Source organism: Protopterus annectens, chromosome 12.part0 (genome assembly GCF_019279795.1).
Source record: "Protopterus annectens isolate FY-2018-M chromosome 12.part0, PAN1.0, whole genome shotgun sequence".
Classification (NCBI taxonomy): Eukaryota; Metazoa; Chordata; order Ceratodontiformes; family Protopteridae; genus Protopterus; species Protopterus annectens.
This window is the reverse complement of record NC_056746.1, coordinates 435,060,805-435,204,983: the sequence shown is the minus strand read 5'-3', so window position 1 is coordinate 435,204,983 and position 144,179 is coordinate 435,060,805.

Below are 144,179 nucleotides of genomic sequence, written 5' to 3'. Positions count from 1 at the left end.
GAAAGGGCCTTTGGGGGGATCAGGGGGGAGACGTTTGCACTGGACCTATCTGCTAGGAGGTTGGCTAAGTCAGCAGGATCAGTGTAAGTGGTACTGTTAAGTACTAATTCAGAACAAACCTGGGCTTTGCCATGGAGGTTCCTGACATAACTGAAGAAGGCTTTGTGGTTTCCCTTTGTTTCAGAGACTAGTTTCGAATCATAATTGGATTTGGAGGCTTTCAGTAATGATCTAATTTGCTTGTTGAGGCTAAGGAGGGAGTTTTTCCAATTTGGAATATGTTCTTTTTTATCCCTAGACAACAGTTTCTTCCTTTTGTTGTAAAGCCTGTTGATAGAGGATGTCCACTAAACAGGTTTGTGTTTCCTTGAGGAGCAGGTTTTAGTTCTATTGGGTAAGGCTGAGTCCATGCAGTTGTACAGGTGCTTGTATACTGCACTGTCTTACTGTTCAGTATAGTTGTCTGCATCCTCTGAGAGGGGCAGTGGTGTGAAGCTACAGATACCCTCCCTTAGGAGGTTGTGAGCTTTTGAGAAGTTTTTTAGCTTGATTATGGTTGGGAAGAGGTTGGGTGGGATAGAAACTTCAGATGACACAGTTCGATGATCTGATCTCACTAGGGAAGAACATACTATGGGAGTGGAGGAGCAGTCACCCATGTTCGTGAGAACCAAGTCCAGAATGTTATCTTCCCTTGTGGGGGATGAGACAAGCTGGTCTAGTGCATTGGAAATGATGAAGTCAAGGATTCATTGAGTGAGTGCATTAGTGCAGGAATAGCTCAGCCAGTCTATGGTGAGGTAGTTGAAGTCATCAAGAATCAGGGTGTTAAAGGGCACCTTGCTGTGAGTCAAGTAGCTCCAGGTAAGAGGAGATGGTGTCCTGAGTCATGGAGGAGGGTCAGTAGCTCGCTATAACTTGGATGGGTGTCTTGACAACTGTCAGTTGCACCTGGAGTAGTTCCAGTGCATCATGCTTGCAAACCAGTCTGTAGGTGTGCCAGTCCTTAATGAAGACAGAGACTCCACCACCCTTAGTCATCCCAACCTCATTTTGGAGTCAGAATGTGTGGAATGAGGTATAGCCTGGTAAGGCAGGGGTGCTCTCCACAGCCCTGGTAATTAAAGAACAGTTTGTTATCCGTGTAGTTACCAGAACCCTGATTATAGGATCAATCTTCAGGGGTTGTCAATGTGATAGTTATAAAGGAAGCCATGCTTGGCAAGGATACTACTTTACATTTCTTGTTATTTTAATCCATGGTTTTGACTCCAGCTACTTGTTTGGAACAGACCATCTTGGAGTATTATTTACAGGATCAGGATTTACATTTAGCTCAGAGAAATAATCTACGATACCAGAGTGTGGGATGGTGTTGAATGCCTTTGTGAGGTACAGATATCCAGTATGTACAGATTTGCTCTCATATATTGTTACAGTAACTTTTCTGAAGAAGTTCACCATATGAAGTAGGCAGGATCTGTCCTTGATGAATCTAAGCTTGGGCCAAGTGTCTGTAGGTTACCTGTATACTTATTTATTAATTGTATAATGTTCCTTTCCATTGCTTTCCAGATGATGCTGGTCAGCCTTATAGCTCTGTGCATACCTGGGTCTATTGAAGCCCAACCTTTGTGCAAGGGAATGACTGTTGCTGTCCTCCATCCATCTGGCAGGCATGAAGCCTGTTTTGAAGCTGATATGGAATACCCTCTGTAGGGGGTCTGATAAATCATGTTTTAAGCTAAGCAGTAGGTTGTTTGGTATGATGTCCAGCCTTACAGAAGTACTGTTTTTGGCCTTAGATAGGACCTGGAGGATTTGTTCTTGGGAAATTTGATGGGGGCTGTAGATGCAAGTATGTGATCTGAGAATATTGAAGGAGATGAAGTTTGAGGTCAATTTGTTTGCTTGTAGATTGGCAATGTCCGCTGAGTCAGAGTATGTGAGATCATTTATGATTAGCTTTGCACAGTGCTGGGTATTGTTTCTATGATGTCTAACACAGTTAAATAATGTTTTGTGCTTATTGTTCATATCTAGCTTTGGTTGATATGATCAGGATCTGGAGTTTCTTGTTCAGTTTATCAAAAGTGTTTTTGGCACCTTGAGAATTAAATTTATCTTTGCATGCAATGAATTTTTCCTTTGTTATAAAGCCTGTTTATATTAGGGTTTCACCGCATGGGGTTTATATTTTTAATTTGGCATTGTATTAATTTCTGGGGGGTGGTGCATCTATATAGCTATTTGTATGTGCATAGCCTTTGAAATTACATGATTCCACATATTCAATGGGGCTGGCAAGATGGAAAGGGCTTTTGAATTTATCCAGGTCATCACTCATTTTAGTAGATTAGCCTTCACATAATCTCTAAATAGTGAGGTATAGAAGTTGCTTCAGGCTTCTGTTTTAGGGTGAATGTGATTGATTTGCAGTCTGATTTAACCGGTGAATAATAAAGCTGCCCTATATTACTAAGAACCAAATTCAAGATTCCGTCATCCCTGGTTGATTTCTGCTTTAGGTATCGTGTTTGAATGCATGGGCTTCAACCAAAACACCGTTCAACACTGAAAGCTCTGACTTGTTTAGTTTTAAGATACCTTTTAGCCATAAAGAATCGCCATATATTGAGATTTCATGACAGTATCGTCTGGTGACATTTTAACTGTAACAACAGACCACCAGGAGTTTTTATCAGCATATGGTCACTTTATATAACAATCTGATTTTATATTTGCCATTACTAAACTTTCTCCATTTCACTAGCATGGGTTTGCATCATCCTTAAGCATAACTATATAACGTAAATCTGCTTGTTGAACTATCAGGCTGAATTGAAAACAGTGGCAAGAACAACATTCTTTACTTGTAAGAAGAAGTGTTGATGTAATTGTCATATATGGCTATATAGATTTATTGTTAATGAGGTAGCAACAAAAAGTTGCATCCAATGAGATACAACTTTTTTTTTAAACAACCCATCTGATTAAAGTCTTCAGGGACATTAATCATATCCATTGTGTCTCTCTTATTATTGCCGTTATTCTGGCAATCCACATATATCAGACATCATTAGCATAGATAAATATATCTGCCAAAGAGAATTATATTTACTATTATGAGCTTTTACATTTAGAATTAAATTAGTACGATATTTTTCTTTGCTACAACTACCAGGAATCCTCGCACTTCAAGAAAGTCTAGCAAGGTAACTTAAAGCTTTGGATCAAAAATTTCAGTTACATTATTAATGTGCACTCATTAGTAAAAAAGAAAGAAAGAAAACACTGAGAAAGAATCATAAAAGATATTTAATACTTATATTTTTCTTGAAGCAGAGGAAGATAAAAATAGAAACACTCAGAAAAGTTCATGAATTATTGTCAGCCTTAAAAAAAGGGGCCATTTTGAATCTTTTGTTCAATTCAAGGGAACAGCATCCTATAGAAATGATAATACTTGTTAAAATCTAAAGAATCAAGCAAAATGCTATGAATTTTATGAATTTAATGATTCAGTAATAATAGACAGAATACTTTTTTAAGATATAAAATTATAATACAAGAGGTTCTGTATTAAGAGAAACAGAACTGACCTCATCAAAAGCAGTGAATATATGCAGTTGAAGTGAATTTACTAGTATACATGTAAAATAAATGACTGAGGACAAAGATTGGGATGTGCAAAATAAAATATAAGTCAAGTAAAGAGAAAATGAAAAAGTGATAAAGTCTTGAACAAGCAATGTATATGAAAACAGTAGTCACAGTGCAACGCATTGCAGCAGTAATGGAAACAAAACAGAAGTCTAAGCAACTGAAATTCAAGCTTCAGGTAGAAGGCATGGCTATACATAAATGGGCAGCCAGTGGAGAGAATTCAGTCATCGAACTCTTAATGAGCTATTTCCGTAGTCCAAGTCTAATTTCCTCAACCTTCATTTGCCTACAGTATGACTCTGAACAAGTCACTTAACTAGATGGTGCACTGGGATCACCCAAATAATGGAAGCATGTGTCTAGTGAGTTTACCTAACTAACAAATAAATAAAACATAAAAAAATATAAAATGAATTGTTGCCCTGCTTTTAATGAATTCTGTTGAAGTTATACCATGAGAGGATTTTTGCAAAGATACATACATGTAAAAAACAAGTGTATTCATAAGAGTTTGCATGCAGTTGAACAGAGACCTGAAAGTAATCAGTTTCTTGTCAATGTTGCTATGAAAAGTGTTACCAGAGGGAAATCTGAAAATGCCTCTGTGGCACTGTGATGAGACTGCAAGATATGTAGGTGGATTGTTGACAATAAACAAAGAGCATAAGCAAAATATTAAATTTGATTTATATAACATCCACCCCATGGTACCTGCAGTCTATTGGGCAAGAACAACTTGAATAGTAAAAATTCTCATGAGAAAGAACAAAAGTAAAATGATGAATTTGAAGAGGATATATGTACAAAATATAACAGTCTAAAGATACTTTTAAAGCACTAGGGCTAAGCAACATGAGACATGAAGCTGTGTGCACATTGTTAACATATTATGGATGTGAGGAAGAGGCACTCAATCAAAAGCTACTGATATGACTATAGAAATAAGAAGTACACAATCATTTTTCAAATTGTGGCACTTAAAAGTTAATCATCTTAATATGTTGGATTATTTGGCTTGTGAGAAACTAGAATCATAAAATGAATTCACAGTTCAAAAGCATATTTGTGTGCAGGAACAGTCAGCCTCAGAAACACTGTGAATATTGCACAGGTCCACAGCAGTGATACCCCACATAGTATCTAATTCATGTATAGGCTTAGGACATTTGTGAGGAATGTATTGCATAGAAGTAATACAGATACTATGCTAGTCATTTATGTCACAAGAAAAGCACCAGAAGCTCTCTGGAATAAAATTAACCAAGAGTTAAAGTGATGGAAAGCTTAGTAGATATTAATACACTGTTAACTCTATTACAACTCTAATAAATAAAAGAAGATGAGTATCATTAGTATTAATCAGCAAGATGTTGTTAAACCAATAAAAAGAGAGCAGTACTCACTGCTTACGATTTAATTCTCATTAATTCCAAAGACTAAGTTCTGTTCAATATTAGATGTAGGCAAGGGGTTCTACCAATAACTGGTTTAGGTTTTTCATGATAAAATCCCAACATACCAAGTATGAAGCTTTCTGAATATCTATGAGTACTACCCCTGCCCTTTTATATGTTCCCATAAAATTTAACAACAGTCTTAAATGATCCATAGATGACATGCTTTTCATAAAACCTACTTGGGACTCCCCAACAACTTTTGAAATAATTAGCATCAACAAATGGTCTTCAGTTTGTTAGGTCCTCCTTTTCTCCTTTCCCATTATACAAAACCACCATCTCTGTTAGCCACAGTGGTTTTGGCATCATCTGTTCTCATATTTTATTAAACAAATTTGTCAAGTACTTCCCATCCGCTTTCCTATTAGCTTATACTAATCAACGTGAAATGATACAAACTGCCTGCTTTATCTTTTTTCATATGTTTCTGATCAATGCCACTACTACCTCTCCTGCACTCATTTCTTTGTACATCCCTTTTTTATTTCCCTGTTTGAGTTCATGCCCTTCCCAAACGTTGGACTTCATCCCCATGTTTCTCTTTATGCATAGAGTTCCTTGCACAATTTCCAAAATGTCTATCTCATTATTCTGAGAAACTCTCATGCTTTGCTTTATTTCCACTTCAGCCACCCATGGTTTCTTCTCTGAATCTTTAAGTTTGCACACTAATGACATCATACCTATTACCTCATATCCCATCTGCTCTGTTTCTATGTGTATCTGTTATTCTTCTAGTTCTTCTAATTCTTCTATTATCCTATTCACTTTACCCATCATCTCTTTTTCCTGTTTGCCTCTCCTCCTCTTCATTCATGTCTATCTTCTCGGATACAACGCTCACTTCCTAGACCTCTCCTTCTCTTTTATATCCAGTCATGTTACAGTCTGTATTGATAACCTTTATATTTCATCACTTCCATCTTTGAAGCAACCTTGATTCCATTCCACTCCTGAATTTCCACCTCTCTATTTTCTTATTTAATCCTTTGGACTACCTTACTATCCATTGCTTGTAACAGCTGTACCTCATCTGAACCTCTCCACTTACTTGGGGTTTATGTCGACTGCTCCAGTCCCTCCTTCCCTTTTCCATAACACTGTAACCAAGGTATGATCTGACAGTCCTCATATAAATACAAACGCAGACACACACACAAACACACACACACACACACACACACACACACACACACACACACACACACACACACACACACACACACACACACACATATATATATATTTATTTATTTATTTATACACACACACACACACACACACACACACACACACACACACACACACACACACCCACGCACACATATATATATAGTTTCTACCTCACATAAGGTTTAAACTTCTTCACTCTCCCTATTTTTCCTTCCTTGCATCTAGCACTTCTATGTATTTCATGTATTTCCTCAAACTTTTCTGATATTTCACACTGAAGTTTGTCTTTCCGTATAACCTTTCCAATCTTAGCTATAACACTGTACTGAAATCCCCTGCTCATATCAGTTTATCTCTTATTTGTCTCACCATTTCTACTGCCTCTATGCATCCCATCATTTTCTCTACTTCATCTCCATCTGGGCCCTTATAGGAATCCACTACCACTCTCATATTCTCAGAGGTGAATCTATACACAACCCACCAAACACTCATCTCTGTCAGACTCTCCTTCCGCCAACAGCCTCTTTTCTTTTTCAATAATAGCCCTGGTTCATTTTTTTCCTTTTTCCTTTTCCTAGAGCACAACCCATCCCCACCCATTTATAGCCACTTGGAAAAGAAAAAAACAAATTAGCTGTTGGTTATCTGTCTTAATAACCATGTGGATGTTACTACTCAGGTAATATTTTACACACCCGGTTGACTCACCAAGCTATCTCATTCATTACTTTTCAATCCCATCCCTTCCTCTAAGTATCATGCTTCCAGTATGGAGCCATTATAAGCTTTCACATCCTAAACCTTTTATACACTCTCCACAGGCACATATAATAGCATATTTGTAGCACACAAAAACTTATTTGACTGGACCAGCTCCCCTATGCATGACTAACCAGATAATACAATTTCCTAAAACATAATACTTTGTAGAGATTCATAATAGTTATTCAACTATTACCCATTAACAAATGAGCCAACAAGTAGCGCAGTGCCCCAAATGATTTAACTAAACTCCCCACCTCCCACTCACCCCTGCTAAATATACTCCTACTACAACTAACTAATGAAAGCACTCACTAGTTTACCTTGTAGTTCCATTACACAGAGAATCTAAAGTCTAAACATACCTTGTCTATATTTAGCTAATGCAAATCACATCCACTCCTAACTCTTTGGTTATAAGATGGAACTTGTTTCCTAAAAAAAAAAAATAATAAAAAATAATAAATTAATATTTACGTTATCCATACTTCTTACATATGTCCTCTGTTAACACTTAATTGGCCTAGAGGATCATCCTTTCTCTAAATTACATCTGTATAACATTTTCCTTTATTACTCACATCAATCAGTACTTTAGTCCATACAAGAATTTCCCTTCATTTGTCCACTATGCCAGTGCCCATATTAAAGTGTCCACCCATTTTTCTTCACAAAGCAATAGTTTTACCCAGTCTGAGGTCTAGGTTTCTGTCACTTTCATACTGCTATGCTTCCTCCCCAGTTGATATCTTCTTCTAATTCTTTTCTATAGACTCTTCACCGCACCTTTGAGACACATAGAAAACAGAGTAGAAAACATACAAAGTCAAGCACTGTTGCCCGCCCCCCCCCCACACACACACACACACACACACACACATGCACACAAAAGGGCCCATACTTTCTGTGTTCCACTTTCAATGCCTTTTTCAAGTCAGTTGGCCATTAATAGCAGCCCACTGTCATTGTCACTCCTTCTCCTCTTCTTTCCCTCAGAGCACTTCTTGGAATGCTTCCTCGTCCACACCGCTCTCTTCCTCCATTGTCTCCTCCTCCTACGGGCTACATTGGCTGATCTGATCTGTCAATGTACCCCTCTCTACTCCTTATGTCTCTCTGTCTCTCCTGTCTGTCAGGGGTGCTGTATGACACCTTACTCATCTATATTGATGTACAGACTGGTGGCTCAGACCTATTTTCCTCTACCTCCATTTCTGAGTGAACAAATTTGCCAACCTCTCTTCTTCTCAGTGGAAGTGTTACGGCATGCTCCAACTACTGACTTTGCTCTGCTGCTTGGGACTGCAGCACCATGTAAATCCACATATTTTCACTTCTTTCCTGTTCTGTCTCTGTCAGTGTTCCTGCTCTGCGACTACCAGGTACTGTTTGCTCTCACCATTTATTAGTACCCCTCATTGTTTCAACATAAAACTTAATGGTGTCTTCTCTAGTATGGCAGTAATATGCCCACCCCTCCTATTTTTTTCTAATGGCTATATATACCAAGTGGTCTACAGCCACCTCATGCTTTAAATGCCAAAGCAAGGGACCATTTTCTACTTTTTGCTGAAACACTAGTATCAAAATATCTTTCACCCCTTTCACTTTCCCACTCCCTACCATCAGACTCCTTTTCAAAGCAGCCTGTCTCAGGATCCATCCTTTGGTTTGATGGCAATGCATTTTAACAATTATGTATCTACCTATTGCATTTCAGCCACTATTTGGTTTTCCAACCATTTGATTTGTTGACTTGTGAATCAAGGCCACCAGTTTCCTTGACCAATTCTGTGATACATTTTCCCATAAATTTTGTTGTGTGTCACCCTTCTGTTCATTAGATAGATGACCTTGGCAACATGGGCTAGACAGACTTGCAAGATTGTCCCTTCTGTCAGAATCATCCTGCCTCTTGAAAGAGAAGTCTAAGTCTTAATTTCGGGTTCATGAAAAAAATCTCCCCTTAGAAATCTTTACAGCATTTATAAGAGGGTCATTACAACTACAAATGAAATCAGCTTTTAAAGTATAAGTTAAAAATTGCGGCAAATATGACAAGCTCACCACTTAGCATCCCCCTCACCCATGGAACTAATTTTCTCTGCTCTCAAACAATGACATTTCCTTCACCATTTTAAAAGGAATACTTGTATGCATATAAGTTTTAGCATGGGACAACAGATACAAAGCTTCTAGAATGCCATTGGGCCACATGCTTATCCAGATCTTGTAGTCTAATGACATTCTAGAAGCCTGTGGCCACAGGCTTATCTGAAGAACCTGCAGATTTACAGACCTGCTGAAAATCTGTTCAGATTTCTAGCAAAGAAAAAAGTCAACTTGGTGTACATAATGCAGCATAGACAGAAAATGAAAAGGAAGAGAGCACTGACAGACTTAACCTTTGACCCCAGAGTAAATTAGGGCCTAGTTTGATAGTTACAGACTGCTACAATCCTGGTTAGACTCTTTTATGACTACAACAGTCTATGAATTCTACTGCAAGAAAGGTACTAAAGATTATACTAAGGTATTTGACAGGCTGTATGTCAGTCAGGTTACCTCTCCTATTGTTAATACTGAGAAAGGATTAATAGGTTTAGATCCTGTCAGTGAGGTTACCTCTTCTATTGTTAATACTGAGTAAGGATTAATAGGTTTAGATCCTCATATGTAAGCATTGTCAACAATTTCCAAAATGGCTTTGCATTTAACGCACTTTATCAACTTCAAAATATTTTTTTTGGAAGACCCCTTATAGTGTGAACCATTTGCATCGATCATCCAAAATTGAGATAAGTGCCAATCAAATATTTTTCTCAAGTACAACATTTAAGTATACTTGACCCTGTACTTTTTACTCATAGGACAATTTAAACTTGTTTATCTATGTTCTCTATCCAGGATTTCATTATTAGGCATCCCTATATAGCTTAGTTTGAACAGTGGTGAAAGAGTCATCACTGTACATTTGTGCAGCACTTTATGCATTATGCATGAGATGAGTATTTACCATACTGTACAACTGATTTTATGCTTTGTTCATACAGAATATGAACAGCAGAAAGCCTAGGATTCAGTCATGGGTATACTCCTGTTTGTACTGTAGAGATAAGAGTGTACAACCTCCCTTTTTCAGAATATTTATAGATTCATATGTTCATAGCTTAATATTAGCTTAATGATCCTGTGAACTACTTGTAGCCTGACTACGCATCCAAAATCATAAGTATCTATAGACATGAATAACTAATATCTAGTTTGAACCAGTTTTAGTCATCCAGGCTATGCTTAAAGAGGGTCAGGGAGATAATTTGCATCAATGGGAAGTCTATTACATAATAGAGGGAATGCCTGAGAGATAATTATCTTGCCAGCAGGTCCTATTTATGTTTCAGTGGAAGTTTACATTTCTTGAGTGGGCGTTTAAGTTGTTATCTGTTTTGTGGCTGCACAAGAGGTTACATAAGACTGGATTCTTTGAGCTTCTGTAGGCCAGACATTGGTCCCCTCTCAAGAGTCTGTATGAAACAGAAGAGAGAGTGTAAGATCTTTTTAGGCAGTTTGCTAAGTACAAGGAAGACATGCTCTTGGATGTCTTTGTAAGGAAGTGCTGTGGTCTCCCAAGTCGGGGCATTTTCTGTGGGCCTGATGGTCGAGGAGGAGTTGAAAGGGATGCCACCTTTCCTAGCCCTTAGAAGACATACCCCTGGTGATCAGTCTGGTTAGATAAAAGGATTTCCAAATGAGATCGGACATCTGGTAATCAAAGTTGCATTTGTTATCAGTGAAAGTGCCCGGGTGAGTTTTCAAAGGGGCGTCACCTATGTGGTAGGTACATGGGTGCCCCAGTTTGTTAACAGACCAAATGCTGCATTTCTTGGTATTTTCTTTAAGGCTGTGATCCAAGCACCATTTGTTGGTGCGTTTTAGGCCATTCTGGAGAATCTATCAGTCAGATGGGGAGAAAAAGACCACTCTAACTTTACAGTCATCTACAAACATGGTCAGCCACAGGTTGTTGAAGTCAGCCTTCACATCAGAGAAACAAATTACAAAGAGAAATGGTCCTAGAACCACTCCCAAGGGACAAGGCTGATAATTACGGGAAATAAGTAAGTACTCTTTTGGAAGAGAGAGTGCTTCCAACATTAACAGATTGGGGTCTCTCAGTAAACCAGTTTGCTAACCAGTGGGTAAGATAGTGGTTTACATTTAGTTTGATGAGATAATTGATAATGCTAGATAATGCCAGAATGTGGGATAATACCAAAGACCTTGTCCAAGTCCAGGTAGGTGGTGTGAACCAATCTGCTTGCCTCTAATGAATCAGTGACTTGTTCAAAGATATCCACCTAGTTCAGGAGGTAGCATCTGCCTTTAATAAACATAGACTGGCTTAGACCCAGGGCTTGTAGACTGTCTACGGTCATGTTAATACGTTCCATAATAATGTGTTTTATTACTTTACAGATAAGATTGCTGGGGCTTATTGGGCTATAGTTTCCAGAATCAGTAGTGGGTCCACCCTTATGGAGTGGAATGACTACAGCAGCTCTTTTTAATGTTATGAATCCAGTGGAGAGGCTGAGACTGAAAAGCCTTAGAAGTAGGTATAAGAACAATTTCTGGTGTTGACAGAAAGCAGCCTGAGACATTATCAGGACCCAAGGGTCTAGCTTGCTGAGAGCACTCAGAATTTGCTCAAACGTGATCAACGGGAGTGGAGTGGGTATGCAAATATGTAGAAGAAAGTTAGGGTAGATGGAGGAATTACATTTGATCTGAATTTGTCTGCTAATATGTTGATTGTGTCCTCAAGGGATGACTATGTGTTGTTATGCATTATCTCCATGCATTGTTGGACATTACTTCTAACGTTTCTGTCATAGCTGGAGAAGAGTTTTGGTTGTGCTTAGTGGCAATTTTCAATTCGTACTTTCTTTTGACAGATTTGATTTTGCTTCTAAGTACTTTGTTAATCTATTTGAGTTCTTCTGTAGATGGTTGTGTATTACGTTTGCCCTTATGGGATAAGATTTTGAGCCTCTTATTGTACAGATTGTTTATACAAAGATTCCGCCACTGGGATTTATTCTTGAATTTGGCATTATATTTATATGTTATGGAGACCAATACCTTAATGCATGCTTTGAAGTGGACATAGAAATTATCCACAAATATGGCGGTGAGCCAGATGGAGTCATCCAGGTGAGGAAAGCGCTTAAATTTGATCAGGTCATAAGTTAGCTGAAGTAGGCTTGACTTAGAGTGATATTCAAAGAAATAAGGACTTTGGGGTAAACCAGGATTCCCCTTCATAGTGAGTTGTACTGAAGAGTTCTCAGATATGACCAGTGATTTAACTGTAGGTGTTGTGAAGGGGTGAACCAGGTCCAATATTTTTGTGCTCCTATTTCACACTTGAACTAGTTGGTCTAAAAGGGTCTATGGTTAATCATCGAAGACATCCATAGAATGGTGTTTACTCGAATGCAACAAATTGAAACTGCTGTTCATCATATAGACTTTACATCATAAATCAAACCAAAGAACAGTAATACTTAGCCAACACTGGGATTATCCAATGATGCTGTCTGCTAAAACTAAACAAAAGTAATGTTCAGAAATACAACTTCTAAAGTGCACACTCTATAAAATAAAGTACAGAAAACCATTTATATGTTAATAAATAATATCATCCTCTTGTAAATGTGTAATCTCTTTGTTCATGGGAGATTTCAACTATCCTTCCATCGACTGGGTGAAATAAATGAGCACAAACATGCTCACCCTGAGGATTCTGGACTTTGTCAATGCAAAGGCCATGGAACAGCTAGTCTGCACCCCTACAAAGGGCTCAAATGCCCCGGACTTAATACACACCAGCATGGGGGGGTTCTGCACTACCCCCTGTGTGTTGTCCTCCCTTGTAAGGTCATTACATAAATCTGTCTTGTTTGAAATAACAATCAGACCTGACACCCACACAGGAGCAAAAAAATTAAACATTTCTCCAAAGCAAACTACAACTTACTAGGCAATGGTATAAAGTTTCAAACCCCCTGCTAAGACAGCCAACAATGACTCCTATGCAGATGAGTACACAAATGCCCTTTATAACCATCTAAATAACTGTATAGATTCAGCTGTACCTGACTGGATCAAACCAGAGCCTCATGAGAAAAACAGGCCACTCTGGTGGACATCCCAGGCTACTCACTAAACAATCTAAAACAAAACCTAGAGGAACACTTGGAACTCACTTTAACCTCAGCCTGAGCACTGGCTTTGTTCCAGCAGAGTCAAGAACAGCAACAGTAATCACCTTGCATAAAGGGGGTCCATCAACCAACCCTGGGGACTATAGACCCATATGCCTAACTAGCCTTATCTGCAAGGGCATGGAAAGAATCATCATGGACATTATCAGAAAGGTCAAAGATGACCTTAAAACTTTTGACCTGACCCAGTTTCACTTCATTAAGGGTAAATTATGCCTAATGAACCTGGTAGAGTTCTTCGAGAATGTCACCAAAGCTCTGGGTGAAGGTAAAACAGTACATATGGCCAATCTTGACTTAGCCAAGGCTTTTGATACAATCTCACACTCAGGTATCATTGAGAAACTCTCCCAGCTGGGGATTAACCCAGTTAATTAGTAGATGGGTAGCCAAATTGCTCACCAATAGAGTGCATATTGTCAAAGTTGGGGATTATACCTTTACCAGTAGACCAACAGGTAGTGGCATACCACACGTTTCTGTGCTGGGCCCTCTACTGTTTGGAATCTATTTCTTGGAAGTCCAGGCAAAAGTAGATGCCCTGTGGCCTACCAGATTTTCTGATGACTGCAAACTGGGCACAATCATTGAGTCCCCAAATTATGTTAATATATTACAAAAGGGGCTAACACAGACAAATGACTGGTGCCAAAGCCACAGACTAAAACTAAATATAAAAAGTGCATTATTATCCCCTCTGAGAAAGAAGAAGTCCCTGCAAATTACAATATTGACAGCATCCCCCTAAGCTCAAACTGAGTGGTGTGAGATTTGGGAACACATGTTGATAGCACTCTAAACTTCAATGACCATGTGACCACAGTGGTAAGAAAAGCCTTCAGCGTTGCACACTCACAAGTAAGAGCATTGTATCCTAGACTAAGGATTTTATAACTCCACTGTACTAGACCCTCATCAGACCTCTAATAGAATACAACACTCCCTTTTGCATGTACCTCACCAGACATCTGCAGCAGCTGGAGAGACCGCAGTGGTTTCTCACCAAGAAAATTCAGGGCCACCAAAACATGACCTACAGGGAAAAACTGAAAGCCCTGTCACTGTACTCAGTATCTTACAGGCTGCTGAGAGGAGACTTGTGCCTGGCCTACAGAGCTGACTCTGACCCTGCCCTAATGGAAATGCTGCATGTCCACAAATCAAATGGGACAAGAGTCACTCGCTTCAGGGATCTCAACCTAGCCTGTGACATTGCCAAAATATGCTGAAGGGAGAGATATATCTCCCAGAGATTGTCAGTGCTGTGGAGTTAAACTCCCAGTTCACATGAAGCAGAGCTCCTGAATGACTGTATTCAAGTGCAACCTAGACAATTGGGTGAAGGCTCACCCTGCAAATAATGACCATCTCACCAAGGTCAATTAGGGAACATGGGTATAACATGGCTAGGCTTGATAAGGCCTTAGGACCATTAGCCTAGTAAACTCCTGTGAACCTATATGTAATGTTTTTGTTATGACCATAATGCACAGATTGTATAGAGCCAAAAGAATGTACCTGTCTTACTCTATTCTAAATGCTTCTAACATGCACATGAATTATTTTGATATCTTGAGCCAGACCCTGTTTTCTGTCAGATAGGAATGAGTTCATGAGATAGGAATATGGTCCAAGGTAAGGATGAACATCTGAAAAAGTTTTCAGTTTATTTAATTGATAGTTTACTATCAGGAGGTTGCAGTGGTAGATTTCTTTCACTTTTAGATAATGTGGGCAGTGTAAACCAATTCTTTTGGCATAGAGAGATGAAGCCCTAGATAGTACTTAGGTAACCCAAATTCAGCTAGTAGCTCAGGCATCTGTTAATGAGGGAGGACAGGAAAGATAAGATTTAAGCCTGCTCGCCTCTATTGAAGGGACAGGAAGGATGTAAATTGGGGGAACACTTTCTGTTGTAAATTTCATGTTGGAGACTGGAGATCACATGGAAGGCATGGGGGTCCCTGACTACACGTTGGGAATGGTCCAAGGATCCCATCACTTAAAGGAATGATTCCACATTGCAAAAGCCAATTACATGCTAACACCTTGAATGCCAATTGGTATGTGTAAGTGAGGCAGGGTATCCCTGAGCCTCCTTGCTTATAATTGCACCACTCTTGGCACACTCGACCCTCACCATCTAGAGAATAAGGTAGCTGTAGGTCTCTCGTTTGGTACGCTTGACCCTCACCATCTAGGGAATAAGGTAGCTGTAGGTCTCTCGTTTGATAAGCTTGAGCCTCACCATCTAGGGAATAAGGTAGCTGTAGGTCTCTCATTTGGTACGCTTGACCCTCACCGTCTATGGAATTAGGTAGCTGTAGGTATCTCGTTTGGTACACTTGACCCTCACCATCTAGGGAATAAGGTAGCTGTAGGTCTCTCATTTGGTAAGCTTGAGCCTCACCATTTAGGGAATAAGGTAGCTGTAGGTCTCTCGTTTGGTACGCTTGACCCTCACCATCTAGGGAATAAGGTAGCTGTAGATCTCTCATCTTGGAGAAATAAATGTGTCAACAGAATATTTGGAGAGTAAGATCAATGGTTAGAGGAGGATGAGAAAAAAACAATGTGAGCAATTTAAGCAGCTTCCAATAGTGCCCACGTTTTCAACTCAAGTTTTGTGGAAGAGAAATATAAACAGGGACTGGGTATGTCTCAGAGCATTTGATATTTACAAAACTGGAGCTAAGAGACCATCAGATCATTGTAGTTACAGTTGCTGATACAATATATTAACAAGACGAATACAGATTGCAGAGTAATATGTAGCATGAGATAAACTGTGCTGAGTATTTGAGAGTTGGCCCTTGTTTTCTTGCAGGAGTAGAGGTCCAAATTGACCAGATATGGTTTACCTTATGGTATTGCAGAGAGGTCCTGTGGACAGCAGGACAGTTGATAAGGGTGAAGAGGGTATGAAATAGATGAGAGAGTAAGCAGACTAATTACACTGAGGACCTTAATGATACACATCTATAAAGGAAATTACATAGTGGACTGAATGGCTATAGTAGTTGGAATGCTTAATAAAAGTATTTTATAGGAGCTTGATCTGGAAGGAGTTATTTTTTATGTTGGGAAATTTGAATAGACAGTGATAAGAGTATTGCTGATATGATGTAAGACAGCAGTGTTCTAAGAAATGGATAAAGTCTCTAGTAAAATAGCTTTATGACAAAGACTGTATTAGTTTTATCATTATAGTATTTATACTGTAAAGTCAGAAAGATGATTAGTTCCAGAAGAATAACAGGAAAGGGACTATGGGTACCTGATACAGGCAAAGTTGTGTCTGTAAACTGGGTAAGGGAGAGTTTATTGGGGTGCTACAACTAATATATGGGGTATATGTTCATTTTAAGATAGATAAAAATAACTGAGTTTGGTCTGCACTTGTGTAAATTTTATTTTCTATTATTTTAATGTTAAAGTATTACAATTCTGCATGTTTATCATAACATATTGGAGTATCTATACTGTCAGGTAGAGTATCATTGCACTCACAGCTCATAAACATTCTCTACCACTGGATGTTGCTTGTTCAGTTTGCTATATGGCATAAGAAGATGCAACTGTTGTGTGCAGCTCACTTCTGTCTGTATTCTTCTGGAGGCAGGGAAGTCAATGGCAAAATGAGGTTCTGCAGGGGAGCTACAGAAATTAGAACCTGCAGGGCATGCAGGATACAAGTTGGGGTCCCAAATATAGAGCATGGCAATGGTGCTATGCAGGATCCAGCAATACTATAAGGTACACAGATTACATTGGCTGTGTGTGCCCACATGCATCCTGGCAGTAGATAGCCATGTGAAGATATCATCATTCTAAGGTGTACAACACTGGCAGACTGCATGCCCACACTAATAGCCACACCCCAGGCAGATAGGTACAATATGTCATCACAGTATGATGTGCAATATATGAAGGCTGTGCCTATACTGAAATCAGGGAATGCATGTACAGACTGCATGCTCCCACATACATCATGGCAACCAACTTCCATGCAAGAAAATCATTATGCTTATACAAACAGCAGGGCACCAGGTACTTGGGCAGTAAATATCATCGCTTTTCAGAAGCCAGCATGAGCAGAATAAGCACACACACAGATAGTCATGTACCACTCACATGAGCAGGAAATGTCATAATTCTGGGATGGGCAGGCTGTGTGCTCCCACTTACATCATGGCAACAAGCAGCCATACAGGATGTCATTGTTCTAAGGCTAATAGAATTTGAAGGCTTTGTGGCCACCTGAACAGGAAGATACCATGTGCTTGGGCAGATAATATCCTCATTCTAAGGAGCACAGTATCAGGGTGCTGTGTATCTATACAGGATTGTTAACGCTCTCTGGGGCACAGTATTTGCAGGTTATATGCCCATTCTAGCAACAGGCCACCTGGCACCTGAGCAAGAAACATCATTACTATACAGTGCACAGCAGAGGCAGAATGGGAACCCATACAAACAGCAAAGCACCAGACATACAGCCAGTGACTATCATAATTCTAAGCTACACAGAGTGTGTAGGCTGTGTTGACAAAGACATCAGGTGTGCCGAGGGCATCGTCACTCATCAAAGCAGAAATATGTAGGCCGGATGCACATAAAAGGGATAGTACACCAGACAAAAGGTGAGTACACATGGTAGTCACAGTGCACGGGTATCAGAGTACACATACCTGCAGTTGTATAATGTAGTTGTACAGCACTGGCAGGCTGGGCAGCTATCTAAATGGAGATGGGGACTTTGCCAGGAGGTGGAGACATTGCAGTAAAGTGACAGGCATCTGTCTCTCTTAAGGAAATTATAACACCCTATAGCTGCATGCTACAGAGATGTGCATGCCCAGCTTAGCCTCTGTGCATGACTTTGTAGCATTTGAGGTACGTTTCAGTGGGGATGGTTGGACATCCAGTGAAATGCAGATGTGACCTACACACACACACACACACACACACACACACACACACACATACACACAGAGTTACGTTTGTATGTGTCTTTTTACCTCCACAGTTCCAAGATATTTAGATTACACAAAGTGCATTCATACAATATTTGCATTTTATTCATCTCAGCACCATTTTCAGAGTGCATGCAAGCATTTGCATCTCATTAGGTCTTTTATACTTTCGTCTCTGACCTTACAGCCATGCAACTGGAGAGTTGTTCCATACTGGACTGCTGTAAATAAAATATGCAGTACAACAGAACATGACAATTTTCTACTATAAATATGTAGCTGCTGTGCATTTGTGCAGTTGGAGCAGGGATGGTTTTAGCATTGCTTTGAGTTGTGTGCACTGTTGCTGCTGCACACTTTAACCCATAGCTGGCCTTAGGCATAGGCCACCTAGGCGGCCGCCTAGGGCGCCGCTCTAGCAATGGCACTTTTCCAGTATTTATTTGGTGTAGGTAGACCAGGATTGGGGCACCAGGTGGTATGGTAGGGGGCGCCGTGGAGCCCTTTTGCCTAGGGCACCAGTTGATCTAAGGCCAGTCCTGCTCATTGGCTTCATTGCCCAAGTATACGCCTGTGTCATTATAAATAAGTGTGCCTGTGCACATGGAATATATCAGGATGCATAGGATGTTTATGTGGAATGTATATGTGCTTGCATTGCTGGCCTGCAGTCTGACGGGTGGCAGTGACTTCTGCTGGACAGTAGCTCTTATTACTATGTTGCAGCAAGTCTCTGATGATTGTTCTGCTATTAGGTCTGCCTATCTCTGAACTCTTAGCTGCTCTTATACATGCACATCTGTCCAGCTGCATTTGGCAAGTATACTGTTGTCCAGGTCAGTATGCTACAATTAACTCTTTTGTAACCTTGTTAAAATGTTTCCATGAATTGTATCTGAACTTTTATAGTGACTGTTTTTGCACACTTCTCCTATATGGTATATACCTTTTTTTTTAATTCTACCTGAAATTCATTTTAATAATATCAACAATGATCCATGCACATTAAATTACCTCACTTTGATAAATAAATGACACGTATTCATTAAACAAAGGCACTGTATTTTATATAACTTGCACAAAAAATATTTTCTTGGGAAACATCTGAAATAGTTTTCTGATGATTTAGTTGAAAGCAGTGCTGTTGAAAAGTTTTTCAAAATGTGATATATAAAGGGAATAAATAATGCAGTTATTATTTCTTACATTTATATACATGTTCACATATCCTCTACTTTGATCTCAAATAGTATGATATTAAATCTACTGTCATTTTAATACTAATCTAAGGACTTGCAGGTGACAAGTTGGAAATAGTTTCTGGAAAGCAAAATTATTTATGCTGCTATTTCATTCACTGACAATGTAAATCAGTATATTTATCTCCCAAAAACTCTTCTCTATTTATTATGTATGCCAAATAGTTTATTCAATGAAAACATTACATTGAACCAGACTCTCCCTTTTACTGCTGTTTTATGGACAAATTTATTTCCTCTGCTATTATGTTGCATTTTTTCATCAGATAAGAAGTTTGCCTTCTTCAAAAATTCTACATCATGATTTTTTCATGCACTTCTAATACAGTATTAAAAAAACAATTTTTAATAAATGTCATCCACAATGACCTAAGGAGTTTTAGAACAAGGTATCTGTGAGTATTACATCCTTGGACTGTGAAACTATAAAATATATTTTGTCAGTTATATGAATATGCCTTTCTTTATAGTGAGGTATTCATGAAGAAATAACCAACTTGCATTATAAGGTGAAGTTATTTAATACTTTTAGAACATGATATGATTGTCATTTCCTGACATTATGGAAGCCAGACATTTAGTTTTTAAGGATCAGAGTCCCAACAAAATATTATAAACATATGAAGCATTATCTGCAAAAGCTGTCTAAAACATTACTGATTTGCAAAGGGTAATAGTGACTGCATCTGTCTGTAATGTTAACCTTATAATGAGTGTGTGTGTGTGTGTGTGTGTGTGTGTGTGTGTGTGTGTGTGTGTGTGTGTGTGTGTGTGTGTGTGTGTGTGTGTGTGTGCGCGTCTGCTATATTTGTGCAAGTGTGTGCATATAAGGGTGCATGTGTGTATTTATGTATGATTGTAAGCAGTTATGTAATGCAATGCTCATGTAAACATATGTAGAAGGTGGAGGTTATTTAATTTATTATATGTAATGAAATAGAACTTCTTTCTGAGTATATGTTCCCTATTCTAAAATAGTGCATTGAACTGCAAGATGTTACCTTAACCTTGCAGATGTTGAAATGAAGCCGAGGGGCACAAGGTGAGGCAGTTTACAGGTATATATCCTTATTCCTTTTTCTATAAATATATACCAGACGGAAAAACACCATTTACTGAAATATATATATATATATAGGATCCATACAGATCCCCGACGGCACTTTCTGCTGAAGCAGAAATCACTAAACATACATAACCGAAAATGCTGTTCACCGAAGCAACACTTTCAGTTATGTATGCTGTTTGTGCTGGTCGCACTACAGTGTGGTTAAGGGAGAGTTCCCTTTTCCCCAATGTAGTGTGACCTTGGAGTGAGAATATAAAAATGGGGGGGGGGGGTGCAGGGGGACTTGTCCCCCTGCATAAAAGAAGATTTATTGTTTTTTGTTTTTTTTTCGATCGGACTTTAACGAAAGAGCTTTTTCGGTGAAAGCGCATTCGTTAAAGTGTGTTTGGTTATTGTGGATTCGGACTATTGAACTTTCGTTCAATAGTCCTAGATCCATATATATATATATATATATATATATATATATATATATATATATATATATATATATATACACACATATACATATATGTTGGCCAGTATACAAAAATCTTATACTAGTCAAGGGTATGCGGTATGTCGCATGTAGTCTGCAGTCGGACATAGCTCATAAAAGTGACATACGCACGTACCATCCCCAGAACTTTTCTGCCACCAGTCAGAATGCCATTCCGACTGCCATTCTGCTCATTTCAGTGATTCCGACTACAGGCTTTTTCAGATAAGTGCCCCGCTGGGGAACATTTTCACTTTACTATTGCTTTGGTTATGTCATCCAAGAAGGGCAAGTGCCAGTGTGGAAGACAAATTCCACATAAGGACAGTCATCTACAGTGTCTCTGTAGCATTTGCCAGGCCTTTGTACCCAAGACCCTTAGAAGCAGGCTCTCTTCTCTTGCTATCTAAAACACTATTCATTGAAATAAATAAATATATATATATATATATATATATATATATATATATATATATATATATATCTGCAGGCAGAGTTAATAAGAGCAGTCAGAAAAGTGAACACTCGTTTTTTTCTTATTTTTCAACCTGTCGACTGCTTTCTGTGTAAGACTGCATTATACCAGGTTCAAGGAATTTGCCCTTACCCCTCTGTTGTGCTATTTTGGAGTTGGTATATATAGTTAGTAGGGGTGTGGGGGGCTTCCCTCTCTGCCAAAATATTATTTTTTTTTTTTTACACTATTCAATCATTTTAGATTCGCTCTAAAATGATCAATCCTTTTTGTTTGCTCTTTGAAGTGTTCAATATTTATATATACATATATACACATAGCTTATGTGACACTTACTTGTTATGATGTGGCACCCTGTTTATTTTTGGCACTGTAGTGGTACATTACTTCTGTCCAGAATGACACTGCCATTGTCACTCTTCTTACTACATGCACACAGCATAACGTAACATGCATGACTTCTTTTGTTAATATTAACAAGCAAAAGCACACACTGATTTTCTGACATTGGAAGGAAATTTCCAGCGTTTTCTCCATAGGCAAGCAGGCGACTTTCACACTCTTTCTCCCCCCCCCCCCTCCCTCTCTAGCTATTATTTGAAGGTCTGCCTTATTCTAGCAAAAGGTATACCATCTGCATTTCTGGATGATTCTCTACCAAATATGTACTGTGTCATTTATTAAATATAGAAGAAAACTTAGTAAAACACATTGTGCATTTATGTCTTTTGTGTAACACAAGGTACAGCATCAGGGTTTAATAACTCACATGCTACTAAAATTGCTTAATATCTGCATGCTTTGCCCTGACTTTAGCCTCTATTAAGATAATTTCCTAGAATAGGTCTAGCTAGCTCTGGCAAAAGATGCAAGATACATAAATGTTAAATAACACATTCAGAAGGTTATAAGCGTGAGCTTTTTTTCAGAAATAATATGCTTCTCCTTGCCTGAAGGGGAAAATGAATGGAAACTTGGAATTATTCCTCAAAACTAGTTCCATTATTTCTGAAGATTTACTTTCAAGCCCAACTGACAGACTTGTGCCAATTGAGCCTGCATTTAAGTCGTTTTGTCAGCATAGACCTGACGCCATACGTCTCAACTTTTCGATTTACATTTCTGAACAAAGGCAAAGGTCCAACATGAGCAGTAATCTGTAAATATTACATTAATTCAGTTAGAAAATTAATAAAAAAACATATTTCGCTTCAACATCCATTTCCTGAAGAATAAGAATTGTGAAAGTCTAATGATGACATTACTCACTGACTGTAATCCTCAGTGATTTATCAAAACATCCAAATCCAAAAATATGAGACAAAAGCAGAGATGTTCTGCAAAATCAGGAACAGATGAGGGGTATACCAAACTCCCATCTGCATCTGATGTAAAACATCTTCTTTATGAACTTAGAAACTGTTTGAGTAGCTCTATTAATAATAGGGGACTGAAATTATATTGTTTGCACACTCAAATTCTTTTAGCAAGCTAACCCAGGAAACTAACTCACTGTGAAATTAACCAGTTAAAATATGTAACTAAAAATATATATGAAATGTGGTATCTGTCTTGGATTTACATATTTCTCTACTTTGTGTAATCTATAGTAGAGCAAAGAAATTATGTATTCTCAATAGATACTGTACAATTTTTATGAGCATTAAAATACTGCCAAGATGCCTAAAGCTATGCCTAAGGCTCAGAACTTCAATAAAATGAATGCAAAAACCCTAACGTTAAAAACTGTCTGCAAAGCAGAATGAATAGTGATGGAACACTGCAGCCAATGATCTGAAATGATAAGTAGCACATTAAAAAAGTGCTTAGAGACGTCTGTAAGGTTACATTAAAGAATGGATAAAAATCAAGGGTTTGTGGGCTTGGATGTCTTGGCAAAACTACCTGAAGCTATGGCACAGGTAACGGGTGTGGGTATCTTTCTCTCTTTCTCTCTCTCTCTATATAAATATATATATATATATATTTATATATGTGTTTGTGCGTGTGTGTGTGTGTGTGTGTGTGTGTGTGTGTGTGTGTGTGTGTGTGTGTGTGTGTGTGTGTGTGTGTGTGTGTATCTAGAGATAGATTTCTAGATAATTATGTCTATATCTATAAATATTTTCCACATTTTCTATTTGTGGTCAAGGTTTTGTGTCACTTGTCACCATCTCTCCCTCTTCAATGCCATCTCTGACTATTGAATGTCACTTGTCTACTTTCTTCAACACTCATGTCTGACTGCCACAGTTAGGCATGACCATCAAAGAAGGTGGGCCAGTGGCATATATATATATACATATAAAATCTTTAGCTAGTAAAGTAAGACAAAATATGCCTATAGCATTGTCACTAAACTTAAACATAAACAGCACAAGAAGTTTAATTTCAACCCATGCCTCTGAATAGTACCTAAAAACAGCAGCACTGTAAAATAGAATGTAAAAGGCAACCATTCCAAAATAACAGACTAAATGCTACTATACAGGTGAGATCATATAATAAGATAACCAAATGAAATAACATTTAAGCAAGATGAAATGCATACAAAACAATTTTGAATTAAAATATTAAGGAAATAGGTAAGGCCAATAGAAAATATGAGAACTCACTAGTATAATAAGTAATATTTTTGCCAGCATTATCAAATAGAGAGAGAGATATGTGTGTGTGTGTGTGTGTGTGTGTGTGTGTGTGTGTGTGTGTGTGTGTGTGTGTGTGTGTGTGTGTGTGTTCCATTTACTTGCAAATCTAGCAGCAATATTCACAATATACTTATTCAAATTCATACATACCTGGCTACATGATGTAGGATGATAACTCCTGACTATGACATAGATGACCTGATGCTCAGATGTTGGAAAATATGGGCTGGGGAGGATGGATATTAACATCTGGCACCAGCTTGGAAGATGGTCTAGCTAGCTAAGGGGTGTACACCTACAGTAATGTAGATGTACAGCCATACCTCTATAGGGATGTGTGACTCCTTTTGCCCCGAGAGGAGCTACATTGGTGGAACTGGCATATGTAGCAACATGCATGTACCACTTTTGTGTAGTGCTGACACAAGTCAGAGCCACCTATTGGGGGGGGGGGGGGGTTGGTATGGGAGAGTATTTTGCATGACTGGCAGACCAGTCTGCTCCCTTGTATCTATCCCCATTGAGGGGTACAGATAGGATGATTAGGGTTTTGCCAGATAAAGAAATTAATAAGCCATAGGATTCTTCTCCTCTTTTCCAGTGTTTCTTTGTTTTTTGCCAAAATGTTTGGTATATCTTAAACTTTTGGCATTAAACTCCCAAGCCCACATTATTTTACCCACTCACAATTGATTTTCCATCTTTCAACCAATATTCGACAATGTACTTTATGTATTTATTTATTGTATTTATTTTATTTATTTCATTTTATTTGTTTACTGGAGCAGAACCTTGATCAAACAGTGACCAATTACAGGCTCAGCATGGGTAACAAATATATTTGATATAGTTCTCACGCTGTTCATTCTGTGGTGTACATTTGACAGAGTGAATGATATCTTTATCTGCGATCTATCTATCTATATACACCTATACACATGCATATACATATACACATACAGACACACCATGTGTGTGGAGGCATAGGTACTCACTCACTTACACAAACACAGAAATACCTGCATTCACCTACATTTGTTGTCTTGAGCCCTTGAAAAACAGAGATGAAGCTCAGTTACTGCAGTATAAGGAATGGTGACCTGAATCAACTAGAAAATATCAGTAAGAACTGATGAAATGAATTTATTAAAACTCACTTCACTTCCTTGAGAAATGGTTACCTGAGTATTTGTATCAGTCTCTGGACCAGTGAGCTGTCATGTTAAATTAATGACTACAGGATGAAACAGAGGAGCAATTAAGCATGAAACATAAGCCTCTGCTGTGCTTAGACATGAAACCCAAGTGTCTGCCATCCTGAACAATGCAAATTAATGAGTGCAGTTGTGATGAGTTCGCTCCTGAGCCTGGGATAGTCAGGTGAAAACAGTAAGATGGAAGTGCATGCAGTAACAGCTAGCTGGATGTCGTTCTCTTTCAGTTAGTCGGGACGCAGTGCAGAATTCCATGACTGATCCCATGAGTATTCAAGTGAACTGTCATTGTTGGCAGTCAAGAATGAAGTGGACATGCAGGCCAAAACTGAGAGGACAGGCATTATGTAAGATGAAGAAACAGTAGAAAGACTCATATCACGGTCTAAAAGTATGGTCTTTGACTGCCTTCCTACAACATCACATGCTAGGGGAAAAATAGAGAGCTCCCGTACGTACTACTAGTTATATAGGAAAATCCCCTCCCAAAAAAGGGAAGTAACTCATATAAGTGAAGGGGTCTGATTTTTATATACACAAATATCAACTGGAAACTGAAACTGCATTTTGGAAGCGGGAAAAGTTTAAACAGCCCTGCTGGGTAAAACAAGTCCTGTCTTAAGTTAACATGTGACTACTTGCTTTGTTATTGCACCAGTTTTCATGAATGCAACATTGTAAGTTTACACATATTTTAAAACACCTTGTGTAATGTTTCTCTGTCTTCACTGCTGTTGCTGCATTCCCATTAACACAGTGAATAAAGTAAAGAAATGTATCAACAGTGAGTTTCATAATTAATAGTATATTGCAGACTAGTCCATTTTTTAGCACTTGTGAATTTAAATGTACCGACTCTTTTCCAAGTTCACTTTGATCTTTTGGCATACTATTTTCCAAGTACACTTTGATTTTTTAACATACCACACAGAAACTAGATATCCAGGTAGTTAAAAGTCATTGTTTGCATATATAAATAGGAGAAACACATGAATATTTATAATAATGCAGTGACGGTGGTTCTTTCCCTTGAAATCTATAACTAATGAAGCAGAAGTAATATCAAATCTGCAATGCACTCGCACGCTAAATTCCTGGAGATGTCAAACACTGGCAGCGGTGCATCCAGTTTAAAATTCATGTACAGAACATGATTAGGTAAGTTACTTTTCCAAAGTTTCCTTCCTTGATAATAAAACAGCCAACTTTAAAGCTGTAATAAAGTTAGTGTAATTCTTACACCAAGCTTGACAAGGGGGATATGTCTGCTTCGAGTTCAGAGATGATAAGTTTTTTTTTCAAATATAATTGCATTTCCAGAAATGATAAGTTTTTGAAGACCACATTGTTAAGCAAAGCTCATATACAAATGGGCACGTAATCTCCATTACCCTCTCCTGCACTACCTACTTCCCTGCCCATACTTACTGCTTCAGGTAGTAAGTGGGCAGCTTAGTGCAATGTCTGGCTAACCATGCGGAAGACTTTGGATACAGGTGCTCTGTTAACTCCCCCCTTTTAGCTCCTCAAAGCTGACTAATGACTGCCACCAGCTCCTTTCTTATTCACCAGGTTTACTGAACCCACCTTACCCTCCTCTTGTTTCGACCCAACCTACGTCCCGAGCAGGTGAGGAGATTGAGGACACTGGAGCAGCATCATACTGCTGCCTGGGACAATGCCAGAGTTGGGGATTGAAGTAATGGTTAAGACGTTTACCTCACAAACACCAGGTACAGGGTTTGATTCTCACCTTTGGTCACTGTCTGGTTATTGGCTAGACGTATAATAGTCTGTAGACTGATTGTCTAGTATGAACCTGTGAACCTACCATCCTGCGACATCCTTGTGAGCTCTCTGTAATGATTGCATTTAGGTGGTGCATGTACACTTCTGCCCACGTTCAATCTCCTGACCAAATGGCACATTGATAGTGGCATACAGCAAGCCAGCATCTTCATGTATTGCAGGAAGTCAAACTGCCCTCTCCCCAGGATGTGAGCTTGTCTCACCCTCTTACTCGCATTCTCTCCACCCAATTCCTTCTAGCACATGTGTGTATAATTGAGCAAAGGTAGTCTGGGGCTTTAGCTCTCTGAGTCAGGTGGCCAGGTTTGGTCTACTAATGCCCCTTAGAGTGTCTAAACAAAGACTATGATTCAAGAACATGTCTAGAACTGACACATTTTACGTACTACATACTTGAGGTAGCACTCAAAGTCATGCTACCAGTACAATGGCTCGATGTCTGCCATTTACCTCCATCATTCCCACTACTTACTGCAAGTGTCATGCTTTTACACAATGTGCACCTCTCTACTAACCTGGCAATGTATTAGCTAGCTGCAGAAATAATAATGTGCATTAATTGCTCAGCTGGGGTGGGCAGATTTTTGCATAACTGAATGATTTGGGGTTGCAAGCCAGCAGGAATGCCCAAATACTGTTAACATTAAAGAGCTACCAGCTTGAACATCATCTGCTCAACATTCCCTCCTGTGCAATCAAAATTATCTCCCAGTCCTACCTCCAGCATGATATTGCTTGATGGAAATGGGAAGTGGGCATTTTCAGTACTATCCCTCTCCCTCAGATTGGGTCATCTTGAGTGGATGGGAGGGGAAGTGGACAACAACTTTTGTGAGGTGGAAAAAAAACGGGCTTGCTTGCACCATCACATATGTTGTCTTGCACCAGAACTTTTTTTTATTTGGGCCATACTTTTTCTGATATGCTGGGATGTTATCACTGGAGATATGCAGTGGTGCTACGAGAGAGCCACCCCCATATATGTCTCTCATGTAGCTTATCCCCCATAATGCAGCTTTGCAGATTACACTACAGGAGCTCCACATGACCTAAGCATGTGCATGCCTCTCCATGCTGAAAGATGATAAGCAGGTAAGGCTTTGTTATTACTTTCTCCTCCTTGTCAGCTTTAGAAGGTGCCTGAACCACTAATCAAACTCAGTTACCTTGGTTAAAGTCAGGGCTTTATCTCTGCCCTGATGCCAGTGGAACAAGTTGACTTTAGTTTTCAAAAAAAAAAAAAAAAAATCAGCATTATGCAAGCAGTTCTTGTGAGGATATTGAACCTTTAAATGCATAATCAGAGTAAAGGCCCTTTCTGGCACTTACTCTGCAGTTTGTCATTGATCCTTATGCCTTCATTTCTGTGGAGCATTCACTTTCTTTTATGTTAAACATTCCTGCTACATGTGTCCTAGCAGATAAAAAATTTTACTTTTTTTTATCAAAAGCAATCTGGATGAGTATGTGGCAAATTTTAGGACATTTCACTGGAGGGCATAGGGTGCTTATGTGTTTGATAATCCTTTGACAGAAGCATAGATTCCCACCAAGGGACATTGACTGCCTTCAAGAAAAATATTCTTGCAATTCTAAATCTATTACTTGGTGGTCACAATTTACATACATACAAATTCCTTGTAGCAGAAGAAGGTATTTTATCTAGCAACTTTTTACAAAGTTTGCAGCTTGTGCCCTGTAGCTGTCTTTCTTTTATGACTGATGAAGGGTGGTTAACCCAAAAGCTTTGCATTAAATTTTGGCGTGATTTATTTGTATTTGGATCTACTTTGCGCAGTACAACCTGTGTTTTTTTGACTATTGGAGTTTGGTTAGTACTGCGTACATCAAGGTTAAGGGAGAGTTTCAGCCAGTTTCTTTTATGACTGCCATGTCTGAGGGCTCAGATGTAGTACAAATCATAACATTTCACTGTATTTATATTTGGTTTATCATGCAAACCCATGCACACTGACAATAGTGCCACTGAAGTTACTGGATTTTTTTAGCACTGCATTAAATACCAGATCAGAACACATACTTATAACCAGAGAAACTCAGGGGCAATAAAAACATTAACTTCAAAAAAGTCAGTATCAATTTACCACTAACATCAGAATTCTACTTTCAAACAACACAGGTGCAAGAATGGGAAAAAAGGTTGTGAATGGATGGATGGATGGATGGATGGATAGATGGATGGATGGATGGATGGATGGAAGGATTCTAGATTTTCAAGAACCAGGGATTGAATGCTGTATAATTGTTTTTTTTTTTTTTAATAATTCATAAACCAAGCTTCCAGGAATTCAGTTACTGATTCACCCTTGAGAAATTATCATCTTTTGCTTGAGCAGTTATGAGACTCTTAAATAATTCAGTAGGTAAAACAGGCTCACAGAGCTATTGGAAAATTCTTCTATTATAGAAACCATGATGGGTGCTTGAGCACTAGATCTCTTGTCAGGAAACTCTCAGTCATGAGATAACTTGCTAGGTGTATTTCCAAGTCATGATTTTAATGTATAACCTAAAGTTGAACATTAATTCTTTTGAGAGGTGAAAGGCTAACAGAATGGAACACTAGGCAATACTTTTCAACATCAGAGTGCCCTCACATCCATCTCTACGTGGCCCATATCCTTTTAAATACATTAGCAAAACTGAGCCTTACCACCTATCTTGGTAGCTTGTTCCATATGGTAGCTACTCTTTTTGTGAAATGAAACTTATTTAAGTTCATCCTTAAATGTTAACTCTCTATTTGTAATCTGTACCCCTTCCCACATAAATTCTTTATCTTACTGTCCAGTCTTATGCAACTGCCATCATGATGTTTTGAATAATGGTCTTAGCCTCACCATCTCTCATGTCTCTAGAAGGAATTCATTTTCACTCTGTCTTTTGTCACTATCAGTCCATTCACCATGTCTGATTTCCCTCTCCGCACCTTTTTCAGCTTTTCAGTACCCTTTTGATATTAGGTCTGCAGAATAACATGCAGGATTCCAGCTGTAGTTATATGAAGGCAGGAAAGAGTGGAAAAATTACAGCCATTTCCCTGGAGTCTATTTCTATTAGTAGATATTACAAAACCCTGAAAGGTTTGATTCCTATATTTTATTTTTTTCCTAGTGATCCACCAGTGGTCACTGGACCAAGATCTTTCTCTTGATCCATCTTTTCTGCAAATTATATTTCATCTTTGGATTAGTGTATCTGCACTACAAATTAATTCTCAGCTAAGCACATATTCTCTTAGGGCCTTTTTCTGAGGTTATACTTCCATCAGCTACTGTGATTCAAATCATAGTAGCATCCATTAAATGTTTGATCCTGGTTTGATGACTGAAACCAAGTCTGAAACAAATGCCTTGAACAGAATAATCACTGGAGTTACACCATGGAATATAACTAGCCACTCTCCATCCCCCTAAAAGAGTTCCCTTTGTGCCACCTTCTGCATTGCCCATCCAAACCATTCTCCTGCTCATCACACCTTCTCCCTCTTATCTCTATTCACCCAACTTAGACACTAATCTCCTGTGCTGCCCTGATTCAAAGAGTTAGCTAAAATCAATTTAAGTGCCACATTTTATTTACACCAGGATTAAGAATCTTATTTTGACTCTAGAAAATGCACGTTCCTTTCCTAAATCTAAAAAGATCAGAACACTTTAGGAAGAAATGGTCTGGAGACATATATTCCTAAAAAGGGATAAGCATAAAGATCTGTATAAAAGATTCTTCTAACAAAAAAGACTAATGAAAATGGAACAGCAATACAATACAATAATGCATTTATTCAAATAAAGTATACTTTTTGTTTATCCATTAATAAGGATATAGCAACTTCACATAAGACTTTGACAGATTCTAAAAGAGTTACTCAGCATAAGTCTGCCCTGATTCCAAAAGACTTGTTCTCAGTGTAAGTGGCTTGCATTGGTGTAAGGCCTATCTATCAACAGGCTTACATCAGGGTCCAGAATAAAAAAAAAATACTCTCAATGTAAGTGGCCACTTACATTAAGAGCAAGTCTTTTGGAATCAGGCCCTTTGTCTTTCTAGAATTCACTGTAACATTATTATTCACTTTTGTTGAAGATTTAAATGCGGGTCTTAAAAATGAATAATATTTGTTTAATTGGACAGCTTAAATACAATGCAGCTTTTCAAACTACATCCTTTATCTTTTAGAACAAGGACTATCTATCTCTCTGTATAGATAGGGTGAGAGGTTGGCATAATGGTTAAGGTGTTTACCTTACAGACACAAAGTACAGCATTTGATTCTCACATGGGTTAATTGGCTAGGCTTAAAATGGCCCACAAGGACAGTTAGCCTACTACTAACCTATATATGGGATCCATCAATATGTTTGAAGTTTCACTACTTCGAACCCACTTCACTGAGTCCACTTGTTCACAGTAATAAAACTTCGAACATTGACTTCGGCAGTCACACTACGGTGCAAAATGGGAATATTCCCTTTTCCCCGCTGTAGTGCGATCTCGGAGTTGGTATATTTAAGTAGAGGGGTGTGCAGGGGTGCTTGCCCCCCTACAAAAACACATTTTAGTGTTTTTTTTTTTTTTTGGGGTAGCCTGAGGAACTAGACTTCAGCAAAAGTGCACTGTTGTTTAAGTGGACTTTCTCTGAAGTGTAGGGTCTACTGCTCTATTTCGAAGAAGTGTATTTTCGATTTAAAGCAGTAGACCCATATATATATATATATATATATATATATATATATATATATATATGTTTCCCCTTCATATGATCAAATTTCTCTAAACTCGAAAGTCATAAACTCGAAACCAGAATCTCAAATTTAGAGAAACTCGAACATATGAAAGGGACAAAAAAAAAAATTAACACCATTCAAATGTTTTCACAGGGGGGCTTCACCCCTCTGCACCCCCACACTCCCCTACTTAAATATACCTACTCCGAGATCGCACTATAGTGAAGGAAAGGGAAATCTCCCATTCTGCTTTATACACGTAAGCGCAAAACTGAAGATTTTCCATTCCTCCACTATAGTGCGGTCACAGAACATTCACATTTAAACTGCTAGGGTACAGGGGGACCTGGCCCCCTGCAATAAAGTAAGTTAACTTTTTATTTTTTTAAACCTCAGGCTCCCATTCACAATTTCAAGTGAATGGAAGTTCGAGATTCTGGTCACGAGATTATGAATTTCAAGGATTATGAATTTCAAGCTTCCATCCATTCCATCTTGAGAAGGGGAACCATATATTTATATATATATATATATATATATATATATATATATATATATATATATATATATATATATATATATATCACATATTATTTTGTATGTTCTGCCATATGTAAGTATTATTCCGTGTTTTTACATATTTTATTTACATACATAAAATTTAATCCACAGTTATATGTCAATTGATGTGTAAAACATATTAAGTTAACATTTTAGCATATTCAGCCATATAGTAATATACTGTTTTATGGTGATTTACATTTTTTTCCTTCAAAAATGCAGTACTACTGTCATAATACTTTTGCTTTAATAGTCTTTCTTTGCAGTTTTTGCAATTTTCTGTTCAAATATTTTTTTCTTAGACTAAGGTTTAGCTCCCTCACTTATTTAAGCAATAAAAGTCAGTTGAAATATTTTAAAAGTATGAAATTAAGAAAAAAGTTGTGGAATCACTCTCTGTCATTTCATTTCACAATAGGAGAGACATTCTAGGTCAAGCTTCCTGTTTGGTGGACAGTCGAGCACATAAAGAAAATAAAGTCTACACGTTCATTTTTGACTGTGTGCACATCATGGCATGATGTGCACATCACCTTGAATATTTTTAGATTCAGTAAACTCTGCTTAAAGGCATGCACTCATGTGCATAGGTTCATAGATTAGCACTAAGCTAACTGCCCTTGTGAACTATTTTAAGCCTAGCTAATTATCCCTTGTGAGACTCAAACCCTGCACTCTGTGTTTGCAAGGCAAGCACCTTAACCATTAGGCCACCCTCCCAACCCTGCATACATGGCAATTTCCGTGGCATGCAAATTACACCATAAGTAGCTGAAATATATGCTAATGAAGCAAACCAACATGATGAAGCAATTCAACAAGCTGTAAAACAACAGGTAGACTGCTCATGTTTCTCATGTATTAGAAAGTTTTCCGAATACAGAAATGAAAGAAGTGTACATGGAAATAAGAGCCAGTAAAAGTCACTAGATTTTTACAGAACTGACTGTAACATGTAACCCCACACACATCATGACATTATTAGACATGGCGGATGCTAGAAAATTAGATTATCAATAGCAACAATTGCTTTTTAAGTGCCATGACATAAATGCAGCTTTTCTCCCCCACTCACAAATGATGAATATACTTATAACTAATGTAGACAGCTAAAAGTATAAACCTCAAGAAACAGACTATTCATACTGTCATGTAAGCACATGCAGTATGTACCTGATGCAGTACAGTCAAATGTTTTCAAAACCTGTATTCACCTGTGCAGATATATAGTGAACAAATGCCCTCCTGTGTGTGTACAACACTGGACTCCCCTTCAGTTTCCCTGCCAGGGTTGTCAGTATGCTGAAGATGTAAATGGGGTCAAAACTCATTAGAATTGTTGAATCCCAAAATACTGCAGCCATGTAGGGATGTTCACTTCATGTAGGCACTTCCACGGTGTTCATATTCAATGGATGGCAACAGTGAATAATGACATTGGGGGGTATCAGGTTACAATTACAGAGGTTTACATGTAGGTCTGTGAAGTGTTAAAGTGTATGTAAGCCGTTCACAGTTCACAATTTCTGTTTCATCCTCTTTATTGTTTGTTAAAATGTGTCATCTCTGTCTGTTTTAAGTATTTTTTTTCTTTTAATTTGTGCCATTGCTTGCATGATGCAGCGCTTACTGCAACCATGGGAAATGGAGGAATGAATGACAGTTTTCTCTGTGCTTGTCACATACCTCTCTGGACTATATGAAGAGAGACATGACTGAGCTCTTGGACTGTGTGTCTCAGGCAGGTATGTCCCTAGCCTTAAGCAGCATTTTACCTTCACCTAGGATGATGCCTCAATACAAACAGAAAATGATTGACTTCAATAATTGGCTTAGTTTCTGGTGTAATTCTAAAGGGATCCAGTATCTGTCAGCCTGGGGTGACATGATTGACAGACGATGCTTGGCCACAGATGGTCTTCATCTGTCACCCCTGGGATTTTGGCTACTGGATGAAACTCTTGCCAACCCCATAGTGCCTTTTTTTAGGTAGTGTCTCAAGGACAAAACTCCTGGCATAAAAAGTTCATCTAAAAACAACCTCAAGGTTATGCTGTTAAACATTTGGAGTTTTAACATGAAACTGCACTCACTGGAAGCAGTTCTTACCTTGGAAGACGCAGACATTTGTGCAGTCATGGAGACCTGGTTCAAGGTTTTGGACAGCACCCCAGCCATGCCAGGTTACTCCTCCTTCCACACATTCAGACCACAAACTGAAGGTGTGAAAACTAAAGGAGGTGGTGTATCAATATTCATTAAAGATAAATACACCTCCAGATTGGTTAAACAGTATGACTCCCCGGAAATATCAGGTGCAATTAACTGTTGGTAGGGCACCTATTCAAGTCACTGCCAGCTACAGGACCTCCTCCATGAATTAGGACACCCACTCTGTCTATTTGGATCTACTTGAGTCTGTCAAGATACATTCAAACACCATGGTTTTGTGTGACTATAGCTACCTGTCCATTGAATGGATAAATTAGTCATGCTCAAACTCACTTGCCCAAAGATTCCTCAACTTCATTAACTCCAGTGTCATGGACTAGCTCATTGACAACCCCACAAGGAATGCCAACATCCTGGATCTGGTCCTTACCAATATGGGGGACCGCTGTAGGACCCCCACTGTGAAGTCTTCGCTAGTGAGATCTGACCACAAATCAGTCACATTTGAAGTAACTATCACACCTGCCTCCCACAGCAGCAACTAAACTAAAATACTTCTCCAAAGCAGATTATAACCTCTTACAGGTGGAATAAATAGCTTTACTGCACCTCCCCTCTCAGATGGAACTGGCAATTATGCCGAGTTCTACACCAGTTCTTTATACAAACATCTGTATAACTGCATTGACTCGGCCATACCTGATAGGACGAAAATAAGTTCCTCAAGGAAGAGCAAACCTGCCTGGTGGCCAACTGCTATTAACAGGCTTTAAAATATGAGGAAGAAATTGCTATCTAAGAGTAAGAGGGAGCAAGCCCTAAACCAGAAATACTCCCTCCCCAGCTTAAACAAGTGAATAAGACTTCTTGTGAAGTCCTCCAAAGCAAACCCTGAATCCAGATTAGCTTCCTCAACTGAAGACAACCATAAGGCATTCTTTAGTTACATTGGTAACCTTAAAGTAAAGGCCCAGATATGTGCAAAACTGGTAGTTAATGATACCACATATACTTAGCCTGTGGACATAGCTAACCTGTTGACTTACAAGTTCTGTGAAAACTTTACTGCAATTTCCCCACTACACGTACCTCATGACATCCTTACCATCTGTTTCTTACCTTGTATCTCTAAAGAGCAAGTCATAAATGCCCTCTCTAAGGCCAAAAACACAACATCTATGGGACCTGATGACATCCCAGACTGTCATGCATGGGCTCCAACAAGAATTAGTAACACCATTGGGTATTCTTTTCAATCATAGTCTGAGCACCAGCTTCATCCCAGCTGAATGGAAAACTGCCACCATTATTCTCTTGCACATAGATGGTGCTTCCACTGACCAAGGACCTATAGACTTATTAGCCTGACTAGCCTTACCTGCAAGGCCATGGAACAAATCATCATGGACCTTATCAACAAAGATATAGGTAATCTCCAAACACTTTTGACCCTACTCTGTTTGGATTTGTCAAAAGGAGATCATGACTGTTAAACCTGGTAGACTTCTTTGAGACAGCCACCAAGGTCCTGGACAAGGGGAAGTCTGTGCATACAGCCTACCTAGGCATTTGACACTATCCTCTACTCACTCATCATTGACAAACTCACCAGCTAGGCATCAACCCTTCTATCACTAGATGGGTCATTAACTGACTCACTGACACCACCCATATAGTCAAAATAGGAGAATCCACCTCCAACAGCAGACCTGGTAAGTGACATTGACAGATTTGTCTCCCAGAGGTTACCACACCTTTGGAACAGACTCCCAGTTCATGTCAAACAGAGCACCTCATTGGCCCTCTTCAAATGCTATCTGGACGATTGGATGGGTAACCATAAATTCACCCGGGGGGGGTTCCACCTGTGTCCCTCTTGGACAGGGGCAATAGGTGCTGATCATGGAAATAAGGGTAGAACTTGGCTAGGCTTGAAAGGGCCCTAGGGCCATTAGCCTAGTAACTTCCTCTGATGGTATGATCCTATTAACTATTCCTGTGGCACCATGTGTATGTGTAGGGCTAGCGTATAGATGGTACTGGGTTCTAGTACAGGGCCTGTAACCTTTCCTTTACATGTGTGTGCGATATCATAGGAACAAAGATAAGTAATAACAAGATTACCTGTGTTTATTTTAAGTGTCGGTGCGCATCACACACTAATGACCACCAACGGAGTTGATATACTCAGTAAAGCAACAGATGTTTTTCATAGGTGCTAATTACAGCATAAGCAGGTGATTTTCAGTACAGTGAAGCTATTTAACAAGCTAAAAAGCATACATGTAACCTATATTCTGCTTTTTTCCTGAATACTTCCAATTCTATGGGAGCAGAGACAAGGAGAGTCTAGGCCAGAAATAAAATTGTGTCAACTGCTGCATTGTCCTGAACCTGGAATGTAGTCTTTAATAATATTATGGCATATCCTTGTATTTCTTAACTTGATGCATTAGTGGTGGATTTGTACAGAAAATACTTTACCATGTGAGAGCAGACATTTATTTTACTAATATGTGTTCATTACTAAGTTTTTTCTTTTATTCTTCTCGTTTTTAATTGCACTTTTTGTGTGATTTGCCATATAGCGCAAACAGTGGAAGCAGGGAATAAATAAATTTCAGGTTTGCCAGTGTTTATCTGGTTTGCACGAAGTGTGGTGGACCATCTAGTAAAACAGACATCCCAAAATAGAAACAGGATACATCCAATGAATGCCTTTGGCCATTGTAAAAACCCAACCTGAAGTACAGATGGTACTGGGTTCTAGTACAGAGTGTGAAACCTTTGTTTTACTGCTGTGACATTGCAGTTTACAGCAATGAAGTGCAGCATAGATAACTGTTTTCTCAACATTTTTGTGCCAACAGATGTAAGTATAGAACTGCCATGCATAAGGTCCTGGTTTGAATGCAGCATATTCTATACAGTATTTCTTTTACTGATGGAGTGATCTATGTATTATCATGTTTATCATCAAATGTATGACTGCGGGTATACTGTGTAGTATAGTCCTGTAAATATATTCTTGCTATCTGGACCAGCATGCCTTTAAATTTTGTGAAAAACACATGCACAACTCCCTATACATTTAATTACTTGCCACTGTTGCATTCTGCTTGTCAGATATTTGCAATGCGGCTCACATTTGTGCACCACTTGCCTATGTGCAAATGTGTATAACTCGCATGGGTGTATACTTTGTTAACCATTGCACAAATCCACTGCTCACTGTACTATGGACCTGTATATATATATATGATGCTGTCTTATTGGTATTTATTGTTCATTTCCTTTGTATGACATAAAACTACATGTGGAAACATTGCAAACTAAGGGCATGGTCTAACTATACATCATATATTTACAATGCTTCCACGTGTTGCCCCCTTTCCACCAAGGAGTGCAACCCTGGGGTGTCAGTATTTGCTTCTACACATATATCAACCACACTACAAAGTGTAATATACGATGTTGTGTGCTCCGTCATGGACAGGTGCAGTTGGTGGTGCTCTCAACCTTGCTTTGCTAAACTCAAACATCCAACTGTGCTCAATAAGGGTATTTGTGTTTTTATACAGCTGGTCTTCTACATACACTAGTGCTGTTAGGCTACTGGCATCATATGAACCTATGAATCTATGTGCCTATGCAGGCTTCCCAACCTGTTGTCCTTCATAAGACACTTTGGCACTTGTGGAAAGTACTGAGTTCTATAGTCTGTGTACTTAGGTAGGGGTTCTGTTCTCCATGCAGTCAACTGTATGTGTGCATCTAGCCAGTAGAGCAAGTGTGTATCCTGCAGTTATCACCCCAGTCCCATAAATTGGCAGTATTTTGATACTTGCAACTACCTATAGATTCATTCCAAGCAGGCCTCCCAACTTCTTCTCTCCCACATGGTCTGCTGATGTCATCCACTATAAGTTGACCTGCAGCCATGCAAAAGTCAGACTTGTGCCATGGTGCTTGTGTAAAGTACTGTGTTCTGTAGTTTGGTCACTGAGGTATGGATTCTGTTCTTACTTCCCTCAACTTGGTGTGTGGGTCTCTAGTCAGCAGAGTAGATATGCTATCTTATAGTCTCTTCTCCAATAGCATAGCTTGCCAGTATTTTGATAACTGCACAAGCATACACATCCATTTAATGCAGCCTTCACAACCTCTTGTCTCCCACATGGCCTTCTGACCTACAGCCATATAAAAGTCAGACTTGCACTGTGGTTCTTAAATAACATACTCTGTTCTGTAGTCTGTCTACTTAGATATGTAGGGGTTCTGTTCTCACTGCAGCTAAATTGGTGTGTGTGTGTGTTTCTGTAATCAGCAGAGTAGATGTGCTATCCTACAGTTACTTCTCCACTGGCATGTCTTGCCAGTATTTTGATACTTGCAGAAGTCTACACATCCATTTCATGCAGCTCTCAGAACCACTTGTCTCACACATGGCCTGCTGATCTCATCCACTATACGTTGACCTACAGCCATGTGCAGTCCAGACTTGTGGTGTAATGTGTGTGTAACATACTGGGTTTTGTAGTCTGTGTACTTAAATATGTAGAGGTTCTATTCTCACTGCAGTCAACTTGGTGTGTATGTGTGCATGTGTGTGTGTCTGTAGGGGTCCTCCATGTGAAAGTGGTATGTGAGAATCTATATGAACACAGCCAAGCTCAGTGCTAGCTCTGCATCTTGGTATGTTAGTCCGGTGTGGGCCATGCATGGCAAAGTTGGCAGTTCATCGTGGTTACCCCCGACCATGAGAACTGGCTCTGCCAAGAGTTAAACTAGCACCTCCACTCCCAAGGTCAGATGCAGTGCTGCTACCTGAACATGACTGATGTCTGCTGGATGTGCTCCCTTCAAGGAAATGCCTAGGACCATGACCCTATGCTGCTATCTCTGGGTGTGGACAGCACACTCACTGTTGGGACAGTGGAAGTACTGACAATATGGGAGCGTGATCGGGCATGGCCACATTGGCTATCAGCAGATGTTGTGGTTGACCTACACCCACAAGAATGCCTTTTCTCTCCCAACAGATGTTCCATCACAGACACTGTTCATTCCATGACAGGCACTCCTTGTTCCATCACAGACATTCCTTGTTATAAGGTGTCATTCATCTGATCCAGTGAATCAGCAACACAGTGGATGCAGTCATGCATGCCAGCCTGTGTCACAACTACAACCCTGAGCATTTGCCTGGAGCACCTTTCTATAGATGTCTGTGCCTCCATGATGGCCCTAAACATATGATGAGTGACACAAGAAGAGACACCTGCACCAGGTGGAGAAGAGACAGCAGGCCTCTTCTGAGCACCCCTATATATCCTCCTGCATGGCATCTCACCCACACTTTGCCTATGGCTAGAGTCAACAGGCACTGAAGCTGCAGGAGCCACACTTCCCTGATCAATGTCCTCATTCTCCACCTGTCCAATATCTGTGGGTTCAGTGGACTGGGTAGGCATAGCCCTACTGGCTGTGTCCAGGCAAAATGAAGGGAGTGGCTGGATGTCAACCTCTGTGTCAGTTTCAACCTCTGCATCCCCCTATCTGTGCCTCAGTTTGGCCACCATCATCATCAGTGTCTGAGAAGACACTGATATCTGATGGCACAGGTCCCACAGTCTCTCTGTCATGATCACCTATGACAAAAAGGAAGAAATGCAGAAATAAATGAATACCTGCACTACTATGGTGCAATATATGCTAAACAACTAACAGTGCTGCCACTATTACAGACAGCACAGCAATACATACAACAAATCTAAAATGACACATTATGATGTCTCTTTAAATTGATCTGACGTACTGACATAAATTTATTTGCCTTACCATCTGCAGAAGACATATCTTGCTGGATTCCTGATGGTCCTGAAAGAAGTTAAGCAAGAGGTAAAGCAACATCATCAGATTTAACTGTAAGACAGGGGGTAATACAGGTACTCCCCTATATCTATATTACTTCTACTGTCAACAAGAACATGGCTGACAACTCCAAACTAAGCTTATAACTGTAGCAATCTTCAATCCCCCCCCAAAATAAGACATGTGACACAGAAATTACATTTATGCCAGTTGTTTTACTATACAACAGTATTCAAGTGGTGATACTGCAAAGCCTAGCCCGAAGCTCCTCTTGGGTCTCAGAAGGAGTGGTGCCCATGTCAAGGACATACTGTGGTCCACTGTGCTGTGAGCTCTCATGATGGAGGATATTCACCAGGAACTATTCACTGGGGGTAAGAAGTCATTCTGTAGCAGGCCCTCCTCCAGTTACCCTTTGGTCTCGGGCAACTGCAGCTGCTCGTCTCTGTGCAGTGGTCATGTCAGTGGCCCTGTGGCACACCTGTTCATAAGTTTGGTTGTGGCCATCCACAGAATTTTTGTTGTCAACAATCTGCTGCCATAATTTCAACCTGTGTGTCATATTGGGTTGACCCCGTCCTACCAGAAATGCCCCATGTTGGTGGAGAACGTCAAGAATTATGTTGTTCTCTGATTCACAGAATTGGGGTCTCCACCTCATTTACATTGTTTCTGTCCTAAAAGACAACAGAATGCTAATACACATAAGTATCACATAACAACAAAGTAACTGTTTCCAGATTAAACAGTAAAGGTAGACAGTCAGTATTACCCAATGAAAAAATATAAAACATTCTACAGATGTAAAATGCTAACAACAGGCAGGATTCAAAACAAGGAGAGTAGCAAGAACAATATATCCTTGCATGTGCCATAGCAATAACTCAACTGTGCTCCCCCAAAAGAACAGTCCAGTCTAGTTTGTGATGTAACAGTAACTCTCCTTTGCGCCTCCCACCCACAAAAGAACAGGCAAATGAACCATTGTGCTAATAAAATATTTTTGTAATACAAAAAGTGCTTTCAAAGGACCTGTCCCTGAAACATTTTTACATATTTATCACACAGCATTCTATTTTCATGTATGGTCAATCATGTGTACCTCTAAAATGGCTTGACAAACAAGGCCATGCCATCAGTGCACTTCTAACTAATGCATACCAATAAAAGTGGAAAAGTCATTGCTTCACATTATTCATAAATATATTCCAGCATATGCATTATGTAGGTAACAAAAAGGGAGCACACCTGCTGGAGTTCAATACACCTCTGTAAATATATCCTGTGAAGAAACAAATTTCTGTGAAGTCCTGCAAATATGCAGAAAGTGTCCTCACCATCAGTTTGGCTAGCTACACATTTGCCTTTTTATAATGGAGTACATTATTAATGGATTGCATGTGTCTTAGCCTGTGGTTCACAGATACTAATTACAGCATAAGCAGCTGAACTACATGCTAATCAACAGGTCTAGTCAAGCTATCCAACAAATTATAAAACATCCATGTAGACTCCATGCTGTTTTTTCCTGCGGATTTCAAAAGTTGTGGAGTACAGACACAGAATGTCTACACAGACAGAATGTTAGGAGCTGCTGCTGCTTTAATCCATTTGTATGTGCTAGAGGCTGCAGGCAATGCTGCTGCTGCTGCTGCAAATAGGCCTAGGCTGAGAAGGAGAAGAGTTTTCAGGCCACATTGAATTTATCACAAGATACATGAGATGGACATTGTATAGTGCTACAGAGTGGACAGGGACACACTACAGGAGCTCTGCGACCTCTGCCAGCCTCAACTCAGAGACAGAGCCTTTACCTCCCCATGTATTGGCTGTGTACTGCTTGCATCACAGTCAGCCTGAACTAACACCATGGAAATTACTGCATTTACAAGGTAAGTCCTGAACATGTACTGTATTGTATAATAATATTATGAAATGTCTTTGTATGTCATCACTTGGTTACAGTAAGCAAGTGAAAGGTGGGAAATCTGTACAGAAATTAAAGTAACATGTAACAGCAGAGAGTTATTTGACTTGTATGTGTCAATTAGCAAGTAGTAGGCCTCAGGCATCAAGGATTCACACATTCATACCTCTCCAAAGTACTGATGATCAATGCATGCCCTCAATGTTAACACCATATGTTTGTAATGGGAAATCATTACAGACAGAAGTTAGAAAGTAATGAGACACATTGCAGTTTCTGACTTCACAACCTCACAGGATCAAACAGGCAGGATGCAAAAGAAGGAGAGTAACAAGAGCAGTATATCCTTGTTTGTGCCATAACAGTAGCTCAGCTTGGGTCCCTCCCTCAAAAGAACAGTGTACCATTGCATGTGCCATAACAGGAACTTACATTTGCCCCCCTCCCTCAAAAGAGCAGTCTATGCCTGTTTGTGCCATCCAACCTGCCTTTCATTTGATGGCAACTGCATATCATAATATTCCTAGTTAATATCTTCATACATTTTAAGATAAATGATATAAACTGGCTTACACACTGCATGTCTCTGAGTACTGGTCAGATAACTGATAAAAGACCAAGAAATGCAATAAAGTAAGACAGAGCTGTACATTTTGCAAGTAATTATCATAACAGGTTGTGTGATTACTAAGTGCACTACATCCAAATATATTAAATATAATACATGTACAAATAACAGTTTATTCCTTGATATCAGTGTACATTCAGTTGCACTTAGTTCTGTGAGGAATTACTCCATTTCTTTGCTGCAAAGCTGCTTGTGTGGCAAAGATGAAGAAGGCACCCATCCTGCTTTCTGAATGTGCATTAGAGTGAGAATTAAGATCCAGACCTATGTATGTGTATGTCATATACTGATTTTACTCATTTCATCTATTTCTCAGTTTTTTTTATTTATTTATTCTTTTGGGGGAAGGCCACTGTTTGTGCGATGCACCACTTAGCACAAACTTGTTTGGCTATGCTCATCTGGTTTGGTCATAGAGCGACAGAGCAGAAACTGATTGACTGGTTCAACCAGGTCACAGAAAGGACCCAGACAGCCACAAACATAAACTGGTTGCATTCAATTAATACTATTGTCCATCTCTCAAAGATGTTGCCTGGCAGTGTGCACCCTCAAGCACCATGTCTGAGTGATGGTAAGCAATGCACAACATTTTCAAATGTTGCAAAACCCCAAAGTGTGCACTCTCAGTAAGTGCAATACTTGCAATTGGTGGGAAAACATCATTCTACATTGGTTTTGATCTGTGGTAGGCATGGCAGGCATTTGTGGTGAGGTTTTAAGATTCTGTGCTCAAAGATGGGGTGTTCAGGAATCCAAACTGTTTACTGGACTCCTAATGAATGAACATGGCCCAGGCTATTGCAGAGGGACTATTGTGGCTCTGATTATAAGCCAGAGGATTGGAATAGTCTTACCCAGCTTTGACCAGTGCTACTGGTATCTGCATCATACCTCCCAACTATCCAGATTTTTGCAGAATGCCAGGAAGTTTGCGTCATATTCTTGGGCCGTTCCTTGTAAAATTTGTTTTCTGGAAAATCACTGAAAATTGAAGTCAATACGCAATAACATACACTTGAGGTTTGTAGTTCATATCCTTCAGAAAATCCATGCTATCACAAATCCTATTATTCTAGCTACTTTCTAAGTTTATAAGAACAATATTGAAAATCTGTCCCTATTTTTGGGCCTTTGTACCCCCATTATTTTAGTCTTTCTTCAGATTTCTTGCACTAAAAGGTTGAGAGGTATGATCTGGGTTCATATTAGAGGTTTCACAGCCAGCAACACTGGGGCAAACAACAAAACCTTGCTTACGCACATTGCACATCATTAATATGCATGTCACAATGCTGCACAATGAGCAACACTGCATATGTGAAAACACCCCGTATAGACTATGCACAGAAGCTACACAGAGTTTATTTAATCCTGGAGACTGTGTTCACTTTTTCTACAGCCTCCTTTTATTGAAGTTTATTAAATGTCATAAAATATGTTTAAGATCACATATTTACTGGTAGAGAGACAATTCATCACTGGAAGAGAGAACAGAGTACAGTGTGAGGTGGCAGAAGAGTGTGGAATAAAAATGATGAACACTTTTTTCCTGGTGGAATAAGATATGCACATTAGTAGTCTCATATAAATTACAGAATACGTGCATTGATTTATAATAGTAAAAGCAGTTTCTAAGGGATGTTTTAAGATATATATTATTATATGTACACTCAACTAACATTTGTTTTTGAAAGCTGGCTCTGACATACCAGTGTATATATATATATATATATATATATATATATATATATATATATATGTGTGTGTGTGTGTGTGTGTGTGTGTGTGTGTGTGTGTGTGTGTGTGTGTGTGTGTGTGTGTGTGTATATATATATATATATATATATATGGATATGTATATATATATATATATATATATATATATATATATATATATATATATATATATATATAGGTTCATAGGTTCATAGGTTCATACTAGGCTATCTGCCCAAGGGCATTTACAAGCCTAGCCCATCGCTTTGTGGCTTACGCCACCCCTTTAGTATGGGGAACTATACCCATTATTTTGCTGTGCCTCTGTCGAGCAGTGACACTGAGGTAATCCCTGGGGTATATCTGCGATCTCCCATCCATTGGTCAAGATTTCTCTTGAACAAGGCCAGCGAGGTGCTCTGCCTCACATGTACCGGGATTTTGTTCCACAGCATAGGAGTCTTTGGGTGATGAATCTATCCCTCCAGCATGTCCTATTAATAGCCGTGTCGAGGTTTAAGTCTCCCGCCTTGTGGCTCTGATGGATCTAGATTTTTGAGGTGGAGCATATTCATCAAATCTGGGTTTGACATGGCCTTGTATGTTAGGCAAAGGTCACCTCTGAGCAAGCTGCGTTTACTGAATAGAGCTGGAGTTCTTTCAGTCGGGCAGCATAGGACAGATTTTTGAGACCCTTTATCCTTTTGGTGAGGAACTTTGTGGCCTCTCCAGCTGCTGCAAGTGTCGGGTCAGATACATTCCGAATGGGGCATTGTACTCAATCATTGGTCTGATGAGTGATGAGTAAAGGGAGACTATGACCTCCCTTGATCTAGATGAGAATCCCTTCATGATAAGGTGGGCAATGTAGAAGGTCTTCCTAACTACTTTAGCTACATGGGTGTCGAATGACAGACTACTATCAACCTGGGTCCCCAGGTCCCTGATAACTTCTTCTGTGGTCAGTGGATTGCCACCTATTTGGTAGCTAGGGGTAACCTTGTTTTTCCCGAAGGGTATGACTATGCATTTTTTGGCATTTAACTTTAGTCCGTGGCTCTGGCACCAGTTATCCGTTTCTGTGAGACCCTTCTGAAGGATATCTGTGTCAGATGTGTTTTCTACTATGGCCCAGTTTGCAGTCATCTGCAAACTTTGTCAGCCATAACCCTCCTGTGTTTGCTTGTACTTCGGAAAAGTAGATGCCAAACAAGAGTGGGCCCGGGACTGAGCCCTGTGGGACACCATTTGTGACAGGCTTTGAGTCTGACATGGCGCCAGCAACTCTGACCCTGTGGGTTCTGTCACTCAGCCAGTTTGCAACCCATCTTGTGACGTATGGGTTAACATTTAAGCTGATGAGTTTTTCAATGATACCCGAGTGGGGTATTGTATCGAAGGCCTTAGCCAGATCGAGGTAGGCTGTATGGACTGCCTTTCCTCATCAATGGCTTTGGTGACTGTTTCAAATAAGTCAACCAAGTTTAAAAGGCATGATCTGCCTTTGACAAAGCCAAACTGGGTTGGATCCAAAGTCTGCAAATTCCCTATGTCTTTATTTATGAGGTCCATTATGATCCTCTCCATGGCTTTGCAGATAAGGCTTGTCAAGCTAATGGGCCGGTAATTTCCAGGGTCGGTGGAGGCACCGCCTTTGTGCAGTGGGACCACAGTTGCAGTGCGCCACTCCTGGGCAATGTATCCCAAGGTAAGACTTTGATTAAACAGCTGTCCTAGCTGTGGGTTTAATTCCTCATTGAGTTCGTGGAGCACACAGCCGGGGACACCATCAGGTCCCATGGATGCTGTGTTTTTTGCTTTGGAGAAAGCAGTTCTCACTTGGGTGCTGGAGATGTTTGGGGGGCTGCAATCATTTGGTATAGATATCTCTCCTTTTGGGGAGGGGAGAAGTTTGCACTGAACCTGTCAGCCAGTATGTTGGCAATGTCTGTAGGATCAGTAATCTTCACATCATTTTGAACTAGTTCTGAGCATATCTGGGAGTTTCCTCCCAGGTTTCTAACATAGCTAAAGAAGGCCTTATGATTGTCTTTTGAGTCTTTAGCTATTTTTCTCTCGAAATTTGCTTTGGATGATTTTATGAGAGCTCTTAGTTTTTTACTTATAGTGATCAAGGGTGTCTTACCTTTTAAGGATTTTGCTCTATCTTGTAGTAGCTTCCTCCTTTTGTTTTAGAGTTTGTTTATGGCTGGGGTCCACCAGACTGGACGCTTGCCTTTGGTACAAAGAGTCTTTGTTTTGCTTGGGATTGCCTTATCCATGCAGTCCTGCAGGTGCTGGTAGAAGGCATTTGTAAGTGATTCAGCGGCTTGAGTACTGTTTTCCGCTCGGGGCCTTAAAGGAGACCACACTAGTCTTTAGAAGTGTGAAGTCGGCTTTTGAGAAGTTCTTTACTGTGGTCTTTTTATTTCAGGTGGGGTGGGATGAGGACCTCCAGCGAGATTAGTTTGTGATCTGATCTCACCAGTGAGGGGTATACTTCTGGTGTTGAACATTGTGCTCCCATGTTCGTGATGATGAGATCAAGTATGTTATCTCCTCTTGTGGGGATGGTGACTAGTTGTTCCATGGCATTTGAGTTTATGAATTCCAGGAACTTTTGGGCTAGGGTGTTTGGGCTTGAGTAGTGTTCCCAGTCTATATTAGGGTAATTGAATTCACCTAGTATGATGGTGTTTGGTGATACATTTATCCCCTCTAGTGTTTTCAGGAAGGCCATGTTAGGTTCCTGAGTTTGTGAGGGTGGCCTGTAACATGTTACAATTTGCAGAGCAGTCTTGCCTATGGTTAATTGCACCTGGATGGTCTCCGATGCATCATGCGTTGCCACCAGTCTTGAGGTGTGGGTGTCCTTGATGAATATGGATACCCCCCCTCCTTTCTTGGTATTGTCCGGATTTTGGGGCCGGAACACATGATATGAGGTAAAACCTGATAGCGCTGGGGTGCTCTCAGGAGCCTTGAACCAGGTTTCTGTCACAGCACAGACATCAATGTTCTCCATACTGAGAAGGGCCTCGAGTGCGTGCATTTTGAGATTTAGACTTCTGGCATTGAGCAGCATTACCCTTAGTTTTTTCCTTTTTGTGTTCTAGGGTGGTAGGTTTAGAATTTGAGCCTTGCCTAAAAAGGCACTATGGGGTGGCAAGAGCCTTTGCCAATATCCGAATCCCAGGGTGACAGGTGCAAGCCGTCCCTTGCGAAGCAGCGTGGCTTGTCCAGCATGTCATCCCAGGCAGACAGACACTGGATCCCCTTTGAATGACACCAGTGTTTAAGCCAATTGTTAAAGCTGATCATCTTATCTCTGTATTGTATATATGTGTAAATATATATATCTATATATATATATATATATATATATATATATATATATATATATATATATATATGGATCTACTTCAGTAGATAGAACTTTTACAAGTTCTAACCACATATGGCCAAGAACATATGTTCGAACTCGTAAAAGTTTGAACACTGAAGTAAAAACCAATAAAAGAACAAAACACAAAGCTAAACATCTATAGCATGGGGGGCTATGCCCCCTGCACTCCCCACACCCTCCTTACTTAAATATACCAATTCCGAGATCGCACTACATTGCGGAAATGGGAAATCTTCCCTTTCTGCTCTATGCAGAGATCTCCATTCAGTCCGATTGGACTTTTACAAGTTCGAACATATGGTCTCAGACATATGTGGTTTGAACTTGTAAACGTTCAAGTCTACTGAAGAGGACCCAAATATATATTTATATGTATATATATATATATATATATATATATATATATATATATATATATATATGGGTCTACGTCTGTTGGTCGACAACCCATATCACTGACACTCATTTGGTCGACAGCTCATTTGATCGACAAAAAGTATTCAAGGCAAAAACCTGGGATTTGCCCCACTGTTGTGCGACTGTGGAGTTGTTATATATAGTTGAGGGGGTGGGGGGCACAGCCCCCCACATTGGGGTGTGGAAGCCCACCTAGAATGTTTGTCGATCAAATGAGCTGTCGACCAAATGAGTGTCAGTGATATGGGTTGTCGACCAACAGAAGTAGACCCATATATATATATATATGTGTGTGTGTGTGTGTGTGTGTGTGTGTGTGTGTGTGTGTGTGTGTGTGTGTGTGTGTATATATATATATATATATATATATATATATATATAGTTGACATTTGTCTTGATTACTTTTTCACAAACTAGAAAGCTGTATTTGCATTTTAATTGTGTTGCCAAAACAGTCATTTTTTTGTTTAACTGGCAATCTTGGATGTGTGAAATGTGACTATTAGCAGACACGTTGGATGATGAAAAGTATTATCAGGTTTCTTTTGGTTCCAAGAGCAGTAACCCTAGTAGTTTTGCTCCAGGTTACTTGTTTAGGCTCTGCATTTTAATAACATATTTTGAAGTAAATGATTTTTAGTTGTACGATATTGTTAGTACATATTAGTTAAAGCAAGAATGTAGGTGTTGTAAACATTTAGACAGGGTTACTAAAGTAATGCAACTGAAATCTTTCACGTATTGTAATGAGTATTACAGAAGATGGGGATGTTTAACATGGAAATGTAGTGAATAGTTAAACAGAAACAAAGAGTGTAAAGTTTACAGCAGGAAAAGGACCTAGTAAGATTAGTCGGTATAAAGTATATCTTTTTATGATCTTGTGTAATAACATATTAGGACAGAAATAAAATCAGGCAGCTGTAAGATAAATAGCACAATATGAATATTATAATAGTGACAACATATTTGGATACTTGGTGTGAAATTATGTTAAGCATATTCAGATAGCTGTTTATAATGTAATCTGTATTTATAATGAATACATGATGAAAGAATAAAGGTGACTGCATCACCCATCATTGCCTAAGGAATCAATTTAGTTCTTCCCATTGTTTGTACACTTTTGATGTTGTATTTCTTGGGGTATGCTTTACAAGATAAGGATCTTTTTAATTTACTATAGCCTGCCCACAGCCACCTGCTTTTCAGTGCCCATTCTATCCACATATTTAATGCTTATTTCTTTCTGGTGTCATTTTCAAATTTTCTGTATTTTTGCCTTCCACATCTTCAACTCTGCTACCCATCATAAATCTCCTATCCAGCTTGTTTAGTCCCATATTTGTCCAGTATTTCACTTATGAGTTGCCTGAACCAAAGTGCCTTGTTTAATCCCATATTTCTCCAGTTTTTCACTTATGAGTTGCCTGAACCAAAGTGCCATTTCCTTAGGGTTTTCTTTGTCTGTTTCTGCTTCTGTTTATTTCTAAGTTTTTATGCCTTAATCTCCCTTGCAAGAGACTTCTTGTTCTTCTATTTCTTAGACATATCTCTTCCACTGATTTCCCTGTTGTCTTTTTTTCTATCCTCATCTCCTTGTGGTTGCTCTTTTGATTTATTTATTTCCTGCTTATGTCTTTTACTGGTCTGTTACCTCACTGTAGTTCACGATGTTGTTTTCTTTCCTGTGGATGTTTCATCATTTGATATTGCACATCCTGTCAGTATCTCCGAATCACCTCTGCAACACCTATGGTTGCTCTCCCAGTCCATGTCTGGCAGACAATTCAGATTTTCACAGCCTGGATTGTTTAGCTGTTTCTGATACCTTTGTTTAAACTTTTGCACATCCTTCATATTGTGTAGCCTAAACCATTCCCCTTTCTGCTGTAATTCTAGAATTACAAAGTATATCAACCATGCAGCTGTTCCATTCATTATTAGTTTACTTAATACCTCCATTACAGATTTATTTCCCTTATAGAGTGTTTCTGAGTAGTCCTCAACCAGCTTTATGAACATCCCTGCAAATAGGATGACTGTTTTTGCTTGCTGTATTATTTCATTTTTTACAGCAAAGGAATGGAAACATATCAAAACATGTCCAGGTTGCTTTCTTCTGCTGCCCCACTCTGAGTGTTCTTTCTGGTAGTATTTGTCAATTTTCTAGTATTACAAATCTCTCATGTAATAGCTGTATTATAAATTACTCTAGTTCACTGTTGCTCACTTTCTCTTGTATTCCAATTACCCTGATTTTAGTCCTTCTTGAATGATTTTCAAGACCATCCATCTTTTCAGCCTATTTGTTCTGTCTTTTAGTTTGTGCATTCTGTGAATCTGGAAAATGAAGTTGCATCTTCATTTACAGAATTTATAAATACTGTCACTGTTCTTTGTCCGAAAGAAATGTCTACTGTTATGATGAAAACAAACAAAATAACCACAAAATAAAATTACTGGATAAAAGCTGAACTCGTTAATAGAGACATAATTTAAGTTCTATATTCAGTTTGTGGCTGTTTAATAAATGCCATCAATCTGTATAGCAAGAATTTATGTAGATGCTTGTGTAGATATTTATTTTATTATGTTAATGTCTTTGTTCCTGTATATATAATGTCAACAAAAATATTTAAAAACTAAGTTATATCCCATTGAATAAACAGCTCTGTTAAGACGTTCAAATGCAATTCTTAGATATCGCCACTAGGCTGAAGATCAGAGAAGACTCACAAAATGCAGAGGTATTGAGTGAATATTTTGCTTCAGTAAAATACAGGGAGGGTACCACTCTAGGGAGATGTGTAAAGCATGAAGAACTGGAGAAAAACACACCAGGATAAAGAGGAAGGAGGTGGAGTGGGAACGGGTTAGTCTTAGCGAGAGTAAAGCATCAGGACCAACAGGACCACCTCACTAGGTCTTCAGAAATCAACCAAAAAAGAAATACGAAGACCAGACTAATTAAAAACAAACAAAAACAAAAATAACTAGAAACTGTATACCCTTTATTAAAACAATTTAGCGCTTTTGTCAGCAGTAAACCATGACTGCTTCAGAATAACTACAACACCATCAGTTGCCTTTAATATACCTACATAAAACCACATGACCAACAGAAATAAGCATCTGATAAATCAATTAAGTTAAAGGAACACTGAAAATAGCAATGTATTATATTAAAATGTAATGAGATTGAAATCTGCAATTTAATAATATCGAGACTTATGTGTAGAGACACAAAACCCAGTATTTGAAGACAAACATGTACAAGACATCTATAGAAAAGTGCAGACATAAAATAAATGTAATTTTAGATACAAGTGTGCATAACCAAAACACACAAAACCTAAAGCAAAAAAAATCTATAATATAAACTCAGCTTTTAATTTCAGGACACTGCTGATCGAGATATCATAACTTGCAGATTTCAATCTTACTACATTTTAATATAATTCATTGTTACTTTTCAATGTTCATTTAACTTAATTGACTTCTTAGGTGTTTATTGCTGTTGGTCATCTGGTTTTAAGTATGTATATTAAAGCCAACGGATGGTGTTTTAGTTATTGTGAAGAATTCATTGTTTACTACTGACAAAAGCGCTAAATTGTTTTAATAAAGGGCATACAATTTCTAGTTCCTTTTGTTTTTGTTCATCTTCAGAAATCAGGTTAGTGTGTTTTCTGACTTCTTGATCGAGATTTTTAACAAATCAGTGATTGGTGCAGAAGTGTCTGATGACTGGAAGGCAAAACTTGTGGTGCTCCTTTATAAGGGGGAATTAGGAAAAAAATCAGGGATTACAGGTTAGCTGAGTAAGAGCATTGGCAAGAAAAGTCATGGAAAGAATCCTGAGGGGAAGACTGGTACTATTACAAGAGGATGACAATCTCCGAGGCTATCTGAGAAGGTAGTGATGGAGAAAAGACAGAATACTGAATGTAATTAAAGGATAGTATGGAGAGGCATATTGTCTCTTTCTGCCATCAAGGAAATGTAATGAAATCTCTTTCCATTTACTCCTTTTAATTAAGAATGAACAATTATCTTTCTTCTTTTGATTTTCTTATAGAATTTATATGAAATGTTTTCAAAATCACAGCCCTTTATCTCTACATTGGAAAACTCAGAATTCCTCCTGACTATCCAAGTACTCAATAGCTATACTCTTGCAAATTCTTTTTTTGGATGGGAGAGTATAGCCTCTAATTAGTAAATTTCTAGGGAGAACCTTGTTAACTTGCTATTGTATGAGGAAGTTTGAAATGGTTCAACATGTTTATTCAAAGAAGGCATACTCTGGGTCATGCCACATTCATCAAAGTTCCATTGTTTTCATCCGCACTTTTGCATGTCACCCATGCTTGTACTTAGGCTCAAAAGCAACATTTATTTATTTATTTATTGCTTTTGTTTACTGGAAAACTCTGTGTGGGCATAGGACCCATTTTCAATAGAGGTCCAGGGAGAAAGGTTCTAATGTGCAAAAACAAGACTAGAGAGAGTGACACTAACATTTGAAAGGTAATAATGTACAATAGTCTTTACAAACAACATTTGTGAAAAGAGGGAGAAGTGTATTTCAAGTCTGATAAAAGTATATAGACAGCCATAATGTCATTTGAAAACTGAAAGCAGTATGTCTTCCTAGAGGTATAGTGTTGAAAGGGCTAGAGTTGAGAAATAGAAGACAAGGGCAGGGAGAAAGAGCATAACAAGGGGGGAAGTTCAGTACAAGTATGAAGAGGACATGGAGGGAGCTGAGCAGGGATGGGGTTGAAGAGTGATCTGCTAATCTGGTGCAGCACATCTGCAGAGCTAGTAGTTAAGCAAGTGAGACTAACGGTAGCTTGAATGACTTTAGCTAGCAGCCTTAATGTTGGGGGATGGAGTTCCAGGCTTTTAACACTTGATGGGAGCAGAGGGAACAGCCTGCAGATTTATTAGGTTTTGAAATATGTAGGAGGTCTCTGTCAGAAGACCACAAGCTTCTGGGTGGGTTGTATGATTGTACAAGGTTGTCTAGAGATAGACAGTCTGTTGGTTTATTGGAAGGCTCTTGTCACTGTATTAATTTCTCCATATTTGCTCAACAATGTCAGTAAAATGGCACTGTCTAGATAAGATGAAAAGCTGTATTTTTAAACCATGGTTTAAGACTACAAGGTATAAATTGTGTAGTGTGAAGCACATAATACCATTACTTAATGCACTGATCATTACAGAAGATGGGTAGGTGGTGGTTAGGGCCGTAAAAATAAATTATTACATGGATATGGACTGCAGGGGACAGATGTGTGGCAAAGGGTATCACTATTTATGAATTCATGTATTGAGACTAGATTTGTAGGTTTACAGGGGGTGTTTGCACTTGTGCCCACATGAACTGTGATGGAGTGTGGGTGCATTTGTGTAATGTTTGAGAAATTCACATGTCTATGATCACCTTTGCCGCATAGTGTGACTAATGACAGTGGCAACTTTCATCTCATCAGAGCTTTCACTGCAGAGGTCACTGTGCAACACCCTGTGTCAGCTACCTTTTCAGACAGTATGGGTATGCCTAATGTCTCCATTATGCACCAGGTCAGCAATGATACTTCATACAGTACAGATCATGAATGATCTTACAAAGGTATAGCCAAGCATATGCCATGAGCACTATGATGTACACTTTCTTTGGAATATTTATTTATTTATTTTCTGAAATAAGATGTTCTAGAATGCCTATATTACAGCCTATATTAAAGCCTGGAATACCTGCCGTGCTTTGTATTGTATAAAGTTATAGATTTTTCTGAACAGCTCTTTTCTCAGAATGACAGTATGGTGATATGAATTTTTTTGTTTAAGTCTGTAACTCTCGGATTGTTTCAGTACTGAAAAGGTGTGTTATTCAGAAAATGCATGTGACTTGGAGGGGTCTATACTTGGAGGCAAAACAGGTAATATTATGACAGTTGGCGTACAATTCCAAAAATGCTTATTATATCCCTGTGGACTCGCATTATATTAAAAAAAAGATTTAATGTATTCCAGCCATGAATCTGTTATTAATTTAGTATCATGTTAGAAGAGTATCATGAAGTAATGCATATTTCTTAAGTCTAGATGTCATCTGCATAGAAAATGGTATGGAAATACTTTATAAAGCTCTGTTAATGAAAACTGACTTTATTCCATTATATACTAACTCTTTTATGCAAATGATTGGTACCACCAAGCAAAATAATATTGAACGTATCTGGTATAAGATGATTTAGATAAGGCACCGTGTGGGTTCTTTTAAACATAGTGGTGTGCTGACTGTTTAAAAATTATGAATATTTGACAGTATCTCATTATTATAGTCTTGCATTTTATTATGTAACTGAATTACACAGAAAGGACTTGTGTGAACTAATATGCCAGAATTTTTTAAGGGTCACAGAGGAATACAGCATTTTATGAGAAGATATCAGCACTAAGGCCAGGATTAATTTCTTCAAACATTTTCAGTGCTTACCACTGTGGTAAGGGACACAAATGTATGCCTGTAGGGCACATCTTTCATGTATATGTTTGATGGTGGGTTTAAATCCACTGGGTATCGTTTAGAAAACAGCATCACCATCAGATGAGAGGTAACAAAAGCAAACATAGCAACAATACAAGCTACTGAGAGATCAAGGTTATAGGATTCCCATGACAACAGTAAAAGACATTCTCTAGTGACCTTTCTGTAGGTGAATATCTGGTAGTAAATATTTTATGGTTCTGTAGTTTATCATGGAAGTGTACTCTTTCAGAATGAGCTCAGCCTGTCAAGACCTGAGTTACTTAACAGTTGCAGTTACACAGATCATTATAATAAGATTCTTCACCCCTAATAAAAAAATGAAACAAGACAAAAAAACAAAAAAAACAAAAAAATGAGAATTGCCAAATACTATTGTAGAAACTGATTTCCTCTGTAGGAAACTAGCCCATTTTAAGGCAGACAGTATCTGTTGTCTGCAAGTGTAATGGTTAAAACCTAGCAGAAATGGCAGGATTTTCAGTTTCAGGCATTGGTAAATATAGGAGGAATAAGAAGACAATGAGAAAGGATGCCACAGACAAAAACTGTTGATACCTAAGCACATGCAACAGAAAAAAGAAGAGTTAAAAAACAGAAAAAAGTCCTAAAATCAAAAGTCTGTGTGAAACCTGGCTTCTACCCAAATGGTCTGTAAGCTCAGCCCCTGAAATGCTAAATAAAGTATTTTATATTGCATCATACATTCTAACTCCATTATATTTATAAGAACACACACACACACCCACACACACACACACCCACACACACACACACACACACACACACACACACACACATATATATATATATATATATATATATATATATATATATATTTATGGCTATATCATTGTTGTACTAATCTGTAGTTTTGTTGTGTTTCTTTTTGTTATAGTTCTCCATCTACCACTTCTTTAGGTTAAGGCTACAACTGAAAAGGGTCATTCACGATCAGCACAACCACCACAGACCACATTCCAAAGCAATCCTTGCTTACCCTTGCTGCAGCAGTCATCACAGATTATTTATGATACCAGTCATGCTGAGAATGTGAAATGCAAATGACAATAGGCAGCACAGAAATCTACCCAGTGGTGCTACATGCATGATTCTGAAACAGATTGACATTATGGAACACTAATAACTGATATAAGCAAAAAGTGTCAGAGAATGTTATTAATGATAATAGTAATAATATAATAATAATAATAATAACAACAACAACAATAAAAACAGTGACGGTCTGCATATAAAATGCCTGGTTTATTGAAAACTGCAGTCTGTTGTCCAAACGTGTATGTTACTGCATGCATTCAACAAGATGCTCAGTCAGAGGTAGTGAGGGGGCAGAGTCATCAGTATTACATATGACCAGTTCCTTACCAAGCTACCTTACCAGAAGATGAGAGATACTGACCAGACATAGGTTGGTACAGGCCATGAACTATATATACCCATCATATATCATGGCACACATCATGCAGGACAACTTTGTATCTTTGCAGTGTGTATGATGCCCTTATGTGCTAATAGTGTGAGCAATAACTGATACATAGAGTGAGCAATAATTAATACACTTACAGTGTGCATGATGCCTTGCCTGCTGCCATCATAATGTGTATTATGCCTTAAGAGTTTGTATTGTGCATGATGCCTTAATCCTTCACAGTGTGCATCATGTCTCATAATCTCATAGTGTGTATGATGCCTTAAACCTTCACAGTGTGCATCACGTCTCATAACTACATAGTTTGTATGATGTCATAAACCTTCACAGTGTGCATCATGTCTCGTAACCTCATAGTGTGTATGATGCCTTAATCCTTCACAGTATTCATCATGTCTCATGACCCCATAGTGTGCATGATGCCATAAACCTTCACAGTGTGCATCATGTCTCAAAATGTCATAGTGTGTATGATGCCTTAAATCTTTACAGTGTGCATCATGTCTCATAACCTCGTAGTGTGTATGATGCCTTAAAGCTTTACAGTGTGCATCATGTCTCATAACCTCATAGTGTGCATGATGCCTTAAACCTTCACAGTGTACATCATGTCTCATAACCGCATAGTGTGTATGATGCCTTAATCCTTCACAGTGTGCATCATGTCTCATAACCTCATATTGTGTATTATGCCTTAAACCTTCACAGTGTGCATCATGTCTCATAACCTCATAATGTGTATGATGCCTTATATTCTCATTCTGTATATGATGCCTTATAAATTCACAGTGTATATGATTCCTTATATCCTCACAGTGTGCATGCTGCTTTATATCCTTGTTGTATGTACAATGCCTTAAACCCTGATACTGTATATGATACCATCATAGGTCCATAGGTGATCACTAGGCTAACAGTCCCAAGAGGAAGCCTAGCCATGAATTCCTATATATAATTGGCAGGATAAATTACCAGGGCCATACAGCTGTGTTTAAGTGGCACAGCATTTGCAAGCTGCCTCTGTCCAATAGTGGAATAGGTGCGAGTCCACAGATATTTCCCATCCATTGGTCTAGGTTACATTTGAATAGGCTGAGGGATGAACTCTCATTTTCATGGATGGGAAACTTATTCCAAAGCAGTGGTAGACTTGGCAACATATATCTATCCCACTATCATGTTCTGTTTACGTTACAAACAAGGTATAAATCATTGGAATGGGTAATCATAATGCCATTAGACTTGCTGTGCAACAAGTCTCTAAGTACTACATCAGGTGAGGACTTGTATGTCAGGCACAGATCACCTCTTGGTAGTCTATAAGATAACAAGTACAAAACTAAGGCTTTGAGGCAGTTTGCATATTCCATGCAGTTGTTTTAATTGTTACATATGTCTGATAAGGTACGTACCAAAGGGAACATTGTAGTCTCTGACTTGTCTAATGAAGGGTGAGTACAGCAGGATAATGAGATCTTTGATCGCAGATACCATACCCTTGCTAATGAGTTGTGCAATGCAGAATAATTTCCTTACAACAGTAGTTACATGGTGGCCAGGTCACTCTCTATATACGCTCTCAAGTGCCTAACCTCTGGCTCTTCTCTTAAGGGTGCATTGTCTATGTGGTAATTTCCAGGGGAGGCTGGCTTTCCAAAAGATACTATTATGCATTTTTTGGTATTCAGTTTTATAAAAGTGTCTTTGGGGAGCTCCATAATTGTGCTGAGCTTGCTTTCATTTACAAACTTGAATAACAAGGCTTTTAATGTTAGCTTTGACTTACGAAAAGTTAATGCAAAATGGAGTGGCCACAGCACCAAGCCCTTTGGGACTCCACTGGTGAATTTCCTTTTTGTAGTGGTAGAGTGCCCTATCCCAACTTCTTGTGTCCCATCTTTGTGCCAGTTGGCAATCCAACAAGTGACATAGGGATTTACTCCTAGTTTTGTGAGTTTGTCAACAATACTTTATGAAGAATAGTGTTGAATGTCTTGGCCAGGTCTAGACAGAGAGTGTGTACTGTTTTGCCCTCTTCCAGAGCTTTGGTAGCTTTCTTGAAGAAGTTCATCAGGTTGAGCAGGCATGATCTGACCTTGATGAATCCAAATTGTGTTAGATCCAGTGTCTGAAGTTTTCCTGTGTCTTGATATATAACATCCACGACAATGCTTTCCATGGCCTTACATATGAAACTGTTGTGTTCCTCCATTCATTAGGCACAAGGCCAGTTTGGAGGCTAAGAGTGAACAATGATCATAAAGGGCCAGATAGGTCATGTTTCATGCTATTCAAAAGACAACCTAGGATATTATCAGGGCCATAGAAACACAGCAAAAACAGGAACAGGAATACCACTAGCAGGACAAAACTTCTTTATTGCACAACATTCTGGTACCTCGGCTTTTTGTTAAGCTTGTTAGAATTTAGTCATACCCATAACTACTTCACATGGAAAAATGAATTTTTTCTACAAACAAAGGGGACAGCGATGGGGGCAGCATTCGCCCCATCGTATGCTGTCATATATATGGGCGATTTTAAAAATCAATTTATGACATCACAGGACTATTATGTAAAAAAGTTGTATATTATAAGAGATACATAGATGATTTATTTTTCAATTGCAAAGGTGATCAGTTGGAATTTGTGGAATTTATGGAAATTTTGAACAAGAATGTACATGAATTGAAATTTACGTGGGAAATTGGTGGAGTTAATATGCCATTTTTGGATGTTATTTTTTACATTGATGATAACAAAAAAGTACAGCATAAACCTTATAGAAAGCCCATAGCAGTAAACAATTTTTTGCATGTCACCAGCATGCACCCCCCACATTTAATTAAATCACTACCTTATGGTGAATTTAAAAGGATATTCTTGAATACCTCTGAGGCTGAATTAAAGAAGAAAATTTTGGATAAAGTATATATTAGATTAAAAAACAGAGGTTTTGATGATGATATTTTACAGATAGCAAAAAACAAGGTGATAAAGGGTGGAGGAAGGAAAAAAAAGTTGGTCTTAACTATCAAGGAAGAATGGTCAGAAACAATTTAGAAACTAATATGGATGACAATGAGAAGCTATTCTTTGTCACTAGATAGTCTGACTTTTCTCCAATTTTGGAAAAAATTGTTAGGCAAGCCTGGGAGATTGTGAAGACATCTCCATAGGCTCATTGTTTCCTAGGCACATAACTTTCTCTTATAGCTGGTATAGTAATTTGAAAAAGTCATTGAATAACAAAAAAAAGCTCACACTTAAGTTCCTTTGATAACATAAGTAAAAACGTTGGGACATACTGCTGTGGGAGATGTTCTATTTGTAATCATGTTAAAAACTCAGATGGGAAAAAGATCAATGGTAAACTGTATAAGGCTACAGAATATTACAATTGTGATAGATGTGGTGTAGTGTATATTATATGTTGTGACTGTCATCCAACTGTATGGTATATTGTTCAGACTACCAGGAAGGCCAAAGTGAGGATTATGGAACATCTGGGTGATGTGAGAAGACAGAAACCAGAGAGTCACATAGATATGAACTTCTTGGCCAATTTGGACAAGAGTTTATTTTTTAGTATATTAGCACATCCGGTGAGCAATTATGGGAATTTCAAAAGACAACTGAACAAACTTGAAAGTAGAATGATAATCAGTTTGCATACATTATGTCCTCGAGGTATGAATTTGGAAAATAATCTCAATATTTGATTTGTTATAATGATATCAGAATAACATTTGAATGTGTAATTTTTTTTAGGCAGAATGAATACTTTTTTATATAATTAAAAGTTATGATATAGAGAATTTTGGATAAAAATTAGTTTTTGATGTTAGAAAAGAAATGCATTATATGTATTTAGATTAATATATTAATTTAAAGTGTTGTATAATGCACTTTATTTTGTTATGTTGAATATTTGTGATGCACTTTAGCACGTCACTTTGAATTTTGCATAAAAGGGCATCATTTATTTGGGATTTATTTAACATACAAAGTATGTCAAAATGATAATTAATGTATATATAAAAATCATATTTATTAATAATTAGAGATATTTCAGAAGTTATAAAGTGTATGTATGGACTTTGAAATGTATTTTGAGTAACTTCACTCAGTTTGTTCTTATGAATTGCCTACAAATAGGTTACTAACAATCTGATTTAATTGTATAATGGAATTAATTAAGTTTACTAATTGAAGTTAAAGGGTGTATATATAGGGACAGAATGATACTGAAAAAATGTCTAAACAGAAGGCGAGAAGCAGAGGTACCAGAACGTTGTGCAATAAAGAAGTTTTGTCCTGCTACTGGTATTCCTGTCCCTGTTTTCACTGTGTTTCTACTGTTCATCGTGGTTTTGGAGTTTGGGATTGTTTATGTTTGGATATATGATCAGGGCCCCAGATGCAGTAGTTTTTGAACTGGGGAGCTCATTGAGGACCTGTTTGTTAGTGATATCTGTGGGTGTTATGGTTGAGGGCATCTCCTGGCAGGTTTAAGGGAAGACAGTGGGGTGAAGTTGAAGCTAAGCTTGTCAGCACATTCTCCACCTCCATATAGGTGATTCCATTTACAATTAGTTCAGCACACTGTTGTGTGTTACCTTTGAGATTGCATACATACTTGAAGAAGATTTTATGGTTGTCCTTTACCTGTGAGGCTATGTTTACCCCACATTTGACTTTAGAGGGTTTGAAAATACTTCTGAGTTACTTATTTAGTTAGATGTGGCTTTTTGTCTTACAGAACATTGCACTTCCTAGTTTTGGCCGTGGTTTTCTTTCTTTTGTTATATAATTTGTTGATATTAAGATTCCACCAGGGTGCATTTTTCTTTGAGTTAGTCCTTTGCTTATTTCCAGTGGTTACAGCTGCCTCAATTAGTTTTCACATGATGGTATAGAGTTTCTGTGAACAATTCCACTTAGGCTTTGATGTTCATGCACTTTGGGGGGGTGGGGGCTTGAAAATTTGCCACAGTGTCACTCAGTATTAGTTGGTTTGCTTTGGAATAATTTCTAAATGTGACATTGCTGGATGGAGTGACAGATTTTACTTTGATTTCAATGAAGTCAGCTTTATAATCTGACCTGACAAGTGAGGACAGAGCACTTGGGTGAGTGCAAAGTTTCTCCATATTTGTGAGTATCAGATCAAGAATGTTGGCATCCCCAGAGGACATATGGATTAGCTGGCCCAAAACATTTGCATTGACAAAGTCCAGGAATATGTGGGCCTACACACTGGACTTAACCTACGTTTCCCAGTTTGTGGTGGGTTAGTTGAAGTCACTCACAGCTATAGTGTTGGGTTCATTGCACAGCCACTTCAGTACATTTAGGCATGTGTTATGGGTGTCCTGGGTCATGGACGGTGACATAGCTTGCGATTATATGGTATGGGCCTTATATCTTCCTTGTGTGCATGATGTTTTATACCATCATAGAGTGCACGATGTATTATACCTTCACAATGTGTAAGATGCCTTATACCCTGACAGTGAGCATCATGTTCATCCCCTCATAGCATCTATGGTGCATTATACCACTCTAGTGTGCATGATGCCTTATACCCTCAAAATGTTTTTGATGCCTTATACCTTCATAGTGTGCATGATGCCTTACAGCCTCGGTATGCATGTTTCCTTATACTTTAAGAGTGTACATTTGCCTTATGTCCTTATCACATGTGAGGTGCCTTGTACCCCTACAATGTGCAAGACTTCTACCCTTGTAATGTGCTCCTTTGTTAGCCTCAGCAAAAAACTGAGATCCCTCATCAAATCCTCTAATGCTAACTATGAAAACAGAATTGTTGCAGATTCTAAAGACAACTGCAAGACATTCTATAGTTATGTCAAGAATCTACATGGCAATGCTTAGATCTGCTCTGAGTTACAGCACAATGGCAATACATATACAGAACCAAATGATATTGCCAACATATTGACTGACATTTCAGTGTGAACTTTACTCCCTTTTCACCCCCTAAAGGGCCTATCACAATACCTGAGGAATGCCAAGTCCCTATTATCAAGGCTACACAGGTAAAAAAGCACTATCCAAAGCCAAAAATACAGCTTCCATGGGACCTGATAATACCCCTGGCTGTGTTCTACATGAATTACAAAGTGAACTGGCACTACACCTGAGTGCCCTGTTCAGTCATAGTCTCATTTCAGGCTTTGTTCCTACCAAATGGTGCACTGCTATGGTCATCCCACTCCACAAAGAGGGAGTGACTACAGACCCTGTGAAATACCGGGCCATTAGTCTGATGAGTCTGATATGCAAGGCTATGGAGCCCATCATCATGGACCTTATAAATAAGGGCGTAGGGAATCTCCAAACTCTGGACCCCACACAGTATGGGTTCGTGAAAGGTAGATCATGCCTGCTCAACCTGATAGACTTCTTCGAGTCTGTCACCAGAGCTGTGGATGGGGGCAAGGTAGTTCACACAGCCTACCTAGATCTTGCCAAGGCCTTTGACACCATCCCTCACTCAGGAATCATAGATAGATAGACTCACTAAACTAGGCATAAACCCCTGTGTAATAAGATGGGTTGCCAAATGGCTCACTGATAGAACCCACACTGTGAAAGTAGCGGACTCCAAATCTGACTACCGATCAGTTACAAGTATGTCCCACAGGCATCGGTCCTAGGTCCTCTCCTGTTTGGCATTTACTTCTCTGAAGTTCAAACGGACTCTGGCTGATCAAGTTTGCAGATGATTGCAAACTGGGAGCCATTACTGATTCTCCAATTGATGTAGACATTCTACAAAAAGGCATCACTGACACCAATGACTGGTGCTAGAACCATGGCTTTAAGCTCAGTCCCAAAAAGTGCATTGTCATTCCCTTTGGGAAAAATGCAGTGCCCACAAACTACCACATAGGTGGTAGTCCACTAAACACCAAAGGTGTGATAAGAGACCTGGGGACACAGGTTGACAGCAACCTCTCCTTTGATAACCACATTGCCACTGTAGTCCAAAAGTCCTTCTATGTGGCACATCTCATTACAAAAGATTTCTCATCCAGGAAGAAAGAGGTCATAATCCCTCTCTACTCGTCCCTCATTAGACCTATTATAGAATACAATGCTCCATTTGGTATGTACCTCATTAGACACCTACAACATCTGGAAAGGCCACAAAAATACCTCACTAAGAGCATCTTAGGCCTTAGACACATGCCCTATATGGACAGACTCAAAAAACTCCAGCTATACTCTGTCTCTTATCACCTACTTAGAGGCAATCTCTGCTTGACCTACAAAGCTATGTCTGACCCAGAGTTGCTAGATATGCTGCACCTATAGAAATCCCAATCCCTCCATGCCACATGCTCCAGAGACCTTAACCTCATTACCACAATAAACAGAACATGCTGGAGGGACAGGTTCCTAACCCAGCGACTTCTCATACTCTGGAACAAACTTCCCATTCACATCAAGCAGAGCACTTCACTGGCTGTCTTTAAGAGAAATCTTGATGAGTGTGTGGGCAACAGGAAGTTCACCCTGGGGATCAATTCAGTGGCCTTGCTTGACAGAGGCACTGGGAACTAACTTTGGGCGACATGATGCCAAGGAATCTTCTCAGGCAAGGCTTATATAGGCTCCAGGGCCATTAGCCTAGTACACACCTATGAACCTATGAATCTATAAAGTCTTCAACCTTCTTAGTGTGCATTATACCTTTGTAGTATTCATGGTGCCTTATACCCTGACAATTGCCTGATGACGTATACCCCTCTAGTGTGCATGATGCCTTTACCCCTTATATGTATGCTGCCTTATAAGTGTGTTTTTAATGCTTTATACCCTCATAATATACATGATGACTCATATTCTCATAATCTGTATATGATGCCATATACCATTGTGTTGTGCATGATACCTTATAACCTCACAGTGTACATGATACCTTATGTCCTTGTAGTACGTAAGATGCCTTATATTCTTACAGCGTGTATGCTGTCTTATACACTTGTAGTGAGTGTGCGATGTGTTATACCCTCATAATACGTATGCCATCTAATGCCCTCATAGTGTGCATGACGCCTTGTAAAATTGTACTGTACATAATGTTTTATACCATCATAGTGTACATGTATCTACACAGCATCTCACTTATCTCACTACTAATATGACTGCCATCTGCTGCAGGTAACCAGTCCATAGGAACCACTGTCTGTAATCCCAGACAGGTTCATGCAGTAGTGTGGTGTGGATAGCATCATCAGCATTCCATTTCAACCTTTTTTCTATCTGTTGGATGCAGAGTTCATGTGCACCTGCTCACACGTCACCTCTGTTGTAACTGACTCCACAGTAGGATTCAGAAACAGTTTTCTCTTCATGCTAATTTTGCATAAGGAACAGCCACATGCTGTGGTGGTGGTGGTGGGGGGGGGTAATTCAGAGACACACAAACATGATGGCAGAAAGCTGAGAAAGGGTTCTCAGCAGTCACATGATGGCCATGGTCCGCCTAGTAGTAAACAGCATCAGCAGAACTGAGGCTTTGCTTGAGGCGGTCTCACTTTGCAGGTAGTGTTCAGAAGTTAGTCCTTTGACCTTCTTGTCTTTTAAGCTCTCATAAAGAATGGATAGATTCATAATTCATAACCAAAAGGTGCAATATTCCTTTTCTTGCTTCCCCATGTCCACAATTTACTCTCACCTGATGCCTCTGCACATGAAAAACATATTGCAAGAAAAGTGGTTCTTGACTTAGTACAAAAAGGAGGCACTCATATCATCCACAAAACCAAAAAAGGTCAGGATACTACTTCAGAATCCTTTAGTGCAACAAAAGATTGAAGCCCTCTGACCCATATTAAACACAAGTGTCCTAAATCCTAAACAGCTTAATTCTAGAAGAAACCTTTTGAATCATCACAGTACAGTTCATTCTTTCATGCTGATCCAAAGGAGACTGTCTGTGTCCTTTGAACCTCTAACATGCCTTCCTCCATGTCAAGATTGCCCATGAAGTCCAGTATTTTTTCACATCGGGGAGAAGAGAGTCACCACCCATTCAGGACCCTTGCATTTGATCTCACTGAAACCCCTGTGTGTGTTTAATAAGCACATATCCATCATAGCAGACAGTCAAAGCTTTCAGGGAACCAAGTTTCTCCTCTACTTGTATGATTGGCTCTTAGCTCCTACTTCTTTGAAAAGCTGGTTTCATCTTGGGACCTCTATTAAAGTCATTCCACTGTCTGAAAATAATGGTCATCCTTGTGAAATTCTAGTTAAATCTATCTCAGCTGATCATCTTTAGCTGATGCAGTCTGGCCACCTTTTCCATGTGAGACATGTCTTCCTTCAATGAGGATTAAGTTTCTCTCCAAAACAAAGTTCAAGTACTACTGCAATCCCAGAGAACATCTGTCTATCATTGTTTCTAGACAAGGGGTCTCAAGGTAGCTACCATTCCGATGGTCGCATATGAAAAGTACCAGATAAGGCTGCTGAATGGACCATGAGTCCAGTGACCTCATTTGTCAGGTCCTATGTCCCATCCATTGTGGATTTTTAGAGCATGCAAAGAAATCACCTGTGATGGTGCAGTAGTCCCTTTCAGATACTCAGCCACTTGCTGGCAATCACCATAGATGCATCTGCACCTTGGAGGAGGGAGTATTAAGAACCATGAGTTATTCAAGGTGTCTGGACTCCTGCAGTGGCAAGTCTATACAGCATCATACTGAAGATGAGAGAATTCTTTCTGACACTTAGTCCTTAGAAAACTCCCTGCCCAAGGTATGATGACCATCCTTTCTGACAACATGACAGTGGTTTAATAATTCAACAAGCATGGCTGAATCTATTCATATCCCTTGTGTCAAGAAGCAATGAGAGTTTGGGAATGAGCTGCATCATCCAATCACCAAGTCACGTCACTTGTGGGCAGGCTCAACTGTCATCTGTTGATGCCTCATAAGTTGTTCACCAACTCTTTACTGCTGGCAAAGTTTTCAAATAATGAGACACACATTCAAATCCAAGAGCTCACTCTGTAACAGCAATCATTACATCCCAAGCTTTTTTTTTTCTGGAATGTATCTCTTGATGATATTTCTGCAGCAGCTACCAGGTCTTTTGTCAACATATTCACAATGCAGTATAAGCTGGATGTGATAGCCAAGCCCACGGCCTCCTTCAGAGCCACCTTTATCATGGACATGTTCTCATAACTGCCCCAGAGAATCAGCTTGGAGCTCTACTTGCTTTTACCACTGATGGGCTTCCTCTTAAGAGATATGAAAATTATGTAGATACCATGAGGACAGAGCTGGAAGCACAGGTCCAGCCTCAGTAGAAAATATCCTTCTTCCCCCTGCTCTGGTGCAGCTGGTATAGAGACATGATATCATAAATATGAGTGTTTTCTCTTTGGCCTTTCTTTTTCTTCTTCATTTCTTCACAAGATTTCCATTTCCTCTTTTCTGTGCTGAATTCTGTTTAATTTTTTAAGTGTTGAGCCTAGGCCTGCTTGTATTCCTTTTTATGCACTACATTCCTCTTTTTATTAAATATTAAATATGCTCGCAGCAGGTCATTCCTACCTGCCATTTAGTGCATTAGATGTTTGTACTGTTTGGCCACCCTGCATAACAGCAGCTTGTCCTCTGTGTGCCTATGTTTCAATCATCCCACAAACTGTAGATGCAGAAAAGCACTGAAGATCTACTTGTCTTCTAAGAATTGTTACATCATGAGGTAAAAACTGTCTGTTTCTGTTACTTTCTTCCATTCCTCTTCCCATTCCTGACAAGCTACCAACAACACTGAAATTCAAGAAGGTAGAGTTTGTCCTTAGAAAACCACTTTTTCCTTTTGCTCTCCTAAATCACTGACCTCTTGTTTCAGCCCAGGAATACCCAGATCATGTTCCTTTGGCAGGTGAGTCTGCTTCTCCAAAAGGGAAGACATCTTGGATATCAAGCTAGAATACATCCCTGCAACAGGATGAGTGGAAAAGATGCATGAACTGTCATACTGAAGAAGCTGAGGTTTAATATAAGTTCTAAAAATCCCGATGTGCTCAGTAGCAGTACTTAAGTGGGGTAAGTGAGACTGCAGTGATGCTGTGAGAGAGCTACCACTACAGTGTGATGCATCCCACTTTTAATTGCTCACTTAACAATCTATCATCTTTCTCTTGTAACATCTCTTGTCCCTCCAATGTACTTTGTGACCTGGTTCTGTCTCTAGCATGCCTTCTTCCCATATTCCCCTAAAAGAGGTGATCTGGTGTGCCTCTTCATTCTATTTTCTACCACTGTCAGTTCTTACAGTGCATGGACTGCTAATCAAGTCCAGTTATCTGGGTCACCGTTAGGATTGCAGCCTGCCATGCCACATAGCTGACTGCCATTAGAACATTTTTGAATCCTCCAAGACATCAAAAAATGGCATCTCCTGCCAATTCAGATTTCTGTGGAGAATGATCTCTTCCACTGTGGAAGACTTGCTCCAAACCAATGTTTAAGTACATGAAAAATGTAAATATATGACAAATGTACTGGTCCAAAAGAAAAAAAATTATAGTGCTTCACTCTTTGAATATAATCACTGAACTACTAAAGTGCCAAGTGATATGTTTTATTAACCTTTTTCCCCTTAGACTGGTATACTGTTATATATTTAAGTTGTATGTTATATTACCAGCATAATAAGTTTGTCAGGTGAGTCTGTTCAGTATTCTGCAATTGCAGGGCTGTGTAATGTTTCTTCATTTTTCTTGGAGATTCAGGTTGAACCTCAAAGCCTTTTTCTACATTTTTCATATAGAATAATCGTGCATTCCCACAAACTGAAGATGAGAAACTGGCTGTCACTTTCAGGAGATTCAGTGCTAGGCAGTCTAGGGCTCCAACTCCTGTCCCATGGCTTTGGGGCCCTGGGAATCTCCTTTTTTGAATTACTGTTGATGTCTATTTTTCCCCTGATGCTAGCAGTCATTTCACTTGTTTTGCCTTCTACATTTGTGGCATTAGCAGCCTTATATCAGGTGTCAGTGAAGGTTGTTGCGTTTTTCCAAAGCTGGACATCCCAGCATCAGTAAAGTAGGTTCTTGCTTTTCTAGCATCCACAGTCTCAGTGCTGGCCATGCTTTAAGTATTGGCCTTTCTGCCTTCGGCAGCTCTGTGGCAGTGGTCCAGGAACAGATACTACAGATGTGGTTTCAGCATAATTTTTACAGCACTGACTCTTCCTGTACCAGCAATTCACTCCACATATTGCAGGAACCTCTTGCACAAACTATAGTCCACCCAACTCCCACACTTCCAACATGCTACTGCCATCTAGAGACTCCATTACCTCAATGTCTGTTCCTGTCATAAAGTTTCTACTTTCAGCTGCCGTACCCAGGAGGCAAGCTGACTTTTCTGGAATAAGCAACTTCCCAGATATTCAAGAAATGCCTTTGTAAATCAAAACATTCAGATCTTTCTGCTAAGTTCTATTAATTGCTAGAGGTATACTAAGCCACCATTATAAAAAAATGAGTAGATACCTACTTGATTACAATTCCCTGAGTTACATCTAGATGAATTTATAACATGGCAACACGACTGCTCATAATTTATCTGGATAAAATAAAAACACAATAAAAATTATTCATTTCATACTGCCTCCCCCTTACTTCTATATATCAATTCCACAGTCACACAACTGCAGAGAAAAGGAAAAAGTGAAAAGAAAAAAAAGTGATTCACTGCCAGCAATGTAAGAGAATCAGTGGTGCAAATTATTTTCTATTGCAAACTCCAGATTGATAGTTTGCAGTTTGTTTAGCAATGCCAATCACTTCAAAGTTCAAAATTGACAACTAGTGCAATGAATTTTATAAATCAGAGTGATTTATATATATATATATATATATATATATATATATATATATATATATATATATATATATATATATGGGTCTACTTTGTTTCATTGAAAGCTCATTTCACTGAATTTCAATTCACCCTGACCAAATCGCTGAAAGCTCAAATTACTGAAAACTCATTTCACTGAATGTCATTTCACTGAAGTGAAGTACTGGCACTGTGTAGAGTACTGTAAGGCAAGTAAAAGGTATATGCCCTTTTCTCCATTGTAGTGCAATCCTGGCATTAGTATATATAGTTAGAGGGTTGGGGGACACAGCCCCCCCACACTGTGCTAGCCTTTCCTAGGTGTGTGTTTGTGTGTGTGTGTGTGTGTGTGTGTGTGTGTGTGTGTGTGTGTGTGTGTGTGTGTGTGTGTGTGTATCAATCAAATCTCAAAGTTTGTGCGTGTGTGTGTGTGTGTGTGTGTGTGTGTGTGTGTGTGTGTGTGTGTGTGTGTGTGTGTGTGTGTCAGCTAATTGGGCAGGGACATGAAGCACTGGTTGGACAGAGAAGGTGCTGGAGGTCTTAGCTTGGTGACTTGGCTGATATCTCAACCCTATAGCTGTGCCAGTGGAGAGTCATTGGGGATCTAGAAAAAGACGGAGAAACCAGTCAAAGACTGACTGTGATCTCTGTGTGCTCTTAAGGGAAATTGCACTTTATTGTGTGTGTATTTGTCATCCTCCCAGTGTATACATCCTCCACTGTTGCCAGCGGTGAGGATTGAGGCTCCTTGTTTACTGGGTAATGCAGGGACATCACATATTAATTGGTTAGCAGTGCTGGGATATCCACATCACATATTAATTTGTTGGCAGTGGGTTAGCCACATCACATATTAGTTGGCTTGTAGTGGTGTGGATATTGAATTCCTGTAGCCTGTGCACAGTGGTCACTGAATGTGTCTGTACTCTCAATCAGCCATGCAGTGAACATTCATATCATAATTGTTTTGTTTTTTTCTTAGCTTAGTAGTCAGGGAGAGCAGGCAAGCATGTCAGCAGAGGCAAGCTGACAAGGAGCCAGTTGGCTGAGATGTGCCAGGCTAAAGGACTGGTGCATGCCAACAAGACTAAAGAAAAAATGATTGCAGCTTTAGTCACAGATGCATCACAGGATAACAACCTTTAGGACAATCAGACTGGCCTTGGAAATGTGCAACTGTCACAAAATGGACAGTTCAACTTTTCCACAGAGGACTTAAAAATCCATCTGGAGTTAAAGAGACTTGAGCTGGAGGCCAAGCATTTGGAAATAGAAGCAGCAGAGAGACTAAGATGTCTTGAGGCTGAGGAAAATAAGAAATTGCAATGTCTACAGGATGAGGAGAAGGAGAGGCAGAGGCAACATGAAAAGAGATGCTGACTCTTCGCCAGAGTCATGGACATAATGGGGAAGGGAGTAATCAAACCTCAGAAGCAAAAAAGTCCACAATTTACAGAGGGGGATAATTTTGAGAGTTTTATTCATATGTTTGAAAGAGTATGTAAACAGTATAATGCTGACCAAGGACTCTGGGTACAGTTCCTGAACCCCTTACTCCATGGACAAGCTGTAACTGTTATTTCTAAAATGTCTGATACTGATTGCTTAAACTATAATGCAGTTAAAATGAGTTTGTTAGAATGCTTTAAGTTAACACCTGAAGTTTATAGAAAAAAGTTTTGTGAGCATAGATGCAAGGCAGATGAAAGTATGTGTGAATATATTGCTGAACTAAGTACTTATTTTCATAGATGGGTGAGTGGATGTCAGGTCACCACTTCTGAAGGGCTGGCAGACCTTTGGTGAGGGAACAAGCCCTTAGCACTTTGCCTGAGGACATGAGAATTTGTTTAGCTGATAGACAATGTAATCCTGCAGATGAGTTGCGGAAGAAGGGAGACCTCTACCTAGCAAGCAGGGCATCACTGCACAAGAAAGGTACACCCAGTGCTGCTCATGGGTCTAAGGGAACCCATGGTGGGCAGCCCAGACTGCCTGAACAGAGTATCCCAGTAGCAGGGGAAGCCACTTGTCCAGGTACACATCCAGGATCAAGGATTAAATGCTTTAAATGCAACCAGTGGGGCCATGTAGCATATAGATGTCCATGGGGGCAAGGTAGGAAACAAAAGGTGGGAGAACCAGTAAGTGGGAATGACAAAATGCCAGCAGTAATATGTCTTGAGACAACCAGGGTACCAAACTACCACAAGAGGTTATATCTTATCTTAGTGGATGAGAAAGAGGCCACTGCTAAGAGAGGCACAGCCTCTGACCTAACCATTGTGAAGCCTCCAATGGTTACCTAGGAGCACTACTTCCTTGGGAAGTCTACTCCAGTCAGAGCTTTAGGACGGACCTCATTCCAAATACCTTTGTCTAGGGTTCACCTTGACTGGGAGAGTGGAAAAGGAAGCCAGCAAGTAGGTGTGTTTGAGGATATCCCTGCAGATGTCCTGATAGGGAATGATTTTGATAATGCAGTACCCTGTCTGCAGTTGCATGCAGTCAGGCTTGGAAACAAGTATGTGGGTTTGGTAGCCTGGGGAGACCCAGATAAACTGCACACCTGCAGCCAGGACTGGTGAGGTGGTTACTTCAGGGAGCAAGCTACCCTGTAGCAGTAAGACTGAAGGTGAGCCACAGCTGCTTGTGAGTACTGATGTTCCCTAGGACAGAGTGACTGCAAGGACAGAGGTGAGTAGTAGTAACCAGGCTGACAGTGAGGCACCACTGTCAGAGGACGCCAGACTTTCTGTGGAAGGGGAGCTGGGAAGGGCTGCAAAGAGAGAGCTGAGACAGGCTCAGCTCTCAGACCCTACATTACAAGGCCTGAGGGAGCTAGCTAGTGAGGCTCCTGATTCTCAAGGGAAGGGGGAATCTGTATACTGGTGCTAAGGGTTACTGTATAGAAGGTGGACCCCTGAGGGAGGGCTAGATGGTGAGGGAATTCAGCAGTTAGTAGTGCCCAGAGCCTACCGTCTGGCACTTCTAGCCATAGCCCATGATATTCCCTTTGCAGAACATATGGGCATAAAATGTAGAAACAGACATATTATGCAGACCTTTTATTGGCTTGGGATTTCCAAAGATGTAACAGGGTACTGCAGGACCTGTGAGCAGTGCCAAAGGGTAGGCAAGGCAGGAGACAAGGTAAAAGCTATTTTGATGTCTTTGCCTGTAATTGAGGATCCATTTCAGAGGGTAGCTATGGATATTGTGGGGCCTCTGAGTACCCCAAGTTCCACAGTGAAAAAGCATATCCTAGTGGTAGTAAATTATGCTACCAGATACCCTGAAGCAGTGGCCCTGTTCTCCACTGAAGCCGAAAAGGTGGCAAATGCCTTGTTAGAGATTTTCAGCATGGTAGGTTCCCCAAAAGAAATACTGACTGACAGAGGTGCCAATTTCATGACAGACCTGCTGACTTGTCTGTGGAAGTACTGTGGGGTGAAGCACCTAAAGACCACCCCTATCATCTGCAGACTAATGGTCTTGTTAAGAGGTTAAACTCTACACTCAAGTAGATTCTACGGGAATTTGCAGACCAGTTTAAGAGGGAGTGGACAAATATTTACTCCATCTGTTGTGTACTTACAGAGAGATTCCCCAGGAATCCACAGGTTTTTTACCCTTTGAGTTGTTGTATGGGCATAGGGTGAGGGGATCTCTAGATCTGATTCGAGATAAGTGGGAGGGTGAGTGTGAATCCCACAAGGAGTCTGTTGTGGCACATGTCCTAAATCTCAGGACAAGGCTCAGGGAACTCGTGGGCTTAGTGCAGGAGAACCTGGCAGAAACTCAAAAAGGTCTGGTATGACAGGAATACTCATGCTAGAGAGTATGCTGTAGGGCAGCAGGTAATGGTTCTCATTCCTTTCAGACACTACAAGCTGCATGCAGCTTGGGAGGGTCCATACAAGGTGGTAAGGAAGGTCAGTGATGTTAACTACATGGTAGAACTGCTAGGCAGGAGACAGGGGCACACATTTTACATTATGAAACCTTTCCTTGATAGGGAAACCCTTGTGCTGAGTATTTGCAGTGGATGGCAGGAGGAGTCTGAGGGGGATCTGGTGACTGATAGTCTCAGTGAGACTTGGACTGACACCTCAGTGGAAGGGGTAGCAATGCCCCAGCAGCTATCTCCTACCCTGGTTCGAGAAATCTGAGTAATTTTACAGGAGTTTGGGGGCATGTTCACTGGGAAACCAGGATGCACCCACCTGGTGCAGCACCATGCAGATAAAGGACCACAAAGGCCTATTAAGCAGACTCCTTATAGGATGCCTGAGAGAGTCAAACAGACTTTGAGGGAGGAGCTACAGGAAATTTTGGAAGTAGGGGAAATTCAGGAGTCCAGCAGTCCCTGGGCCTCCCCAGCTGTGCTGATATAAAAGAAAGATGGCAGCACCAGGTTGTGTGTGGATACTTACCCCATGCCTAGGGCAGATGAAGCCCTAGAGCAGCTGGGTGGGGCTAAGTATCTTACCACTATTGACTTTACCAAGGATTACTGGCAGGTGCCCTTGACTCCCAGCACTAGAGAGAGGTCAGCCTTTGTGACTCCTTTTGGCTTGTATGAGTTCACGAAAATGTACTTTGAGATGAAAAATGCCCCAGTGACTTTCCAGAGGCTGGTAGATTGTATCCTAGCAGGAACAGGAGATTTTGCCCTTGATTACCTAGATAATATTGCCACCTCTAGCTATTCCTGGCAAAAGCACCTTCAGCATGTCAGGGAGGTGTTGGGCAGACTACAGAGGGCAGGGTTGACCATGAACCCAGCAAATGTCAGATGGGTATGGCAGAGTTCTCTTACCTGGGACATAGAGTGGGGAGTGGTAAAATCAGGCCAGGTCCTGCCAAAGTGGAAGCTGTTCAGGCATGGCCTGCCTCTGTTACCAAAAAGCAGGTGAGGGCATTCTTAGGGGTAATACAGAAAGTTTGTCCCTGATTATAGTACCATATCTGCTCCTCTCACAGACCTGACAAGGAAAAACAGGCCATATAAGGTATTATGGACCCCAGCATGTGAGCAAGCATTTCAGAAGTTTAAAGGAGCTTTGGGAGGACCCCCTGTGTTAGCCAGTCCAGATTACAGCAAAGAATTTGTTGTGCAGGTAGATGCTTGAAAGCATGGGGTGGAGGCTGTACTTAGCCAGGCTTCTTAAGAGGAAGAAGAGCACCCAGTGGTATATCTCAGTCATAGGCTCCAACCCAGGGAGGAATGCTATGTAGTTATAGAAAAGAAATGCTTAGCCATAGTGTGGGTACTGCAGAAACTTCAGTCTTATCTGTATGGAAGGAAATTCACTGTAGTTACAGACCACAATCCCTTAATATGGCTACATCAAGCCAGCCAGCAAAATGCCAGTCACTAAGCTGGAGCCTAGGGTTGCAAGCATATGATATGGCAGTGCAGCACCACAGTGGGATTAGCAATGCCAATGCAGATAGTCTCTCAAGACAGGGAAGGGGGTAAAGTAATCCAAGATAGGCTCAACCCTCTCAAGCAAAGTTTCTCAAGGATCACTTGAAAAACTAGCTTGAGTTTTTGAGGGGGGGAATGTGACACTGCCAGACCAGCTATCTGGAATTTTGTAAATAATTCTATGTCATTTGTGAATATTGATATGACTTATATAGAACTGTATGTTATGTACTGAACATACTGAATGTAACCACAGTATACCCTGCTGGAACATAGAAGATTAACTTGCAAAGCTGGGCCATAAACAAAATATGTTATATCTCAGTTTCACTTCAGTAGCAGACACAATGTCTAGAGCTATAAGTTTTTTCTATTGTCTTGAAAGAAAAGTAATTACTAGGTTTAAAATGTGAAGTGTTTTTTTTATGACTTCCTAGCAGCTACACAGTTCTGAGCAAACATCTGAGAGATATGTATTTCTTACACAGAGATGTTAAAATTCTGTTACGTTTCTGTTTAGCCTGGAAACTGAAGTCAGGTTACCAACAGTGATGTCACCCAAGCTTACCCAGCAGTAAAATGCGATATTAATTTAAGAACTCTCTCAGAGAGAGACTGTGCATTTTGTATTTTGTCTTGGACCTAGCAAGAACATCCATTCATCATCATCATCTGCACTTGTCTGTCTGTAAGTAAGATTCAGGGCATAGTATCTCTTACATATAGGTAGGAATATAGTAAAGATTAGTTTAGATGTTTTCTGTATTTATTTGAGACTGACCTGCAATGTTGTTTTAAATTATTTCTTGTGATTTTGAACTCTGATGTAACTGTGTTTATTTTCTGAGTATTGTCTTGTCCTTTTATTATTTATTGTTAAATACATTTAAACCTATCTTTGTGTCTGATATTTGTGAGACATATTTAAGCTCTTGCATATGTATTTGGTGACACTGTACAGGCCACTCCTAAATAGCCTTGCAAGTCTTGGTCAGACTACCATTTGGATTAATAGTAACATTACACAGTAGGATTGGATACGCTTTGTAAGAGCCTTATTGTAGCTGATAAGTAAGGGTGGCTGATGGCAGCTGGTACTACCTTATTGTCTGGGCAGAAGGGGGCATAGCTAGTAAACCTGTGCTGGCCTTTCCCAGGTGTGTGTGTGTGTGTGTGTGTGTGTGTGTGTGTGTGTGTGTATGTGTGTGTTTGTATATCAATCAAATCTCAAAATGTGTGAGTGTCAGCTACTTGGGCAGGGACACGAAGCACTTTTTAGACCTAGAGGATTCTGGAGGTCTTAGCTTGGCTACTCGGCTGAGATCTCAATCCTATAGCTGTGCCAGTGGGGAGTCTCATTGGGGATCTGGAGAAAGAGGGAGAAACCAGCCCCAGACTGACTGTGATCTCTGTATGCTCTTAAGGGAAATTGCACTTTCCTGTGTGTGCATTTGTCATTCTCCCGGTGTGTACATCCCCCCCCCCTGTTACCAGTGGTGAGGATTGCGGCTCCTTGATTACTGGGCTAGGTCATGGGCATCACATCCCCCTGCAAAAACATTAAGAAAATGTGGTTAAACTTTGTCATATTTTTCAATGGTTTTCTATGAGATTAGATTTTGTCTCATTTCTAAGTGTTTTTGCAGGAAGCAAACTCTCCTGCATTCCCCGTTTGGGGGGTTTGATTCCTCAGACCCCCTGATAATTTATATACCATTTCTGAGGTTGCACAATACAGGTGATACTGCATACATCTTTTCTGGGTGCTGGGTTATAGGTTCATAGGTTCACAGGTAAGTACTAGGCTAGCTGCCAATGTGGGCCATTTTAAGCCAAGCCCATTGCTCTTTTTGGTTATAGATTGGTCTTACCCATCCCATGGTTGATAATTATATATTTCCCCTAATAATTGTTAGTATGACTTCAATTTTATCAGTCGTTTGTGCTTAGATATTTTTTAGTTTAGTTATTTTTACTTTTAGATACTTTGTTGTTAATCATTTTACTGTTTATCATATGTTATTTAGATGATTTCACCTTATATATATATATATATATATATATATATATATATATATATATATATATATATCTACTAGTTAAAATTGAAATCACCTAATATCAACTGACTTATAGATTAATACTAGGCTACCTGCCCTTGGGGGCCACTTTAAGCCTATCCAATTTTCCTTGGTGAGAATCAAAACCTCTACCTCTTATTTGTGAGATAAACAAATTAACCATTATGCCAGCCCCCAACTCTAAATTATAGGTTTGGTTCATAGGCAAATACTAGGCTATACATCTGAGACTAGTATAAACCAAGCCCCTAACCAGAGGTCAGAACCAAACACTGTACCTTACATTTGTAAGGTAAAGACCTTAACCATTATGCTAACTCATATGCAATGCCAATTCTCAATAAATGGCAACTCAAGTCAAAAGGAGCAAGCCCTGCCTCTTGGTCTTCCACACCCCCTGCTAATTATATATACTAATTCTGAGATCACATAAACATGGGCTAAGGGCATACGCCATATTTATGTGATCTCAGATGCCTCTCAACTATCTGCTTAATCTATCATAAGTGATTCACTAAAAAGCTGTCAACTAAACACATACTCGACCTTTTGCAAGGAGCCCATAAAGAGATAGCTAGCTAGATAGCTAGCTAGCTAGCTAGATAGATAGATAGATAGATAGATAGATAGATAGATAGATAGACATATATAAAATATTATTTTAACCAAATGTAACACTACAGCGTTACAACAGAAACACATTTGATTGAATGCTAGCACCTATGCCTCTAATGGACACAAGCAACCTGTAAATGGCTCATCTCCCAGGCACCTGCTTGTAAATGCCTCATCTTCCAAGCCCCTGCTTACGCTTATTAAGGGTATTAGAATTCGTCAGAGATTTGGGATGCATGGCAAGGCTTAAAAAGGCCCGTGTGGTAAATAACCTAGTAAACACCTATGAATCTATGTACCTATGAACTATTCGAGTAACTGCTAGGTGATGTGTTTTAAACTGCTAGGTGATGTGTTTTATCAGTGTAAGTGAACAGTTATGTGCCATTAACTTAAACACACTATTTGTTTATGGTTTGTGCCTTTGCTGAGATCAACTTTCTGTAAGTTGAGGGAATTTCTAATTTTCCCCCACTGTTATGTGATCTTGGAGTTTCATGGATTTACAGGTTCATAGATATTTCAAGGATATTGAGTCTTATAAGCATACCATACCTGTACTCTCCCTCAGGATATACCTCTTTTCTTCCAGAGGGCCATGCCAGCCACCCCAGAGTAAATGTATGGAAACTCATCCAGTCATCTAGTTTTGTTTAAAAGAAGACAGTGAGTCACTCTGTTTAACATGAAGGAAAAGATTATTCCAGATGTTTTGGAGGTGCTGGGTTATAAACCTGTTCCTCCATCATGTTTTATTTACCTATTGGTGAAGATTTAGATACCTGATCTTATTATTTATGAGGTCATTGGACATATGGCGATATATGGACATATGGCCCTGGACAACTGGGTGGTTAATGGCACAATATGTGAAACAGAGGCATCCCCTCAAAAATCTGTAAGACACTGAATAAAGGGCTAGAACTGTCAGCTTCTTTTGATAATACAGGGACTTTAGGTCAGTGATCTTTTTGGTTAGAAATCGTTGATGTCTTTCATATTGTTTGATAGGTTTAGTGAGATACATCCTAAAGGAGGTATTGTACTCAATAACTGGTCTGATCAATGCTGAGTATAAGGGATACCTTCTCAGACCTTGATGCTATTGCTTTGGTAACAAGTTGTTGTGCAGAATACAATAATTTCCTGACAGCCATTGCTACAAACTACAGGTAATTCCTTGGTCCCTGGCTACAATGTCATTTTGTAGTGGTATGTTGTGTATATGGCATGATGAGGGAGGAGGTGTCTACAAAAAGAGACAATGCGGCACGTTTTAACATTTAGATTGAGACCATTTTATCATACCAAGGGCTTACTAAGGAAAGCTTATTCTGGAGGAAAAGGGTCCAGAGGGTGAGTTAACAACAACTCCCAGTTTGCAGTCATCTGCAAACCTTGTTAGCTAGAAATGTTGCCTGTCTGTTTTTCTGATCTGAGAAGTAAATGCCAGAAAGAAAATGTCCTAGCACTGTGCCCTGAGGGACAATGCTGGTCACCTTCATACATTCTGGTAAGGCAGCTGCATCTTATACTGTGTGGGTTCTAATGACGTCTGGATGGCAAATAGTGTAGAGGGCCTTGACCATGTGTACTGCATGACCACTGCCTACAGCCTCCATAATCCTTTTAAAGAAATTTGCCAGATTAAATAGACAGACTCTACCCATCACAAGCCAAACTGTTTGTGATCAAATTAAATAAGATGCTTGAAACTGTAGGTTATGAGATCAGTTATAATACATTCCATGACTTTACAGATGAAGTTTATACAGATGATAGATATATAATTATATGGGTTGGTTGTAAGTTCATTCTTATAGTGGGGCATCACCAGTCAAATGCACCATTAATCAGGGACAAAACTAGTAGCTAAACTTGGGTTAAACAATACCAGTTTGGCACTTCTGCTCTCCCCACAGATTTGCTATGACTCTGATTATATCTATCTATCTATATATATATATATATATATATATATATATATATATATATATATGTATATATATATATATATATATATATATATATATATATATATATACATACATATATATATATATATATTTATACACACACACACACACACACACACACACACACACACATACATACACCATGCACACAGATGTGTGTGTGTGTGTGTGTGTGTGTGTGTGTGTGTGTGTGTGTGTGTATATATATATATATATGTATGTGTGTGTGTGTGTGTGTGTGTGTGTGTGTGTGTATGTTGATGTAAACACACGTACACACACACACACAACTATATTTGTAGATCTATAGATAGATAGGTATTTATATGTATAATGCAGTTAATCCCACTGAACGCTGTGCTAACCTGAAGAAGCTCCAGTGGAACGAATGACACTTTAACAATAAACTCAGTGAAAGTTAATGCTTCTTGAAAGGTCAACTATACCTTGTATAGTAGCCATTGGAGTTAAATAATTGCCACTCTTAGCAAAAGAACTGAAAGGTACCAGTTCCTTAACATTATTGCTTAGACAACCATAGTCAGCTCCTGAAGTCAAATGTGAAATCTCAGCTGTCTAATTGGTTAAAGATAATGTCACAGGAATCTCAAAACATTTTATTAATCTCAGATCTCATTATCTGACTCTCTGCCAAATGGACTTGACTCAGTACTTTTAAAAATGTTTGTGATTTCTTCTATGACAACTGCTTATCCTCTCCCTGTACAATGTAAAATCTCAGACTCTGGTAATAACTGATACCGTTCTTATGTGCCGAGATTTCTGCCCAAAATGTTCATCCAATGACTCTTACATGCTCTCCTTCTTTTATATATGTTAAGCTTGTAACACTTCTGTCATAATATTGCTTCTATTTTACCTGCCTATCTCTGAGTTATGCTAAAGTTTGCAGTTTACTTTCCGGTAGCAGTAAATTAAAAAAATAATAGTAGTTTAGATTTCAGCCCTATCGTCTATAAATGTGAAAATAATAAACCTACAGCTTGCAAAAGTATTTCACCATTGTGTAAGAAAGCAAGATGAATGTCTATTTGATTTCATTCATAAGATTTTTTAGCTCATGTATGGGCCATGTTCATCTCTTTTATTTGGTCGTGGTTATCTTGGAGCTGAAGTAATACATTGAAACTCATAAGCTCTTGTTAAGTACTGGAATTATTGAGTAACAAATTATGTGCCATTATCTGACATTATTGTTCAGGTATTCCATGTCTTGCAGACATTGACTTAAGTACATTTATCACTACAAGTTTCTGGAAACTTAATTTAATAGCCAACATATAGCAGAATGCTAAGATTATTATCCTATAACAAATCATTTCTTAAGAATAATGTCAGCATTTCATGAGGTATCACGTTTCTTTTTGGTTCTGGTTTAGATGCCTTCCACACAGCAAACCATTATAAATTGTTTGCTCTAATTCTCTTATCCTCCAGACCTTTACATGATGTTCATAACACCTTCTTTGCACTTAGAAATTCCCAAATCAGTCTTACTGACTTCCAGAATCATTTTGTTTCTCAGCTGTGATGGAATTGATTATGACTTTCTCACATTTAAACAGTAGAGTCTAATACATGACGGTTCCTCTTGGAATTTACAGTAAAATTAAATGAATGGGCATATGTAGGCACTTTATATAAAATAGCTTCTCTTAACAGTGGTATTTCTACATTTTCAATTACAACTGTTTTCATTTGTTGCACTTTTTTGTCAGGAGCCACTAAAATTGTTGTCAGAGCACACAAAACATTTATGTCTTCCTCCAGCAAATCTTCCTTATGTTTATACAGATAAACTTTGATTAACAAGTCAGCAATAATTATTAATTTGAGTCTTTGTGCTGTACCTCCAGATCATATTTCTAAAATATAAGCAACAGTTTATATTTTATTTTTTATTTTTTTATTTTTATATATTTAGTTAGGTTTTTTTTTCTTTGTTTTTTTTTTTTTTTTTTTTTTGCAGTTTTGCAGTTTTGCAAATGTTATATGCATTGGTTATCGGAATATGCTTTGTGAAAGCTTTTGATCTATGCCTGCTCTAGGAAGTTTTTCACATACATGATCATGAAATTTCTGCCAACTGAAGACTATAGCTAGTATTTTTAATCCATACATCATGCTCCAATTGTACTTCATTATCAGGAGCATTCCTCAGTCTGAGTCTTAAAAAGTCCATGTTTCATGCAGTTTATTGATTCATCAACAATGCTTTTTGTATTTATAAATTTACAGTTATAACCACAACATGAGCTCCCTAGTTATAGTTGTTAGTAAATATTAAACTTCTATATTTATTATTCCACATTATGAGATGTCTTGTCACACATTCTGGAAATAGCAGGTTAGGGGTAATGCTGCGGTAACCTGGTTTGTAAGCTTGACACAAACAATAGTTTTGCCTTCCTGCATTAGTACTATCCCTAGTATTTTCAGAATTCATATTCCTGAATCATCAGAGGAAATACTGATTCATAAAATATTTAAGTGGAGATCAAGTTTAGGTAGCTTTTATAATAGCTCAAAGAAGGTGCAATCTAGGGTTAAGGAACATATTTCAGACTCATGGCTTCATCAACTATCATAAAATGTGATCCCTAATCCTGCAGTACAAGATATTTTATTTATCTAGCAACAGACCTCACATAATCTATCACATTCTACATACTGATATATGTATATAAGGCTCTACTTTGTTTTGTTGAACCTCATTTCACTGAATTTCATTTCAACCCGACCACTTCGCTGAAAACTCAAATTGCTGAAAACTCATTGCACTGAACATCATTTCACTGAACTGCAGTTCGTATATATGGCATTGTGTAGGGTACTGTAAGACAAGTAAAAGGTATATGCCCTTTTCCCCACTGTAGTACAATCCTGGAGTTAGTATATATAGTTAGGGGTGTGTGGGGAGCATAGCCCCCCCACTTAGTTTGAGTACATATTGTCTTCCAGAGAGAGTTAGTCATTGGTGTTGCCACTATGCATGTCTATTGTTTAAAATGTGTTGTTTTGAAGTTTTTGGTAAAATACAATATAAAACAAACAAGGTGGGGGTTGTGCCCCTCACCCCCCAACTATATATGCTAACTCCAGGATTGCACTACAATGGATAAAAGGGCATATACCTTTTACTTGCCTAACAGTACACTACACAGTGCCATATATACTAAGTTCAGTTCAGTAAAATGAGATTCAGTGAAATGAGTTTTCAGTAATTTGTGTTTTCAACGATGTGTTTGGGGTGAAATGAAATTCAGTGAAATGAGATTCAATGAAACAAAGTAGACCTGTATGTGTGTATATATATATATATATATATATATATATGATTGAAGTTTTAAAACTTCAAATTTCATATGGCCGAGACCATATGATCAAAGTTTCAAAACTTCGAACACTTGAAAGAAACACAAAAACAAAACAAAAAGATTTTCCAGAATATTTTTTGCAGGAGGGCAAGCCTCCCTGCATCCCCCACACCCCATGCTATTTAAATATACCAACTCCAAGATTGCACTACAGTGAGGAAAAGGGAAAATTTCCTGTTCCGTGCTGTATGGAGATCTTATTCAGAATGTTCAAAGTTTTAAAACTTTGATCATATGGTCTCGGCCATATGAAATTTGAAGTTTTAAAACTTTGATCATCTGAAGGAAACCCATATACATATATATATTTATATATATATATATATATATATATATATATATATGTATATATATATATATATATATATATATATATATATATATATATTTATTTTATATATATATATATATAGAGAGAGAGAGAGTGAGAGAGAGAAAGAGAGAGACAAGTGAGATAGTGTGTGCATTTTATTTAACTGAAACAGTAAACCATTGAATCACAAAATATCAACCTTAAAAGATTGAAATTCAAATCATCTAAAAAGAGATACACATTAAACCTCTGCAAATTATATGTAGCAAATCCAAGACAACACAACCGTGGGGGGAAGGGCAAATTCCCACTCGCAGCTGTATCATGACTTCCCATAAACTAATGCTGACATTCTATGGTCATATGACTATAACATTTCTTTTGCTTGTATGAAAAACATTAAATATTACCAACACTCGACTTAGTCAGTTCTTCCCTCTGTCTGTCTGTCTATCTCTTTATCTATATATCTATATTTTCATGGGTTCCTGGAGTTTGATCATATGTTCACTTGATAGAATGTTTCATTAGGAGGGTTGTTTTGTTGAACTGCCAGTTCATTGCAGGATGCCACCTGCTTTGCGTGCAAGATCACAATGTTGTGATGGTGGGATTTTACCTTTTCTCTATTGTTTTGCAGTCTCAGAGTGGGTATATATAATTAGCAGGCATGTGGGTGGTGCAGGGAGGCTTGTTTTTTTTTTTCTTTTACTTTTGCTTGTGCCAAAATTTGTGCTTGGCATTTGTGTACCACTGTGTCGATGCACTGAGGTTTGAGTGTATGTGATCTACTGACATATAACCATATCTCTATGTGTGTGTGTGTGTGTGTGTGTGTGTGTGTGTGTGTGTGTATGTGTGTGTGTGTGTGTGTGTGTGTGTGTGTGTGTGTGTGTGTGTGTGTGTGTGCGTGCGAGTGTATGTGCGTGCGTGTGTGTGTGTGTGTGTGTGTGTGTGTGTGTGTGTGTGTGTGTGTGTGTGTGTGTGTGTGTGTGTGCATGCACGCGTATGTGTGAATCTTTGTGTTTTACTATTGTTTATTAACTGAATGAAGTGAACTGCTTTTGGTAAGAATGAAGTCACCTTCCCTTTGAAAACAAAACAGACAGAACTGATGTAGTGTTATAAAATTGCGGCTTTGGGTTCATTACAGCCAACCCATTAATTCTGTAGACAAAATCTAGCATTACATCCTCTTACGTTTTAAAAATAAAAAATGAAGTGACCTAGCAGAGTAATCTTTTGACTGTGAATTTCCTACACTCTGATTTCATGGACAAGTATTAGCTCTATGAGTAGTTTTGCCCTTAGAGAAGCACTAGATTCTCCTGACTTGTGAAAGTAAGTGTGTAAAATAGCCAAGAACCAGTACCCAGGAAAGATAATAGTTCTTTTGTTTCAATAATTAAGATGAATAATTGTATGTCTCAAAAATGAAGTGGTTTCTGGTATTTGAACACATCCTGGCATACTTTTTTTAATCAGAGGTAACAAACAGCACAGTTCTATGGTATGACATTCACAGTGCATGCTTTTATTCCCATTACATATATTGTGTATATGTGGGGATTTGCTTGGCTGTGTCAGAAAAGAGATCTGTGTGAACTAGGAGCACAATAAATTGCAGAGTTGGTGTAGACCTCTCAATATTTGACAATAACCATGGCTTTTACTTGCTGGGAGGTGGAGGTTTTAAATGTAGCTGCTTGGAAAGCAATTTGGTATTGTAAGCTTTATGTAGGGTACATATGTAATGCTACATTTGGTACTGTGGGTTTTCACTTTGTGATTTTTGTTTATTAAGTAATTTGTTCTGTTTTGTTTTGCTTTTTGGTAAAAAAGTAAAAATAGACTGATAAGCTGGTTCTCAGATTTAGTTCATTGCTATCTTATAAGAACAGACGACTTTCTTGCTCCATATGAACCCAATAAGCCAAAAAGATATTCCAGCAATGTTCTAGTGAACTAACGAAATAGCTAAGGTTGCAGGTAAGTGTAGGAAAAAAAAGACTTCCCAGGGGCTTACAGTTACTGGTATCATCAAAAAAGTTCATGACTGTGAAGAAAATTAAGTTTCATGGTGTCCACAACAATTTGTGCTGACCACAAAATATTTAACAGATCTGAAAGTAGTATGATTGGAAGCAAGATCTACTTTTAAAAGATTCATATAGGTCGGAATCAAACTTCTGTTCCACTTATTAATATATGGTTAGCAAGGGTCAGTGTTTTCTTTCCCCGGTAGTAGCTTTATAGTCTAAAGAAATAAGATATTTATTACATGGTAACACAGATCTTCCTTTTACAGACACCTGAAAATAACAGGTCTCTTTCTGTGTGCAGCATTTACCTTAGTTAAAAAATATATGACTGCAAAAAATATAAAGAAAAAATTAACTTGCAGGATTATTCCAATTAACTTTATATAGGTAAACCACATAAACCTGAAGGTATCTAAAGCTGATCTTATTACTTTAAGCCCTTTCCTTTCTATTGCTTGTAACCCTAACCTACATTGGGAAGAATACATTTCTCTGGTGAGAATGAAATATAAGAAAGCTTTCTTAAAACTAAATCTTTTTTTTTAATTGTGACTATGTGTGTAAACCAAGGTAACTATGGAAGATGAGAGTTACGATTCAGTTTTCTAAAGTAGTCTAAGTCAGGATATTTGCATCACTTCATTTGTGAAAACAAGGTAGAGTTTATAGAGCATAATAAATTGTATAGTTGCAGTTTGGTAACAGTATAAATCAAATGAGTTTTACTTAATCATGCAGACTTTGAAGAATACCTCTTAGAAAATGAATCTACCACATGATGGTGAAGTGTTATACCAGGCTACATTTAGTCAGGGGTGTGGGCTCCATCATGCACAGGAATTGTTACTGTGTCACTACAATCTGGTTAAACATCTTAGTTAACTGTAGTCATAATGGACTGGGACTTGACAGCCTGTAGTAGACCTTAGGATAGGTTCATAGGTTTATACTAGGCTATCTGCCCTGGGGCAATTATAAGCCTAGCCCGATTCTGTATGGCTTACGCCACCCCTTGATTTGAGTATACTGTGCCCTTTTTAAGGTTTAGTTTACTGTGCCTCTGTCTAATAGTGACACTGGAGTAATCCCTGGGACAAACCTATGATCCCCCATCCACTTATCGAGATTCTTCTTGAAGAGATTCAGTGAGGTGCTCTGCCTCACATGAACTGGAATTCTATTCCAGAGCGAAGGGAGCCTCTGGGTTATGAACCTGTCCCTCCAGCAAGTTCGTTTTATTTCTGTGCTGAGGTTCAAGTCCCTTGAGCGTGTGGCTCTAAGGGATTTAGATTTACTGAGGTGGAGCATGTCCATTAATTCTGGATTTGACCTAGCTTTGTATGTCAGGCATAGATCGCCTCGAAGTAGGCGATATGCAACTGAGTAGAGCTGGAGTTTTTTTAACCGAGCAGCATATGGCATCTGTTTGAGACCCTTGATCCTCTTGGTGAGATACTTTTGGGGTCTTTCTAATTGCTGCAGGTGTCGGGTAAGGTACATCCCAAAAGGGGCATTGTATTCTATGATGGGCCTGATGAGGGATGAATAAAGGGGCACGATTACCTCTCTTGATCTAGATGTGAAACCCTTCGTGATGAGGTGGGCTATGTAGAAGGTCTTTCTAACCACTTTGGCAATGTGGTTTTCAAAGGAGAGATTGCTATCAACTTGGGTCCCCAGGTCCCTAATAACTTTCTCTGTACTTAATGGGTTTCCGCCTATGTGGTAATTTGTGGGCACATTGTTTTTGTCAAAGGGTATGACTATACATTTTTTGGCATTTAGCTTTAAACCATGGTGCTGGCACCAGTTATCTGTCTCTGTGAGACCTTTTGAAGGATGTTTGTGTCAGCTGGAGAGTTGATTATGGCGCCCAGTTTGCAGTCGTCTGTGAACTTGGTGAGCCATAGTCCTCCCACATTTGCCTGTACCTCAGAAAAGTATATACCGAACAAGAGTGGTCCCAGGACAGAACCCTGTGGGACGCCACTTGTGACCGGTTTCGAGTCTGACATGGCTCCAGCAACTCTCACTCTGTGGGTTCTGTCTTTGAGCCAGTTTGCGACCCATCTTGTGACATAGGGGTTTATATTTAAGCTGGATAGCTTATCTATGATGCCCGAGTGGGGTATTGTGTCAAATGCCTTTGCAAGGTCCAGATAAGCTGTGTGGACTACCTTCCCTTCATCTATGGCTTTGGTGACTGTTTCAAAGAAGTCAACCAGGTTCAAAAGGCAGGATCTGCCCTTGACAAAGCCGAACTGGGTAGGATCTAGTGTCTGTAGGTCCCCAATGTCTTTGTTTATGAGCTCCATGATGATCCTCTCCATAGCCTTGCAGACTAAGCTAGCCAGGCTTATGGGACGATAGTTTCCAGGGTCCGTAGAGGCTCCACCTTTGTGGAGTGGGACCACTGTTGCTGTACGCCATTCTGTGGGCACATATCCTGTAGTGAGGCTGAGATTGTATAGCTGTTTTATTTGAGGGATTAGTTCCTCTTGTAGTTCATGTAGGATGCAACCTGGGACGCCATCTGGTCCCATGGAAGCAGTGTTTTTTGCTTTGGAGAGGGCAGCCTTCACATGAGCATCTGAGATGTTTGGGAGGCAGCCCTCTGCCGGGATAGATACTTGCTGTTTTGGGGGGGGGGTGGAGAAGTTTGCACTGAACTTGTCTGCCAGGATATTGGCGATGTCTGTGGGTTTAGTGTATTTTTGTCGTTTAGAATCAACTCAGAACAAGTCTGGGAGTTGCATCCCAGGTTTTTAACATAACTGAAAAAAGCCTTATGATTGTCTTTGGTGTCCTGTGCAATTTTTCTCTCGAAGCTGGCCTTGAGGATTTTATGAGGGATCGTAATTTTTTGCTAGTACTGATCAGAGATGCCTTCCCTATTAGGGATTTTGCTCTATCATGTAGTAGCTTCCTCCTTCTGTTGTACAGTTTATTTATGGCAGGGGTCCACCAGACTAGACGCCTGCCTTTGGATGATTGGGTCTTGGTTTTGTTTGGGATAGCATGATCCATGCATTCCTGGAGTTGTCCGTAGAATGCATTTATATAGGATTCTGCAGTTTGGGCTGTAGTTTCCACTGGCCCTGGGGCCTTGAAGGATTCCACTTCAGTTTTGAGAAGTGAGAAGTTCGCTTTTGAGAAGTTTTTCACTGTGGTTTTCTGGGCTGGGGGTGGGATCGGGAAGTGGACATCCAGTGAAATTAATTTATGGTCTGATCTTACCAATGAGGGATATACTTCTGGTGTGGAGCATAGAGTCCCCATGTTGGTAATGATCAGGTCTAGTATGTTGTCCCCTCTTGTGAGAGTGGTGACTAGTTGTTCTATTGCATTTGAGTTTATAATTTCCAGGAATCTTTGGGCTAAGGTGCTGGGGCTTGAGTAGTGCTTCCAGTCAATGTTTGGGTAGTTGAAGTCACCCAATATAATGGTGTTCGGAGAGATCTTCATGTTCTCCAATGTTTTCAGGAAAGTCGAATGGGATTCCTGACTTTGAGAGGGTGGTCTGTAGGATGCTATAAACTGAAAAGCAGTCTTGCACATGGATGGTCTCCGATACTTCGTGCAATGCCACTAACCTGGAGGTGTGGATATCCTTGATAAATATGGAAACTCCCCCTTCTTTTGTGGTTCGGTCCGGGTTTTGGAGCCGAAACGCATGATATGAGGTATAGCCTGGTAGTGCTGGGGTGCTCTCTGGAGCCTTGAACCAGGTTTCTGTCACTGCACAGATATCGATGTTCTCCATACTGAGGAGAGCTTTGAGTGCATGCATCTTGAGGTTAAGACTTCTGGCGTTTAGCAGCATTACCCTTAGTTTCTTTGTTCTATCCTGTGTCTGGCTACCTGAAAATCTAATCAAAAGACACTCAGGTCCTCCTTTTCCTGGTTTGTTACCAAGTAATTAGGAAATTGAAATGTACAGCTTGTTTCCACTCCACACAAATTTTGTAAGCTGATGAAGCATTGTTTTTTCTATGTAGTGTTGCAGGAGGTGAGAGAACTGACTGTGAGGGAAACATCACTAGAGATACAATTGCTATTTGGATGGGTAGCTTGCATGCTTTGCAGTGTACTAAAAATGGAAACATTAATTTTCTCAAATGATTCTTTGATATGCAGAATAACATAATAGTGTATGTTACAGAATGAATATTGTGAATTTTAAAAAGTACGTACACCTAAGCACTTATGTATCGCTTCATCCAGTATGAGGGAAATTGATTCCAAAGGTTTTCTTGGAATGCAATGTTTGCTTTCACTTGGACTAGTTCTTTTTTCTTTATTAACTTTGCAGTTTGATAAGGTACTAAACATTTATAGTAAAGCCATAGCAAGTATTGTCAGGTATGCCTGACCAAGATTGTTACCACCTATACCTACTCACCTCTCAGAGACACACACACAGGCACGCTATATATACATTAGTGATCGCAACTCAGTTAAAGTAGACCAGTTATTGCAGTTAATTCAAGCAAGAACTGCATCATTGTTCTATTGATTTATTGTATTTTGTTTGAAATGTATTAAATGTGTAGGTAAACTGGTCAAAGACTCTTTTTAGTGATAACCCAGGCATGCAGTAAGACAGCACAATAAGTAAATAAAGCTAATAACATATTATAACAACATATTAAAGAAAACACACCGTTTCATCTTGCTATGCATGCACTGCTCACAATTTTATCCAAAAGGATGAGGTGGGTACATTTGTGTGTACATATAGCCAAGAATTATTCTAATTCTATTAACAAATAGTATTGATCAAAGTATTATTTTATCTTTATGCTTTCTGCCCCTGTTGACCACAGAGTTTCCCCCAGTCTGACTGGAGCTTGTTAAGAATTGTCTGGAATGGGCATCATTTAGGCAGCTATGTGCATTGCTTGTGTCTTTGCTGGTATCCTGGTAATGAGGACATTAAGCTGGCCTAATCTGTCTCTGGGAGAGACTAAGAGCGACTCACATCACAGCGGAGGCCGCAACACTTTCTCCTAAGCAAGTGCATCCTCCAGTTCATTTGGTCAATGAATAATACTGACCATAAGTAGGCTAGTGTATCACAGATATATTCCCAGGTCACAGGTCCACCTTCTTTCTCCAAATGACTTCTACAAACTGCAATTGGGTCCACTCCCCCCACCCCCAGGATTACATGCCCATCTCTCCTGCCAGCTCTGTCAAGCACCTGAGCTGCTAATCAACTTTAAAGATATTGTCAAGGCGTTTTCCCTCTATATCACCTGAACTGGATTAATCCAAATATATATAAAAAAATATTAAATGAGCTAGTAGTTTGCAGATTCATGCTGAGTCATCAAAAGCATTTAGATTCAAGTGCTGTTCAGCAGAAAAAAACATTGCTGAAAAAACAATTTCTGCAATTTCAACAAAAAGCTTTTTTGTGGGGTCAAGCCCCACTGCATCCCCACCTACCCCATCTTATATATACCAACTCTGAGGTCACACAACACTGTAGGAAAGGTGCAACTTTAAAGATAACTGAAAATGTTTTTTTGGCAATATTTTTGCCACTGAACAGCATTTGATCTAAATGTCTTCAGTGACTTGACTGTAACCATAGTTTGTATGGGGTTCCACTACTGAAACTTGAATACCAAAATCTCAACATGTCTCATTGTTGAATACTAATACCCAAAACACAAAACAAGAAACAAACTGTAAGTGTTTTTTAAAGAGCTCCCCTATACCCTTAATATTGTGTTTGGGGGGGCAAGCCCACCTTACCTCCAAAATTATATATACCAACACCATGGTCACACAAACATGAAGAAGTAAGTAACCTTCCCAAACAAAAAAACACCAGTGATGGTGTAACTCAACAACAGACTGAATTTATTTAGTGCTTTCCTTCACTAAATATAACTAGACTTCTTTGCTGGGTATTTGTGTTTTTAATCTCCCACAACAAATGAAATGCTGCCAGCAAACACTTAGAAATGACACCAACAGTGATTTTCTATGGAAAGCAGTAATCAGTGTTCTGATCCTTGATGTTTTGTGGCTCAGGCACATATTGCTTGAGGAAAACTAGCTTAGTACTGTGTAGAGAAGTCACTGTGTAGAGCACAACAAGTATTAAAATTACAGTGATTCAAACAGCAAGGAAGTTCTGCTCCAAAAATGGATAAAGTGCAGGTTATGGAGAGAAGAATATAACTTAGGACAGCCACTGCCAGTGAAGGAAGAGCAGTTTGCTTTGTCATTAGGAAGTTAAAGAAGTCTTTTTTTTTTAAATGGCTTAGGCAGTTAGGTTAGAAGGAGGCTGATTCCACAGACTTAGGCAGTTAGGTTAGAAGGAAGCTGATTCCATTTAGGCAATTAGGCTAGAAGGAGGCTGATTCCACAGACTTGGGCAGTTATGTTAGAAGGAAGCTGATTCCATTTAGGCAGTTAGGTTAGAAGGAGGCTGATTCCACAGACTTAGGCAGTTAGGCTAGAAGGAGGCTGATTCCACAGACTTGGGCAGTTAGGTTAGAAGGAAGCTGATTCCATTTAGGCAGTTAGATTAGAAGGAGGCTGATTCCACAGACTTGGGCAGTTATGTTAGAAGAAAGTCGATTCCATTTAGGCAGTCAGGTTAGAAGGAGGCTGATTCCACAGACTTGGGCAGTTAGGTTAGAAGGAGGCTAATTCCACAGACTTGGGCAGTTAGGTTAGAAGGAAGCTGATTTCACAGACTTGGGCAGTTAGGTTAGAAGGAGGCTGATTCCACAGACTTAGGCAGTTAGGTTAGAAGGAGGCTGATTCTACAGACTTAGGCAGTTAGGTTAGAAGGAGGCTGATTCCACAGACTTAGGCAGATAGGTTAGAAGGAGGCTGATTCCACAGACCTGGGCAGTTAGGTTAGAAGGAAGCTGATTCCATTTAGGGAGTTATATTAGAAGGAAGCTGATTTCACACACTTGGGCAGTTAGGTTAGAAGGAAACTGATTCCACAGACTTGGACAGTTAGGTTAGAAGGAGGCTGATTCCACAGACTTGGGCAGTTAGTTTAGATGGAGGCTGATTCCACAGACATAGGCAGTTAGGTTAGAAGGAAGCTGATGGCATTTAGGCAGTTAGGTTAGAAGGAGGCTGATTCCACAGACTCGGGCAGTTAGTTTATAAGGAGGCTGATTCCACAGACTTAGCCAGTTAGGTTATAAGGAGGTTGATGCCACAGACTTAGGCAGTTAGGTTAGAAGGAAGCTGATTCCATTTAAGCAGTTAGGAGGCTGATTCCACAGACTTAGGTTATAAGGAGGCTGATTCCACAGACTTAGGCAGTTAGGTTATAAGAAGGTTGATTCCACAAAGAGGTTCCTAATCCTGATCAGCCTATTCACTAGCCTTTGAAAAAACTCTTTTGTCAGGATAATAAGGCAGTTCAACTGTTGGCAGACAATTGTGAGTAAGGAGCTAGGTTGAAAGTTACACACTTTTTAATAACAAAAGACAGCTGTTAGAGAAATTATGAAGAGGTGAGGGCATTAAGGAGGTAACTCTGCTTGACAGAAACAGTACAGTAGTGTAAAATCTTACCATAACAGTAGATATCCTTCTCTTCACTGTTGCAGTATTCTTCATAGAAGGGATGTCCCGTACAGGGTAGCCCAATGCTCAGCCAATATGAAAAAGCCTAAAAAAAAACTTGTATGCACTGTACATCACATTTATGCTCCCTGCACAGAATGTAGGGCATAAAAAGGATGTATGGATGCAATTACATGGAACTAAATTGCCCCAGAAGAAAACAATTGCCATAGAACAAAGAAGTTTATGCATATCCAGAAGGAAAAAATGCAGAACAAACAAGAGGGGGTTGGAGGAAAGGAGCAAATACTGCACCAGTGAAGAGAAGGACATCTACTATTATGGTAAGGTTTTACACAACTGTACTATATCCTTCTATATCATTGTTGCAGTATTCTTCATAGAAGGGAGAGTAAAAAATCTCAAGAAACAGAATGGGAGGTGGAAGGCTGAGAATGCTCCTCAACAAACCCACATAAAATGCTTTCAGCAAAACAGGCTCTGGCCCTAGAAACCATATCCAACTTATAATGCTGAGTAAAAATATGCACTGAAGACCAAGTAGCAGCTTCAAAGATGGAATTGGTGTCTATCCCTTGAAGATAGCACCAGAAGAAGCAACAGCCCTAGTGGAATTAGCTCTAACAGAAGTAGACAGAGATTTGCCATGAAAAAAATAACAAAAGGAAATGGCCTTAGACATCCATGAGGAAATGGTTTGCTTAGCAACAGCAATCAACAAGACCCTGGATGGAAGGAAACAAAAAGCTGAACAGACTTATGAATAGTCCTAATTTTATCCAAACAGCACCTGAGCTGTCTGTGCATATCCAATGTATGCAGGACCCTGTTACTAGTAGACAGCCGAGAAGAGAAAAGGGGAGGGAGTTATACCAACTGATTCAAGGCAACTCATTTACTACCTTGGGCATAACAGAAGGATTAGTACAAAGGGACACCCTGTGCCTGTGAAAAACTGAAAAAGGAGGAATGGCCATAAGGGCCTGGAGCTCAGAAACCCTCCAAGCAGAAGTAAGAGCTAGCAACAAAACAGTCTGCCAGGTACAATGTTACAAAGAAGCAGAATCTGCAGACTCAAAAGGAGCCTGAGTCAATTTTTCCAAAACAAAATTAAGGTATCAAGGAGGGGGAATGGGTTTTCATGGAGGCCTAATATGCAGGAAGCCTTTAAGAAATTAATTTTTCCTCAAAATGAGAATTCAAAGGATGATTCAAGGGCAGACAAGCAGAAATGTCTGACAAATGGGCCTTCACAGAAAAATAGATCAAGACAGACTGGAGCAACTCACAAAAATAAGAGATGACCAGAGGGACCACCACTGAAAAAGAGTCCTGGTTATGAGTATGGTGCCAGACCAAAAATCTTTTCCATTTGGACATATAATATTTTCTGGTTGAGGATTTCCTTGCCTCCTGTAAAACCCTAAGTATGTCCTCAGAAAAGAGGTGCCTGAAAGGGATAAAAACACTATCACCCACAATGTTAGTTGCAGAGTGGACAAGTGAGGATGGATGAGAGACCCCATGTGAGGAGACACAACAAGTGAGGTAACTCGTGATGATTGCCCCTGGTCAGATACATTAAGAGGGTTAACCAGTGCTGTCTCAGCCAAAAGGGAGTCAATAGCAAGATTTTTGGGGAGTCAAGCTGAGTCTTCTGTAGGACTCTTAGAATGAGAGGAAGAGGAGGGAAAACATAAAGAAACATCTCCTTCCAAGGAAAGGAAAGGGTATCCATCTTCCATACCAGATTGCATGGCACTCTGGAACAGAAGAAAGGAAGCTGTCTGTTCAGAGTGGAGGCAAAAAGATATACCCGAGGAATACCCCACTGATGGACAATGTCCAGAAACATGTCTCTGTGAAGCATCCATGCATGAGCCTGTATTTTGGACATGCTCAGAGAGTCTGCCACTAGATTGTGCTCTGAAAGAATATATACTGCCTAAAGAGTTAACTGATAATTGACAGCCACTTCCCAAGTCTGACGTGCCATCCTTCAGAGGAGGTAAGATTTTGTACCCCTGTGCTTGTTGACATACCACATCACTGTAGAGTTGTCTGTGTACACCTTCAAAGGGCCCGGAGAGAACATGGTATGAAAAGCCTGAAGGGCCAGAATCAGAGCTCTCTTCTCTTTGCTGTTGATATGGTCTGACTTCTGATGAGGAGCCCAAAGTCCATAAACTTTCACATGATGAAGAGAACCCCCCACCCTATGTCTGAGGCATTGGTGAACAGCTCTTGAGAAGGGACTAGAGGCTGAAAGGGCCAGCCTGGGTTCAAACTTTTGAATCAACCACTTGAATTCCCTCTTGAGATAGGGAAGGAGAGGTACACTGAAATTCAGAGGGTGATGATGCTGTAACCAAACTGACTTGAGGTACCATTGAAGCATCTACATATGCAGTCTGGCAAGAGGAAGCACTGGAATAGGAGAGGCTATGCATCTCAGGGCACGAAGAAACTCCCTGGCTGGCATGGCAGTCGGAGGAAGAAGAGACTGAAAGAAGGCTGTCAACAACAATGCCTTTGGAAGCAAAAGAGATGCCAAAGTTGGCATTGTCTGAATTCTGCATCTCAGATACACATGATCCTGACAGGGAGTCAGGACGGACTTTTGGAAGTTGATAGTAAATCCCAGACTTTGAAGAAGAGAAATTATGAACTGCAGATCCTGTAACAATCACCTGGGAGAAGACGCCTAAAGCAACAGGTTGTCCAGATAAGAGAAAATCTGAATGACTTGGAGACTGCAGAAGGCATTACTAGGAGCTAGCCATTTTGTGAATACCCTTGGGGCAGTAGAGCAGCCAAAGGGCAAAGCAGAGAACTGAAAATGAGAGAAAGGCACAGGGAAATGTAAAAACTTCCTGAAGAGAGAGAGAGGGTAAAGAGCAATATGAAAGTAAGCATCTGTCATATCTAAGGACACCAGAAAAGCCTGGGATAATAAAAGATGAAACTGTGTTTGAAGATTAAGCATCCAAAAAGGAAGGATGTTGAGAAAGGTGTTGAGCCAGGAGAGATCCAGAATAGGTCTCCAAGTTCCCTCCTTTTGAGGAACCAGGAGCATCCTGGAATAAAAGCCCCTTCCCACTTGGGAAGGGGGGACAGGTTAAATGGTTCCTTGGTCCAACAGAGGCCCTAGAACCTCTGGAAAATGAGGAAGTTGCTCTAGAGGAGTTTAAGTAATCCCTGAAAAAGGAGGGAGATATTTCTATACTACAAAGTAACTTTGAAGGATGATAGGAATAGCCCAAGAGTCTGAAGTGATGAGACATGAATTTTGAAGACAAAGGGAGAGCTGAAGGGACAAAGAAACCTGCTTTAAAAGGGGGGGACAAAGGAGACTTCTGGGCCACAGAAATCTGAGAAGCCTTAGCAGAGGGGGCCCAATTCCCACCCTTCCAGCTCTTAGAAGCCTGGTGAGGTTGCCTGCAAAAAAAGTAGACCTAGAAGGATAATTCCTCTGGAACGTAGAGTTAGGAGAGACAAAAATATGTTTAAGGTCTTGCAAGGCTTTGCCTTTCTCTTGAAGAGATTTAAACATAGCAGCAGCAGCAGTCCCAAAATGATGTGTATTATCTAAAGGAGCATCCAACAACTTGGCCTTAATGTCCTCAGGCAGAGACTGGAGAAAAAGCCAAGAATAACACCTCATGATGGACCAAAAAGCCACAGGCCTAGAAGAGGTGTCAGCAGCATCATAGCTACACTTACTAGAGAGGCGAGCCACTTGAGAAGCAGAACCTGATAAAGATAAGGCAGAGCATAAATGTTCATGTGGGTCTGGTAATTAATAGCCCTAAAGGCCAAAGTAGAAGCAGTGTAAACTTTCTTGCCAATCCTCCCCATTGCCCTACTGTCCTTATCAGAAGGCAAAAGTTTGGAAAAGGGCAAAGGTATTGAAGGTTTGTCAGAAGATGCTGACACCACGGGTCTATATTAGAAGAATGAAAACACTAAATATTGAATGGCCTAAAGGCCAAAATGTTTATCTTCACTGTACTGCGATCTCATAAAAAGCACTTTGAAGTCTGGCATTTTTGGCCTTTGAGTCGTTCGATATTTAGTGTTTTCATTCTTCTAATATAGACCCAATACCACAGCAGGATTAGCAGAAGTACATTTAAATACAAATTGACAATTCTCAAGAAACTTTATAGAACCTATCACGTTTTTTAGGAGCAGGAGGCTGAGAATCAAGTGACTTGGAAGGAACAATTAAAGTATCTAACAAGGCAGCCAACACAGGAGGAACTGCAAATGGTTTAGAAGTATCCATCTAAAGCAACTCATAATATCTTCTCTGAATATGAGACACTTGAGAAGAATCCCACTTAAAGAATTCCATCACACTAGCAATTTAGCCTTCAAAGGACAATTTCTTGAAAGGAGATTCAGGGCTAACAGAGTCATTTTAATCAGAACTGTAAAGCAAAGGTGTAGGCATCTGTGAAGAATAGAACAAAGCCCCTCAGCAGACATTGAATTCTCATCTGAGGAATCTGCTTCCCTAAGCCATTTAGAAAGGGTAGAGGTCCAAGCAGGAGCAGGTACTGAAATCCTTGAGGAGGTTTTAGGGCCATTAAGGCAGAAAACAAGCCCTGAGTAAACTCTTTCCATTCCCTTTGAGGATTCAAAGGATGGATTGAAACAAGCTTCATTTTTTCTATTTTCTTAGAAGGGACATCAGCCCTAACAAATGCTGGAGGTTCCAACTGTTGGCAAGACTCAATAAGAGTACCTGGAATTATATATATGTGAAATCCCTGTAAAACTCTCTGGGATAATCAACTACAGTTCCCACTCAATGCCCAGAGCAGACACCAGCAAAGCATCAGACAACATGCAAAAACACAGATCAATGCTGGCCTTCAGCAAGGTCATGGCAGAGGAAACTGAAATAGACACTGAACAACCTACAGAGCTGTTGCCTCCTTCTAAGGTGATGTCCGGTGGAGGCTGGACAGCTAAAGAATCTGGTCAGGCCTTCCTGACCTTCTTTTTACCTAGTCATACTATCTCAGGGTTAGAGGGTTCGGCCATGGTACCCTGGGCTAACTGTTTATGCCATTGGTTTTCAAGATAAATGGCCAGGGAAGGCAAACAGCTTCTAAATGTCTTAGGCACAAATGCCTTACAGATACTACAAGAGGTATTGTCATGGGAAGCACCCAAACAAAAATACACTTTTTTGTGACAAACCTTATGGGTAATCTGCCTCCTACACTGACATTTTCCCTTCTTGGATGACATGAACTCTAGGCAGTAAAAGAAAATACAAGACCAATAAAGTAAAAAAAAAAAAAAAACAACCTCAATGGGGCACTTATCTGATGTTGCTAAATATTCAGTACAATAACAAGGCATTCAGACCAATTGGCAAAAACAGCATTGCAACTGATGGCAAAAGAAGTTCAAGATAGTTATGTTTGTATGTCCATTTTATGCTCTGCGTTCTGTGCAGAGAACATAAATGTAATGTAGCCCCCATACAGGATCTTTTTTAGGCTTTCTCATACTGGCTGGGCATCAGTCTGTAATGTGTGGGGCATCCCTTCAATGAAAATACTGCAACAGTGATATAGAAGGGCATACAATGATATACACACTGACTTGATAAGGAAAATAATCTGCAGATGTTATTCAGACAGATCTGCAGTTACTAGAGAGGGAGGTTTACATGAGTAAAGGATGGCACAGATTTGCACTAAAGTATCCATTTCAGTCACTGATTATATCAAAATGGTGATTTTTATTATGGAAATGAGTCTTCCTATCTGTATCCCCAGTGTGGGGATGTTGCCTTCTGCATCCCCTTACTTTTATTTTTCTCACTCAGAAGACATACTAACTCAGAAGTAAAAAATATACATTTGTTTAAAAATGTCATGTATCACTCTCATATATGAATTAATGTGACCTTGAAGATTTAAATACATAAACTGCATGGGTGTGGGAGACAGAGCCACCCTGTTAGATGATACATGCATTCTTGTCCCCTCTGCAATGCACTAGGAATGGATACTGTATCTTTATGCATGTAGCAGCAGTGCTGTCCATGATCAAAACTTAAAGATTTCTGGTTTTACCCTTTAGCCCCCACATTTAAAGATTTTATTTTCTACTAGTTAGTTTTTTGCATTCTAATATTTGGCAATACATAAGTGGATGAGTCAGTTTTTTGAAAATTATACTAGAACTCTTTCATGCATGCCTCACTGTGTTCTTGGGCTCAAGAACAAACAGATTATATGAAAACAGAGGAATTTACTAATAAATAAAAAGTGCACAAACATTCATAACAATTGTATTCATTTAAACAAAATATTGTATTAATTTGTGAAGAATGCAATGCATGACATCCTGAATGCAGTAATTCAGTGACCACATTTTGTCTGATAATTTGAATGATTTAGGAGGTAACTGCATAAATATTTTTGTTCAGCTAACATGTGCAGCTTCTCAATAGTTATACATAGTAAAGGAGTAGTTAAAAAGGAATAAAATAAAATAAATAATGAAATAAAAAATTAGAGCTATGGTAGCAATGTTTCTTTCTAGTCACTCATTTATTTGTCTTGCAAACCTTTTTCCTTGGAAGACATTCATCCCATACTGTGCTATTCCCACATACTAAGACTATACTGGTGGATACTATTTCCATTATACGTCCAAGTTTTCTCGTTTCTCCCGCTTTAGGAATTTTTTTCTTCCTTTTTCCTGATTTTCAGCTCAGTGTTTTATTTGTGTGCACTTGAACTGCTGTAGCTATTTAAATTGTACAAAGTTTACTATGTCTGTTATGCCTGATTTTTACCAGAATATTTTCCATGGATACATTTAGCTGTTATTGCTCCACCTAGATTTAATAAACTCCATGTAGGCATAATGGAGAGCCTACATGGAAAATTACCATGTCTGTATACATGGTTCCCCCTCGGTAGCACGCCATGCATATTATTCATGCTTCGTTGCCAAGGGAGAGACATGGAACACAGTTAATAAATCAGGGTAGGAAGTGTGGTGTTAACTGTATCTGCAGATGAGCAACACACTCCCTGCACAGTCCAGTTGTATTATATCAATGTAATTTATTTTTTTTTTTTAAAAGACTACACGGCACGCAGTGCAGCAGTGGTAAGCAGTGCTGAGACACCTGTCAGACATCTAAAATAGAAACTAGATTCATTTAATTATTTATTTAAAGGTCAAGTTTAAGTGTAGATGAGCAGGTTTGTGTGGAGCAGGCCGGTGCTCAGCACTGCTTAAAGGTAGCTCAGAAGTATATGTAAAGGAATAGCAAAACTCCACATATCTACTTAGCTAAATAGGTAGATTTATGGCCTCCTGTGCAGTAAGTGCAGAGTTTGAATACATGGAAGGGCAACTTACCATTTTTGTTTGAAATACAAATCATGCAAATTATTTTTAAATACTGGCCTGCTGCCCTCAGCTAAGCCCTGTGAAGACCTGTTAAGTCCAGCTAAGCACTGCATAAACAAAATAAAGGCTAATAATGTTTATGCACTGCTGGGCACCACTTGGCTGGTTTGCGCACCATGAAGCACAGCTAAGCACTGCTTGGCTGAGTCACGCTGGTTTGCGCGATGCTAAGCAATGGACCACATTTTTAAATGTTGGCCAATAGCATTTAAGGGCAGGAAAACAGGCTATATTAAGCTCACTAGGCAGGAATACAGCATAATATGTTGGAGTTCTACCTGTGTAGGGACTATGACTAGCATTGGAGAGGGCGTGCACTTCCAGGCACGGTGGTGGGGCATTTAGGAGTCCAGGGTAATTGTTCGACTCCTGGTGAAAAACCATGATGACCAGCTGCTGTAGGGAAAGTTCCAGGGCTCAGAATGCAAGCTGGATGCCTGGGGCTGGCTAGCAAGTGAAGTCACCAGTGTGACAGTTATCCCTCGCACAGGTGAGCTGGGTTGTCACCACCATGATGACCTGAAGGATAAAAAGGGGAATCTGTTGGACACCTGGGTCTGAGAAGCTCAGGCAGGGAATGCTCCACAAGTTTGTAAGTAATTTAACCTTTGTTTCACCAATACCTAATCTGAATGTCTAATAAACTGGTATGTATAATAGTGCGCTTCACTACCAACAGCTGCAGAGGAGGGGCACTTGGCCAGGTTGCACCATGAATGTGGTTAGTACAGATGTATTTTGCTATCTATAGTCAAATAAGCAAGAAATAATATAGCATTGACTGTGATTAGGTATATACAGTAATGATTGTATTGCATTGAATGTGGACTTACACCTGTACCACAATAAGTGCATACTGCCAACTGTACTGCCATAAGCAGGGAAGACTAAAGCTTTAACCACAATAAAATATATGCAATAAAGTTTGTAGTGCAATAACTGTGGAATTACAGCTGTATTGCAACACCTGCATAATGGCAACTGTTGCGCAATAAAGACTTGAAAATATACCAGTACCTGCATGAAGGTATCTCTAGTTCATAGGTTCATAGGTTCATAGGTTCATACTAGGCTATCTGCCCGAGGGCATTTACAAGCCTAGCCCATAGTTTTGTGGCTTACGCCACCCCTTTAGTATGGGGAACTATACCCATTATTTTGCTGTGCCTCTGTTGAGCAGTGACACTGAGGTAATCCCTGGGTTATATCTGCGATCTCCCATCCATTGGTCAAGATTTCTCTTGTTGTGCAATAAGTGTGGAAGTAGGGCTGTTTTGCAAGAAATCAATTATGACAACTGTTCTGCAATAAAAAGATGAAATAATATCAGTACCTACATGAAGGTATATCTAATAAAGTCTGTTGTGCAATATGTGTAGATTCAGAGCTGTTTTGTAAGAAATTAATTATGACAACTGATCTGCAACAACACATGAACCAATAGCACTAACACCAAGGTAAATTGTGTACATCAGGATTGTCTTGTTTTGACCATTGCATGTCAGCTACATGCATTCAGGATGTGAGGTATGGTACTGCAGTCAGGTATAACAGTGTAATAGTTGTAGACTGCAAATAATAACACATACTCAGATATTGTTTGTTGACTTCACAGATATTTCAACACAATAACAATGTATTGTGTACATCTGCATTCTATGTAGTAATGTATAGGTTACCTAGTATCTCTGTCCTGCTTGAATTTCATGCATGTGTGTTCAACTTTCACTGCTGTCTAGTATAAAACTGGACTACTATTACCAGGTCATATTTTGCTGACAGGTGAGCTCTAGGCAAATATCAGTGACTCAGTGTCTCAGTTTGCTGAATGCTCTGTATGAAGTACATTTTTGCCACACACAGACCAGGGTTCAAATCCAGTGCTATGTAGCACTAAATATTACAGTATCAGTCACATAATGTTTACCGATATTCTCTCAACAGGAACTACAGGTAAATGGGTGAGGTAGCCCATATTATGAGTAAACTGTGTGTTTAGATGTCACAGACTGCTACAATCATTACCAGGAATGTGAAAATACAGCATAAAATAAAGGAAATAAGTATAATAATAATAAAATAAAATGAAATAAAAGAAATAAAATGTGTAAACTTTGGTATGACTGCATGCCTGGAGTGTTTGTTAAAGGTTGCTACAGTAAAGTAATTCATTCAATGCAGATGTCCTTTGCAGTCACTGCTATTGGGCGCTATCCCCATGCCTGCCAAGCAAAGCACAATAGTTCTTTACTCTCTGTACTGTACACATACATGTCTCTCAAGTGTCACGCTGTCACATAATGTAATTATTAGTGCATAATCCCTCTGTCACAGATATATCATCTACATGATTATGTAAATAGCAAAGTAACACTACATCAGTCCACAGTACACCTTGGTAGTTATATAAGTACACCTGATGTGCAAATGTTCTGTATAGTTGTGTACCTGAAGTTGTTACTGCTTGGTCCATACTGTCCCATGCGGATAGCTTGAGAGTTATGTATGTGCTACAGCAGCTATAGGGCACTTTTACACATAAAGAAAGGACAGACCTATAGAGTAGATAGCAGTACTGTTGTCAACTATATAGCCTATAATGGTATTAATAGACTGTATTTCTCTCTCTTCCCACACCTTATCTTTATATATTTATTATTGTTTTTCCTTGGTTATGGTTTACAATTAACATATGTTGTTACATTAAACTTTATTTTGGGGCATGTGTTGTATTATTGTTATGTATTAAAATGGTTGCATGTTAACATATCTTGTTGTATTCTGTTGACCTTATGCCACACCTGTTACTGGCATGCTGTTAATATATGACTGTTCTGTCATCTATTGTTGTGGTTCACATAATATGCATTGAAATGTAATGGAGTTATTTCGAATGTTCTGGCATGCTGTTATTACTAACAATAGTTTTGTTCATAACTAACCTATACGTATTGCTTTACCTCCATAACCACAGCATGACAGGGTAGGCCAGTTCCTGCTGATCCACCTACCCTACTTCAGCTGGCCATGGCACTGGGTCCTAGCATGTCTGGGACCAAAGCTGGTGGTGCCCCCTCTGCTGGCTTGCATCACTTTCGGGTGGAACTGCCTTGGGGATGGGACCCATACCCCTCTGGGAGTGGTGGTAGAGGAGCAGTAGTCACCCAGGAGCAACTACCAGCCATAGTGTGCAGGATTGTTCATAGTAGCTAAGCAGCGTCAACTGCCCATGGATTGGGATGTCAGTCACTTTGCTGCCATCTGGAGGCACATGAACTTCAGATTCCACAACACCCTCCCCATCCAAGGTTCCCCCCCTCATGTGTCATACATCCCCCCTGGGTGCTGTCTTGTCTGCAACTGCATCTTCTCCTACCCAACTTACCTCCCCACAAGTACCTATATCCCCTCCCCCACATTCCATTCTCTCCTTATAAATAAATAAATAAAAAAGGGCGCCTGTCCCACAAAAAATGCCCCATACATAGCTCTCCATTTTGCACACGTCCACTGAGCACAACTAATTTGGTCCAATTGGCTTATCAACACATTTATGTTGTCATCACCCCTCTCTCTGGGGTCTGAGAGCCCAAATTCATCTACAAAATCTGTAAAAATGTACAGCTGTTGCTGTACAAGAAATGGAAAGCTATGTTTTTTTCCTACACCCTTCCTGCACATCCCTACCTACCTTTCACTGTGTTTTCCCCCCTCCTTGCCCTAATTTCATCACTGTCCTATCACCCCCTTTTTCTTTTCTTTTTAATTTTTTAGCAGGGGTTTGCACGGAGCTAAGTGCAGCAGTGCAATGTGTCATGATGCGCCACACCATGCAAATCCACTTAAGTGAGCTTTAATGTGCCTTAATGATCTTATGTGTTTCTCAGTGTTAGACACATATTCAAAATAATCACCCCTGTCAAGTTTCAAACCCAGGCCCCTATCAACTACAGCCTATTGCACTAACCCACTACGCCACACAAACCTTAATTAAAGCAGGTGTTTCCAGCAATACATACTGATTACCACTGACAGACTGAAATCAAACCTAATGGGAAAATGGGAGCGTACCTAGGACTCTGATACAAAAATACAGCAGTAGACAGCCAAATAAATTATAATGGCAGTACGTGAGACCTGGGATAGCAGGTAAATGTTCCCTTTTACCTGCAACATATTTAAACACACCTGCTAAGGCATCAATGGCACAGTACATATATTCATCTGGTACCCTGCTGCAGAACAACTGCCTTTGAAAGCCATGCACATACAGATGGATGCAGAAGTGTGTCAAAGCCTGTATGTCTGTACATATATCTGGCAAATACACCTGCTGCAGCACTGATTTCATAGTTCAGTCTGTTAAATGCCTGGCATGCAATACATTTTGCCACACACAGTACTGGGTTTGAATCCAGTGTGTTGCACTTCAATTACATTGTTGTGAACACAGCCAGTAATGACTGAGTCATGCAATTTTATTCCCTATAGGTTACTGCTACTGAATTATCTGCTGCCCAATTTTGCAAGTCAAAGTCCTGTAGGTAGGGACACGCTGCACATATTCGTATAGCCTACCTATATGTCACCTACTACTCTGCTATTGGCACTGTTACATAAAGTTGTACCTTAAGCACATTCCTCGATTGGACAGTAAAGGGTATACTCACCCTGGCCCTGCCCTAATGACAGGGCTAACACTGTTGCCACAGTTGCACATACAGCTTGCTGGCCTCCAAAATGTTCACACTCCCCCCATGTGTCCTAGGCTGCAGCAGCAGATGCAGCATGGAGCATGCACAGCTGTATGTTAAGCTGCTACAGACTGAACATACCTCCCAACCCCATATAACAGGTGATCCAGATACAGCCATACATAAAGGGGGGGGCAAAGGCCCAGAGATAGGGACATGTTTCACAGTTTGCCCCTGCAAAGATAGTAAGTAGACAGAATAGCAGCTACTGGATTAGCATGCATATTCTGATGGGTATGAAGTGTGACAGTCACATGTCTTTCTTCTCTTACTGACCTCAGCCCATAATGTTTACCAGTGAACTACCAGATGACCACAATGTCATGGGGCACTGACCAAACATATGAGGCAAAACTGTGGACATTCATACATCTCTACAGTGGACAGTATTTGTACTTATCTTCTGTGATGATGTAGTCTCCACACCTCAGTAATGCCCATCTCAAAAACTAAGAAAGGGGACAAGGCCAACATGAAGGCTTTATATATTGCACTCTGGTGCCATGTCATTGGCTAATGATAGTGTAATTCAGCTGTTTTGGATGTAATTAATAATTCTGAGCTACAGCTTGTTGTACAGACAATTACCTGTTAATGAGCATTACCTACAAAAGGCAAGCAACTGCTTATAGGAAACAGGTCTGTATGTGGTTTTACTCACACAGACAATGTATGTGCAAAGCATTTGCAGAGGAATGCTTCAAAAAAGGAATATATCACTCTACGAGGTATGTACTAGATTTCTCCATAGATCAGGATGCAGATGGGAGGATGGAGGTATGGGGAATAGGCATTACAACAGTAGGCTTGTATTAGATCTATGATACTGACATGTCAGTGATACTCTGCTGTCCAACACCTACAGGCATGCCTCTCAGTTGACCCTGCTTTGAATCACATCTCTGCTCTGTCCCTGTCAATCCCTCCTACAATGGTCAGCTGTTGTATTAAAGAAAGTGGATTACACGTAAGCTGTATAGTGATATCAAGCAAGGGTGTACACTCTGTAACATCAACTGATTTACTGTAATTCACCTCCTCTCAGTTTGTCAATGTCACATAAATAATTCTAACATTGTAAAAGTGTCCCTGAATGTCCCTGATATACTCTGGCTGAGTCCCTGTTTTGTGGCTATTTGTCTCTGTTTGGTTGAGAGCTATGCCTAACATACCTCTCAACCTAGTACAGTAATAAACCAAGACAAATCCATAATTAATGTGGGGACCAAGGCCCAAACTCAGTGGCAGAGTATACATATTGGACAGAATGTGATTAGATTAACAGATATTACTGTAGCAGACATGTTTTCTGAGGGGTCGGATGTATGACAGATTCCGTTGTAATTTTCTGACAGCAACCATCAATGATTGGACAACCATTTAACAGACATTCATACATTTGAGCAAAAAGGACCACATCCTTGAGGCAAACATGTTGACATTCTGCAAACATCTGTAGAGTTGAGAGGCATGATGCCTACAGGGAACATATACTACAGCAAGTTTGCATTGCTTTCTGTCATTGTGGCACATTGGTGTTGCTGGATTGTCCCCAATTAGTTTTTGTAATAGCACACTATTTGTCCAATAGTGGCCGTATGACATATTATTGGGGATTTGCCCATAGGGGACATACCACTAAACTGCAGTGATGGATGTAGAGCCATAAAGTAGAATCTGTCACAGCACACTGGAACACTGACCAGTAGTTTTACTATCTTGGTGATAGCCAGACATGTAGTGTGTTGCCAAACTGTGGGGTATGATGTGTGTGAAACCAGTGGATAGTGCAGGCCATTATGGATTTGTAGGGTCTGTACATAGTGGACATCCATGTATCTGGTCCTGTAATGTGTTCCCCACTTGTCTTGCAGGAATGGTGTACCAACGGAGACATCCACCACTTTCATCTGCAAAGAATGATGCTACACTGGATGCCCTCAGACTCCACCATCACATCCTGCTTTCAGGGGTTGCCACAATCATGAAAAGCAGGCAACATTGTGGGGTGACCTTGTGAAAGCTGTTAATCAGATTGGCCACAGGACAGGACCTATGAGCAGGTCCGACACTGGGCCAAGGATATGGTCAGTGCTGCACATCAAAGGGCAGTTGCTGTTGCCAGGGATTGTGCTGCCACCACTGGAGCACCTGCAGCAGAAAAAACACTCTCAGCCAAAGAGAAATTCCTGGCAAACCTAGGATCAGCCAACAGCTCCCAGGCATCCGTCACGTCATACATCCTGGAGGTGGGTGCCACAGCATCCACATCAGAAGTGTGTTCAGGTAAGCTTACTGTGTTCACCAATATAATACTGTATCAGTCATTGTGGCAGGCTCTACATACCAGTACATGAGTGTCAGATCTATCTGCATTGGGGGGGGGGTTGGCTTTTACACACACTTGTGCACACATACTCTGAATGTCAACAATATAGCCAGTATCACATTATCTACTGTACAAGTGGATATACGCACATATTAAATTGTGACACTGCAACAATTTGTGTTGCTGACAATACCTCTCCCTCACCTTTTTATAGCTCCATCAGGTGTGGCTGGACTCCATGGTCCTGTACCTGGGAAGTGCAATACTGTTCTTTTACAGATCATATATACCCTATGAAAGTTAAGGGCTGCCATTTTGCCGTATACACAATTGTTGTACTTAGCCAGAGTAGAATAGTTGTATGTTCCAATTTGGAGCAGTTAACTACAGTGCATAGCCTAGGGAATGACAGGTGTGTATTTGTAAAAACATTAACATGTTTGCACTTATAGTTATGGGCAACTATGCAGCCTGCTATACATGAGGCAATTACTCCAAGATGCCCATTCAAACACAATAGGGAGATGCTACATACCTGAGGCAGAGATACTACAAGTAGCATATCATTCTCAAGACAGGTGTACTGGGTTTTCTGTGTAGTTCTATCACATACACTGTCATATTGCATACCTCACAGGTGTATTTTCCCGGCAAAATTAACCATATGTAGGTGACATGCATGTTATACAGGGCCTGACTTGCCTGTGTTTGTTTTTGTGGGTTTGTGTGTTGTGCATGGGATCAGAGATGAGAAGATGTGGGACATGTAATTCAGTTGTGGATCCTCATCTGTATAAGTATGTGTAGATTACCACATATAATAATGCAGGTGGTAATGTACTGCTTTTGTCTTGCTTCTCACAGGTGAATATGGGGGTTGGAGTCTGTCCCCCTCACAAACTGATGTCAGTGTCTCATTGGACTCTGATGATGATGGTGGCCATAGTGAGGCACAGGTGGGGGTTGTAAGGGGCTGAATCTGTCTCAGAGGTTGACATCTTTCTTTTGCCCCCACTGTCCCCACACACAGTCAGTATGCCCACACATACCCAATCACCAGAGGGCACAGACATTGGTCAGACAAAGGGTGGTGACATAGTACAGAACATTGTGAGAACTATGGCATCAGTGAGTGTAGATACTGGCCACAGCAAGAGAGATGGTGAGGTCCCACACAGGCAGATTGCAGGGGTGCTCAAAAGAGGACTGCTACCCATCCACCTCCTGTTGCAGGTGTCACATCATGGGCCACTCGTCACATGTTTCAGACTGTTATGGAGGCACAGGCACATTCTGAATGCAACACCAGAAAGATGCTTAAGGTTACAGATGCAGTGCAGTCTGACATCGGTGACTGCCTCCACCACATTGGTGATGCCCTGGATCATTTCACTGATGTAGTGGACAGACAGTGGGCTGAGACAGTGCCTGTCTTTGCCACATGTTATCTGTGCTGGACCATCTGGTTGGAGTTGGGTGTTGGACACATGGAAGTAGGCCAGCAACACCATCTGCTGAGAGCCCACGTGTTTGTGCACACTCACACTCCCGTAGTGGCATTACCTCCACCGCTACAGAGGGAAGTGTGCTGTCCACATCATGATGTGGCAGGCCATGAGCACGTGGTCCTAGGCAGTCCCATGGGGTACACAGGCCCAGCAGACAGCAGTCACCATCAGGTACTAGGACTGCATCTGACCTTGAGCATGGTGGTGCCCATGCTACTCCTGGTAAAGTCACTTTCTGTGTTCATGGCCAGAGATGGTGAACTGTCCACGCTACCATATGTATGGTCCACAGTTATCCACCATACACATGTGTAGGGCTAGCAACGGGCTTGACTGTGTACATGCACACACTTCAACACCACTGGCACATGCAGGTCACCAATAGAATCACATGGCACCTCTCCATGGCACAGCTGACCAGAACCTTTCCTGACTCACACACATGCTGTCAACTGTTTGGCACAGTCTAAGTCTCTGGCACCTCCACACCACACCCTGTGCATGTGATAATATCTGTGCCACATTCTTGCCATCCATGCCATCTATGCAGGGACCTGAAAATGTATGTCTGATGCACAGGGTGACTATATTACTTTCCATGTGTTTGTGTAGTGCAGTAGTGTTATGCCATGGCAGTTGTTGTGGGCCATGACAGGTACTGTATGCTGGCATGTGTCATGACTACACATCAGTGTTGTGTATATTTATTGCCTGATAGTACACTGGTGGTAGTGTTACAGAATGGCAGGTATGTCACAGACCTGTGCATGTTTTTGTCCTAGGAGTCTGAGTGGTTAAACTATGGAAACATGGCAGCAGTACAGCAACACAAGATGGCAAGGCAGCACAGCAGAAATATAACATCAGCAAGGTAAGTCAGTATATGTGCTTGGCTCCCCAGGTGCATATGTGTAGAACAGTGTGTCAGGGACCATGGGCACAGTCATCATCATCATGCTTTCATACCCTGTGACACAGTCTACTACCTTTGATATGTTTCACCTGGGTATTCTGCACATACAACTCTAGATGGTGGTGGACATCAATTATGGTTATGTAGATGAGGGCAATTTAGGGCCAGCAGCTAGTCACAGGGCCATAAAATGCATAACTAATGCACACAGGTAGGCCACATGGGCATGTCTCTAGTGCTGCAAGGTGATATATTTACACACACACAAGCTACATGCTGTGAGATTAGAACCCATACCTATCCAATAGTACATACTATAGCTTGGAGTATTTGTTGCATGTGCCGTGCTGTTTATCTGATATTAACCTGTCAGACAGCACTCTTAAGATGGATGACATCAGCAGGCCTTGTGAAGGAGGCCAGTGATGAGGCCAGCAGATAGTCACAGGGCATAAAATGCATAACCATTGCACAGAGATAGTCCATATGGGCTTGTCTGAAGTGCTTCATGGGGACATGTTTACACACAGAGACAAGTTGGATGATGTGAGATTAGAACACCTGCTTATCTTGTGCTACACACTATAGCTTGTAGTACTTATCAGTAGCGCCACAGAGTTTGTCTGTTATTAGATTGTCAGCTAGTGCTCTTAAGGTGGATGACATCAGTAGGGCTTGTAGAAGAAGGACTTTAGAGGCCAGCAGCCAGTCACAGGGCCATAAAATGCATACCATTGCATAGAAATAGCCCATATGGGCTTGTCCATAGTGCTGTGAGGGGATATATTGATACACACACAGTTGGATAATGTGAGATTAGAACCCCTACCTATCTAGCAGTACACACTACAGGTTGCAGTATTTATCGCATGTGCCACAGGTAATGCCTGTTGTATATGTTGATGCAGGCACAGTACTTGTGGAGTATGCAAAGTGGCTTTGTGTTAGATAGCATGTGTGGCCTGCAGAGCGATACTGCTCGGTACTGTTATTGTACTGAGTGTCCTAGGGATGGGACACCTGGTAATATCCCTGCTATGTGTGTACACTTACCAGCCTGGCCATATGTGGCTGTTTGCAGTTTAATAAGTGGACATGTGGCCAGAGACAATATGACCTGTCCAAGTCATGTGTTGCACCCATTGTACATCACACCACCTGTGTACCAGTGTCTGTCTACAAGGTGACAGTCTGCAGGCAGAGGGGTCTGTGGGTGAGTGGATTATGTACTGTTGCTGCCTTGGTCTGGTTCCATCAGACAACTATTGTGATATGTAAGTGCAGATAACCCCAGCATTCTGGGGTATGTGCTGACATTTGTACATCTCCACCCATATACATACATACATATATATATATATATATATATATATATATATATATATATTTAAATGTGTATAAGAGGGATGTCTCCTTAAATGTAGTTGTATGTGTATGTTATGTAAATGTGTTATGTAGATACATGTGGGGAGTATATGTATAATTGTACTTTATATAGCTACTTTATACTTTATATAGCTATATATATATATATATATATATATATATATATATATATATATATACATATATATATATATATATACACATCTTGTTATCATATATATATGTGCCACATACTGATAGAGACACTAATCAAGCATGAGGGGGATAGGGAAAGACAGATATGTATACGTAGCTGTATGTATGTACAGACATATTTCCACATAGCAGGTCTTTGGGAGGTAGAGGCAACTGACTTGGGATCAAGTTAGCTAAGTGCAGGAGCATGCCCAGTGTGATTGCCAGTACTTACAAGGTGACTCCAGGCCAGAGCTCCCTGTACTCTAGTCTGGGATTGTGTGTGCTGCAGGCCATTGGCTGCTGCAGCTGTTACCACAGTACTGCAGTTCCCTGATATTGTCCAAGGCATTCCCTGGCTGTTTGCTGACCTTAATATGTGACTAATACCTCACAACTATACAAAGCTTCACAGACTGTCCAGAATTTTTCCTCATATTTATGGCCTGTTTCAGATAACATTGTGTTTTTTTTGAGAATTTTGTGGCAAATCAGCAAAGACTGAAGTTAATAATTAATGACAGACATTTGAGTTTCAGACTCCATAATCATCATGAGGTTCGTGCTAATGCAAGACCTGTTATTTATCAACATTCTACATTTGTAGGAGCAACTATTTATAACCTGTCCCTATTTGTGGGCCTTGGTCCCACTTTTTTTCATGGATTAGGCCAGACATCATGCTTTAAGAGGTTGAGAGGTATGATGTGACTGGAATACATGATGTAACACCACACACAGGGTGACAGTCTGCATACCCCTCCCTGTATAAGTTTTTGCAGAATGTCCAGCATTCTACCCCACATGTCTGCTATGTTCCACATACATTTGTGGTTTTCCGATGCTATAATGTAAACAGCGGTCACTGACTTGTTGCAACTACTGACACATTTAAGTGATGGTCTTTACATCCTGCAGCAAATCTGACCTGTTGCAGCCTGCTGTTATACTAGCCACCTGCTAGGTTACTCAGAGCATGTCTGTCTGTAGGTATGGCCATTTGTCCTCCCCCCCATTCACTCTGGCTTTGTCCAGCTTTCTTGCAGTAACAGAATGACGAGTTATGACAGTCTGTGGGGATACCACCATATGAGTACCTTACATGCAAATGTTGGATGCTGCCAGATTCAAGCCATCAGCATAATCGCCCATGCTACTTTCCCTGGCCCAGTGAGCCACACTAGCTGCCAGACCGAGGTGCTTCATTCCTCACACTGTCAGAAACATACAGGAATTGTTTGGTCTGCTGGTATAGCATTGCAGACTTACTGTTACAGCAGTTATATGGGAACACTGATGTGTTTGGGGTGATGGACGACCAGAGTCATGCGACTGTCCCGTGACCCCACTGTTTGGTATCTCCCTGGAATAATGTTGTGGAGTTTCCAGCCATGTGGCCTAGTGGATATTATGGGCCACATACTAGTGAAGAGAGTACCTGTTGTCCCAAGTGTCTGTTAGATCTGTACAAGTAGCCCAGTAGCCCAGTATAGATCTCTGCAAGTAACCCAGTAGCACACTATATATACCCCATTATATTCCCTTGCATACATGCAGCAGTTCCATACATAAGCTACCATATTGTAGTACCCCTTGCAAGTGGTGTATAGGAGAGTGACTTACCTAGCAAATGCAACAGTTGATAGGCCTGTAGTTTGGGGCTAACTCTGTCTGATTCACGCAGTCCATACCCAATACATGGTGAGGTACAGGTTGTGTGGTCTGGCTGGCATCATTTTTACTAATATGTATGTGAGTCGGAGTAAGGTGTCAGTCCATAGGGCCCTAGGTTGTCAGTGCATGTGCTATGCATTGTCTCTTGGCCAAGGCCAGGGCATATTGGGCATGCCTACATCTGCCTACAGTGACAGCCTCAGGGGTTCCTCCTCCAAGTCCCCCTGTGGGTGTGGCTGTGGTGACCTAGGCACTGGTATGGGGCTGTGTATCCCTTCCTTTTGCTAATCCTGCTGCAGCTCTTTCTGCAGGATCATATTGTGTAGCATGTCACATACTGTGAACATCTGTGCACATGTGGCTGGAGAGTACTGCAAGGCTCCACCAGATATATCAAGGCACCAGAACTGTGACTTCAACAGTCCAAACACATGATCTGTGACGTTCCTAGTTTGTGCATGTGCCTCATTTTGGTGATCTTTGGTAGGTGGGTTTGTATTTCTGATGGGTGTCATCATCCATGGTTCCAGTGCATAGCCAGCATCATCAAGTAAATGGCCATGTGAGATGTCCTTCCTAGTAAACATCTGATACAGTTGTAATGCATGCCAGATATGGGAGTTGTGATAACGGCCAGGGCTGCCAGCACACATATTCATGATAATGCCCTGGGCATTCCACACGACCTGGAAGCAGACATCTGTGAGACCCCCATCATGTCCCCAGTTAGTCTTTGGAAAGTACCTGTAACTAGTATCCTAAGGGCTACACATACCTTTGTTTCCACTGGGATCATTTCCCCTGTGTTGACTTTGGGTCTGAGATGAGGTCAGCAGAGCTCAGTGAGTTCTTGTAGTAAGCCCCTGTCCACCCTGTAACGCACTATAATCTCCAGCCCATGTAGCTCCTGGTAGGTTACCTTGAGCTCGAACACTCTTCTCCTTCTCAGTCTAGGCCTATGGTCAGCATTAGCAGCAGCTGTATTGACCTCAGCATCTAGCATGTAGCAGATCTGCAGCAGCCCCTAGCATTCTCTCAGTTAAAATTCCCAAATCTGTACTCCAGTGGTGCAGAGTATGGGGGAAAAATCAGATTGTAGGGTGTATGCAGCCTTTATAATGCTCTGCTGTAGGTGTAGCCTGTGTGGTTGGCTGCCTATTATGCATTCCACCTGTCAAGTACATCATTAAGGGGTTTAATGGCCCTGGTTTAAGTGAAACAGGGCTCATCAGTAAGTAATATATCACTGGCTTTGTCAGGCACTTTTTTTTTTTGACAGCCTTCCTTGCTGAGTACTGTGGCATGCCCGGCAAACCCATGCTGCAGAGATAAACAAAGCTTAGCAATCAGTAGACACACCCTCATGGAAGTCACACTCAGCACGGTGGTGTACCTCGCAAATGCACGCAAACATGATAAAACACACGTCTCTTGAGTTAAACACAGCTTAGCAATCACTATACACGCCCCCCACTGCACAGCTCACTGGCACGACACACACTGAGCTCCTGAGCTTAAAAGTTTGTGGACACACCCCCTTTTGATGTCAGCTACCTCTTCCAACATGGTTCTGCCCTACATGGATGGGATCTGCAGACACAGATATCCATTTCTGCTATTCAGTAACCCAGCTCATTTGCATACAGATCCATGCACAGTACCTGGAAACTACATAGCTTCAGACCCTGCCTCATTAGCAACCACAGCAGTCTAACATTGTACATATTCCACACAGGGTCCTATAATGCATTACTGTAGCATACTCACAAATTCTGTTTTTTACAATCTTTTTATATTTTTTTTTCCATAAAGGCATGTTTGTGTACTGCTGCACGATGTGCAAGCATACCCAGGGTATTTAAAAAAATAAAAATTATTTTACATTATTTTGCACACGGTTCTGGACACAAGGTGGTTAGTTTTGCACATGTCTGTGTCCCCTATGCTATTGCTGCCACTGTCAGTACACTTTTACAGCCCCTGGTAACATTTTTACATCCTGTACACTGAATTTTTCCATGTACATTACGGACACCAACACGGGGTCTGCACAACTTCCTATCTGCTTGCTGGATTGCTCTACCTGCCTCATTTGCATGCATTTCACCTGCTTATGAGGTGATTTGCATGCCACGGACACTTCCGTGTTTGCACGCTTGTGCACGTTCCTCAGCTCCATTTACTAGATCTCACATTTGCATACTTCCATGTAAGCACCATGCCACTATGTCTACACAGCAAATAAGTCTGTGTAGGCTTTACTGAATTGCCCACTGCTTTAATTAACGCTTGCTTGTAAATATTTATACTTGTATTCTCAATACACACACACACACACACACACACACACACACACATATATATATACACTCTTTGCCACATGACCTGGGTTGTGGATGAAAAGTGTCTGTACACCAGTTAATTACCTAGATAGCAAATGAAAAATAAAAATAAAAAATAAAACATATTTGTATTTATTAACTGGGATAGAACACAGCAATCCACATAGTACCAGACCCAGCACAGGAGCATTGCATTTTTAGGTGACTTGCTCACAGAGTAGGTAAATGGAGTCTGAAGGAGTTAATCCCCAGACCTCAGGGAGCAGCTCATAGTCTTCACCTTCTGTGCTTCCTGCCAGATTAGTTTCATGAACTGCCATCAAAACAATGAAAAGACTATAGCACTCCATGGTGTACTTTACTGTACTCCATATCTCATGTGTTGGAGTGAGGGATGTAATGATGAAATATGTGCAAAGAATTTTAAAACCGAGTACCCTAAGGGTATAATTAAACCTATGCCCCACTAATGAGATTTGAGCTATACATTTTGTTTTAATCCATTAGATTCCAATTAAATGAGAAAGCCACTAAACAAGCTAATAGTCCCAGATCACATGTAAAAAGAGGAGTTGATAGTTATTTATTTACATTTCTGAAATAATGCCATATGTAGCACATCAGGTCAACTAACTCTCCATCTGCTGTTTAGTTTGAGATAATTCTTGGCTAACTGCATGGGCAGGGTTCATAGATCGCTGTCATTCCAGTATTGTGAAGCAAGTCTTTCTGGGTCATGAGCTTTAGGATCCTCTGCAGCCTAACACATCCATTTATACTTCTCTGTCAGGCCATTACAGGAAAACATCAATTACAGCATCTGGATATGCTGTCAAATTCTCCAGTCTCATGGCGGCAGGTGGAACTATGCTATGGCTCCTAGACATGGTCAAGAATGGCTCAGCATATTCCCATAACAACAGGAAAAGGAAAGAGAAACATAATTAGTAAATTGTATAGGGAGTGAGACGAAACAGGTGTTTTGCTCTTGACATACAGTGACTGGTTCTTTATGAGCATAGAGCAAGGCAATGAGATACTGATATAAGGGAGTCACTGTGAGCTGCCCTATTGGTTGTAATAATAGCAGGAGGTAGAATGTTTAATAATGATAATAATAATAATAATAGCAATTATTATTATTACTTATTACTATTATTATACTTTGTCAACCAAGTTAGTATCTCTAATCCCAGGACTCACTTACAGTGAAGATGCAATAGGCAAGCTCTACAGCACAAAACTAGTAATGCTATTTAATTTTTACTTACCTTTTTATTGCAATAGCCAGTCAGTATAAATGTATTGTTGATGGAATATGAAACAACATGGAAAATCTGAAGCAAATATTGAAAGAACATGCTTGCTCCACCAGATAGGTTCTGTAAGTCAGAACTGAACACCAGATCCTAGTACTCAGGGAGAGCAACATTAAGCACTCAAACACTCCTCTGCAACAGTAGCCTTAAAGTAATGCACCTCTGAGGTTTAATAACCAAAACCATGCAGGCAATCCACATGACTGAATAACATAACACTATTCATAAAGATCAAAGTATGATAAAAGAAGGCATGTAGGTGTCCTTCCTTCTGTCAACAATCTAATACAAGCATACATCCTTTTATAGTTTAAAAAAGTTATGAAAAGCTTTAACAAATCTGGAAATAAACTATTGAGATGAAATTTGTATTCAGTGTAGCCAGTGTGTTTTCTGTGGCATAGAAATTATGTTGACATTCCTGTTGTTTGCAACACCTTGGAGCAATCAAAATAAATCAACTGTTTTTAAGAGAGAAAATTGCAGCCCTTGGATTTCTGTTGATAGCATGACCAGTAGTTAAGGAAAGGAAATGTTTTATATGTTTTGCAGTTATAATTTACTTTTAATAAATGTTGCAAACAGTTGGTCCTAAATTGATTTTGCAGATTATGCCAGCAAAGATTGCAGAGCATATTTGAATGAATAAACATTTGAACTTCTAAGAAAGATTGCATTAATAAGATTTTATATAAATGCTCCATAAACTTGTAACGTGCTGAGTGTTGCTGATCAAATGTTGCAGATTTTTTTTTTGAACAATTGACTGTACTTATTAACATGCTGAACTAGTTATCTTCAATCTGTGTGGCAATTTTATAAGACTGTATGTTATCACAGGATGTTTGGGAAAGGTGAGGCTGTATAACATTAATATCAAAACTTCAGACACCAAGGAAAGCACCTAAGATCTGTTCACTTTGTTGTGCTTTTTCTAAGACTGCTACATTACAAGAGAATGATTGGGTTATACTTAGTAACTGCATTATAGCTAAACAAATGAAATAAAATGAGAGGCGAGACTAAAGACAGAACTAGTGAGGGCCCACCTTTCAACGTCAGAGGATGTTGAGTTAGTTGGTTGTATTCTAGGAAATACCAAGAAAAGCTTTTAAGCAAAGTATGGTGTCATAATGTTCCTCATAAAGCCTGTATTTTTGAAAAAAGTAACCTGGATTTTTATTAAAAGTTGCATAAACTAATTTTAGCCCTGTATACTTTTCACAGGCTCACTCAAGTTTCAAAAACACTAAAAACTGATTTAAAATAAGTCATGGAGTGGCTTCACAATTATACCCTCATTAATTAATTATTATCCCCACAATACATTAAGACCAAAGCTAGTAGAAGGCCACATTGCACAGGTAGTATAGAAGATTATCTCTACACAAAAACAGTCATGCAATCAAATGATTACCCAAGCTGACTACATATACAGTGTACATTTAAGATGGAAATATCATACCTCTTTAGTTGGGAGGTACAGAAATTTCAAAGGCAATTTTACTGTGGTGGCCACAGATCAGGCATGAGGTGGCCCATCCTTATAAACTAACAGCGCTGAAACCATATGCTTTCAGTCAGCTCCGTATGTACATTTTTCCTAGGCTACAAGTCTCTGCACATTATCCATAATTGTATGACAAAATAGATTCCTCTATGGATTTATGTTACTGCTTGAGAAGGCTACTTAGCATTGTAGGTTCATTGTTAGTTACTGGGCATGCAGTATAGGAGCTCATTGAAGAGCCTAGTTCAGTTTCCCAATTGCCATAGAGTACTGTCTGATAAAGTGGCTTGCTCAGAGTCACACAATAGGTAAACAAAGGCTAAGAGAATCAAACCCCGGACTATAGAAAACATTTCGCTAATAACTCATAACCTTAATCCTGTGTGCTGACTGCCAGATCAAAGCTATTTTTGTGTGACAAATTTGCTATACTCTTCTTCATCTGATTATATTTTGTATTAATAAAGTGCTGTGCAGGGAGCAATTAGAACAGCTAAGACTATTTTTTTTTGCCTTTTTGACAGTTACTTTACTTCGCAACCCCTTTCACGTGCCTCTATTTTCATCATAACTTTGGATGATTACCGTCTTCCTATAATGCATTTTACTTTTTTAGAGTTGACTTCTTGTGTATTCTGTCATGCAAAATATAAGCCTATGTGAAGATTGTTAACTACTTTTATGTTTCTTCGTCAACTACATATTTGCTTCTGAATTTGAAACTCTGCACCCTGTTCATTTTTTTATGCAATACATAGTTGTTTGCTGCATTCTCTGTGCCTGTAGATGTTAGGTTGGTTGTTTGGACAGTCAAGCATTTAAAATAAACCTTTCAGATGATCACTATGCAGCACTTATCTGTGAGAAAGAGAATGCATGTGCTCTTTGGACATCTAAGGTGCCTATCTATACATCAGGACCATCAAGGAGTCCAGGAGGTTTCTACATTTCTTGGTAAGAAGCAGTCATTAAAAGCTTCCTTCAGTGTCAGCTCAGTCCCCAATGTTTCTATCAAAAAACTATTCATAGTTGTAGTGAACCAAGGCTACAAGGAGAGTGTTTCCATATATGAATAACTGGTTGCATGCCACACCAACTTTCAGTAGATGAAAGTCAGGCTGACTGCCTGGTCCAGGACAAAGTCTATGTAAAATAAGGGGAGATGTTGGGTATAATGTAATTAAAACAGGAATCTTTTTTTGATTTTGAAATACAATAGTCAAGAAACAAATAGGAGTTACGTGACATAAATATTAATTACAGTGTTGATACCTGCTAAATCAGTCAATACATGTAACTACAGTAAACAAATATCCTCTTAAAAGTTCATTCTTAGTGTCTCTTATTGCTCAGACTAGATCATAAGGTATGATTGTGGTATTTATGCAAAGGTTAATTAAGCTAATTTAAGGAGTCAAATATTTTGGCTTTGTTTAAGAATAAGAAACATTTGAAATCATAAAAATAAATTTAAGAATTCTTATGTGGAGCTAACGAAACTGGAAAACTGAAAAAATGTGTTCCAAATAAGGCAAAATCCATTCAAAAACTGGTATTTTCCTTTCATATTATGGACTTCAAACAATAGTGTAAAGATTGGCACATTGCCACTGACACCTTCTAAATGAGATTTAGAGTCAGCTGTTCATATGCCTGAAGAGCCATTATTAGTAAATGTGCATTCTGCATGTAAATTCAGACAGGATCCTTCATCTCTACTGATACTGGAAGACATGTTGGTCAGTATAAAAATATCTCTAGAGGTTAAGGAACCTGAACTATAGATTCTCATTATGGGAAAAAAAAGTAAAATTCCTCCAGTAGCAAAGGCTACATTTTCTGTTTCTACCCTCCCTACCCAATGTTTGCCCCCTTGGGTGACTGACATGTTACATTTCAGAGATGAGCACTCTACATGTATAGCAGAACCTGCAAAGGCTTAGGATAAAAAGAAAAGCAGGCAGTGTCAGGAGTCCTTCTGATTGAAGGTGGGGGGGGGGGGGTGCGCTTTTTGCCCATGTCTTCTCTTAGTGTCCTATTTCTGATCATGACAATGCTTTTATTTTTGCAGAGAATAACACTAACACCATGTTTGAACTTCCTGAGTCTGGCATGCTTGTTAGCCCTCTCTGTTGCATTACTTGAGCCCTTCCCATACATTCCTTCATTATTAAAATACTTTCAGACTGTTTGCAGGTCATTGTAATGTGCTATTAAACTTTTAAATGGTGTTTTCTCTTCAAATAAGTCTCTTCAGCTATGTCCATCAACCTTCAGGGATGTCTGCTAAATAGTAACTCAAATGGGGTAAAAACCCATTGATGATTGGGGTACCTTTCTTACAGAAAACAGGGGGCAAGAAAGTAGATTATCCCATTTCCTACCACCTTGTTTCGTCTTTATCAGAAACTTCAGAGTTTTATTAAAACATTCCACTAACACATCAACATAACAGTGGTATACTAAAGTTCTAAACACTGACTAAGCTGGTGTGTTGCCCTGAACAGAAATGCATGGCCTGATCTGTGAGTATCGTTTTGGGTATCATTACCCCGAAGAACAGAAAAACGAACTCTTTAGCTATCAGATTAAGCACTAGCTTTTTGTAGTGGTACTTCCTCGGGATATTTCATAGAACATTCAATAATTACCATAATGTATTTTTTGCCATTATTAGACTTTATTAAAAGACATACAACTTTTCTATCTATCCATCTGAATGCTGCCTCAGTAATAGGCATAACTGTTAGTATACTTCAAAACCCAGGTTGGGAAGCATGGTGTATATAAGTTCTCAGTGTCTTTCATTATACCTTGCCAATAAAACCTTGCTAGTTTTAGTTTCCTTCATTTCTAAATGTCCTTCTATAATATAACTATGTGCAAAATAAATCATGATTTAGTCTGGCTCTATAAAAGGAGTCCCAAACAACAGTGGTCATATGGTGTTAAAGAATAGTTCATTGTTAATGAAGGTGCCCAAGCCCCTAATGACCGAGTTGATTTTTGGGTGGGTATCACCTATGTGATAGGAGCATGAGTGCCCAGGTTTGACAAAGGACATGATTCTGCATTTGTTGGCATTTGGTTTGAGTCTGTGGTCCAAGCACCACTTGTTTGCATAAGTTAGGCCCTCCTGTAGAATACATAGGTTATTTAGAGCATTTATGACAGTTCCAAGTTTGCAGCCTTTGGCAAACATCATCAGCCACCAGCCTTTGGTGTCTGCCAGGATATGTATCAACATTAAAGCCTTCAAGCCAATTTATCCTAGGTACACATATGACCTGATCATTGCACAAATGGAAGTGAATTACTTGAGGTGTACCTCCTTGGATCATATGAAGAGTCCTATTTTTGGACAGCCTTCTGCTTTAGCTCTCTTAGTGAAACATAGGACTTAGAATCTCTTAATTCTTGTCTTAAGTGAGTTTATCACTATGGCGTTATCCCCTTTCTGTCTCCACATACGTAACTCCGACTACATTAGCAAATTGAATCTTTTGTCAAGGTTCCATATCAAGTAACAAAGATTCTTCCCTATCACTCTCTATATTAACTAATTTCACTAACTTAACAACTGTTTTATTCTACTTAACACACATTTTTTTCTCTTCCAATTACTATCGAGGTTTCATTAACTTAACAGATGTGTTTTTCATGTAATGTGCAGGGCTTTTTCTGTCTTCTAGGGAAAGCTAGATTTTTTTATGATATTAATGCACCTATCTGTTTGTCATTATCAGGACTGTTTATTTTACTAATGTGTCAGGTTGCTGTTGCTCTTCCCCATTCTTATTAGAAGAACACTCAGAACTACGTGTTTTTAACAGTGTGCCATGCTGCTGCATCCCCATTTTTACTTGAGGTATACTCAGACCACAGAGTATCTAACTGTACTCCTCCCAACAATTTCAATAATGTCTTGAAATGAAGAAGAATCTTGGCTTTCTAACATCATGAGTTAGATTAGAAACTAAGGCTACGGGGCACGGTACTTTATCCAATGATGTCTGAATTTCTGCATGTGTTAAAGGGTACTCATTTATCTCCATGAAAAATATCAGTTCAATTTTTCTACTGCAATAAATTTTATGTTTGCCAAAATAACATTCCTTAACAAATATGACCATACTCCCAGAATCTAGCGATCTATGTCATTCCTTTAAATTTACCAATACTGTACATAGAACAGAGGCAATATAATGATTCTGTTTATTTATTTTTCAACATTTGATTACTGGGAAAGTCTAACTGGGTAGAAGTCCATTTCCAGCGGAAGCCCGAGGAGAAAAGCACCACATTATTACAAAACATTTTAAGAACAATAATTTTACAATCTTCAAAAATAAAACAAAAAAACTTCTGCAGTTTAAATAATTATAACAAATTAGACATAATATAAAAACATACTTTGTATGGAATCACATTATTAAAAAAAATGAATTCATAGATATTTATCTGGCTGCATTATTTGCTTACATGTTTATTTGTCATATTTCTATTTTCTATATAATTTTAAGATGTTTTTATAAGATGTCTTTATGAAATGTTATTTTTATAAAATGTTGTAAAACGTTATTTTAGAATGAAAGGGTAACATGCTGTATATGACTTTATATTGAATGAATTAGGGACGTCATTGGCTAATTTCATTAATGTTTTAAGTAATTGTAAGCATTTGTATTGAGAAATGGTGCTCTAACCAAAGGTTTTGCAATTGTTTGAAAATAAATTCTATTTGACCTGGTGTTTGTAAGCTCTGTCATTGTTTTTTTGACATATAGTTTATCCTGGTTTTGAGAAAGAACAGAGTCAGATTTTAGGTAGGAAGTCTTTCAGAGTGGTTTTGTAAGATGGGAGGGAGGGTATATATAGATAAGGAGTTCCAGGCCTTAGCAATGTGGTACAAGTACAGACAATGCCCACAGATTTGATATGTTTGTTGACAGACAAGAGTTTTTGGTCACTGGATTACAATGACTGACTGGGAATATATTTGTGTAGAATGTTTTTTAGTGCTGGACAGGAAGATGGATGCTGTAAAATTTTGAAGGTTGTAAGAAGTTGTGTATATGTTAGTTGATGATTCAGTTCTAACCAATTTAGGCTTTTAAGTGCTATACAGTGATGGGTTCTGAAAGGGGTATTTGCTGCAAATTTAGTAACTTTGTTATAGTGTTGTTCACGTATTAATTTTTGTGAAGCCTGGAGATTAGTAAAGATGGGAACTTCATAAAGAACTGTTGGGAGAAGATAAGCAGTGGCAAATGTAGTTTTGGATGCGTTGATGAGAAGGATTTTATCTCTATAAAGTATCCCTAGTTTTTGATAAGTTTTTCTTATGCAAATTTGTACACGCAGGTTAAATGTAAGATTATCATCCACTATCACCCCTAATAAAGTGCTGGGCGGCCACGGTGGTGCAGCGTTTAGCGTTGCCACCTCACAGTAAGATGTTCTCCAGTTCGATTCTCGGCTGGGGTGCCATCTGTACGGAGTCTGCATGTACTCCCTGTGGTTGCGTGGGTTTCCTCCAGGTGCTCCGGTTTCCTCCCACATCACAAAGACATGCTGTAGGTGGATTGGACACTCCAAATTGGCCCTAGGTGTGAGGGGGTGCATGTGTGTGCCTTCTGTGGAAGGTTGGGCACTGGGCTGACACCTCAGCACTGTAAAACTCCACTGCCAATCATGAGCAGACAGGTGATCCGCTGTGGCGACCTCTAACTGGGAAAAAGCCGAAAGAAGAAGAAGAAGAAGATCACCCCTAATAAAGTGCTATGAAATGTGACTTCAATGGTTGAATTATCAAGAGAGAGGACTTTAAATTTTGTTTTTTCATGAGAGAGGAATTTGGAGAAAAAAATAGTAGTTTGGTCTTTTTTGGGTTGAGCATGAGTTGTGAGTTATAAAGCCAGTTTTCAGTGGCTGTTAAAGCTTCCTGAGTAATTTTTTTGGAGGTGTACCATGTTGTCAGATGTGCACATGAGAGTGGAAACATCTGTGTATTGTATTAGGGTGGCCTGTTGTGCGACTGTATAGAGGGTGTTGGTGAAAATGTGAAAGAGGAGAGGGCCAAGGATAGAGCCTTGTCATACACTGATGGTGACCGGGAGATAAGGAGAGAGCATCAAGTGCCATTTTACTGATTGATACCTACTGGACAGGTAGCTTTTGAACCACAGATTGGTAGGCTGAGAGAGACCTGTGGACATATGACATAGACGTTTGCTGTCACAAACTGTATTGAAGGCTTTAGACAAGTCTAGAAATAAGGAAGAGACTTGTTTGCCATTATCTCTAGCACTTTATTGACTATATATATATATATATATATATATATATATATATATATATATATATAGGTTAGAAGGGCAGGGCTAGTACTATGGGAAGGACAGAAGTCATATTGTTTAGGGGATAGGAGTTCTTCCTGCAAGAGACAATCTAGCAATTGTTTTTGAATGCATTTTTCAAGTATTTTGGCGAGGGGAGATAAGATTGCTTTCGATCTAAAATTATTAATAGCTGTTGAATTTTCTCCTTTATGCAGAGGGATAATGTGTGACTTTTTCCAGAGGAAGGGAACATGGGATTCTTGGATTTACTTATTTATAAAGATTGAGACATGACAGGCAATGCTACTGGTTGCTATTTTTATGTACTCGCAAGACTCTACTGGCCTAGCAATCACTTTATCATACATAATTGGTACAGACTCATTATCAACACACTGCTTAGACATTCTATTTTTGAAAGGCATGGCATTCAAATTTTCATTGCTAGCAGATTAGTTAAAAATCACATTTCTGTTAAATGCCGAATTATTAGTTAAACAGTTATTAACTTTGTGTCCTTTCTTTCCACATTTAAAACATTCATTCATTTACTGACATTTTCTGAATGTTTACACAGTTTTAGTTACAGGCTTAGTTTTTTTAGCTTTAAAAAAAATGTCACATTAGCCAGCAGTCTTTCAGTTTACACAATTAACTTGCTGATACTCTTAGGTCTCTTTGGGAAGCCTGTTACACACATACATGATCTGGGATTGCCCTCTACCGACTTTCATAGTTTCTTATTAGGATATTGTTCCTGATGGCTCTTTAGAAGCCTAACCATGCACTTTTATGAAGTTGTTTTAGCCCTTGTAATTTAAATACGAATAACCCAGAGCAGGCAGAACATTAACATGCTGCCTCTTTCCATAAGGGACATGAGTGTTACTCCAGGGATAAATTTCTGATTTCCCATCCAGTCATGAAGATTATGTTTGAACAGAATAACAAAATTACTTTGTTTTATGTGGAGAGAAAGACAATTACAAAGAAGAGGAATATTTGGGGATACACATCTATCCCTCCAACATGATCTATTTATGTTGCAGAAGAGATTAAGATCTCTTGAGCAGGTATTTATTTGTCGGGATAGTTGCAGGGACATCATGCTTGCCAAAGGACATCATTATACATTTTTTAGCATTTACTTTTAGTCCATGGTTTTGGCAGCAGCTATTTGCATGGGAAAAGCCTTCTTAGAGAATCTTGGTGTCCTCTGGAGAATTAATAATAGAACCTAGTTTACAGTCATCAGCAAATGTGGTGAGACATAAGCTTGACATTGGCTTTATCCTCCAAGAAGTAAATATAAAAGAACTGTGGCCTGTGGTACACCACTAGTGACAGGTCATTTGGAGGAGATGGAGCTGCCCACCTTAATTTCCCTAGTTATGTTACTGGCTACTATATCTGCTTTTCTTGCATCTGTTTTTAAACTGTTGCTATTTGGTGATACCACGTGATCCAAATTTAATCATTATTTATCATGTTTTGTGGTTCATGTTTCCAGTGCTTTTCAGCTGCTTCCACATTGTAGTTTGCACAATCCCCAATGCAATAGTCATGACACATTTCTGTATATAGACCCTCAGCCATGAGTGCATCACACCCTGAAAATAGATGGGCAGCTGTTCCAGTTCTGTTTTATAGAACTTAATTTGTCGGTTTGTCCTGCATTTCATACAGTTTGTAAAACAACATGTATGTAGTCCCCTACCTTGGGTTGCAATTATTCATCTTTTAGTTTCAATTCACCTCACCTTAGCTATTCCAGTGTCAAATTTTGGTCAATATCCGGTTGTCCCAGAGGATCTCTATACTTGCCACTATAATTGTGGACTTTCTAAATTTCTTTCCGTTTATTCTTGTCCTTGTATTTATATTATTTGTTTGGGTGTTTAGTACTTTCATTTGGTGTCTATTTGTGATCTACATCTGGTTTGATTTCTGACTGCGGTGGTGGTGCTGCGGTAGCGTTGTCACCTCACAGTTAGACGTTGCCCATTCGATTCTCAGTTAGAGCGTCTTCTGTGTGGCGACATGCGTGAATGGGCGTTCCTTCGTTGAAGGTTGTGCGTTAGGCCCAGCAAGCCAGCACGTAAAATTCTACTGCCAATCATTAGCGGACCGGAGTTTCGCTGTAGCGACCCCTAACCAGGAAAAGCCGAAAGACACAACATCTGGTTTGATTTCTGATTCCCACCTTGTTCTGAAATCCTTCTGCTAAACTAAGTAAATATGTTATCATAGACTTCTCTTCATAATTTAGAACATTCACTACATTTGGATTTGATGAGGTCAGCAAATATGCAGGCCACAACTGCAGATCTATACATGCAGTCAATTTTGTGGAGGCCCATCCCTCCTTCAGAGTGCAGGATGTATGATATTGGAATGCACTGGTTTTAATATGTTATTGATAAGCGTAAAGCATTTTTCTTGTTTTCCTGTTTAAGTGAGTCAATGCTTTATGGAGCTAGTAACTCACACCAAAGATGTAAGTTAGAGCAGGAACGGCAAATTGATTTATACTGAACAACAACAAGCTGAACTTCGAAGTGATGGTAATAAAATAAAAAAAAAAAAAAAAACACAAACCCCACCAAAGTTTCAGCGTTTCCTGGTTTATTTGGTGTTTTTTTTTTTTTTGTGGTTAAATTGATTTATAACTTGGACTTTATTTCTAGATGTCAAATCAGTTTTCAATATTAGTTTTACTCTTTTAAAATATTCCTGACTGAGCTTTGTTCTCATTTGTTCATGTTTTATTACCAGCCATTCATCCCTTCCTAAATATTTATATACTCTCTGCTGCTCAAGTTCCTTTATATTACATTCCTGCCGTAGGTTAATATTTTCTTTGTATTACACCTTTCCTTTCCAAAATGTTGTTTTTGCACATTTATCAAGACCAAATGTCATTCTTATTTCATGTAAGAAAGTTTTAACTATTTGTAGTTAAGCGTTCAGATCATCATCTAATGAACTATATATGTTTAAATCATTCGCAGAAAGAAGATGAGATGTCTTTAAACAATGTCGGTTTCTGAGAGTTAAACTATAACCATAACCTTTCTATTAAGTAAAGAGATTAATGAGCTAAGGGCAACACAAAATAGCAATGGTAACAAAACAATCACCGTAAAATATCCCCATTTGAATTGTTATTCCTGAGATAATGATTTGCTCTTTGCCCTGGCTTAGCTGCAAAGTGGTTTGCTACTGTTCCATTGTTATGCAGTGATTAGGGTGTATCTTATACATCAGTAAATATTCCATTATCTATGAATGTGTTATAGGTTCATAGGTTCATAGATTAGTACTAGGCTAACTGCCCTTTGTGGGCCATTTTAAGCCTAGCCAGTTACCCCCTTGTGAGAATCAAACCCTGCACCTTGTGTCTGCAAGGTAAACAACTTAACCATTACACTGTTGAATGCTTTTTTTGTAATCTATCCATACCACACTCCACTTTTTACAGCTCTCTATTATGACTTTAACAATAGTTGATCTTTTGTTCCATATTCCTTTCTTTTTCCTCACTTTTTTTGTTTTATTGCCATGACATGGCTATTAAATCTGTCAGCATCAATTTCAGTATGTAATTTATTTATTGTCAGAGTTATTGGTCTCTACTTCTTAGGATGGCTTGCAGGTTCACCTTTAAGGAGGAATATTATTTTTCCTGTGGGTAAAAAAGTTAGTGTCTGTTTGGGAAGGCATATATGTAATTCTTACTCAGGGCTAAATCTTTCTGTAAAGATGTTACTACTTTAAGCCAGAAGTTAGGTACTGCATCCAGGCTTGTGATGTTTTATTTAGGGGCTTTTTTTAATTCTTTCTCAATTTGTCTGCATGTTACTTCCTCCCATTTCATATTCTCTACGATTGAACTCCTTACTGTTTCTGTTTATTCTTCCATGCAGTTGACATCTTTGATAAGTTCAACAGTGTCCTCATAAAAATCACCAAAGAATGTAACTATTTCTTCTTGTATGGGGTATTTCTATTCCTTTTGCTTTGCTTTCCAATTGACTATAAAACTTTTTTCTTTTTTTTTTCACTTTTTTTTTTCAATAATCATTTTTATTGTTTTTCAAAAACCATAATACAATTCACACACTATTTACATTATGTACAAAAATTGCTTCCAATGTTCAGTTCCATTTTGAATTTCCACATTATACATTACGAATAAGTATCGTATTAATCAAGTACAGGAAAATGTAAAAATAAACATAAAAAGATCTACTATAGACAATTATAAACCAACTCAAGCCAACAATCTGTATTATTTCTACATCTTCTATCTAGTCTAAGAATGTGTTTGTATACATGCAAAATGACCTAAAAGAAAGTGGATAGGAACCTCTAAGCCAATATAATGTTAAAGATTTGTTCCCAAATTTTTATACTATTTATACTTTTCTTATTATTACTAATTAATAATTTGTGCGCTAAAATATGCTTAATCGCTAACAGCCTGAATTTTTGCCACGATGTCTGTGCTGGGTTCAACCAATTTGTGGCTATATATAATTTCATTAGTAAACTAATATTCATAATTACAATCTTTTTTGATTTGTCCAAATTCTCCGGTGGAATATGCAGAATCAAAAATTCCCAGGTGAGTGTTGAGTTTTGGTAACCCATTTTTTGTAGCTGCAACTTTAATGAGTTCCACAATTTAAAAATGCACTTGCAACTCTAGAACATGTGTAGCAGGTCTGCTGTCTGATCTAAACACTGTGGACATTTAGGTGAATTTTTTGAATCAAATTTATGTAGAGTGAGATGGGTATAATACGCATTGTTAAATATCATCAGTTGAGTAAAGACCAGTTTTTGAAGTGATACGGATTTCAATGTTAAGTTAAACGCCTCTACTATTTTATTGTCGTCTAGGGATACCAATTTCTCTTTCCAGTATTTTGATAACAGAATATGATTATTATATTTTCTCTCTTTTACCATGTTATACTCTGAGGATATATATTTTCTGTCTTGTTGCAATGCTTCCCACAGATGACGCGAAATAACTAGTTCCTCTTTTTTGATTTCGGAACTATTAAAATAATTTATGGCAATATCTTTTATCTGCCTCATTATAATTAAATAAGAAATAGGAAGATTCATCTCTTTTAAGATATCCTGTACCGCTACTCCTAAGAAGGGGTATAAGTCACTTACAGTTAAATCCTTAATAAATGGAAATCTCTTTAAGTCTATCAGTTGATTACCAATAGTCATGTTGGGATTCCCATGAAACGGTTGAAACATCATCATGTATTTTAATAAGTTCAAGGAGGCAAACAGAGTTTGAGTTGCCATTGCCCATATCTTGATGTGCTCCATTAAATCATATTTGCTCAGTGTTCGTTTATTTAAAAATGGTACAGCTTTAACATTAATTCCCATTCCTTTTATATGTTTAGAATTTAGCAGCACCCATTTGGGTGTCCATTTTCTATTTTCACTGTCCAAGTAAGACACCCTTAAAATCCTATTGGCCTGAATCACTGTATAATACATCTCAAAATCCGGTAAATCCAACCCCCCCCCTAGTTTTAGGAGCCATCAGTTTCTCATAAGATATTCTCGTTTTTCTGGGTTCCCACAGAAATTTCCCCAATCCTATCTGAAACTGCTTAAAGAATGTTTTCGTGATTTTGAGTTGTGCAGCTCTAAAAATATAAAGCATTCTGGGGAGAACGTTCATCTTTATTATCGCTGCTCTTGCCATCATCGGTAGCTTCAACTTACTCCATCTTTTCAAATCCAATGTTATTTGGTCTCCAGTTGCCTTAATATTATTAATAAAGAATTCTCTATTTTCAGTTGAGAATGCAATCCCCAAATATTTTATTCTTTCTTCTGTCCTTACTTGTCCTATCAATGGTAGCATTGAGAAAGGTGTAGGTGTCTTTAGAGGGAATATTTTGTTTTTTTTTTTAAATTTAGTTTGTAATTAGAAATTCTCTCAAAGTTTTGTATTGCTGTTAGTATTTTTTCCGTATCCGACACCGGTGTGGTACTGCATATATTTAGATCGTCTGCAAAAGCGGCCATCCTAACCTTTATCCCAAGCAGTACAGGAAAGTTATAAAAAACATTTTGTTTCATATGAAGAAATAAAGGCTCCAAATACAGATTGAACAGTATGGGAGATAATGGGCATCCCTGTCGAGTACCATTTTTAATTTGAATCCTTTTGGAGCATTCATGATTTATAGATAAACTAGTGTATGCATTATTATATAAGTTCCTTAACGTTGAAATAAAGACCTGAGGTATATTAAAATATGATAATATATCAAATAAATATGCCAAATTAACTCTGTCGAATGCTTTCTGAGCATCAATTATTAAAGCATATATTTTCATATTTTTATACTTCACATAAGATATTAATGTATGAAGAGTTAATGTATTGTCCGTAGTCTGTCTCCCATCTATAAACCCCACCTGTTCCTCTGATATTATCAAGTTTATTATTTTTTTTAATCTACTAGCTAGAATAGATGTCATGATTTTCATATCAATATTCAACAGTGATATGGGCCTGTAATTGTCTGGATTTTTGGGATCACTATTCTCTTTCAATAGCAGGATTGTTCTTGAAGCATTAAAGTGAAGATCATTGCTGCCATTCAGAATGATATAATTAAAAGTCTGTGCAAGTACAGTACTCAAAATCCCACTAAAAGATTTATAGAATTCGGAGGTCATACCATCTGGTCCTGGGGCTTTATGGGGATTCAGTTTCTTGATTGCCTCCACAACTTCCTCGACTGTAATCAGTGCAGTTAATTCTCCATGAGAATCTTTGTCAGTATTGGGAAAATTAATTTTCTGTAAGAACTCTTTTCTCTCTTTATCATTAACTTGTATTTGTTGCTCACCATATATCTGATTAAAAATTGATTCAAAAATCTTCATTATATCTAACTTATCAGTATATAACTTATTGTTATGATTTATTTCAGTAATTAATCGCGTCGATTTCGTCTGATTAATAATACGGGCTAATGCTTTCGAGGGAGTTTGAATGTGATTTGCATATTTAACTAAACTTCTTTGTTCATACAGTGTCAATTTTCTATTATGCATAAGAAACAGCTCTTTCTGACATCTTAACAACTCATTTTCTGTCTGTTCAGTGTAGTTCCTCATCAACTCCTGGTCCATTAATTGTATTTTGGTTTCCAAATCCAGTTGTTCTTTATTTTGCAGTTTTTTGTAATATGTGGCTTTCTGAACAAATAATCCTCTTAACAAAGTTTTAGTTGTGGCCCATTCTATATCTAATGGATGTTCGTTACAGGGACTATTATTTAATAATTCTTTAAGTATCTCCTTAACTTCCTGTACTATATCTTCTTTGGTCAATAGGTATTGGTTTAAGGACCAATTATATCCAGAGTGACTTTTAGTTTTCAAAATATTGGTATTTAAAGTTAAAGTTATCTTAGAATGGTCAGAGAGCTGTCTAGCTTGATTAGAAACCCTAGGGTCAAGTGAAATGAATACTTCTGGGATTAAAAAAAAATCAATTCTCGACCACATTTTATGGCAGCTAGAATAAAAAGTAAAGTTTTCGGCCTTTGCTTGTATGTGTGTGTGTTTAAAAGGGTCATACAGTTTGAAATCAGTTCTCAGTTCTTTCAACGCTACCATTGCCTGCTTATTAAAAGCTGTAGAAGCTCCCAACTTATCAAGTTTAGCATCTTGGTATGCGTTCCAATCCCCCCCCCATCACTATGTAACAGTTATTATATGACTGTAAAATGGAGTAAATTGAAGCTATAAAATAATGTTGGTTCACATTAGGGGCATATACACATATAAGTACTATCGGTTTATCAAGACTGTCAGATTTAAGAACCACCAAACACCATCTGTCTTCTCTGTCTATTTTTCTTCCAAAATTACTCCTTGAAAATGATTCTTGATTATAATTGCCACCCCAGCACTATTCGTAGTCCCTTCCGCCGTCACAATCTTCCTAATCCATTTCTTGTCCTTCATTGTTTCCCACTGGTCATTAGTCAAATGCGTTTCTTGTAATAGAATAAAACCTGCTACTGATTTAAAAAACAGATGCAGAAACAGCTTTCTTTTTTTCATGTTCTGGAGTCCTTAAACGTTCCAGGAATCTATTATCCACATTCTAAGCTATGCATTGATGAATAATGATATCTAGTTTTTATTTTCCACCTTAAATTGACAAGTGTTGGTATTTCGTAAATTTTTTTGAAGCAAAACTGCCATCCCATCCCTACCCAGTGCCTATCCACTATTCCTCCGGACCAGGATGAACATAGGTTTTTTACATTGCTTAAAATTCCCCAAGTTGCTAATCTACTAGTTCTATTAACTAATAATAAAATATCATGCAAAAAACCTACACCAACTATATCTACGTCTACAAAGCCTAACCCAGACATTCCCTACTAAACACCGCACTCAAGTAACTACAGCTCTGTACATTTTCCCCAATATTCATATAAACTAATTGTACCTGACTTTTCAAATAATTCACTTTTATCAAACTTTATTTTCAGCAATAACATATTAGCATTGTAATTACTTGTTCTAAAACATTTTAACTAACAGTTCACATAATAAGCACACAGTTGTTATACATTTTGTTTAAAACAATGCAATTATTTTGGTCAGCTATTTTTCTCCAAAACAATCCTACAACATTACCTGTTAATTTTTATAGATCATTGCAGTTAAACATAACCTATAATGCACATTTACTACTTCTGGTTACTGATTATGCTTTTTCTCTAAACTGATCAAATTTAAAAGATACTTATTTATTTACAAGACAGAACACAGTAAAATAGAAGGCAAGCATGAAAAAGGAAAAAGAAATAAAAAACATAGACTGCATTACCTTAAATAGCCACTAAACCATAGGATCTTATACTGCAACAGCCAAACCATACATTTTAATCTTTACCTTACACACTTGACCTTACTGATCGTCCTACAGTCATTTTAGCATCAAATAAGTCCAAAAAAGCTTCGTTTTCGATCCTCAGCAGCTCTTCTCTCTTCCCAGCAGTTGCAGCAGTCCAGGCAGTTCTTTTTTCAAATCTTCGCGCTCGCGACGGGGGAACCAATTTGCGAACGGACCTCTCAGCTGCACCACGCTCAAAACGGTCCCCTTGCTTCCTTTACCTTGTTTCCTGTTGCCTCGTGGGTCAGAAGCGCTCGTAGGAGCCATAAAACATAGTAGAATCTTCGTGTTTCAGCTGGGAAGACGAGATAAGAAGATAAAACGGAGAATTACCAGGCCTGCTGAACAAACAAGAACAGACAAAGGATTTTAAAGCCTCAGATCCTCGTAAATGAAGTCTCCCATTCAGTCTGATGCTGGAAGAAGCCTAGTTGGACTGTTCAGTTTTCAGACGGTGGCAAAGCCTTAAAAAGCTTCAAAAAGGTAGGTCTGGCTTCTTTTTTTGTATTTACAGTGTATTTAATGCCATCAAAAGTAAAAATTAAACTGTTAGGATATTTCATTTGAAATCTAATGTTTTTGTCAATTAGAAACTTACAGTATGGAGCCAGCATTTGTCTAGACTGCCTTATTTGTGTTGGTAAATCCTGTGTTATAGAAACTTTGTAACTTTGCCACATTATAGATCCACCAGATTTTTTAATGGTTAGAAGTATTTTATTCACATCCTGGAAGTTTAATATTTTGACATACACAGGTCTGTGTGTATTTGAAGCTTGGGAATCCCTGTATGCTCTATGCGCTCTTTCAATGACAATTTGCTGAACAGCCACAGAGTCCTTAAGTAGTGTTTCAAATATTTGTATAATGGAAGTAGTCAGCTCATTATATTGGATTGATTCTGGGATCCCTCTGATGATTATGCTGTTACGTCTTGATCTTGCTTCCAAGTCCAGAATTTTGTTTTGCATCATTTGAATATCAGCCTCATGGGATTCAGTTCTTTTAGTGAGCAATGTTATATTGTCTTCATTTGCTGCTATTCTGGTTTCCGCTTTCTCCATTCTTGCAAGAATCCGATTGCATGTATCACTAAATGTTTGTGTTTGGGATGTTAGGTCTTTTAAAGCATCTTGTATAGGTAATAATGCAGACTTAATTTCTTCCATTGTAACCTGTTGATCAGATTTCGTTGATGCCCCTGTTTTTACAGTCTCTTGCTGTTTAACTGTTTTCTGTCTCTTAATTATAGATTCCTTCTCTGGAGACTGTAATGCTGACAGTTTAGTTTTAGTAGTTGTAGTATCCATATTTTTCTCTTCTTTTGACATTTTGTAATGCTGCAGATAGAGATATTTGCCAAGGAAAAGTTTCAGAAGTGAGGTAGTTCAGTCTTTTGTTTGATGCTCTGTTCAGAGTCAACCTAGCAATCAGTTCCAATCCTGTTGTCACCAAGTATTTTTTTTCAATTTTTTTTCCTCAAGAAGATCGCTGACTTCTAGTAGTTTATTATTTGCTGCCAATTAGTTGATTAACTCCAAATGTACAACCGCAGGGTTTATTTTTTTATCTGGTCTTTGGAGAGCTGAAGTACTGCAGTGCTTATAGAATGGCGGCCATCTTTGAATCTCTCATAAAACTTTTTTCTGATATCAATGAATTCTTTATTTTGTATTTTTTTTTTTAGATTTATCTGCATACCTTCTAAGTTTTTCTGCTTGTGCTGATATTTTTAGTTTACCGGTGGTGTAAACCTTGGATCTAGATAATTGTCACTATGGGAGTGACACCCCAACCCCATGTGCAAAATGGGAAAAGGAGTTGAGGATGGATGGATGGATTGAAAATAGTGTATGATAAATCCTGTGTTGTTTTGATACTGTGTGTTATTTTACCACATCTGTCTTTCTAAATAATTTTGTTGGTCTGTTGCCTCTTCTATACTGTTCTAACCTTGACACTTCTAGAATGGCTTTATAGTTTTCTCTATCTGATGCCTCCTTGGTGGCATCCCACTTGTTCCCTTCCTTTCCTTTATCACTGTACGTTTTTGTGGTACCACTTTAACTGTTATTAGTTTAGCTGCACAATAGTATATCCTGTTTATTTCTGTTATATCATATCAAGTTCTCTTAATAACCTCAATTACTAGGTTCTTGTTTTACCAATCTTCTAGCATTTTGTGTCTTATTTACTTTCTGTAATTTATTTCTTTCATCTACCTTTATATATCTTGTCTATCTCTTATTACATCAAGCAGTTCTTCACTTAGATCATTCACTTGTAGACTGAAAGTATTTTCTTTGCACTCTGTTCCTTTAAAGTCATCTGCAGAAGGTTGCAAAACATCATCCCTTGACATAGCATCTTTAGATGCATTCTGCGTCATGTGTTGCACCAGCATATGGGGACCCAGAGGCCTAGCTCGCCACAATATTACTTGTGTCAGAGTTTTCACCATTTCCTCCTCCTCCCCTTGCTGTTCATCCTGAACTGGAGTTTTATGTCTCTTACAGAAGGCTCCAATCACCCTGTGGCATATCCAGACTCCCAGGGCCTCCTTTGAAAATGGGCTCTGTCCCAGTCGAACTTTCATGGTAAAAAAATGTTAAATAAATTAATAAATCCTCTTCAGAGATACCATACTTGACCTGCTATTCCTCTATCTGGGGAGTCACTGGTCGATCATGTTGTGACACTGCCTGTGCTGGAGTTTCCATTACTTTAAAGATGGTTTATCACTTCAGTTTTTTGCTTAATTTCTACAACACTTATGTTGTTTTTTTTTTTTGTTTTGTTTTTTTTTTTACAGTCCCTTTTTATTTATTTTAAGTCTTTGTTAAGGTGTTCAAGCCAGCTAGTAGGGTTTGGCTTTATTCACCTTAATGCCTTAATAAAGACATGTAAAAATAAAGGGTCAGGGGCATTTGGAGATCACATAGCTCAAACATTTGTACTTGTATGCCCTTAAGGGGTAATTCGCATATTAGGTTCATATGTTCATAGGTAGGTACTAGGCTATCTGCCCAAAGGCATTTATACGCCTAGCCAGAATTGTGTTGGCTTTCACCGTCCCCTTGGATTAGTTCCCTGTGCCTCTGTCCAGTACAGCCATTGAAGTGATCCCCAGGGTAAACTTCCTATTTCCCATCCACTCGTCAAGGTTTCTCTTAAAGAGTGTTAGTGAGGAGCTCTGCCTAATGTAGATTGGAATCTTGTTCCAGAACATGCAAAGTCTCTGGGACAGGAATCTATCCCTCCAGCATGTCCTATTTATTGTTGTGGTGAGGTTTAGATCCATAGAGCGTGTGGCTCGAGGGGATATGGTATTCCTTAGGTGTAGCATGTCCATCAATTCTGGGTTGGACATGGCCTTGTATGTCAGGCATAGATCACCTCTGAATAGGTGGTATGCAACCGAGTACAGCTGGAGTTACTTCAGTAGAGCTGCATAGGGCATCTGTTTGAGGTCAGGGATCCTCTTGGTGAGGTACTTCTGTGGTCTTTCCAGCTGTTGCAGGTGTCTTGTAAAGTACAATCCCAAATGGGGCGTTGTACTCTATGATGGGTCTGATGAGTGATGAGTGATGCATAGAGGGGCACAATGACCTCTTTTGATCTAGATGCAAACCCTTTTGTGATTAGGTGGGCCACATAGAAGGACTTTCTAACCACTTTGGCAATGTGATTATCAAAGGACAGATTACTATCTACTTGGGTCCCCAGATACCTTATTATGTCTTCTGTATTTAGGGGGCTACCACATATGTGGTAGTTTGTGGGTACTTGTTTTTTTCAAAGCGGATGACTATGCACTTTTTGGCATTTAGCTTGAGGCCATGGTTTTGACACCAGGTATCTGTCTCAATGAGACCCTTTTGGAGGATGTCTGTGTCAGATGGAGAGTCAATTATAGCCCCTAGTTTGCAGTCATCTGTGAACTTGGTCAGCCATAGACCTTCTGTGATTGCCTGTACCTCTGAGAAGTATATGCCGAACAGGAGGGGTTCTAGGCCTGAGCCCTGAGGAACACTACTTGTAACTGGTTTAGAGTCAGAACTAGCTCCTGCAACTCTTACCATCTGGGTTCTGTCCGTGAGCCAGATGTCAACCCATCTCATGACGTAGAGGTTTATGTTCAGGCTGGTGAGCATGTCTATAATACCAGAATGAAGAATGGTGTTGAAGGCCTTTGCGAGGTCTAGGTAGGCTGTGGGGACCACCATTCCCTCGTCTATAGCCTTGGTAACTGTCTCAATGAAGTCCACCAGGTTTAGTAGGCATAATCTGCCCTTAACAAAGCCAAACTGGGTAGGGTCCAGTGTTTGGAGGTTCCCAATGTCTCTGTTAATGAGATCCATGATGATGTGCTCCATAGCCTTGCAGACCAAGCTAATCAGGCTTATAGGGCAATAGTTCCCGGGGTGTGTTGTGGTGCCACCTTTGTGGAGCGGAATAAAACTGTTGCTGTGTGCCACCCTATGGGCACATAGCCAGTGGAGAGGCTGAGTTTGAACAGTGCGTTTAGGTGAGGGGTTAGTTCATCTTTGAGCTTGTGTAGAATGCAGCCTGGGACACCATCCGGTCCCATTGATGCTGTGTTTTTGGCTTTGGAGAGGGCTGTTTTAACCTGAGTGTCTGTGATTTCAGGGGCAATACAGTCTTCTGGTATGGTTATGGGCCCCTTTGGAGGTGAGAGGGGAGTGAAGTTTACACTGAAACTTTCTGCCAGGATGTTTGCAATATCAGTTGGCTCAGTGTATTTTGTGCCATTCTGCACTAACTCTGAGCAGATCTGAGAATTGTCACTTAGATTCTTGACATAGCTAAAGAATGCCTTGTGGTTATCTTTGGTGTCCTTGGCAATTTTTCTTTCGAAGCTAGCCTTGGACGATTTTATGAGGGATCGTAGTTTCTTGCTGATACTGATCAGGGATGTCATACCTTCTTGGGATTTTACTCTTTTCTGTACTAGTTTCCTACTTCTATTGTATAGCTTGTTTATGACAGGTGCCCACCAGACTGGTTTCCTTTTCTTGGAGGAGTGAGTCTCAGTTTTGCTTGGGATAGCACGATCTATGCATTCTTGTAGGTGCCCGTAGAGTGCATTAGTAAAGGATTTTGCAGCTTGGGCAGCATTATCCTTTAGCATGGGGGCTTTGAAACTTTCCACTTTGGTCTTAAGTAAAGTGAAGTTTGCTTTTGAAAAGTTTTTCACGGTGGTTTCTTTGACCAGGGTGAGGGCGGAATGTGGATGTCCAGAGTGATTAGTTTATGGTCAGATCTAAGCAGCAAGGGGTTGACCTCCGGTGTGGAACACTGGTCGCCCATGTTGGTGATGACCAGGTCCAATATGTTGTCACATCCGGCGGGGGTGCTGACCAGCTGATCCAGGGCATTTGAGTTTATAAATTCTAGGAAATGTTGGGCAAGGGAGTTAGTACTTGAGTAGTTCTCCCAGTTAATGTTTCGGTAATTGAAATCACCCAATATCAGGGTGTTTGGTAGGACCTTTGTGTTTCCCATTGTTTCCAGAAATGTGGAATGGGGGTCCTGGGACATGGTGGGTGATCTGTAGCAAGCTACAATTTGAGTTGCAGTTTTGCCCATTGTTAGTTGCACGTGGATGATCTCTGAAGCATCATGCTGTGCCACCAACCTGGAGCTGTGGATATCCTTGATGAATATGGATACGCCCCCGCCTTTTGTATTTCGGTCCGGGTTTTGTGGCCAAAATTCATGGTATGAGTTGTAGCCTGGTAGTGCTGGGGTGCTCTCTGGAGCCTTAAACCAGGTTTCTGTTACTGCACATATATCAATTTTCTCCATTCTGAGGAGTGCCTCGAGTGCGTGCATTTTGAGGTTTAGACAGGTGTAAGTCATCTCTGGCGAAGCAGCGCGGCTTGTCAAGCATGTCATCCCAGGCTGACAGACACTGGATCCCCTTGGAATGACACCAGAAGCTTAGCTAATTGTTGAAATTGATCATTTTTTCTTTATACTGTGGTATCATTCTTGGTGAGGGCAGGATGCTGCTCAAGGTCAGGGTCATACCAACCTGGGCTGCATGATCAGAGAGCTCTTCCATGTCTCTTTTCATGAATTCCAGGGAGGTACAGCTCATGTCATTCACACCAATATGGACAATGACAGAGTCATATTTGTACTTGTTCTGGAGTGACCTGAGTGTTTGTGTTATATGGCGGATCCTGGCACCCAACAGGCAGTTAACAGTAACCTTCTCCTTATTCAGCCTAGTGAGTGGGACGTCAGTGTGCCTGACTATAGAGTCACCTATTACTAGTGTGTTGGATATGTTATTTTTCCTTAAGGGCTGTGATTGCGTGGCATGCTGGTTTTGTGAAGTATGTGTTTCATGGTTTGTGTTGAGGGGTGGAGGTTGCTTGGGTGTCTGCTTTGGAGGTCTCTGTTGCTTCTGCAGATTTTTATTTAGAACCTTCCAGTATGTTTTCGTGTATTTATGTGTGTTTTTTTCCGGTGCTGATTTCATAAGTATATGTGAGACTGGTGGTGTGATGCAAGTAGTTCCCTTCTCCTCTTGACTATCTGGTCCAGTCTTTGGTTGAGAGAGCTTAGCTTCCAGTTTGGCTGTATAATTGCATCTCTCGCATGTATTAGTGTTTTGGTGGTAGGCGGAGAGGGTTGTCTGTGTACTTAATGCAGTTGTAACATTGCCTTAAAATGCCCAGATTCAGCAGCTGGACCAGAGAGTACACCTGAAACTGCCCTTTGGACATGCCTGGATAGGTACAGTGAACTCTTTTACTGTTTGGCTGTTAAGGTCGAATAGAGAGCCTTGTTCTTCTCCACAGTATAGGGGGGTCTAGTGCTAAGGTTTATTAGTGCTTGCTATGAGTTTTGAGCGAGTGCTGGGCTGAGAAGTGAATGGTTTGAGTATTTAAGTTGAAAGTTTGTCTAGTTCCAAGGGAAAAATTGAAGAGTAGACTTTGTGGAATCGGGAATAGTTTTACCCTAGCTAATTGGCGTTGACTGGCGTGCAAAACCTTGCAAATGCGGGTTTTATAGCAGGGAAATGAAAGAGATAGAAATTAGCCCAAAATGGCCAATAAACTACGAATTTCTGGGCAGTTTAGAAAGCCAGGAAAATAAGTATATTTTTGGGGTTTTTTTTCAGAAAATAAAGCAGATACAATCAAAAAAACACTTCAAATGCACAGAAATGGCTATCACACTTGAGTGTGTAGCCTACAACAGTTAAACAGGTAATTTAAACACAAAAACGACTTTGTTAAAGTGCAGGCAGTAAAATAAGTACAATATGTAGTTGAAACAAGCTTTTTAAATCACAAAAACTCAATAAAATCGGCGTATTAGGAGGAATTAGCTAAAGGCAGCAAGAAAATGCAGAAAGATTATACTTAATCACTCCAAAGTCTCTCTTTTGTCTCTCTGCTGCTGTAGAACTCTGCAGGGCACCCAGCAGGAGCTTGCTGAGCTGTATACAAGTGCAAAAACCTCACAAATTTGGGTTTTATAGCAAGGAAATGAAAGAGATAGAAATTAGCCCAAAATGGCCAATAAACTACTAATTTCTGGGCAGAAACCACTCCTCCAGGGCAGTGGCGGCTGGTGACTTCAAATCACAGGGGGGCTGCAGGAGACGCTGAATGGGCGGGGTCAAAGGGAAGGGGTGTGGTCAACCATAAAGGGGAGGAGCTATGCACAAAACCACAAAAAAACTAACTTTAATTAAATACGCTGCCCTGGGTGGCAAACCATCATTATGAAAGTCCAATCAAGACAAAAATAAGTGTAGAAGAATAAAAATATTTCAATGCATTGGCTGCATGACAGCTTACTTAATATCTAGATGGAAACAAAAGGTTGTGAGGCATGAAAAATAAATTACTTTTTAAATACATTACTGGAATGCCAGTCAAAATCAAGTATAAGAAAAACCAGAAGCACTCAACTCAAACTACTTCTCCTTGCACTGCAGTTCTAATTATAATATATTCAGCTTTATTAAAGTACCAAGCAACATGCTGAAAGTAGAAATCTATGTGATGCCCCACTTGTAAAAATGTTTCTTATCCAAAAAGACCTGCTGCCTGACAACGTTTCATGGGGAAAACATGATAAAAGTAAAAATGAAAAGCAAACAAGAAACAAGCTCAAGATACATTGCTTAAAGGATTACTGTACAGGTTATGGACCACACATGATTGGCATTCTGTTTAGTTTACGGGTAAAGCCTGTAGAGATGACTGGAAGTCTCCAACAAGTGTAATGAGCTTTTTAAAATAATGGAATCCTGTCCTTTAATACCCAAGGCTTATACATTATCTAGTCAAGTATTCTCTGCATGGCAACAACAGAAAGGCTTTCAATGTTGGCAATTCTTTAACAGTATGCTTATTAAAGCTTACTTGCATCTTACGATGTCAGACAAGCTTACCTTATGGTCATTAAAGCATTGCTACTTAAACACAGAGCAACAGGCACTTTGAGTAATAAGCATAAATCAACAGTACAAAAATATGACAGAAACCAGACCATTCTGCAAAATCAAGGACAGATGAAAAGCCACTGTAGTACTTATGCAGTGTGTCCTCCCCATCCAAGGTAGATACAACTACTCCTTGCCTTGCTTGGACACATCCAGAGTCACTACATGGGGAGTGGGGTGCAACAAGCATGTCACAATTTGAAATCTCTCTGGCTGACTGTGATGGCCCTGACACATTTGTCATACCTCTCAACTTCAAGAGCAAGAAATCTGGACAAAGCCATACACAGAAGTGGGACAAAGGCACAACAAGAAGGACAATTTTAAATATTGCTCTAATAAACTTAGAAAGATAATAGAATAGGTCTTGCATTAGTATGAATTTTCTGAAGGGTATAAAATCTGAAACTCAAATGTCTGTCATTTTCTAACTTCAGTCTTTAGTGATTTGTCACTAATTTGCCAAAAACACAATTTTATGAAAAATGGACCAAAAATGTGATGCAAAAATATAAAATAGACACACAATACAGCTTCTACCTGTCAAAGAAGGGACACTTTAATATTAGTACTGCTACCTTGAGCAGCTGACAAAATAAAAGAATCTACATGCATTTCAAGTAATCTATAACTTTGATTATTACAGTTATTTCTTAATTGTAAACCCTCCATGTTTTCTTCCAGAATTGCTACATTGTGGATGGATGATTAGGTGGGAAGAGCAACATTTTGAGCCAAAATTGGGGACAGTTGAGAGGTTGGCTATGCCTAATTCTATAAAGCAATTTATTTGCATGTACCTCTCAACCTGTTAATGCAGTAAATCTGAACAAGGCCAAATATATTGGGGCACATATAAACAGTACTAAAATTGCTCTTGTATAAATTGAGACAGTTGATAGAACGGCTCTTACTTTAACATGCATTTTATGAAGGTTATGAAGTCTGAAACTTATTTAGTGACTTCTGGCAAATCATTTAGGAATTAAAACTACAAATTTTATGAACAACAAACCAAAAATAAGAAGCAAAAATCTATTCATTCTTTGAAAATCTGGACAGTTGGGAGGTATAGTTCAGCTGGGCCTGTCTGAGTTTGCTGCCCTTCCCCCCCCTGACAAAATAATGGTTGAACTGGAGCCTCTGCAGCCATTCCAATTAACCATTACTTGGCTATTTCACTCCATTTACCATAAACACTAATGTGCATACTGCTTTACTTCAATGATTGGACTTCATTTGAAAGTTTTATTTTGTATTTTACAGCACAAACATTAAGTAATCTGTTAAACAAAGCAATGCAGTCTCACAATGAAAACTTAGCATTAAAACTTCTCTGCCCTTGAAACTCACATTCATTGAAACAGCATTGAAACCCACATTCAAAGAAAATACATTTTGCCAGTGGCAGATAAAGATTAATTTTGGGCTGTTTTCAATCATAGGCCCCTTGCATATGAAACATACATGTGCTCTTTGATACACCTTCCTCATTGTACTAAAATTATATTCCTTGTACAATACAGTACACTTGTTAGAGGGTGTTTTAAATTTGTTTTGAACATTTTTCCAGTAAGCAATGAAACAAAACATATGCACCCATAATGGCAAAACTGCCCAGTTGAGAACATTTATCATAAAAAGTCTACTCAGACTTCCACAGTCCACCATTATTAGTAAATATACACAATTCTACAGTCCACCATTATTAGTAAATATGCACAATTCCACAGTCCACCATTATTAGTAAATATGCACAATTCTACAGTCCACCATTATCAGTAAATATGCACAATTCTACAGTGCACCTTTATCAGTAAATATGCACAATTCTACAGTCCATATTCAGTGAATTCAGTTCTTGCCATAGCTGTCAACCTTAGCACAAAAACCTGGACGAAGCCAATAATGGGGAATACAGTCCCAAAAATAG